This window comes from Musca autumnalis, unplaced genomic scaffold (assembly GCF_047663935.1).
Source record: "Musca autumnalis isolate F117 unplaced genomic scaffold, ASM4766393v1 scaffold_1, whole genome shotgun sequence".
NCBI lineage: Eukaryota > Metazoa > Arthropoda > Insecta > Diptera > Muscidae > Musca > Musca autumnalis.
The window spans coordinates 55,774,345-55,918,523 of record NW_027411644.1 but is presented as its reverse complement, the minus strand read 5'-3'; the positions used below and the strand labels follow the sequence as shown (position 1 = coordinate 55,918,523).

The 144,179-nt window shown below is 38.0% G+C and overlaps 3 protein-coding genes across 4 annotated transcripts; 1 reads left to right on the top strand and 2 right to left on the bottom strand.

Annotated features, from left to right (window-relative positions):
* The first annotated feature begins 2,009 nt into the window (after positions 1 to 2,009).
* Zif (Zinc-finger protein) lies at positions 2,010 to 3,963 on the top strand. 2 transcript variants are annotated; one of them, XM_073974673.1, is made up of 4 exons: positions 2,010 to 2,299; positions 2,384 to 3,294; positions 3,362 to 3,496; positions 3,560 to 3,963. In XM_073974673.1, the coding sequence occupies exons 1-4, from the start codon at positions 2,156 to 2,158 to the stop codon at positions 3,858 to 3,860; spliced, it is 1,491 nt and encodes a 496-aa protein (XP_073830774.1). In that variant the 5' UTR covers positions 2,010 to 2,155; the 3' UTR covers positions 3,861 to 3,963. The 2 variants fall into 2 exon arrangements, with proteins under 2 accessions (XP_073830774.1, XP_073830769.1); XM_073974668.1 differs by having other exon boundaries at positions 2,016 to 2,299; positions 2,357 to 3,294.
* Positions 3,964 to 5,920: 1,957 nt separating this feature from the next.
* On the bottom strand, positions 5,921 to 7,133 carry Spt3 (Transcription initiation protein Spt3). The gene is made up of 2 exons (XM_073974684.1): positions 6,955 to 7,133; positions 5,921 to 6,895 (listed from the first exon to the last, which is right to left on the bottom strand). Exons 1-2 carry the CDS (start codon positions 7,037 to 7,039, stop codon positions 6,066 to 6,068), a joined length of 915 nt encoding a protein of 304 aa, XP_073830785.1. The 5' UTR covers positions 7,040 to 7,133; the 3' UTR covers positions 5,921 to 6,065.
* A 20,012-nt stretch (positions 7,134 to 27,145) lies between these two features.
* On the bottom strand, positions 27,146 to 89,300 carry Cad96Cb (protocadherin Fat 4-like Cad96Ca). Its single transcript, XM_073963489.1, has 5 exons — positions 87,910 to 89,300; positions 44,685 to 44,986; positions 32,100 to 33,149; positions 31,311 to 32,034; positions 27,146 to 27,549 (listed from the first exon to the last, which is right to left on the bottom strand). The coding sequence occupies exons 1-5, from the start codon at positions 87,971 to 87,973 to the stop codon at positions 27,272 to 27,274; spliced, it is 2,418 nt and encodes an 805-aa protein (XP_073819590.1). The 5' UTR covers positions 87,974 to 89,300; the 3' UTR covers positions 27,146 to 27,271.
* Positions 89,301 to 144,179: the final 54,879 nt, after the last annotated feature.

Sequence of the window (144,179 nt, the reverse complement as noted above, 5' to 3'; positions counted from 1 at the left end):
TGAAAACTAAATTTACAAAAAAAGTAAGAATACAGCTGATTGTCACTGCTACCTTGTATAAATATGCCTTGGGTATAACACTTTCTCTTTTAATGAACACACCATGGCCCAATAACAGGTCCTCCATCAAGCGAATTCAAAGAAAAACGAAGATTTTAAATGTCAAAATTCATAAACAGAGGCGAACAAATTTTTGAGGCGAATTTCTTTTCTGTCAATTCAGGTAGATACATACAAAACATTTTCCGAGAAAAAGTTGTTACCGTAGTTATTTTTGTTTGACGAAACAGAAAATACCAGCTGATCGAACCTGAACTGCTAAAATAAGTTATTGTAAATAAAATTCTCATACAAAACACAGCAAATGTTGACATTTTACGTGTACAACATTAAGTTTATTTGTTTTCTTTTTTCGAGATACATCTACCTGTTTCTATACAGTTCGACATTTCAATAACTCACAGCGAATTCAAATGACAAATAAGAATTTTGACAGCTCAAATCGAAATCATCTGATTTTGCTGGGGGACCTGTAATTGGGCCATGGAACACACCTAATATCTCATCTCATTGCAAGAGAATACAACTCTGTTATACACAAGAGACAAACAGCTGTTTAGTGTCAACAAAACCATGGCACAATTATTCAGGTAGCCACATCAGCCCAGCTGTCAAAAAATATTGTAATTAAAACAAAATAAATTAATTACATAAATATTGTGATCATTTTATGGATTTTTTGAAAATACGTTGATAATTTTTCCTCCATGAAATAGGTAGTTCTTGGGACCCTGATTCCAACGATATATAATTTTCGGGGGGGAAGTCCATACTTCCCGAGATATGGGTCTTGACATTTCGGAAATTTCGTACTTTCACACCTTTAGGTTGTTTAGGGGCACCTCTCGGTTCGGGCTGACATTTTTACAGTAGATAGCCCTTGGCATCCTGAATACAACGATATATAATTTTCCGGGGGGAAGTCCATACTTCCCGAGATATGGGTCTTGACATTTCGGAAATTTCGTAATATCACACGTTTAGGTTGTTTAGGGGCACCTCTCGGATCGGGCTGAAATTTTTACAGTAGATAGCCCTTGGCATCCTGAATACAACGATATATAATTTTCCGGGGGGAAGTCCATACTTCCCGAGATATGGGTCTTGACTTTTTTACTTTTATCACCATTATTTTTAAAACCTATGCAATATGGGACTCGTTTTAAAGCTCAAGACTTTCTCCTATGGACAGGGTCAAAAGTACGCGATCAGAACTCTCTTTTAAATTGAAAGTGTTCTTAAGTAGCCGGCCTTCGGCCGGGCATTTAAGACTTTCTCCTATGGACAGGGTCAAAAGTGGGCTACGCGATCAAAACTCTCTTTTAAATTGAAAGTGTTCTCAAGTAGCCGGCCTTCGGCCGGGGATTTAAGACTTTCTCCTATGGACAGGGTCAAAAGAGGGCTACGCGATCAAAACTCTCTTTTAAATTGAAAGTGTATTTTAGTAGCCGGCCTTCGGCCGGGGATTTAAGACTTTCTCCTATGGACAGGGTCAAAAGTGGGCTACGCGATCAAAACGTGTGCATAAAAGTAATCTCCATAAGCTTTAAAACGATGCCCATATTGCCCACGTTAGAATTGTAAAATGTCAAGACCCATATCTCGGGAAGTATGGACTTCCCCCCGGAAAATTATATATCGTTGTATTCAGGATGCCAAGGGCTGTCTACTGTAAAAATTTCAGCCCGATCCGAGAGGTGTCCCTAAACAAACTAAAGGTGTGAAAGTACGAAATTTCCGAAATGTCAAGACCCATATCTCGGGAAGTATGGACTTCCCCCCGGAAAATTATATATCGTTGTATTCAGGATGCCAAGGGCTATCTACTGTAAAAATTTCAGCCCGATCCGAGAGGTGCCCCTAAACGACATTTAAGCCAAAATTGTACATTCATCAAATGTAATGCAATGGATTTTGTTGTAGCCGATTTCTGATGCATCTACCTTGTTAAGTATGCCTTGCACAACACCAAAAAACATTTGTTGTTGAAATTTTGTAAACAATGAAAACCTGACAAATTAAAATTAATCCAATAAAAAAAAACAAAAATATACTAATCCCCAGATTTCTACTAACAAAATAAACCTGTTCCATCATGCTACGTGAACTCATTGCCAATTGTTGTCGTATTTGTTTGGACAAAGGCAAGAAATTGCGATCCCTATACAGATCAGTGGATGAAGGAGATGAGCCACCGTATGAAATGCTGCTAAAAGTCACTGGAATACAAGTGGAACAGGTAAGTGAAATCAGTTATAGTCTACTCGGCATATTTCATTGATTATGACCATTGCAGGAGGATATACACACCATGTTACCAAAGACTATTTGTAAGAATTGTGAAATGTCCTTGAGTATGGCTTTTGAATTTCGTGAAAAGGCCCTGCAGAGTCATGAAATGTTGATGTCTTATATGGGGGAGTTACAAATTCCCCACCAATTAGAGGAAATGGAGCAAATGCACACTGGAAGTGAAATGAATAACCGTGAGCTTGTAATAAAGAGTGAAGAAGCTGTGGTAATGAATAGTCCACAACATTATGAGGAGACAGCTTCATATGTCGAAAAAGTTGTAATAGAACAAAATATAGAAGCGGGAAACTCGGGGAATGATGACATACAAAAAGAGCAACAAATGGCTACCTTGGATAACAAAGATGAACAAATTATTGATGGAACCTGTTGCGATGCTTATGACAATGATGACCCTCATGCGGAAGAAGAATTTTGTTCAAATAGTGAAAACAATGATGACCAACAATATCATGGAATCGAAAGCGAATTGAATACCTCAGAACAAAATGAAGTGGATGTACTAAATTATAGGCCCGAAGATAGACCTGAAGAAGAAATACACCAAGAACTAAGTCAACATGTACAAAAAATTAATCAAAAATCCTTAGAATTAAATGAAGAAAAAACTGCAATGGAAATTGTTGAGGATGAGACCCCTCAATCTAAACAAAATGAAGTGAAGAATAAAAAACTTGGCAAAAGTGGAAAAGAAAATTGCCAAGAGTCGTTACAAGATAGACAAGAGAACTTGGATTCAATTGAAATTGAAATGAAGTCAGACGGTGAAGGGGATGGAAAACCCTTGAAGCGTGGTAGAAAAGCCAGAGAGGATGGCAACCAGCTTTTTATTTGTGATATTTGCGGTAATGTTTTCTCCAAGCGCAGTCGAATGAGGGAGCATCGACAGCGTCATGATAAACGCCCTAAATATGAATGCGAGTAAGATTCAAGATTATAATGAATTTTCTATATATAATTCGGTTGTGTTTCCTGGCTCTACTTTTAGATTATGTGACAAACAATTCCATATGCGTGAATTGTTGAGAAAACACATGTTCTCTCACAGCGGAGGAAAGCCACATAAATGTGAATACTGTTCGCGAACCTTTTATTATGAATCTGTAAAGAAGGCCCATGAAGCGTAAGTTTTATCTCATACTCCTCATGGCTAAAAATTGAAATATTATTTCTTTATTCCCTTTAGTGTTCATCAAGGCTTAAAACCCTATATCTGTGATGTTTGTGGCAAGGCATTCAGTTATGGCCACTCACTGAAGAAACACAAGTTAATACATGCCGAAGTTAAGCTATATCGTTGTGAATATTGCAATAAAGATTTTCGCCTGCAACATCATATGAAGCAACATGAGCTAACCAAAGCCCATCGTAGAGAAGTCCAACTGGCCGGTGGTACTATAGAGTATCAAGATACAATGCTAACACCCGACGAAGAAGAGCAAGTATTTACAGTGGTGGTCGAAGAAGGCGCCTGTGAAGAGGGATAAATTCGTGTGGCGAATGTAGAAAGGCGATAGTTTGCTTAATTCGTTATATAAAATATTTTATAAATATTTTTCTTTCGAAAATATTACGATAGATACCAACAAAGATAGTATGATTATTCGGAGGTGTTTAAAGATGATCGGCTGTCAACGAAATAACCTGTAGATGACCTTAATAATAATATAGACGTCATCTACTCTACAATAGATGTCTATAGGTGTCATCTACTCTTCAATAGCTGACTAAAGACGTCATATACTCTACCATAAATGACTACAGGCGTCATCTACTCAACAGTAAATGACCATAGACGTCATCTACTCTACAGTAGATGTCTATAGACGTCATTTAATCTACAGTAGATGTCTATAGACGTCATCTACTCTACAGTAGATAACTATTGATGTAATCCACACTACAGTAGATGTCTATAGCGTTGTCTACAGTACAGTAGCTGACGATAGACGCAATCTACACTACATAAGATTACTACAGACTACATCTACACTACTGTAGCTAGCTATAGACGTCATCTACACTACAGTAGATGACTATAGACGTCATCTACAGTACAGTGATAACTATAGGCGTCATCTACATTACTGTAAAGGACTATAGACGTCATCTACAATACTGTAGATGACTATAGACGTCATCTACACTATTGTAGGTGACTATAGACGTCATCTACACTACTGTAGATGACTATAGACGTCATCTACACTACTGTAGATGACTATAGACGTCATCTACACTACCTTAGATGACTATAGAACGTTATCTACTCTACTGTAGATGACTATAGAACGTTATCTACACTACTGTAGATGACTATAGACGTCATCTACACTACTGTAGATGACTATAGACGTCATCTACACTACTGTAGATGACTATAGACGTCATCTACAATACTGTAGATGACTATAGGTGTCATCTACAATACTGTAGATGACTATAGGTGTCATCTACACGACTGTAGATGACTATAGACGTCATCTACACGACTGTAGATGACTATAGACGTCATCTACACGACTGTAGATGACTATAGACGTCATCTACACGACTGTAGATGACTATAGACGTCATCTGCACGACTGTAGATGACTATAGACGTCATCTGCACGACTGTAGATGACTATAGACGTCATCTGCACGACTGTAGATGACTATAGACGTCATCTACACGACTGTAGATGACTATAGACGTCATCTACACGACTGTAGATGACTATAGACGTCATCTAAACGACTGTAGATGACTATAGACGTCATCTACACGACTGTAGATGACTATAGACGTCATCTACACGACTGTAGATGACTATAGACGTCATCTACACGACTGTAGATGACTATAGACGTCATCTACACTACAGTAGATGACTATAGACGTCACCTACAGTACAGTGATAACTATAGGCGTCATCTACACTACCTTAGATGACTATAGACGTCATCTACAGTACTGTAAAGGACTATAGACGTCATCTGCAATACTGTAGATGACTATAGACGTCATCTACACTATTGTAGATGACTATAGACGTCATCTACACTATTGTAGATGACTATAGACGTCATCTACACCACTGTAGATGACTATAGACGTCATGTACACTACCTTAGATGACTATTGAACGTCATCTACACTACTGTAGATGACTATAGACGTCATCTACACTACTGTAGATGACTATAGACGTCATCTACACTACTGTAGATGACTATAGACGTCATCTACACTACTGTAGATGACTATAGACGTCATCTACACTACTGTAGATGACTATAGACGTCATCTACACTACTGTAGATGACTACAGACGTCATCTACACTACTGTAGATGACTATAGACGTCATCTACACGACTGTAGATGACTATAGACGTCATAACAGACAGATAATAACAGACTTCATCTAGAATAGAGTAGATGACAATATGCTATATAAACCCTACAATAGATGACTATAGACTTCATATACACTACAGATGACAATAGAACGCCATCTAGACTGCGCTAGATGATTATAGACATCATACACAATATTTGTTCATTTTTGTTTCTTCTTTATTTAATATAATTTAAATTCCAAACTTATAACTACTATTTTTGAGTATCCAATAAAAAAACTCTCTTAACAGATGAGTTCATTTATAAAAAAGAGATTTCAGTTTCCAAGAAAGATCCAAAACCCTTTCTTACAAAGCCAAAAATGAACGACGAAAATCTGTATCACAAGTGCTGCGATAGAAACCCACCTTTTTGCTGGTCATTTGACGGAAACGTCGTATACCTTCATGTATTTCTTGAACACTTATAGGTTTCACCACTTCCATGCCGCGGCCTTGAGTTACCTCGGGACAAATGTGCATCATGGCAGGCGAGGCACCCGTCGATGTGACACGACTAAAAGGTTCTGTAATACGATTCGATGAATTCAAACGTGTCAATATGGCATAGTCGACAATTACAGCAATTGTTTCGTGGGCAAAGTAGGCCAAGATATTCATTGTAGTTGTGGGTATTCTCAAATCTGCCGGCAAATCGAGAAAACGTCTAAATTTATTCTTGATTTTCTCTCCATGCCTACAATAGAAGGAAGTTTTTCGTGCTTCATTAAATTCCAAATATTGCTGGCCACTTAATATCTGCGATATGCGATCGGCACGAAACAGCCTTCGTGTTCTATCTTCATCATACATTTCCGGCACATCGATGCCCAGTTCTTCATCGGAGTCCTGTTGATCTAAATCTTCCATAAAATCCTGTCTTCCCGTGCGAATACTTAGGAACTTCTTTAGTATTCTCATATCCTTTAAATGTTTACGCATTCGGGCAATTTTCACCGGATGATTACGCATTAGGAATTCAAAATCAGCCTGTGATGGACACGGATTGTTTTTACGTTTCATTGCCACCAATGAAGCTTCGTTGAACATTCCCCGTAATTGTTGTTGCAGTATGTGTTCCACCAGCTTAACACTTTCCATCCGAGGTTGGTCACTATCTCCAAAGCTACGCATAATATCTGTAATTAAGGTCTAGGGTAGTATTTTTTGTATTTTGTATATAAATTTCAACTTATACCTGATATTTCCGATAGCAGCGATACATTTTCTTCAACATTGACTGCAGCTGCACCAGCTGAGTTATTTGTTAGATTGTTATTCATGATTTATTCATAAGAAAACGACGCTGGAGTCCTTTATATTTGTTTATTAATGAATTAAACAACAAACTATTAACTAGGGATAGGTATGTCGACTTTCGGTTAATCGACTTTTTGCAGTCAAAAATCTAAAAATCGTAGTCGACTTTTGTCTGGAGAGAAAATCGCATAATCGATTATCGAGTTTGCCCATAGATTGTGGACTTAGTAGAGTTGTACAATCTAGTTCATTTGAAAGATCTAGTTCAATAGCTCAGCTCTTATAACTGAACTAGTTCAGTAATCTAGTTCATAGTTCACTATCCAGTTCAATCATTCGGATCAGAATCGTTCACGGAAACACACACACACACTTATACCAAATAGGAACAAACATTAGAGTAATAATTAAACTGCAAAAATGTTACATTTTGATAATTTTATACCATTCATAAATAAAGATTAAGTTTGTATTAAGTTTAGAAGAAAACGTCCTTTGGAAAAAATTGTAATTAGAATTTCATTTACGTGGCTGGCAAAAACTCTTATGTTGTGTGTTTGTACAAATTATAACTGCGGAAAAAGCTTTATGTATGTATGATTCTTTTTTCTATCCAAAACAAGGCACATTGAATGATAATGGATTCGATATATTGGGATGTGTTATGTCAACAATGTTCTTTATGTAGAAATTACTTTTATTACAATGGGGGTTGACACTTCACATTGTTCCAAATCATAAACAAAACTCATGACATTACGAAAGCATCACTTAGCACAGAAAACGGCGTCACTTTATTCATATGTGAATGACATGCTGAACTAGATTGTGGATCGTTCGTTCGTTGATCGTTCTTTGTGGATCTTTCGTACTGCGCTCAGTGAGCTATTGAACTATAATGAACTATATCGACTGATCTAGTTCATACGCTCTTTTCAATGAATCGTTCAATTGAACTAGTTCGTTCATGAACTATACAACTCTAGGACTTAGCGGTTTTGCACTTTTGGCGGTTTTACAGTAGCTCTGTTCGATAACCCAAAAGTTTGTACAAATTTGTACAAACTTTTACAAAATGCTGTTCGATAACAAACTTGTTCAGAGAAAGAAAAATGAGCAGTAGTTGCAAATACTTGCAAGAACTTGCAAATACTTTTTGCTTGCGAAGTTATCGAACAGGCCTAGTTTCAAAAGAAATCACGAACATCGACGAATAGTCGATTAAAATCGATTCTCTGCGGTTATGAAAAAGTCGAAAGTCGAGTTTTAAGACAACTGAAATAATCGCAAGACCGAAAACCGCATTTTTAGTTTTAGACCAAAATCGAAAAGTCGAAAAATCGATTATTGCTTTCCATTACCTATCCCCATGGTACAATAATTCATAGGTAGGCCAGGTATGAGAATCGCCAAAAAAATACAACCCTGTCGCTATGGCGTAAAACGTCAAAATTGTTTTGATGAATGATAACGGATGAGTAAACAAAGAAGAAGAAGAACGAACCCTGTAGGAAATGTCAATAGTGAATCTATACTGACTTACTACTGACATTGTCAACAGTACTACTGACAAACTGTAGACAACTAATGTAATTTCCTATAGACATTTTGTATGAACGTGTCATTCGAAAGTCAGTACTGACAATGGAACTAGTATGTCAATAGTAAGTCAGTAGTTCCTGAGGAACCATGTGTTGACATTGGAGGTAGTGAGTCAGTATAGACCAGTGTTCGAAAATAAACACTATGGTATCGTACCGTACCGTTCTGTACCGTACCAAGGTGGATAGGTACACTACGATAGTGTACCGCTCCGGAACACAAACACTAAAAAATATTTTAGTGATACTGTACCGGAACACAACGATAATCGTAGTGTACCACATGCCGGAGCACTAAAAATCGTAGTGCTCCGACAGCGGAGCACTAAAAATTTTAGTGTTCCGATTGCGGAGCACTAAAAATTTTAGTGTTCCGACTGCCGGATCACTAAAAATCGTAGTGCACCACGTGTTGGAACACTAAAAAATAGGAAATGAAATATTTGGTTAAATTTGATGAAATAAAAATTAAGATAAACTTTTACATCCATGTTTGTTTAAATTAGTTAAACACATTGCGAAATTTGGTCAAAATTATGAAAAATAAAACAATATTTAATTTTTGTAGAATGAAGCGCAAAAATCGTCGTGTTCCGACTGCCGGAGCATTAAAAATCGTTTTGTACCACGTTTTGAAGCTATAAGGTAATGAACCATACATGAATTTAATATGATTTCTGAGGAAATTAAATATTTTATATATTTATTTTAATTAATAAAAATTTTAAGAAAATGAGAAAAAATATCTCATTTAGTTTTTGGGCAATGGAGCACTAAAAATCGTAGTGTTCCGACTGTTGGAGCACTAAAAATCGTAGCGTACCACGAGCCGAAGCGCTAAAAATAATGTTAAGATAATCGTCTGTTTATTATGATTTGTGAGGAAAATTAAATATTTTATGTTTTTAGGATAAGTAAATATGTACTTATTTATTATTTTATAAATTATTATTTAATAAATAAAACTTACAAGAAAATGTGTAAAACATCTGATTTGATTTTTTACAATGGAGCACTAAAAAAATTGTTCGACTGTGGAGCACTAAAAATCGTAATGTTCCGACTGCCGGATTACTAAAAATCGTAGTGCACCACGTGTTGGAACACTAAAAAATAACAAAGGAATTATGTTTTCTTAGGAAAATGAGATATTTGGTTAAATTTGATTAATAAAAATTAAGATAAAATGTTACATCCATGTGTGTTTGTTTTGGTTTTTGGACAATGGAGCACTAAAAATCGTAGTGTGCCGACTGCCGGATAACTAAAAATCGTAGTGTACCACGTGCAATACAATAAGGTAATGTACCACACATGAGTTTATTATGATTCGTGAGGAAAATTTAATATTTTATGTTTTTTTAATAAATACAATTTAAGAAATAAAAATTAGTAGGAAATATGAAAAAATCTGACTAGTTTTTGGACGATGGAGCAGTAAAAATTTTACTGTTCGACGTTTAGGTAATCATCTGTTTATTATGATTTATGAGGAAAATTAAATATTTGATGGCTTTTGGGTCAAGTAAAAATTAACAAATACAAATTAAGATGAGCATGTTATTTCCATGTACTTGAAATTAGTTACAAAATTTGAGAACGTTAGTAGAAAATATGACAAGAGGTATGCGGTACAAATTTTTATAAAACACTATTTTTTAAATTTTTTGTTACATATAATCTAAAATATTACACGTTACTGTGGTTACACATTTAGACGCTCAGTATGTACGTATCAGAATAACAATACTTAGTGTCGTATAAAAATTAACAGCGTTTCGATTTTTAGAGATCCGGCAGTCGGAACACTAAAATTTTTAGTGATCCGGCAGTCGGAACACTACGATTTTTAGTGCTCCGCAGCCGAACACTACGATTTTAATTGTTCCATTGTTTCGATTTTTAGAGATCCGGCAGTTGGAACACTAAAATTTTTAGTGATCCGGCAGTCGGAACACTACGATTTTTAGTGATCCGGCAGACAAAACACTACGATTTTTAGTGCTCCGCAGCCGAACACTACGATTTTGATTGTTCCATTGTTTCGATTTTTAGATATCCGGCAGTCGGAACACTAAAATTTTTAGTGATCCGGCAGTCGATTTTTAGAGATCCGGCAGTCGGAACACTAACATTGTTAGTGATTCGGCAGTCGGAACACTACGATTTTTAGTGATCCGGCAGTCGGAACACAACGATTTTTAGTGCTCCCCAGCCGAACACTACGATTTTTATTGATCCATTGTCCAAAAATCAAATCAGGCGTTTTTCACGTGTTCTATTAAATTGTATTTTTTAATTTGTATTAAAAAAAAATTATAAAATATGTAATTTTCCTCACAAATCATAATAAACTCATATATCCACAGTCAGAACACTACAATTTGTAGTGCGCCATTCTACAACAACCGAATCAATGTTTTTCATATTTTCTACTTAAGTTCCCAACGTTATTAATTAATATGTATACATACATGGATTTAAGAGGTGTATCTGAGTTTTTATGTCTTAATTTGGGCTTATCTCAAAAATTATAAAAATGTAATTTTCCTCGCAAATCATAATAAACTCGTGTGTGGTACATTATCATTACGTTATTTTTAGTGTTCCGATATGTGGTACACTACGATTTTTAGTGCTCCGACTGCGGAGCACTACGATTTTTAGTGTTCCGACTGCGGAGCACTACGATTTTTAGTGTTCCGACTGCGGAGCACTACGATTTTTAGTGCTCCGACTGCGGAGCACTACGATTTTTAGTGCTCCGACTGCGGAGCACTACGATTTTTAGTGTTCCGACTGCGGTACCCAACGTTTTTAGTGTACCAAAATGTGGTACACTACGTTTATCGTTGTGCTCCGGAACAGTATCACTAAAATATTTTTTAGTGTTTGTGTTCCGGAACACTAACGCTAAAAATATTTTAGTGATACTGTACTCGGAGCGGTACACTATGTTAGTGTACTGTTTATTTTCGAACTCTGGTATAGACATTGGTGGTAGTAAGTCACTATAGACATTGGAGGTAGTAAGTCAGTATAGACAATGGAGGTAGTGAGTCAGTATAGACATTGGCGGTAGTGAGTCAATAGTACCAGATTTTCAATACTAAACTTTTTAGCTTATTTGGAACTTTTCATAGATAAAACAGCTGTATAGTACGTTTAATAAGAAGATGAAGCTACACATTTGTTTAAATACTATATTTTATTAAAGAATAAAACAAATAATATTGAAAATGCTAAAAATGTACAAATTGCGTATTACAGTATTTTTATCTTTTTAAATGGCTAAGCCAAAGATTCCACATAAGTAAAAATTAGTAAATAAAGACAATGTATTCAAGGCTGCTTAAACATTTTAACATATAAATAATAAAAAAACGTTTTCGTTTTATTTTCTTAGCCAAGTCGCACCAATGACTTGTCTGCTTAAAATAGTTCTTCCTCTGTTGCACTTAACGTTTTATCAGGCGATTGGCTGAATGTTGATATAACATCTAGGAATTGAAAAGAATAAACATGTATAAACTTAAATAAAAAATATGTCCTTAAATTTTCTTGCCTATTACAGCTGTATAACATTGGAAAAATCTCACAATCGATTTTTGCCAAATAATTCTTCAACATTGTAATTCATTATTATGTTTAGTTACATTCAGCATTTCCAGCGAGACGGGCAAATATATACATCAGGCTCCACAATCTTCTCTAAAGGTTCCACATAATGTCTAATTGTCGAAATTTCACCACAAATGTTGCTAGTCGCCTCAGAATTCGTACTTTGCTATAGAATTGTTTATTTTTCACATGTCTTTTATATTTTCTTTTGCACATACTTGTTGTTGAAATTATATGCTTTAAGTTTTCACGATATTTTATTGATTTTTACAAAAACACTTTTTTCACCAACCGCAAAAATCATTTTACGCCAGACAATTAAGAAAATTAAAAAAAGGATGCTTCGTTGGGCTATCATCTGTCAATATACACAATGCTTCTTCTTTTTAAGGTAAAAGTATCAATAGTTGACAACCTGGTGACAAAGTGTTGACTTTGTCACCATATTAGTAGACAAAGTGGCGACATGTCAACACATGACCCCACACTTCCTACAGGGAAATGTTGAAATGAAAACAAAACAGAGTTGAATTTTTTGATCAATAATAAATATCAACTCTGCATGTCAACACGGTTTTGACAGATTAAGCCATAACAAAAAAAATTGTAATCAGCTGTTAGCTGTGGCCTACCTAAGTCCCAATTTACATTAGGCGAATTTACTTGCGGCAATTGTCAGTTTGTGGGTGAGAGAGGGTGTTGAGAGGCAAAGGGTTACCATATACCTCACCTCTCTCTCCATCAAACTGACAATTGCCGCAAGTAAACTCGCCTAATGTAAATTGGGACTTAGAAATTTCTAGTAACAACGCCGTCACGGTTTTATTTACTTGCCTTGTGAAATGCATTTATGAGTGACGGCGTCATTTGTTTCATTTGTAATTTGGCGCCTTTTATAAAAAAGGTTGTTGATTATCCTTTAATATATTGGGATTAAAAGACTTCTGCAGCTTTTATCAAAAGTAACACGCGTGAAACATTAGGTGTGTACGATAACCCAATAATTTGTACAAATTCGTACAAATTTTTGCTGAATGCTGTTCGATAACAAAATTATCCAGCAAAAGAGAGCGAGTTTGGAGATATTTTTGGAGAGTTTTGTGACTGAGAACTTGCAAATTTTTGCTGGGAAAATTTGTCCCGAACAAATTTGCAAGTCTGATCAGCTGACTTTTAATCACATGTTCAATGTAAACAACTCGAAATATTAACATTTTCGATCAAGAAAATTTCACAATTGCACATTTTTCTAGATTCTACAGCGTTGTGGTTAGCATTAAAGCGTTAAATAAGTAAACTGCAATTTTAAAATTTATGTTTTCGTTTCGTTTTGTTTAAAATATCAAAAGAAACAAAAACAAATTTCATACATTTTCGGAAACAGCTGCCTTTCTTGCAAGTTTTTGCAAAATGCTGTTCGATAACTTTCTGCAATTTTTCTTGCTTGGGAGAGTAAAATTCACTGAGAGAGGTTGCTGGAACTGACTGAGTAATTATTGCTGGGAAAGTTATCGTACACACCTATTATATGCAGACCAAATTGTGCGGTTGATTATAAAAAAATACAACAAAAATTCTAATCGGATAAATAGTAAGCTACGGTAGGTAAAACTGCCCATGAAGCGTAAGTTTTAAGACGACACTTCCTATGGTAAATATTTATAATATAATAATAATAACATTGTTATAATAAGTGTGTCTGCGTACTCGATAATTTGTAATAATTATCACAAATTATTACTAAATGTTGTTTTTTTTACACAAATGTTCAGTAAATGAGAATGAATTGAGAGACTTGTTTTGAAATTTTTGTTACTGAGAATTTATAATTGGTCTGTCTGGTTACTTTCCCAGCAAGAATTGACCAGCAAGAACTTTCTCAGAGAGTAAGGAGTTTTTATTCTCTTTTGCTAGAAAATTGTAAAAAGTAAACAGACACCTTCCCAGCAAAAACCAGCAAGCAATCAGCTGGCTTGCCAAAACAGAACAATTTGTCCGCCAATGAAGGAACTAAAGGAAGCAAAAAGGTTGTATTTTATTAAAAATAAAAAAGAAAATGTCCCAAAAAAGGATTTTCCCACTTTGTTCTCCAAAAAAGCAATACAATTAGGCTTGCTATTTCCACAATAAAAATGTTTTTAATTTTCACAAACATAAATCAACGAAAATTTTAAAACAGATGATTGATTGTTTTCAGGAAGAAGAAGAGTGCAAGTGCTTGCTAGAAGAAATTTGTCCAGCAAAAATTTGCAAGCTCTCAGTGAAAAAACTGTCAAAATGTCTCTCTCGAATCGCTCTCTTTTGCTGACTTTTTGCGTTAACAGACGACTTCCAGCAACAATTGGTACAAGTTGGTACAAATTTTGGGGTAACCAGACAGACTTATTTTTTACTGAAGGAATTTTGTTCAGTAACATTTTGTAGCTTTAGCAGTTGTCAAAAACATTAATAGCTGTGTTCCTTTTCTTACCTGAGGTTACCATTTCTACCATTTGTTACCATTTTTAACCTGCAAAGCGTTCCTTAACCCCGAAAGTGGCAAAACTGGAAGCAATTTTTAAGATAGTGAGAGTGGAGAGAGAGCGAAAATGGCTTTCTCTTCTACCACAGGCTACCAGCAAAATGTCTGCAGGTAAAAAATGGCAGAACTGATTTTTCGACTTTTTTTGACGATTAACGACGAAACTGGACGAAAAACAGAAGAAAAAGTCGAACGCTGACAAAACTAAATTAAAAACTGTGAAATAAAAGACGAAAATTGATTTTTTTATGTTTCTTTTTGACATTGCTGCCAGATCCGTTCCTTTACTTTTCTGGTAAAAATGTTCATGAGAGAGCAATTTTGACACTTTTCTCTTTTACCACCCTTACCATTAAAAAAGTAAAGGAACAAAGCTAATTTTTGGAAAATTTTTCAAATAATCAAATAACATACATATTTGCCGATTTAGAACGTTTTTTCGCATTACTTTCAATTTTCACGATGGAAGGACAAGATGTATGTATAAACATGAAAATGGTTGTGGTATTTAAAATATTGAATTTTTAAGATTGGATATCCCGCCAAAAAACAGTGCGTTTATGGAGCAAGTCGGTCACCGTTGTCTATTGCGGAAATTTATCCCTTAAGTCCGACACCAAGTGATAATCCAGGTAGAATTCCAGGTATTAGCCGAAAAGTAGATGTATTCAATAACTGTTATCAATTGATGTAGCCTGTGTTCGTGTTAATCTTAACATCTATAAGATACGTACATATGTACGTTCCGAGGAAGTACCCAATGTGTGAAAGAGGAAAATGAACATATGTGTAATTAATATAAATAATAGTACAATTGTAAGATGGTCGCTGCTGGAGCAAGATGAGTATAGTGGTCCTACTCAGAAAATATTAAATTAAATTTTCTCCTATGAATGCAAAACAAAAAACAAATACTTCTCCAAAATTATTTTTTGTTTCTACATCTCCGGAAATATGGTCTTCTCAGATATATATATATATATATATATTGACGTGATCAGGGTTCATAGACCTACCTGTGGAACAATTTTCTGAGTTCAGCCCAACGTTGAAAAGAAAACGGTACACTAACTTTAATGGTCCGATATCTGAGTACTAGTACCACAGTTTATTTTCAAACATCGGTCCATCCACTATACTTATCTTATGGCCCCTATTTCCCAATGATAGTATATTTCGCATCTCATGTTTAATTATTACTTACTGAAACAAAAACTGGGGAATGGGGATCTTCTCAGATGTGTACTTCGGTACGGAAAGTCTCTGATCGCCACTCACTTGGGAATGGTCAGAGATGATTCATTTGCTGAATTTTCCAAGCAGCTCAATACTTCCGATTTTAAATCAAGTATTCCCTGGTAATATCGTACAGACAACCGTTTGTCGATAGCTAGAGTGAGAAGGCGACCCGGCCTAGAGGGTTTCGTTGGCAATCCCAAAGCTAGGATCGGATGTTGTGGTCTAATCAGCCTCACATCTTAAAGGAACAAGATTGCAACGTAGTGTCTGTTTCCACATTGGGCGACTACAAACAGCGTCTGTACTCCAGAGGAGCGGCTGAATTCTAGAAGGAAAACTATATACCCATCAGAAGGCAACGGGAAACCACTGATGTACCATCCCTTGAAAATCATGCAATTATGAATACAACACAAAACATACGGCCCTCAATCTCCGGTAACTCGAGGGTGCTATGAATACCCGTAGGTAAAACAAAACAAAAACTAAAAATTGGAACATGGAATGTCCGCAGTTTATTCGAGCCTGGCAAACTAGCCAACACACTTAATGAAATGGAAAGACATAATATTGATATACTCGGCGTATGTGAAACATGGTGGCCAGAAGCAGGTGAATTTCTATCCCAAAATTTTAAAATCTATTACTTGGGAAACCTTAACAGAAACCATAGAAACGGAGTTGCAATAATTGTCAAAGCCCATATTGCCAAATGTATCACAAGTGTTATTTTAAAATCTGACAGGACCATGATGATAAAAATAATGGCCAAGCCACTTAATATAAATATTTTGCTCCTACAGCTGACAAAACCAATGAAGAAGTAGAACTCTTTTATAATGAAATTGATGAACTCCTTAATCTGACAAAACCACATGAAATAACGATTATTCAGGGAGACTTCAACGCGAAGGTAGGAAGCATCGCTGTCCCAGGAACAAGTGGACAGTATGGATTGGGAAATAGAAATGAAAGAGGTGACAGACTAATAGAATTCTGCCAAGAACACCGAAAGAAAGTAACAAACACATATTTCTGCCTACCCCCCAGACGACTGTACACGTGGAAATCGCCACAAGATAGAACAGGAAACACAATTAGAAACCAACTTGATTTCATTCTCATAGATACGCGCCACTTTACGTCTATAACGAATGCCTCGACATACCCAGGAGCAGATGTTCCTTCTGATCATAATCTTCTTATGGCAAATATGTGCACAAAGATTATATCTAAACCCAAAAAACACATCGTAAAAAACTTGATATTGGAAAACTTGCAAATCCCCTCATTAAAAGTAATATTACGCATAACTTAAATGTGCAACTGAACACAATTAATGCTGATGAGGTTGAAAATATATGGGAAAGAGTTAAAACTACCATAAACACCATATCTCAACATGATCTGGGAAACTACACAAAACCAAAGAATAAGGATTGGATAACGGATGAAATTCTACACCTTATCAATGAACGCCGAAAATACAAAAATTCAAATTACGAACTGTATTGGGAGCTCAACAGAGAAATTCAAACAGCCATACGAGCTGCAAAAACCGCTTATTTGAATAATCAGTGCGAAGAAATAGAAATATTGAGAAACCTACACGATGATTACAACCTACACAAGAAATTAAAGGAAGCTGCTGGTGTATATCGTAAAACAACTTCTGCTGTACTATACAATGAGAGCAATGAAATAGTGACTGAAATTAGCGAGAAGAAAATAATTTGGAAAGACTATATACAAAAGCTCTTTACAGATGATAAAAGATCATGCTACGAAAATCAATCCAGGCAGATATTGTCTGGAACGAGCATAACGGATTCTGAAGTAGAAGGGGCCATTAAATCTTTGAGGGACAAAAAAGCAACTGGGCCTGACGAGATACCTTCAGAAATATTAAAACTCATTGATGGAAACAATCTACAACTATTTACCAAACTTTTCAACCATATATATGACACAGGACAATTTCCACAAGACTGGCTGAAGTCCACGTTTATAGCAATACCGAAGAAGAGCCATGCCAAACGATGCAGTGACTATAGACTCATAAGCCTTATGAGTCATACATTAAAGATATTCCTTAAAATAATTCATAGTAGGATATATGAAAAATGCGAGAAATCAATGGGAGATACACAATTCGGATTTAAGGAAGGAAAAGGCACACGAGAAGCTTTGTTTTGTATCCAAGTTCTTATACAAAAATGTCGGGAAGTTCAGAAGGACGTATTCATATGCTTCATCGACTACGAAAAAGCCTTTGACACGGTACAACACGATAAGCTGATCGAAATAATCAAGTCTATTGGAATAGAAGACAAAGAAATAAGATGCATAAAAAGTTTATACTGGCATCAAACTGCCCAAATTGATGTCAACGGAGATACAACAGAAGAAATAATGATATCCAAAGGAGTTCAACAAGGATGTGTCTTATCTCCACTACTATTCAATATATACTCTGAAAAAACATACATCTTTGTGTTTATTTCAGCTTTAGTCCATATTTTGTTGTATTCAAGTATTTGAATAACAACAAAATGTTTTACAGTGGATATGAAATTGATTAGTTGCGGGCGGAGGGTCGGGAATACTATAGTTTCAGTTGTCACCAAACAACTTCATCAGTTTTAGGGCCATATAGCAAATTTCTCATTTTGTTTAATTTGCTGGATGGGCTTATTGACCTGTTTATCGATACAGAGTCGGCGGAAAAGGGAACTGATGAAGTTGTTTGGTGACAACTGAAACTATAGTATTCCCGACCCTCCGCCCGCAACTAATCAATTTCATATCCACTGTAAAACATTTTGTTGTTATTCAAATACTTGAATACAACAAAATATGGACTAAAGCTGAAATAAACACAAAGATGTAAAATTCTGCAGTCCAACAATAAAAAACGCCAACAACTCTGAAAAAATATTTCAAGAAGCATTTTTAAATATTCAAGAAGTTATAAAAATCAGAAATAAATATATGAACAACATCCGATACGCCGACGACACCACTATTCTGGCTGATACTATGTCGGGACTACAAAGTCTTATGAACAGACTCACTGAATATAGCGAAAAATATGGGCTAAAAATTAATATCCAAAAGACTAAGTTCATGGTGATTAGTAGAAAGAATTCGCACACGGACACATCTTTAAAAATACATAACTCTACTATTGAAAGAGTAAAATGTTTTAAATACTTAGGCGTTCTAATTAATGAGGAATGGGACAACAGCAAAGAAATTAAATGCAGAATAGAGATGGCATAGGACGCGTTTTCCAAATATAAAAAAGTGTTAACAAGCCATAACATAAACATTGAAACGAAGACAAGATTCGTTAAAAATTATATTTGGTCAGTATTGCTATATGCAGTTGAAATTTGGACCATTAAAGCTGTAGACATTAAAAGACTCGAGGCATTTGAGATATGGGTTTATAGGAGAATACTAAAAATATCCTGGACAGCTCACATATCGAACGAAGAGGTTCTCAGAAGAATGAACCGCACCCGAGAACTTACAACGCATATTAAAAAGCAAAAGAGTGCATACCTAGGACACATTATGAGGAATCCCAAATATAAACAACTCCAATTAATTCTCCTAGCAAATATAGAAGGTAGAAATTCCAGAGGTAGAAAAGAAACAACCTGGCTCAAGAACATACAGCAATCATAACGCAGACCATCTTATCAACACATCACGAAATAGAGAACTCTTTAGTCAAATCATAAATAACATCTAATGAAAATAGAAACTATGTAATTGTATGATCGCTAATATTCGAAAATCGAATAAGCAAATAAAGAAGAAACAAAAACTGATGTTCTATGAACATCTACGAGGTGACAAGGGTGACTTTTCTCCATGGTACAATAATACAGGTAGCATTATCATGCCAGCTGATGGTAACATAATGTGTCAATTGCATTGAATTGATGTCAAATTTTGACATCTTATGTTGCCAACAATTGCCGATGCGGCTACCTGTGTATTTGTACCATGCTTTTCTCATATAAATGGGTGCACCCCGATGCATATTAGCTCAGTGTATTCGAACGACGTATATCAAGACAAGATTGCTTACACTTACTGCACCTCACTGGCTCTCCACTACTTTCTAATCAAGATAAAACATTACACATACCACTGACTTCTCCCTATACCATAATTTCCGCCCAACGTGGCGTACATAAAGTCGGTCCCCTGATTTTGATTATTTGCTTACTTATTTTCTACTAGGAGATGATGCAAGCAATAGCATGAGGAACAATATAGTCAGTGTTGCATTGACGCTTATGGAGTCTTCGTCTTCCGAAAGCGATAGTGATGACAACGAGGAAGTTTTACTAAAAATTATATTCAATTCTAAGGAAAATATGCCCACAGACGTGTTACCGCTTCTAACAGAGCGGAGATTACGAAATTCAATACAAGATTATGTTGAAAAGATAGTTCCTACCTTCAGCGAAGAAGAATTTCGAAGACATTTTCGAATTTCTAGATGCCTGTTCCAAAATCTTTGCCAAAAACTTACAACTTGGGAACCTTACAAAATAATGCGTCGCGACAAAAAGTATTCCGAAATGATACACTTACTCGTGTAGTTTCAGGGACATATCTGACCGGTTTAACGTGTCACTTTTTGCGGTGGGCTCCATCATAAACAGAGTGTCCCTATTTTTGAGTTCCCTGAGTCCAGAAATAATAAAATGGCATAATGAACGAGAAAAGGAACAATCTGCGGCATTTTTTGAAAACAAATGTTTGTTCCCAAAAGCTATAGGTATGAATATACGCTTTTGGGATCCATAATTTAGTTAACTACTTTCAGGCGCTATTGATGGGACGCATATCGTGATTGATCCACCAAGTACTGGGAAAGATGATTATATAGACAGGAAAGGAAATGTTACAATTACCACGCAGGCAATTTGTAACGAAAACAAAAAATTCATCAACATTTTTTGGGGCATCCAGGATCTTGCCATGATAGCTGGGTATATAGGAACTCACCAATTTAAGATAAACTTCCATCGTATTGTGGAGGTAATTTTGTAAACTTTTATAAAAAATACCTCGAATCGTAATAATTATACCCTACACCACACTGTGTTAAGTGGTATTATGCATTTATTGTCCGACTGTCCGAACGCTGTTTTGGAGGAAGCAATCGATTTGGTCCAAACTTTGCACATCGTACTATTCCTTCCAGGCATAGATCAGGTTCCAAAAGGGACTATATCGGTACACTCCTTCGGGTACCTCCCACACAAAATTTAAAAAAATGTAGTTTGGAGCATAATGTAGTTTCTGTTGCAGGAGGTTTTTCTTGCGGGGACTCTTACGACGGTGTAGTTTGTTTCGGGGCCGTACTAACGTCAGAAGACTGAGGGTATTTTTCTTTCGGCTGAGTGATACGGTCAAACTTTTGTTTTTGTTTATTCACAGTGGTGTAGGGTAACATAGAGTCAGTCCCGCCCGACTATGATCCTTTCCTTCCTGGTTTTTATTATAAATGATTTTTTCGCAGAGTACTATCTTCTAGGAGATTCTGCATATCCATGCAATCAGTATTTAGTGACTCCATATAAGGATAACGGCCACTTAACGCGCGCACAGAAGCAGTTTAATATCAAACTTAGCTCTGGGCGCGACTGCATCGAGCATGCCTTCGGAATTCTAAAACAACGTTTTAGGCAATTATATTATTGTAAATTGCGAGGCATCAAAAAAATTATCATTTTGTACGGGCATGCTGTGTTCTACACAACATAGCTAACGAAGATGACATTGAATTCAGTTCTGAAGACCCGCCTGCCATTCCCGATGAAATCGCTGAATATGGTAATGCAGCTCAAGGAAACAATGTAAGGGACCCTATTTGTCAACATATTCAAGCCAATTTAGCATCCAGAAATTAAAATATATGAATGTGTATATATTTATATATGTGAATTATAAGATAGTTGTTAATTAAATATTCATTTGCATAGTTATTATTGTTTCTTTATTTTAATCAAACTAAATTAATCAAAAATCTTTAGAATTAAATGAAGAAAAAACTGCAATGGAAATTGTTGAGGACGAGACCCCTCAATCTAAACAAATGAATTGAAGAATAAAAAACTTGCCAAAAGTGGAAAAGAAAGAAAAGTGGAAAAGATTGCCAAGAGTCGTTACAAGATAGACAAGAGAATTTGGATTCAATTGAAATGAAGTCGGACGATGAAGGGGATGGAAAACCCTTGAAACGTGGTTGAAAAGCCAGGGAGGATGGCAATCAGCTTTTTATTTGAGATATTTGCGGTAATGTTTTCTCCAAGAGCAGTCGAATGAGGGAGCATCGCCAGCGCAGCGTCATGATAAACGCCCTAAATAGGAATGCGAGTAAGATATAATGCATTTTCTATATATAATTGGGTTGTGTTTCCTTGCTCTACTTTTAGATTATGTGACAAACAATTCCATATGTTCACACATGTTCTCTCACAGCGGAGAAAAGCCACATAAATGTGAATACTGTTCGCGAACCTTTTATTATGAATCTGTAAAGAAGGCCCATGAAGCGTAAGTTTTATCTCATACTCCTCATGGCCAAAAATTTAAATATTATTTCTTTATTACCTTTAGTGTTCATCAAGGCTTAAAACCTTATATCTGTGATGTAGATGGCAAGGCATTGAATTATGGCCACTCGCTAAAGAAACACAAGCTAATACATGCCGAAGTTAAGCTATATTGTTTTGAATGGCATTTGTCTGCAACATAACATGAATCAACCTGAGCTTACCAAATCCCATTGTAAAAAAGTCAAACTGGCCGGTGGTAATATGGAGTATCTAGATACATACAATGCTAACACACGACGAAGAATACCAAGGAAGGAGTCAAGCGGTATGGTACATCTTCGAATTTGATGTATTTTTTAAAAGAATTATTACCATGTGCAATTTGCGTACTGCCTTCGAAAGTTATCTTGAACCCTAGCCATTTTAGTTGGTGGCCGTACGTTTTTTTTACCGCTTTACGGTATGTATTTCAGGAAATATCTGTTATTTTTCCATTCAAAAGTTATCATGCGCACCATTTAAGCGAAAATTTTTGAACTTTAGTGGGGAGATATCGCGATTTGCTAGACTTCATAGTGAATAATGCATAATAAAAAGGTCGATCGTCACATAACTGATATTTTTGCTGTTGTTTTTTATTCTCAGAACTTCAATTAACCAAACCAATGCGAGTTTTGATGAGAAAATCCCATCAGTTTCAAATTAAACCATGCTAAAAATCGAAGTTGCTTATAAGCAACGTTGGGGTCGAAAGGGTTATCGATCAAAAAGCTTAGTCCATATTTATATTAGGCAATTTTCCTTGCGGCAATTGTCAGTTTGTAGGTGAGAGAGGGAGTTGAGAGGCAAAGGATCACCATATGCTTCACCTCTCTCTCTCCATCAAGCTGACAATTGCCGCAAGGAAAATTGCCTAATATAAATATGGACTTATCAAGCGACTGTAGAATTGAAAATACTATATTTCAATACTACAGTCGCTGATGCCAGACAGAGATATTGTGGAAATACAATCCATCGAAGAACATATTCTGCCTTGATGAACTAAATGATGCAGGGCGATGATGTTTGAATATTATGCGGCAGAGGTTGTGTACTCAGTATGTAGCACTTTTTACTTGTCCACCTCAACTAACACTAAAATCTTTGCAGCCGTAACCAGAGGAGCCATTCATATTACCACCCTTTATATTGAATTAGATATTGCTTGGACGGCGTTTGTGTCATGAATTGTAGGAATTACGAGCTTATGAGCTAGACGTTACCTGGAGCCATTCGCGTCATTCATTCACTATCGGAGCTGACATGTCTATTGGAGATGACAGAGGCTTTGATCGAAATACAAATAAACGTACATAAGAAGACTTTGGAAGACAGTGTAGTGTTTTGTATGGTATCGGATGTGACCGAATTTCTGGAAGCTCCTTCAACACCAAAAACATGTTTGACACTACACTTCTATTAGAATACCCTTTAGTCAACTATAAGAAGTCCTTGTGGTCTTTTATAAAAAACTTTCGTGGTTTCCAAAAAGAAGACTTCTTGGACTTCTTTAGAAGAACTGAGCGTTTAACAGATTCTCTATAAGAAGGCCCTGTTGTATATTATTAGAATACCCCGTGATCAACTATAAGGAGATTCTTCTGTAGGACGGCCTTGTGCACTTCATGTTCTACATTAGCCTAGAAATGGGCTTGAAACAAACAACTGTCAGCTTTATTAATAAGTAAGAACGGCGTTAAGTTCGGCCGGGCCGAACTTGTTATACCCTCCACCACAAGTTGTATTGAAGTAAAATGGAATAATTAGTTTCCTTTCGTGTATGAAGAAGACTTAATACTAAATTTCAGCAATTTCGGTAAAACAATGTGAGGCACCATTCTATGGGGGCTATTTCAAAACGTCGCGACAAATTTCTGACGGAAAGTTTTTAAGCTCAAAGAAGACTAAATACCAAATCTCCTATATTTCGGTAAGAGAATGTGGCTATAACTTAAAAATACCGAAAATCAAGAAGTACGGTTCTATGGGGCTATAGGAAGACGTGGACCTATACTGATAATACTCTTCTGGAATATTTTATTACTCTTGGAAGACGAAATAACGAATTTCGGCCATTTAGGTTGGATATTGACGTCACAATCTTCAGTATTACGAAAATCGGGAGGTACCGTTCTATGGGGGCTATATCGAAACGTGGACCTATACCGACGAATTTTAGTCAGAAATGGGGCAATATGAAACCGTGGACCTGTACAGACATATTTCTGGCGAACAGTTTTATATCACATTGAAGACTAAATACCAAATTTCAGCCTTCAGAATACGAAAAATCGGGAGGTACCTTTTTGTGCGGGCTATTTGATGGCGTGGACCTATACCGACAAATCTAAAGGGGAAGTTTAAGTACCCCCAACGAAGTCTAAATACCAAATTTCAGCCATTTCGGTGGAATATTGAGGCCACAACGTTCAAAATACCGAAAATCGGGAGGTACCGTTCTATGGGGGCTATATGAAGGCATGGACCGATACCGACAAAGTTCTGGGGGAAAGTTTTATACCACCAACGTAGACTAAGTACCAAATTTCAGCCATTTCGGTGTGATAATGAAGCTAAAACCTTCAAAATACCGAAAATCGGGAGGCACCGTTCTATGGGGGCTATATGAAGGTGTGGACCGATACCAACAAAATTCTGGGGGAAAGTTTTATACCCCTAAAGAAGACTACGTACCAAATATCAGCCATTTTGGTAGGATAATGAAGCTAAAACCTTAAAAATACCGAAAATCGGGAGGTACCGTTCTATGGGGGCTATATGAAGGTGTGGACCGATACCGACAAAATTCTGGGGGAAAGTTTTATACCCCTAAAGAAGACTACGTACCAAATTTTAGCCACTTTGGTAGGATAATGAAGCTAAAACCGTAAAAATACCGAAAATCGGGAGTTACCGTTCTATGGGGGCTATTTAAAAACGTGGACCGATATATCCCATTTTCAATACCAACCATCCTGCAAGTAATAAAAACTTCTGTACCAAATTTTGACTCTCTATCTTTAAAATTGCGAGCTGTATCTTGATTTCAGACGGACGGACGGACATGGTCAAATCGACATAGAATTTTATGCTGATCAATAATATATATACTTTATAGGGTCTCCGACGAATATTTCGATGTGTTACAAACGGAATGACAAATTTAATTATACCCTCCATATGGTGGAGGGTATAAAAATGTACATGGTACAAGTGGAATGATTTCAGAATTTTTAGTACCGCTTGGTTATGGTTTTCAGCATTCTTGTCTAATTTGTAGTTTTTTGCATGTTGTGACATTAATAGGCCAAATGGCTTCTTCGCAACATATAAAAAATAAATAAAATAAAAAAATAATAAGATAAATGGACATATCGATGCCCTTCTTTTTCAGACTCGTACCTTAAAAAATACAATTTTCAGGATAGATAAAAAGAATAATTTTTTGATTACGTATTAGAAAATTGAGTACATATCAATAATAATTGCATTTATCGTATTTTATTTTATCTTTTTTCCTGCAAAACATTAATTTTACAGTATTTTATTTATTGATACGAGGTTGGGAAAGCAAGGCATCGATATGTCGGTTTCATACACAGGGATTTTTTTTATTTCATACTTTATTTAATATCAATTCTATAAACATTTTTTTTTTTCAATAATAATTCTACTTTTGTTTTTCGTTCATAATAATAAATTAATAAAATTTTTATTTATAACAATAATATCTTATAATGGAAGCTAAAGATTTACAATTGGAGTCAAGAGAGTATTTTGCACATATTCTTAATATTTATAATTTAAAATATTTATAATTATTATTAAATTATTTTAAGGTGAAAAGTAAATAACACGCGATAGACAAGGAGTTGCCGATGTCATTGTTGGCATTCAATTTCAATTTATTTCAATTTTATAATACCCAGCCTTCCGACCTTAGGGTTGTATACTACATTTTTAATATTAATAAATATAAAACCTAGAGGTCTTCTATATATGTATCCACCTTAAGGTAGTTTATGACGAGAAGACCTCATAAAGACAATCAATGTATGAAAACCCTCCTCAAGCGTTTTTTAGAATACCTCATTGAAATCTTCAAGGATGTCTAAAACTAAAGTCATACTATACTTAGAAGACTTCTTCCAAACATAGAATACCTTCTTTCTGCAGATAGAAGATCACTTAACTATATAGGAAGTAATCGATATATAGCAGATCTTTTGTGGTTCTCTATCCATAGAAGATCTCTTCATAAAATACCCTAAGAAGATATTTTATGTATAAAATTCATTTAATAATTCTATATAATCATTCGAAATATGTAATAAATATTACCCACTATCCATTTTCTCCTTTTATATCTGCCGATATTACCTTTCAACCTTAAATTATGATCTAAACAAATATTTCAAAATTGAATTAAATAACATTAAACATTTATTAATACAAAATTTAACTTAACTTACCTAATAAATAGCGAGTAAATTTCATAAATTTTGCCTTAACCTAACCTAATTTAATTTTGAGATAGTAACCTAACCTAATTAAATTTCAAAAATTTTAACACCATTTTTAAACAATTGGAAAAATTCTATTTACAATATTTTCTTATTTTTTTTTTAATTTTAGATATACTTTTTAAAAATATACCGTTAAATTATTTTCCGATGAACCCATGGTATCGGATGTGACCAAATTACTGGAGGCTCCATTAACACCAACATTTGTGACACTACCATTGGCGCAGGTGATGGTGGTAATTCCCGTCTGCTGAGACATTGTTGTTGAGGGTGGTTCCCATGCTTTCTTTTTGTTATTATTTTCCGGCGTATGTGGCGAATTTTGTGATAGAGAATCATTTTCAAGCTCATCTTCTTCATATAGTTGGCCGTTGGCAGAGGCTCGTGAAACAATACCTGCAAGGGAGGAAGGAAATGTGAGTAGTTTTAATTATAAGATATTCTAGATAAATTAATCAGACTTTATTGTTGTAGAATGGACGTGATAGTTTAGTGGATTATTCTGGACTGGGATCATTATCCAGGTCAAGACGTACTTCTATAAAAAGATATAGTGGTCATCTATAAGAACATCTTATGATCTTCTATAGGAAAACCTTGTAGTCTTCTGTAGGAAAACCTAGACCTTGAAGTCTTCTATTGCTTGACCTTGAAGTCTTCGATAGGAAGACCTTGAGGTCTTCTATTGCTAGACCTTGAAGTCTTCGATAGGAAGTCCTTGATATCTTCTATAGAAAACCTATAGGAAGACCTTGATGTTTCCTATGGGAAGAAAATACCTTGAGGTCTTCTATAAAAAAATTTTGAGGTCTTCTTAAGGAAGACCTTGAGGTCTTGTAAAGGAAGACCTTGACGTCTTCTATTGGAAGACCTTGAGGTCTTTTAAAGGAATACCTAGAGCTCTTCTAAAAGAAGACCTTGAAGTCTTCTATATGAAGACCTTGAGGTCTTCTAAAGGACGTCCTTGATGTCTTCTTAAGGAAGACCTTGATATCATCTACCGGGAAACATTGAGGTTTTCTACAGGAATGCCTACAGAAGGAAGATCTTAAGGTCCTTTATAGAGAACACCTTGAAGTCTTCTATAGGGAATACGTTGAGGTCTTATATAGGGAATACCTTGAGGTCTTCTATAGGAAAGACCTTGAGGTCTTCTATAGGAAGGACCTTGAGGTCTTCTATAGGGAAGACCTTGGGGTCTTCTATAGGAAATACCTTGAGGTCTTTTAAAGGAATACCTAGAGCTCTTCTAAAAGAAGACGTTGAAGTCTTCTATATGAAGACCTTGAGGTCTTCTAAAGGACGTCCTTGATGTCTTCTTAAGGAAGACCTTGATATCATCTACCGGGAAACATTGAGGTTTTCTACAGGAATGCCTACAGAAGGAAGATCTTAAGGTCCTTAATAGAGAACACCTTGAAGTCTTCTATAGGGAATACGTTGAGTTCTTCTATAGGAAACACCTTGAGGTCTTCTATAAGAAAGACCTTAAGGACTTCTATAGGGAATATCTTAAGGTCTTCTATCGGGAAGACCTTTAGGTTTTCTACAGGAATGCCTAGAGAAAGAATGTCTTGAGCTCTTTTATAGTGAAGACCTTGAAGTCTTCTATAGTGAAGCCTTGAAGTCTTCTATAGGGAAGACTTTGAGGTCTTCTATAGATCATACGTTTAGGTTCTCTATAGGGAAGACCTTGAGGTCTTCTATAGGGAAGACCTTGAGTTTTTCTATAGGGAAGACCTTGAGGTCTTCTATGGGAAGCCCTTAAAATCTTCTATAGGGAATATCTTAAGGTCTTCTATAGGGAATACCTTTAGGACTTCTATAGGGAATACCTTTAGGTCTTCGATAGGGATGACCTTGAGGTCTTCTATAGGAAAGGCCTTGAGGTCTTCTATAGGGAAGACCTTCAGGTCTTCTATGGGGAAAACTTTGAGGTCTTCTATGGGGAAGCCCTTAAAGTGTTCTATAGAGAAGTCTTTGAGGTCTTCTATTGGGAAGACTTTGAGGTCTTCTATAGCGAATACCTTGAGGTCCTCATAAGGAAGATTGTGAGGTCTTCCATAGGGAAGACCTTGTGATCTTTTATAGAAAGACCTTGAGGTCTTCTATAGGAAGACCTTGAAATCTTCTGTAGGAAAACCTTGAGGTCTGCTATAGGAAGACCTTGAGGTCTTCTATAGGCAAGGCCTTGAGGTCTTCTGTAGGGAATACCTTGAGGTCTTCTATAGGGAATACCTTGAAGTCTTCTAAAGGGAATACTTTTAGGTCTTCTATAGGGAAGACCTTGAGGTCTTCTATGGGGAAGCCCTTAAGCTTTTCTATAGGGAATATCTTAAGGTCTTCTATAGGGAAGACTTTGAGGTCTTTTATAGGGAATACCTTGAGGTCCTCATAAGGAAGACCTTGAGGTATTCTATTGGGAAGACCTTGAGGTCTTCTATTGGGAAGACCTTGAGTTCTTCTATTGGGAAGTCCTTGAGTTCTTCTATTGGGAAGTCCTTGAGGTCTTCTATTGGGAAGACCTTGAGGTCTTTTATAGAAAGATCTTGAGGTCTTCTGTAGGAAGACCTTAAGATCTTCTATAGGAAAGGCCTTGAGGTCTTCTATAGGGAAGACCTTGAGGTCTTCTATGGGGAAGTCCTTAAGGTCTTCTATAGGGAAGAATTTGAGGTCTTCTATAGGGAAGACTTTGGGGTCTTCTAAAGGGAATACTTTTAGGTCTGCTATAGGGAAGACCTTGAGGTCTTCTGTAGGGAAGACCTTGAGGTCACCTATAGGCTGACCTTGAAGACTTCTATATGAAGTCCTTGATGTCTTCTTTAGGAAGACGTAGAAGTCTTCAATAAGAAGACCAAGAAGTCTATTGGGAAATTTTGTGGTATTCTATTGTAAGATATTGAGATCTTCTATGGGAAGACCTAGAGATCTTCTACAAGAAGATCTTGAGGTCTTCTATAGAAAAGACCTTGAGGTTTTCTATAGAGAAGACCTTGAGGTTTTCTATAGGGAAGATCTTGATGTCTTCTATAGGGAAGTCCTTGAGGTTTTTTATGAGGAAGACCTTGTGGAATTCTATAGGAAATACCTTGAGGTCTTCTATAGGGAAGATCTTGAGGTCTTCCATAGGGAAGACCTTGAGGTATTCTATAAGGAATGCCTTTAGGTCTTCTCTAGGGAATACCTTAAGATCTGCTATATAGGAAAGATCTTGAGGACTTCTATAGAGGGGACCTAGAGGCTTTCTATAGAGAAGACCTAGAGGTCTTCTATAGAGAAGACCTAGACGTCTCTATAGAGAAGTTCTAGAGGTCTTCTATAGAGAAGTTCTAGAGGTCTTCTATAGAGCAGACCTTGAGGTTTTCATTAGGGAAGATCCTGATGTCTTCTATAGGGAAGACCTAGAGGTCTTCTATGGAGAAGTCCTAGAGGTTTTCTATAGAGAATACTTAGAGGTTTTCTATAGGAAGACATAGAGGTCGTCTATAGGAAGACCTAGAGGTCGTCTATAGGAAGACCTAGATGTCGTTTATGGGAAGACCTAGAGGTCTTCTATAGGATGACCTAGAGGTTTTCTATAGGAAGGTCTAGAAGTCTTCTATATGAAGGTCTTCCATAGGAAGACCTAGAGGTCGTCTATAGGAAGACCTAGACGACTTTAATAGAAAGACCTAGAGGAATTTTATATGAAGACCCTGAGGTCCTCTTTATGACGACCTTGAGTTCTTATTTAGGGACGCCTTGAGGTCTTCTATAGAAATACTTTGAGATATTCTATTGGAATACCATTAGGCCTTCTTTAGGATGGCCTTGAGGTGTTCTTTAGGAAGGCCTTGAGGTCTTTAGGATGACCTTTTAGTCATCTATAAGGTGACTAAGTGGTATTTTATAGGAAAACCTTGAGGTCCTCAAGTCTTTAGGGTCTTCTATAGGAATACCTTGAGCCGCTCTATAGAAAAACCTAGTTCTCCATAGGGTGACTTGGACCTTGAAAAGGCCTTGTGATCTCTCTCTTATAAGAAGATTCCGTTGGTCTCCTTAATCTGACCTCATGTCCTTGTTTTCACTTTAGTAAATTATTGCCTTCTCCATTACCTACGTTTTTGACCAAACATACCCTCAGGATCTATGAAAGAAAAAAAGGAATCTATACTTACTTCTCACTGTGGCGGCATAATTCTCCCTCTGCCTTTCCCGTTCACGTTCCCGCTCCAAGCTGGCAGCCAACATTGCTGTCGCTCCCATACCCATATTACTACTCAAACTACTGCTGGGTGGCGGATGATACACTCCTCCATTGCTAATAGGATTTGCCATAGAAATATTGCCATTATGTTTCATATGCAGCACCGAAACATTACCGCTTGTCACTGTGGCACCATTACCATTTCCCGCCACCTTTTCATGGGTGACCAAATTTGCCGATGACACAGTACTATGCCCATGGCTGTGAACACGATTACGACCCAAAGAGGGGGAGGTTTTCCGCGCCTTATTCTTATAGCGTACAATGTAGCAGGTGAGGGCGAGAATGATGAGTATGAAGAGGCCGACAATAATACCAAACATGCCCAATATGCTGTTGCTCCATGAGGCCTGGGCCAAAGCCACACCTTCCATGGTAACCGCCACCGGAACTGAGGTGCTGCGTGGTGGCACCCCTGTATCGGTGGCAATGGCTATTAAATGTATGGTGGACTCATTTAGGGTTTGCAGCTGCTCCGGTCTCATGTAAATGTTGCCGTTGTTGTCAATTTCAAAGAGCCCTGCATGTTGACCCCTCAAGGAAAGTTCCAATTTGTCATTGCGATCACCATCCGCTGCCTCCACTTTGCCAATTACCACACCATCCAATGACTCGGAACGGGATTGTAAGGTTTGCTGGAAGAAATAAAAAATATAGATTACCTTTATATCCCTTGAGGATATCAATACTCCACACTTACACTTTTCGGTACAATGAACTCATAATGAGTCTCACGAAATCTCGGCTCCCAATCATTAACATCGGTCACCTCCAAAGTCACCTCAGCTGTGGTATTGGTCATCCCATCTGTGGCCACAACTTGAAAATCATGCCTCGTCATTTTCTCATAATCCAAGGCCTTGGCCAAAATCACTTCACCCAGCGAACCAACGGTGAAAAATTCCGCATTCACCGGATCTGGTATGGTGTATTTTAAATGCTTCCCCGGCTTATTGGTGGGTAAGGCCAATATCCTATTACCCACCGCGGTGTCTTCACGTATGCGCATAAAGAATTTCTTTTGGACAAATGTCAAGGCACTCAAATCACTGTGTGTACCAATACCAGGCCTTGACAGTGTCACCGTTGCCAAGGCATACCGATCTGGGTTATCAATTTGCGTTGCCTTAACCACCAACGTAGCACCATTTGTCAAATCCGAATAACCAATGGGTGTGAGTAGCGTGATGACCCCATTGTGGGGATGTATGCGAAAATATTTCGTATCCTGAGATTGCACAATGGAATATTGTATGGGAGCACAGATGCCCTCATCTTGATCAATGGCCTTCAAAGGCTCAGGGCGTATCCGCAAGTCGCCAGGCCTTCCATCCGCCGGCAAATCGGCACTATATGTTTCTCGCAAGAATTTGGGATTTTGATCATCAGCATCGGTAATAACCACCCGTAGCACGGTGTCAGAGTATTTGGGTGGTGTACCCTGATCTTGGGCCCTTAATTTCACCGTGAAGTTTTGCATTTGTTCGTAGTCCAAGGCTTTTTTCAGTACCAATGTGCCTTCTAGGGGGTTTAAGAATTGTACATATTCTGAGTAGGGTCCGGGAAGCACCTGATATTCCACCGTGGAAAATGGACCCTGTTGATCGGCATCTTCAGCCTTAGCACCTTGTAGAATGCGTGTTCCCGGTACTGTTACTTCCGATAAGGTTAGTGTATAAGGGGTTCCAATCCACTGCGGAGCATTATCATTGATATCAATCACTCGTACATTGACTGGTATAACGAAACTCTGGAACGAGGGTAAGGAAGATTTAATGGAGGTAGGTTAATAAGTGCAATACATAAAAACTATGAAAAATATATGTTTTAAGGATCAGTGCAAGGAATATCTAGACCTAATGACTACAACTCCTACACACAACTATCCACAACATTTCCATTTCGACCACCACTACCACAACACACTAGGTGTTATCTTCGCCAGCTAAGAAGTAAGTGCAAAGTTCATAAGACCCTTGCTGGCTATTTATAGACGTATAGAAAGGAGTCTTCATGGAAGAGTTGGAAAGAGTAGCTATAGATGAACTAAAGGGATACTTTATGAATTGAAGGGAATCTTTATAGACGAGCTGAAATGAGTTTTTATACCCTCCACTATAGTATGGAGGGTATATTAAGTTTATTTTTACGTTTGTAACGCATTGAAATAATTATTTGCGAACCTATGAAGTACATCGTCCCCTGAAATGCCCAAAGACGTAACCCTCAACGTAACCCTTTGAGGGTTAAGTCTTTGGGCATTTCAGGTGACGATACAGCCCTGTCTGTCTGTTGTAATCAATCTAGCGTCCGCAATAATTGAGCTAGAACGCTATTTTTTGAACCCGAGTATATTTTATCCATAGGCAGACCATATGTTCATATGGCTATATCATAACGGTATCTCCCGACTGTCAGTATATCGAGGATTTTAGCTACAATTTTCAGCCGAATTGGCTGTAATTTGGCATATGAGGTTTCTAAGGGTCACAGCACCTCTACACCATTGCCATCATAGATCCAGGTTTTGGTATAGCCTCCGTATAACAGTAATTTCCGATTTCGGTATTTTGAGGATTTTAGGTACATTTGTTTTACCGAACTATCTGTAATTTAACATTTGAGGTTCCCAGTGGTCACAAAACTCTCCACAAAAATTATCACCATAGGTCCATGTTTTGGTATAGCCCCCATATAACGGTACCTCCCGATTTTCGGTATGTTAAGGATTTTAGTTACCCTTTTTGATCGAACTATCTGTAATTTAACGTTTGAGGTTCCTAGTCCATCAAAAAAAGGTTAACATAGGTCCATCAATCAGAATGCGGCCGGTTCTATGCAGCGGATTTACTCGAAGGAATCTTCGACCAGGGGCCGTCACCTCAGCAAATATGTGTTTGTGTTCACGTATTTTTTCAACATGGGACCGGCAAATTTTTCCAGAATACCTTCTCTGAGCTCTTTTGATCCATGCGGGATATAGATGAACCTCGGGCCAGTATGAATCTGTTCCATTTGCCAGATCTGAATCCACCACATGTCAACAATGGCGAGATGTAATGGATGTAGTGAATGAAGGAGGATGCTATGGCCTTAGTCGCACCCAGGATTACTGCAATAGGTATGTTGCAAATTTCGTCCTCGTCGCAGTCTCCCCAACAACAAACGGAAATGTATCATTACTGCAATTCAATTGAAACGGTCTCCGCAATAAGGTCAGCGAAATTGTGGATTTTATACAGGAAACAAAGCTCATCGTCACCAATAGCTTGCAACGTTGCGATGGTTACAACATTTTGTAGAAGGAAAGGGGAGGAGGAGTACTTGCCTTCCTAATACACCAGTCTGTCCAATAAAAACCAATCTCGATTGAGCTTGACTCTAGAGCAGGGACGCGCTTCTTTGCAAAGAAGTATAGTGAGGACGCCCACAGAGTTGTTTTTGCATTTGCTTCTCTCTCTCACTTACAGTGTAAATGAATGAAAACAAACAATAAACATCATCTGGTTGTTGTTTTCTTCACTCATACATACACACATACTAAAACATTGATGGAAATTCTTGGACGACGCTGCTCTGGAGACCCATATATGGAATGTATAAGAGGTAACGGTAAAGTGTTGTACTGTCAAGGTAGAGCTACTAAATGAAATGAAAGACACAGCTCGCCAGATATCAGCATTGTGGCAAACGATCTGATAAATGATGTATCCTCAGACCACCTTCCTGTCATCGTCTCCGCAAGTAGACCAGCCGACTTCATAACCTCTGAACCAGGTATTTTTATAACCATGGCAAAGCTGATTGACAAAGGTTCAGAGAATTTACCAATCACCACCTCAGAGAGCTGCCCATTCCCTCAGATCTTCGGAGAGCTAAGAGAATTTTTCGAGTCATCATCACTGCAACAACCTGCTTCACAGCAGAAACGACGGAAGTATCAAATGAGTGTGAGAGCTTCGTCGTACGAGCCCTGAAGACCCAACTTATTCTTGATGTCAGGCGACGAACATTAGTATAGAATTCGGATTGAATCTGGGAAAGAAGGATCACAGGACGGCTGTTAAATTCAACGGCGTAACAGGGACGGATCCGAATAGGTGCTTGTGTTGTATAAACTGGCAGTTAACAGAGCACCCCGAGAGTTATTGGCCAAGAGAAGTATGCTAATCCGTATAAGAGTCCTTACAGTCCACGACAATTTACGATGTTGCTTGCGGACGTCAGTACGTAAGGCATCGTGTACATATACATCGTATTATTATACCCTCAGCCTTTAGGCTAAAGAGGGTATTTACACATTGATACGAACAAAAATGTGCCTCATCGAAATAATGGTTTTAGACCCCAAGTATGTTTGTACGATATCCGTCTCAGACAATTTTGAGTAGATCTAGCAATGTCCGTCCGTCTGTCTGTCTGTCTGTCCGTCTGTCTGTCTGTCTGTCCGTCTGTCTGTCTGGCTGGTGCGCACGATAACTCTCGAACGGATCAATCGATTCGGTTCAAATTTTGGGTATCGAAATATTTTGTCCAGATTCGATTTAAGTTCGAATATGGGCCATATAGGTCCACTCCTTCAGGTACCTCCCCCACAAATGTTCAAAAATTGTCCCAAAACTTGTGCGCACGAAAACTCTTGTAGGGAATAACTGATTTGGTCCATACTTTGCACATCGTGTAATTTCTACCAAACTTAGATGAGGTTCCAATATGGACACAATCGGTCCACTCCTTCAGGTACCTCCCACACAAAATCTCGGAAAAGTTCAGTTTAGGACCTGGTTTTTTGATTTTTGTTTACGTAAGTTGTATTCGCTGTCCTCTATACGACGCTGTAAGTTTCATTAGGGTCAAGTCCATACTTCCTGAGAAAATAGCCTGAAAGTTACAAAAAACCCTATGACACCGTGTGTAGTGGTTGGAACGCAAGATAACTCTTGAACGGATCTGTCGATTCGGTCCAAAATTTGGCTTTCGTAATATTTTTCCAAACTTAGTTGAAGTTCGAAGATGGATTATATCGGTCCACTCCTTCCGGTCCTCCCCCACAAAAGTTCGAAAATGTTCGGAAAATTTGTGCGTACGATAACTCTTGAAGGGAGTAACCGATTTGGTCCATACTTTGCACAGTATGAAATTTTTACCAGACTTAGATGAGGTTCCCATATGGACTAAATCGGTAAACTCCTTCGAGTACCTCCCACACAAAATTTCGGAAAAGTTCAGTTTAGGACCTGCTCTCGAATCGCCTTGGTTTTTGTTGTAACATCTTGTATTCACTGTCCCCTATACGAAGGTACAAGTTTCCTCAGGGGCAAGTCAATACTTCCTGAGAAAATAGCCTGAAAGGTACAAAATACCCCTATAACATCGTGTGTAGTGGTTGGAGCGTAAGATAACTCTCGAACGGATCTGCCGATTTGGTCCAAAATTTGACCTTCGTCATATTTTGTCCAAACTAAGCTTAAGTTCGAAGATAAGCCATATCGGTACACTCCTTCAGGTACCTCCCCCACAAAAGTTCAAAAATGTTCTGAAAAATTGTGTGCACGATAAGTCTTGAAGGGAGTGACCGATGTGGTCCATACATTACACACCCTAATATATCTACCAGATATATATCAGTTTTGAATATGGATTATATTTGTCCACTTCTTTGCGTACCTTCCACACAAAATTTCGGATAAGTTCATTTTAAGACCTGCTCTCGAATCACTTTTATTTCTGTTGAAGCCATATGCATTTGCTACCTCAATTACAACGGTAAAAGTTTTTTCAGGGGCAAGTCCATTCTTCTTGACAAAACTGCCCGAAAGGTATAAAAAACCCCATAACACCATATGTAGTCGCTGAAGAGCACTATAACTCTCGAACAGATCAACCGATTCGGTCCAAAATTTGGCTTTCGTCATATTTTGTCCAAACTTAGTCTCAGTTCGAAGATGGGCAACAACTTCCGGTACTTCCCCCTCAATATATAAAAAATTTCACTAAAAATGCAAAATTTGTTCAAAACTTTGGATCTCGTAATATGTTGTCCAAATTTAGTTAAACTTCCATGACCGATATCGATTTTCTGGTTTAACATTTATGCGATGACCCACTGAAATGACTAGTGGGAGCGGACAAATTCGGTCCATCCCTTTAAGTACCTCCTCCCCAACACTTTTGAATTTTAATCCCGATCCACACTTTTGTCGGCAAGTTCAAATGTCCAAAAAGGGCCACAAAATTCTGAAAAGACCCTAAATACATTCGATCTGTCCGCAGATGATAGTTTAAATACAGATAGACTGAGGGTAAATCTCTGTCGGAAAAGCCGACGGATACATTTTTAGTTGTTTTTTGAACAGACATGCTGAGGGTATTTAGCTGTTGAAAAATCCGCCTCATTCTTTTTTACTGGTTAAGCATACCTTTGACGGCCAATAGGAACAAATTGTCCAACTAACCTGATTTTGTCTTGTTTAAACTAGAATATCATGTAGATTTATCTGCATTCATCCTAACGATTTTTAGGAAGAAATAAAATGGTTTTCAAATAAGTCAGCAAAGGTAGCAAATTTCTGATGAACATTCAATGAAGCAGCAATTGAAGATAAACATTTGTAATGTTAAACTTTTCCTAGATATTTTATAGTAGTTGTTATATTGTTCAAAATACCTTTTATTGGTACTTAATTGAGTGTTAATTAAATTAACAATTTACTATTGGTGACCTAATTGAAAAGCTAGTTGATTTCTTCTTAAAACGGTTGGGATTTATTGAGACACATCTTTAAGGAATTTTATTTTAACATCTTTAATTTCTGTCATTTCCATTCACTCTTTAAAAAAGTGACCCATCCGTCACATACTTAAAGTTTTCCAAGTAATTTGTTTATTTAATGTTGGTGCTGTTTACCTAGATTTGTTTTTATTGTTCGCCTATTTAAGATTGGCAATAACAAGAACATCACCTAAAATTTACTACACACATTTCCATGTAATTGAAATTCAATGCAAAGAGACTGAGAAGAAGAGAAACGAACAAACAACACTCACTCGATGTGTGAGGACTATGTGTGCCGGCTATCTAAAGAGAACAATCTACAACCGGCTAAAATAACTTTAACACATGACGACGATGGGCCACTCATTGGTCAATGACCTCAAAAGTAAACAACAATCGTGCGTCTCTTATACAACTATTACAAAAACAACAATAACCACAACAAGCGGCACATAGTAGTTAGGAAAAAGTTCTTAAAACTTCTTGAGAGTATGAGTTATAAATTGAATAAAGTTGTTTTCAAACTCATATAAGTAGTGTTACAGGTAGTTTCTCTTTCTCTAGTATTGGTGGTCATGTAGAACATTCGTAAACACACGAAGGCTCCATTGTGTTTTAATGTATTGACGGCATGTAATGCTTAACAACATTTGTGAGTGTATTTGTAGCGGTGAATGAGTTGTTAGGAGCCTCCATTTAACACACATTAATGTCGAATGTTTGAAATAGTTTGCCGAGTGCATGGTGAGTAGGTAGCCTAGGTCGTATGACGATTTGTTAAATGAAATCAAACATCCGCACCGGGGTACACGGAAGGAAGTCAAATACAGCATGGGGTGTTTGAATTACGACATAAGATAAACATTAAATAAAGTGAGTCTTATGATTTGTAAACGAGCAGTCATGGTGGCTCTTGACCTATCGAAGGCCTTCGATACCTTCAAGCATGCCAAGCTGTTCGAAGGCATAGAAAAGATTTTTTTCCTATCGTGTTTGAAACTTTGTATAGTTAACTATATGTATGTGTGGACGTCAGTCGTTCGTTGAGTTCAGTAGTCGAATACCCGTAAAGTGATACAGGGAGTTTTCCAAGGTAAGGGGGGTTTTTCCGCAACCGTTTAACCTCTATCACACTCTTCGGACGGCATGGAGATAGTATTGTATGCGGATGGTTGTACGCTCCTCTCGTCGGGTAATAGCTGACTTAGTGAAGTTCTTCCATCTGAGGAATATGAAAATATCCACCGCTTAATCTGCTGCCACACTTTTCATCACCTTGATGGCTGAAATAAAGCTCCCTTTCAACATATTGATCGATGGTTTTCTGCTCCCCACTAACAACTACCCCAATATATTGGGCGTAACCCTCGAGAGAGAAGTCCTAAAGAGAAAATGAAAATATCCACCGCTTAATCTGCTGCCACACTGTTCATCACCTGGATGGCTGAAATAAAGCTCCCCTTCAACATATTGATCGATGGTTTTCTGCTCCCCACTAACAACTACCCCAATATATTGGGTGTAACCTTCGAGAGAGAAGTCTTAAAGAGACAGAAGTCCAAAGTTATAAATGAAGATCAACGAGTCTATCAGGCAGGCCTCCAAACTGTCTTCCATGTACATATAGAGGATTTCTAAAGGGTCATATATTCATAGAAGACCTCCATAGAGTCTTTCTTGTAAAAAAGGTTTATTCTTATCTGTATAGCAGAAGGGTCGCTTCTCTGTGTAGAAGACCTCTGGAAGGTCACTTCTCTGTCTAGAATACCTCTGAAGGGCCTATTCTCTCTGTAGAAGAAATCTGAAGGGTCTCTATACTGCCCAGAATACCTTTGAAGGGCCTCTTCTCTCTGCAGATGACCTCTGAAGAATCTCTACTCTGAAGGATCTCTACCTCTTGTCTGCGAAGAAGACCTCTGAGAGTCTCTTCTCTGTGTAGAAAACCTCTGAAGAGTCGCTTCTCTGTGTAGAAGAAATTTAAAGGGTATCATCTCTGCCAATAAGTCCTCTGAAAGGTCTCTTCACTGCCTAGAAGACCTCTGAAGGCTCTCATTTCTGTCTAGAAGACTTCAGAAGGGTCTCTGTTCTGTCTTGAAGAAATATGGATGACCTCTTCTCTGTCTAGATGACCTGTGAAGGGCCTTCTTTGCCCAGGACACCTCAGAAGGGTATTGTCTGTTCTCTGTGTAGACGATTTCTGAAGGGTCTTCTTTTTCTAGAAGACCCCTGAAGGGTCTTCTCTCTATAGTAAACCTTTAATGAGTCTACCCAGGGTATTCACTTTCTGGAAGACCTCTGAAAGGTCTTTTTTTATACAGAAGATCTCTGAAGGGTATTCTCTTTCTAGAAGACCTCTGAAGGGGCTATGTAGGGCCTTTTCTCTGTGTAAAAGTCCTCTGAAGGGTATTTTTTCTGTCTAGAAGACATCTAAAAGGCTCCTTCTCTGACTAGAAGACTTATGAAGGATCTCTTCTCTGTCCTGAAGACATTTGAAGGGTCTCTTCCTTCTTTGAAGGATATTTTCTTTTCAGAAGACCTCTGGATTCTTTCTTTCGAGAAGACCTCTGTCTTTTTCTAAAAGAAGACTTCTGAAGGGTTTCTTCTCTGTCCAGAAGACCTCAGAAGGGTCTTGTCTGTTGTTGTTGTAAAAAGGTTCTCTTACCTGTAGAGATGTCCTCTGAAGGGTATCTACTTCCCAGAAGTCCTCTGAAAAGTCTTTTTATAAAGAATATCTCTGAATGGTATTCTCTTTCTAGAAGACCTCTGCAGGGTCTCTTCTCCGTCTTGAAGACCTCAGAAGGGTATTGTCTGTTCTTGTTGTAAAAAAGCTCTGAAGGGCCTTACCTGTAGAGATGTCCTCTGAAGGGTATTCACATTCTGGAAGACCTCCGAAAGGTTTTTTTATAAAGAATACCTCTGAAGGGTATTCTCTTTCTGGAAGACCTCTGAAGGATCTCTTCTCTGTGTAAAAGACCTCTGAAGGGCCTCTCTGACTAGAAGACTTGTGAAGGTTCTCTTCTTTGTCTTGAATACATCTGAAGGGTATTTTCTTTCTAGAAGACCTATGGAGGATATTTTCCCTGTAGAGATGTCCTCTGAAGGGTATTCACTTCCTAAAAGTCTTCTGAAATGTATTTTTATAAAGAGGACTCTGAAGGGTATTCTCTTTTTAGAAGACCTCTGCAGGGTCTTTTCGCTTTCTAGAAGATCTCTGAAGGGTCTCATCTCTGTCTAGAAGACCTCTGAAGGATCTTTTCTTTCTAGAAGACCTCTGAAGGGTATTTTTTCTAAAAGAATACCTCTAAAGGTTCTCGTCTCCGTCTTGAAGATCTCTGAAGGGTCTCATCTCTGTCCAGAAGACCTCAGAAGGGTATTGTCTGTTCTTGTTGTAAAAAAGCTCTGAAGGGCCTTCCCTGTAGAGATGTCCTCTGAAGGGTATTCACTTTCTGGAAGACCTCTGAAAGGTCTTTTTTTATAAAGACCTCTGAAGGGCATTCTCTTTCTGAAAGACCTCTGAAGGATCTCTTCTCTGTGTAAAAGACCTCTGTAAGACTTCTGAAGGGTATTTTCTCTGTGTAAAAGGCTTCTGAACTGTATATTCTTTGTCTAGAAGACGTCTAAAAGTTTCTTCTCTGACTAGAAGACTTATAAAGGTTCTCTTCTTTGTCTTGAAGACATCTGAAGGGTCTCTTCATTTTTTGAAGGATCTATTCTTTCTAGAAGACCTCTGGAGGACCTTTTCTTTCTAGAAAACCTCTGAAGTGTCTTTTTTTCTAAAAGGAGACCTCTAAAGGGTCTCATCTCCGTCTAAATGTCCTCAGAAGGGTCTTGTCTGTTCTTGTTGTAAAAAAGTTCTGAAGGCCCTTCCCTGTAGAGATGTCCTCTGAAGGGTATTCACTTTCTAGAAGACCTCTGAATGGTCGTTTTATAAAGATGACTTCTGAAGGGTATTCTCTTTCTAGAAGACCTCTGAAGGGTCTCTTCTCTTTCAAGAAGACCTCTGAAGGGTTTTTTCTCTGGCTAGAAGACCTCAGAAGGGTCTTGTCTGTTCTTGTTGTAAAATAGTTCTGAAGAGCCTTCCCTGTAGAGATGTCCTCTGAAGCGTAGTCACTTTCTGGAAGACCTCTGAAAGGTATTTTTATAAAGAAGACCTCTGAAGTGTCTCTTCTCTTTCTAGAAGACCTCTGAAGGATCTTTTCTTTCTAGAAGACCTTTGAAGGGTATTTTGTTCTAAAAGAAGACCTCTAAAGGGTCTCTTCTCCGTCTAAAAGTCCTCAGAAGGGTCTTGTCTGTTCTTGTTGTAAAAAAGTTCTGAAGAGCCTTCCCTGTAGAGATGTCCTCTGAAGGGTATTCACTTTCTAGAAGACCTCTGAATGGTCGTTTTATAAAGAAGACCTCTGAAGGGTATTCTCTTTCTAGAAGACCTCTGAAGGGTCTCTTCTCTTTCAAGAAGACCTCTGAAGGGTTTTTTCTCTGGCTAGAAGACCTCAGAAGGGTATTGTCTGTTCTTGTTGTATAATAGTTCTGAAGAGCCTTTCCTGTAGAGATGTCTCTGAAGGGTATTCACTTCCTAGAAGTCCTCTGAAAAGTCTTTTTATAAAGAAGACCTCTGAAGTGTCTCTTCTATTTCTAGAAGGCCTCTGAAGGGTCTCATCTCTGTCTAGAAGACCTCTGAAGGATCTTTTCTTTCTAGAAGACCTTTGAAGGGAATTTTTTTCTAAAAGAAGACCTCTAAAGGGTATTTTCTCCGTCTTGAAGACCTCAGAAGGGTAGCGTCTGTTCTTGTTGTAAAAAAAGCTCTGAAGGGCCTTCCTTGTAGAGATGTCCTCTGAAGGGTATTCACTTTCTGGAAGACCTGTGAAAGGTTTTTTTTTTTATAAAGAAGACATCAGAAGGGTCTCTTCTCCTTCTAGAAGACCTCTGAAGTGTCTCTTCTCTGTTTAAAAGACCTCTGAAGGGTATATTCTCTGTTTAAAAGACCTCTGAAGGATGTATTCTCTCTGTCTTGAAGACGTCGAAAAGGTTTCTTCTCTGTCGAGAAGACTTATGAAGGTTCTGTTCTCTGTCTTGAAGACATCTAATGTGTCTCTTTTCCATCAAGAATACCTTTGAATGATCTTATTTGTCTAGAATTATTAGAAAAATACCTCTGTAGGATCTTCGCTGCCTTGAAATCCACTGAAGTGTCTTATAGAAGACCTCTGAAGGGTTTTTTACTTCTGAAAGACTTGTGAAGGGTATTTTCTTTCTAGAATTCCTCTAATGGTCGTCTTTATAGAGAATACCTGTGAATGGTCTTCTCTGTCTAGAAGACCCCGGAAGGGTTTTCTTTTTCTAGAGGACCTCTGAAGGATCTTCTCTTTCTGGAAGACCTCGGAAGATTTTTTCTGTATATATCACTGATTAACACATCTAAGACATCGAATCCATGTATAGAAGACATTCCTAATTCATGGTCCTTAAACTCTACTGCTGTATTCCGATTACCAGTCTTTTCAAATGTTGTTCCATTATTCAATATTTGCGTATACAAAAATAGACGTGGCTAAAAGTGTTAACTGGCGTCGATAGTGGTTTTTATTTTTGGCGGTTTCCTGTGAGGTTCTGATTTTTTGCAAATCCAACCTCCTTTTTTCGCAAACAAACACTTGGCACTTTTATACACAACTTTTAATGATAACATTAAGGTATGTGAATGGAAATTGATTACACTCGAGAAAAAATCTCCATTCAAGGTGAAATTACAGAATTTGTACTAAAAGAAGATAATAAGATTTACAGAATATATTAAATTTTCGTCGATTGGTTGAACCTCCCTTTTGAATTGCCATAAATTTCGAGCGTATTATCCTTCCCTACTAGAACATCATATGTGGGGTAGTTAGGTTCTAAGCATAGCAAATTCCTTTGAATAGTTTTACTACTTAAAGAGGAGAAGCCAAGAAATATGACTGCCATGCAATTTAGGTGTTAGCGTGTCGAGTGCGTGTGTAGGATTTTGTGGATTTCTGGCCACACAAATCACAAGTTAACGGAAGTATAAGTGGGTCTAATTTATGGTCTCGTATAAAAACCGCCATGACACAAACTCACACACATACACAAGAAAAATTGTAACACTCTTCCTGCTGCAGCGGCGAATAACGCCGACAACAACGATCACCGCATTGTTAACCTAATATTGTTATTTGTTTTTTTGTTCTTTATTTGCTCAACAAAGTGAAACTCTCGAGGTGAATGAATTCTAATGTTACACCCTTTCGATTTTAGTGCAGATTTTAGTTTGGTTTTAGTTTTAAGTTTTGGCATTAAATAAAGGCGGTGTTTGCTTTTTTTTTGGCAAAAAACAAATATAAACTAAAACTAAATTGCTGTTGTAATTGCATGCCGTCGTATATAAAAGAAACCCTCGGCAAAAAGTAACAACAAAACCCATAAAAGTGAGTAACGACTTAACAGCAGTGTAACAATTAAAATTCGTGGAAAAATAGTGGAGTTCATTGAACTTACCGGATCTGTGGAGTGGCGTCGTATACAAATGACATTTACATATATTGAAGACGGCCCCGTCTTCCCTTCTTTATCCAATTCAACGGCTAGAGCTAAATCTTTGGTTCCGGGTACAATTTCCACTGGGGCATCTTTTTCACGCAGCGCCAAATTAATATCACCATTTTCCAAATCGGGATTACCATTTATCCGCAGCTTACCAATTATTGTGCCTATATCTAAATCTTCGCTGGCCAGAAAACTTTCTGCCGATCCACCACCTTCCAAATAGCACCGGGAGTCAAGTATAGCACTTTCAACAGCTAAAAAGAGAGAAAAAGAAGACAAGTAGGGCATTACTTTGGGATTTCTTTTAGGTAATTAAACATAAAGGAATGTATTCATAGAGGTTCCTTCTAAAAGTTGCACAATAAATAACGTCACTTCAATGTCAACATCGACCTGAACCGCTAAAGGCCAAACCATGAGCGCTGTTGACTTGACAGTGGTGGCAACATTTCTGCAACACCCACGAATAATAAATTTGGAGCCACCGATACCACAGCCGTCATCTTCGGTGAACTCTTGTATAGGAAAAGTCATCTCCAGTGAACTTTTGTATAGCAAAAGTCATCTCCGGTGAAATTTTGTATAGGAAAAGTCATCTCCGGCGAATTTTGTATAGAAAAAGTAAGCTCCGGTGAACTTTTCTATACGAAAAGTCATCTCCGGTGAACTTTTGTATAGGAAAAGTCATCTCCGGTGAACTTTTGTATAGGAAAAGTCGTCTCCGGTAAACTTTTCTATATGAAAAGTCATCTTCGATGAACTTTTGTATAGGAAAAGTCATCTCCGGTGAACATTTGTATAGGAAAAGTCATCTCCGTTGAACTTTTGTATAGGAAAAGTCATCTCCGGTGAACTTTTGTATAGGAAAAGTCATCTCCGGTGAACTTTTGTATAGGAAAAGTCATCTCCGGTGAACTTTTATATAGGAAAAGTCATCTCCGGTGAACTTTTGTATAGGAAAATCCATCTCCTGTGAACTTTTCTATAGGAAAAGTCATCTCCGGTGAACTTTTGTATAGGAAAAGTCATCTCCGGTGAACTTTTGCATAGGAAAAGTCATCTCCGGTGAACTTTTCTATAGGAAAAGTCATCTCCGGTGAACTTTTGTATAGGAAAAGTCATCTCCGGTGAACTTTTGTATAGGAAAATCCATCTCCTGTGAACTTTTGTATAGGAAAAGTCATCTTCGGTGAACTTTTCTATAGGAAAAGTCATCTCCGGTGAACTTTTGCATAGGAAAAGTCATCTCCGGTGAACTTTTCTATAGGAAAAGTCATCTCCGGTGAACTTCTGTATAAGAAAAGTCATCTCCGGTGAACTTTTCTGTAGGAAAAGTCATCTCCGGTGAACTGTTCTATAGGAAAAGTCATCTCCGGTGAACTTTTGTATAGGAAAAGTCATCTTCGGTGAACTTTTGTACAGGAAAAGTCATCTCCGGTGAACTTTTGTATAGGAAAAGTCATCTCCGGTGAACTTTTGTATAGGAAAAGTCATCTCCGGTGAACTGTTCTATAGGAAAAGTCATCTCCGGTGAACTTTTGTATAGGAAAAGTCATCTCCGGTAAACTTTTGCATAGGAAAAGTCATCTCCGGTGAACTTTTCTATAGGAAAAGTCATCTCCGGTGAACTTTTGTATAGGAAAAGTCATCTCCGGTGAACTTTTGTATAGGAAAATCCATCTCCTGTGAACTTTTGTATAGGAAAAGTCATCTTCGGTGAACTTTTCTATAGGAAAAGTCATCTCCGGTGAACTTTTGCATAGGAAAAGTCATCTCCGGTGAACTTTTCTATAGGAAAAGTCATCTCCGGTGAACTTCTGTATAAGAAAAGTCATCTCCGGTGAACTTTTCTGTAGGAAAAGTCATCTCCGGTGAACTTTTCTGTAGGAAAAGTCATCTCCGGTGAACTGTTCTATAGGAAAAGTCATCTCCGGTGAACTTTTGTATAGGAAAAGTCATCTTCGGTGAACTTTTGTACAGGAAAAGTCATCTCCGGTGAACTTTTGTATAGGAAAAGTCATCTCCGGTGAACTTTTGTATAGGAAAAGTCATCTCCGGTGAACTTTTGTATAGGAAAAATCATCTCCGGTGAACTTTTGTACAGGAAAAGTCATCTCCGTTGAACTTTTGTATAGGAAAAGTCATCTCCGGTGAACTTTTGCATAGGAAAAGTCATCTCCGGTGAACTTTTCTATAGGAAAAGTCATCTCCGGTGAACTTCTGTATAAGAAAAGTCATCTCCGGTGAACTTTTCTGTAGGAAAAGTCATCTCCGGTGAACTGTTCTATAGGAAAAGTCATCTCCGGTGAACTTTTGTATAGGAAAAGTCATCTTCGGTGAACTTTTGTACAGGAAAAGTCATCTCCGGTGAACTTTTGTATAGGAAAAGTCATCTCCGGTGAAGTTTCTATATGAAAAGTCATCTCCGGTGAACTTCTGTATAGGAAAAGTCATCTCCGGTGAAATTTTGTATAGGAAAAATTATCTCCGGTGAACTTTTGTATAGGAAAAGTCATCTCCGGTGAACTTTTGTACAGGAAAAGTCATCTCCGTTGAACTTTTCTATATGAAAAGTCATCTCCGGTGAACTTTTGTATAGGAAAGTCATCTCCGGTGAACTTTTCAATAGGAAAATCGTACTGTAGTCGTCCCTAAAGTGGCCTCGGCCTCAGTGGAAACAGTTAATCCCTTGAAACCAGAATCGTCAAGCACACAGAAGTACCGTCCATGGATTCCCTACCAAAATTTTGGCCGATAGCGTTCCCACATCCACAACTAGTTCTACAAATCGGTTGACTAAGCTACGGTGCGCCTTCGTATATCGACGCACTACATCCATTTCGATAAGAGAGTGTAAATTAATCAGGTTCAATCTCACGGTGGTAAGCAAGTTCGAAAGAACATACTATCATTTGCCCAAGAGAAATCCTGAAATTAATAAACTCCCTTTCATGCTGATGATGGAAGATGCTAAGTCCAGTTTAATGTCAATATCGACCCCTAAACACTTGAAGGTTAAACCAGAAGCGGCATTGCCTTGAATCAACACCCTTTTATGATTCAAATCTTTCGACCACAACACCCTATTCAAAGAAGACACCATACAGGCAGGGCACCCCCTCAAAGTCAAAGGGGAAGTCGTGGATTCAGAAAGCTGGGAAGTTTGATCCGGAACCGGCCACTGTACTCAGGCGAGTGATTCCTAACAAAACCAATCCTTGTTTGTAGAAGAACACGTTAAAGAGAGTTACGTCAACGGAGGAACCACACCCCAAGGTTAAGAGATCCAACCCGCGCCAGGAATCCCGACATTTAACCTCGTCTGCCTGTTAGCATTGTGCTTTTGTTGACGATGGGGAACTTCTCAAACACACGCAATTTGGTAGCGTTGCCTCCTACAGAGGAATCAAGGTCATCTGTTGCGAAAATAAGGTATTGGAAAATAAGGAATGCGAAAATAAGGAAGGAAAAAAGGAGAATCCCCGTAAAAGGGGTTTTGTCAGCATGGGTGCCACCGCCCGGTGAGACTATACACGATATGCAGAATCCCAATATCTAGATCAGCTCGTGGAAAATCGTTAGCCATAGTCCGGAGAATGGGGGTCTTGTCATCAGGGTGTCAATAGGCACACAGGGACAAGAATATCAAAGGACTCGCGAGGGCAAACTGCATTTGGTATCGGATGAAGGTGTGAAAATTATTTTAATCGACTATTGGTCGAGCAACCCGGTGTAGCCACCACAATTTATAATGGATGATGTTGTGAATCTCATCAAAGTTCACTACTTGTCGCTAGCCACTTACATCGTGCCCGAAGTCTGGCAAATGAAGAGGGCGGTCCCAGGCAAGGATGCCAACAAAGGTGAATCGTACAGGTCGATTTCGCTTTTGTCGGCAGTAGCAAAGACTCTTGAGGCTTTACTCCTTCTTCCCAGTATTAGTATATTATAGCTATCCAGTTGCCGATCATCAGCCTGGGTTTCATAAGCATCACAGCACTACAAGAGCGCTGCTCGCCATATCCCCTCATATTAGTCGAGGACTCAACCAGAACATGCCAGTAAGTGTTGGTGGCGCTGGACTTATCAATGACCTTTGATACTGTTAAGTACTCCAATCTGTTTGGGAACATCGAGCAGACTATCTTCCGGCCAAGTTTGAAACGTTGGATAATCTATTATATGTGTGGACGCTAGTCGTAAGTGGAATTCTTGAACAACAAAAGCGAAGACCCTTAGGGTGTAACAGGTGGATTGATATCTCGGGAACTGTTTAACCTCTACCTTTCCTGTATTATACACACACTCCTGATGGCATTGTGATCGTAACCGTCGGGTATCTTTCCTGATATAATTTGTGAAAGGCTGAACTCCTATTTGACAGTTCTTACAACCTTTTGTCACGCGAGGAATATGTAAATATCCGCCACTAAATCTACAACACTTGGTTCACCCACCACAAAGGCTGCGGAGATGAGCGCAAAGTTGAATGTCGTTGTCGATGACAACCAATTCGACCATTAACTTCCCTAAGATTCTTGAGGTAACATTCTATTGAATGTTCACTAGGACGGCCCAAAATAATGAAATTTTTTTTAAACGGCCTACACAGAGATTTGTTCCATTTGATCCAGAAACCTTATATATGACATTTTATGTCGATCGGATAGTGTTAACCCCTGTCACCAGATGGCTCTTTGTTTCCATAATAATTTGTATGGGACCAAAGGACAATTTTTAAGCTGAAAAAAATTTACCAGTTCATTGTTGTGGCTAAAAAACGATTTCTACAAAAATTTATAGCGATCGATTAACGTTAACCCGTGTCACCAGAAGGTTTTTTATTTCCATAGTACATACTTTGTACGACATTTTCAGGAAATCGCTCTACAGGCTACAATTATTTTCCAATAAAATTCCTTATATAAGGTTTTTGGAAAAAAAAAACAATTTTTTTATTTTTTGGGGTTCCCTAATATACACTCGTTAGCCTAAAGGATGAGGGTATAAAAAATTAAGGTTCATAAATCTAATATCATTTTGTATCATTAATGGACGCAATTAGCTTTTCTGTCCATAGAGAACTCAATATACCGAACTACAGCTGATATAAGTGGAAAACGTGACTTAAACTCCCAAATATCTTAAATCGATAGAATAGGTCAACATGGACCTATGTCAACAATTTTTAACAAGAAGGTGTTTGTGGTTGAAAGAGAATTCGAAACGTAAATATGATTCCGTTGGAAAACTGTGCTCAATTTGAAGTTACCGTTATGAGGGAGCTATACCACATAGCGGTCCGTTATGGTCCATATTCGAACTTTGAAAAAAATATTAGTCACTAAAATGTTTGGACCGATTTAATTATTTCGTTCGAGAGTTATCGTGCGATCCAGTCATATTTTGGTGGTATGCAAGTGTTTAACCCTCTAACCAGCCAATTTTTTTCTGATTAAAAAAAATTATTAGACTAATTAGATGAGAAAAGTTGTTGACCGCCAAAAAGGCGGACCTACCTGGTAACGTAATAAAAAATTCTAGTAAAATAATGTTTTAACTTGTGATTTTTTATTTTTTTTTAATGTTTCTTAATATAAATTTGGATTAAGAAGTAAGAATGTATCAGTCAGCTGTGCTGACGGAAATATACCTTCAGCCACTGAAAAAAAAAAAACATATAAAAAATATAAAAAATATATTGATTTTGAATCATGAGTTTGCTTTAAAATCTGTAGGTACCGTAATGTTGGGCTATACCAAATCATTGACATATGTATACCAAAGATTTTTAGTAACCAAACTTCTACATAAAGGACTCGAAATAATAAATTACGTTGAAATAAGTTTGAAAGAAATTCTTGAAAAAGTTTTGGAGTTATCTTGCACAATAGCCATTTTAGTATGTGCCGGCAGGGCTTTGGAGCTTTTGGGCTATTATCTCAGGAAGTATTGACTTACTCCGATATGTAAATGTACCATTGTAAATGAGGCCGCTAGAACAACCTACTGAAAAAAGAATCAGAACGATGCGAGAGGATCTCTTAAACTTCACTTTTTTCGAATTTTGTGTGTTAGGTTCCCGAAGCAGTGGACCGATATAGTCCATATTCCAACCTGATACATGAATAGATGAAATAATACAATGTGCAAAGTCTGCACCAATCAGGAACTCCCTGTGAGAATTAGCTTGCGGATTTGCTTTTTGGTTGGTGGACTCAGGGTTTCTTTGCGCTTTTAGGTCAATATCTCAGGAAGTATAGACTTGCGCAGGAAAAAAAAAATGTACCGTAGTATAGGGAGGGGCAAGGGCCATCTATTGAAAAAATTTAAAAATGATTCGAGAGAAGCTCTTAAACTTCACTTTATCCGAATTTTGTGTGGGAGGTACCCGAAGGAGTGGACCGATATAGTCCATATTCGAACCCGATATATATCTGGAAGGAATTATACGATGTGCAAAGTTTAGACCAAATCAATTGCTCCCTTCGAGAGTTATCGTTCACACAATTTTACAGAAAAATGTTGAACTTTTGTGGGGGAGGTCCCCGAAGGAGTGGACCGATATGGACTAATGTCAACTAAAATGAAGTAACAAATAACAAGTAAACAAGTATCAGTCGGCTTTGCCGACAGAGATATACTCTCAGCCTGTGTGGATTGATATACTTTTTTCCCAAAAAAACAAGTAAAAAAGTATCAGTCGGCTTTGCCGACAGAGATATACCCTCAGCCTGTGCAAATTGAAACACTTTTTTCACAAAAAACTTATGTATTTAGGGGGTTTCAAAATTTTGGTCGTATGAACCGACAAAAATTTTTATTAGGATTAAAGTTCAAAAATTGTGCGGAAAAGGTACTTAAAAGAATGGACCGATATAGACCATGGGGGTGCCATAGGGGGTTTTAACACCTTTCGGGCTGTTTTCTCAAGAAGTATGGACTTGCCCCTGAAACAACTTTTACCAAAGTGATTCAATAGCAGGTATTAAAGTGAACTTATCCAAAATTTTGTGTGGGAGGTACGGGATGGAGTGGACAAATATAGTCCATATTCGAACCTGATCTATATCTGGTAGATATTATGAGAATGTGTAAAGTATGGACCAAATCGGTCACTCCCATCAAGAGTTATCGTGCGCACAATTTTTCCGAACATTTTTGAACTTTTGTGGGGTAGGTACCTGAAGGAGTGGACCGATATGGCTTATCTAGGAACTTAAACAAAGTTTGGAAACAATATTACGAAGGCCAAATTTTCCCGGAATCGGCATATCCGTTCGAGAATTATCTTGCGCTTCCACCCATAAACATGGTGTCATAGGGTTTGTTTTTCAACTTTCAGGCTATTTTTTCAGGAAGTATGGACTTGCACCTGAGGAAACTTGAACCTTCGTATAGGGCACAGTGAATACAAGATGTTACAACAAAAACCAAGGCGATTCGAGAGCAGGTCCTAAACTGAACTTTTCCGAAATTTTGTGTGGGAGGTACTCGAAGGTGTTTACCGATTGAGTCCATATTGGAACCTCATCTAAGTTTGGTAGAAATTTCATAATGTGCAAAGTATGGACCAAATCGGTTACTCCCTTCAAGAGTTATCGTACGCACAAATTTTCCTAACATTTTCGAACTTTTGTGGGAGAGGTACCGGAAGGAGTGGATCGATATAATCCATCTTTGAACTTGAACTAAGTTTGAACAAAATATTACGAAAGCCAAATTTTGGACCGAATCGGCAGATCCGTTCGAGGGTTATCTTGCGCTCCAACCACTACACACGGTGTTATAGGGTTTTTTTTAACTTTCAGGCTATTTTCTCAGGAAGTATGGACTTGCCCCTAATGAAACTTACAGCGTCGTATAGAGGACGGCGAATACAACTTGCGTAAACAAAAATCAAAGCGATTCGAGACCAGGTCCTAAACTGAACTTTTCCGAAATTTTGTGTGGGAGGTACCCGAAGGAGTTAACCGATTGAGTCCATATTGGAACCTCATCTAAGTTTGGTAGAAATTACACGATGTGCAAAGTATGGACCAAATCGGTTATTCCCTACAAGAGTTATCGTGCGCACAACTTTTGCGACAATTTTTGAACATTTGTGGGGGAGGTACCTGAAGGAGTGGACCTATATGGCCCATCTTCGAACTTAAATCGAATCTGGACAAAATATTTCGATACCCAAAATTTGAACCGAATCGATTGATCCGTTCGAGACTTATCGTGCGCACCAGCCAGCCAGACAGACAGACAGACAGACAGACGGACAGACAGACAGACAGACGGACGGACATTGCTAGATCGACTCAAAATTGTCTGAAACGGATATCGTACAAACATACTTGGGGTCTAAAACCATTATTTCTATGAGGCACATTTTTGGTCGTATCAATGTGTAAATACCCTCTTTAGCCTAAAGGCTGAGGGTATAAAAAACTTATGTGTTTAGGGGGGTTTTCAAAATTTTGGCCGTATGCACCGACAAAAGTATGGATAGAATTAAAGCTCAAAAATTTGAGGGGATACCGATAGGTAGGGCTTTTTTTATCACACTAGCCTGCGAAAAACGTTGAACTTTTGTGGGGGAGGTACTTGAAGGAGTGGACCGATATGACTTATCTTCGAACTTAAACTAAGTTTGCACAAAATATTACAAAGACCAACTTGTGGACCTTATCGCCAGATCCGTTCGAGAGTTATCTTGCGCTCCAACCACTACAAACGGTGTCATAGGGCTTTTTTGTACTTTTCAGGCTATTTTCTCAGGAAGTATGGACTTGCCGCTGATGAAACTTGTACCGTCGTATGGGGGGCAATGAATACAAGTTGTTGCAACAAAAATCAAAACAATGCGAGAGCTGGTCCTAAACTTAACTTTTCCGAAATTTTGTGTGGGAGGTACCCGAAGGCGTGGATCGATTGGGTGGGTCCCTATTGGAACCTCATCGATTGAGTCCATATTGGAGCCTCATATAAGTTTGGTAGAAATTTCACGATGTGCAAAGTATGGACCAAACCGATTACTCCCTTCAATAGTTATCGTGCGCACAAATTTTCCGAACATTTTCGAACTTTTGTGGAAGGAGTTGACCGATATAACCCATCTTCGAACTTAAACTAAGTTTGGACAAAATATTGCGAAAGCTAAATTTTGGACCAAATCGGTTCATCCGTTCGAGAGTTATCGTGCGCACCACACAGCCAGACAGACAGACAGACAGACGGACGGACATTGCTATATCGACTCCAAATTGTCTGAAACACATTTCGTCCAAACATACTTAGGGTCTAAAACCATTATTTCCATGAGGCACATTTTGCCCGTATAAAAGTGTATATACTAGGTTGGGGCGATTTGTGTGGAAGGAAAAAAACCTTAATGAGCCCTTCGCGTTTCTGATTCCTGGGATTGAACTGAGCAAAAAAGTCCACTGGACCATATATCTACCGTGAAAATCGAGCCTCCCGATTTTGACTTTAAGTTTTATATTGACGTTTTTTGGATATTTTGGCATATAACAGCCAAACCATTGAGACCATTTCGATCCAACACAAAGACAAACATTGTAGCCAAGACAGTAATTGAAAACTCTCTAATAAATCGCAAAAGCATTGGAACGCTCCTTCAGGCAGTTTTGGCTTTAAGAATGTGCAAACTGTTCGGAAAATGTCGATAAATGACACTGTCCTACAAAAGTTGACCAGAAAAATATTCAAGTGTTCTGATGCAAAATTATATCGTGTTGGGATTCATGGACAACGACAATGCCTTTAGTTCGTTGGGGTCACTTCGTTTTATTTTTTTATAACGGTAAAAGTAGTGAAAATCTGGGTTTCTTAAATTTTCAAATTTAAACGGACATATCTTCTTTTTTTCACAACGGATTTCTAGTGATCCTTCTTCCTTTTAAACGGGGTGAATAATATCTTTAGTACAAGTTATTATTTGTTTAAATCGGTTAACAAATGGCTAATTTATAGTGGTTTAAGTCTGAAAACCACCTTAAAAAAGCTATAACTGAATTTCTCATAATTTTCAAAAATATAATGTTTTTTTTGTTTTGTTCAAATAATTATTTTCAAAATTATGAGAAATTCAGTTATAGGTTTTTTGAGGGGGTTTTCAGACTTAAACCACTATAACTTAGCCATTTGTTAACCGATTTAAGCAAATAATAACTTGTTCTAAACATATTATTCACCCCTTTAAAAGGAATAATGATGACTAGAAATCCGTTGTGAAAAAGAAGATATGTCCGTTTAAATTTGAAAATGTAAGAAACCCAGAATTTCACTACTTTTACCGTTATAAAAAAATAAAACGAAGTGACCCAAACGAAATAAAGGCATTGTCGTTGTCCATGGATCCCAGCACGATATAATTTTGCATCAGAACACTTGAATATTTTTCGGGTTAAATTTTGTAGCACAATGTCATTTATCGACATTTTCCGAAAAGTTTGCACATTCTTAAGGCCAAAACTGCCTGAAGGAGCGTTCCAATGCTTTTGCGATGTATTAGAGAGTTTTCAATTACTGTCTTGGCTACAATGTTTGTCTTTGTGTTGGATCGAAAATCTCAATGGTTTGGCTGTTATATGCCAAAATATCCAAAAAAACGTCAATAAAAAACTTAAAGTCAAAATCGGGAGGCTCGATTTTCACGGTAGATACATGGTCCAGTGGACTTTTTTGCTCAGTTCAATCCCAGGAATAAGAAACGCGAAGGGCCCATGAAGGTTTTCAAATCGCCCCGGCCTAGTATATACCCTCGTTAGCATAAATGCTTAGGGTATAAATATTATACTTTAAAAAGTTTGGACCGAATTGATTATTTCGTTCGAGAATTGTAGTTTTTTTTGTGCTATCAAAGTGTTTAAATCATCTCCAGCCATAAGGTTAATGGTATAAAGATATTTTTTCAGCGAAAAAATTAAATCGCACCACTGTAAATTGTTATTTTAATTGTCTTAAATAATTTGAGTAAAAACGATTTCAAAACATTTTTCGAAATTTAAATTTTTCATCCTTGTTATGTTAAAGTGGAAGAAAAATCCTAATTTTGTAAGGTTTATTTTTTGTACACCAATCTCCAACAAATGGTCATAATTCTTAGTTTCAAATTGTTCACCATGTGTTACACTTTTTTAACTATGATTAATTTTGGCAAACAATGCAGATTTGTTACGTGTTCGTGTTTTTTCTGAGTCCATTCATTAGTCATTCAAATTTGTTGTTTGGATTTTATTTTACTTTTGTTATGCTCTATTAAAATTTGGAGTTTTTATGAAGAACTGCACAAACAATTAAAAGGGTGCGCTTTTGTGAAATGATCGGTTCAAACAATGGATATGTCTGTACCTACAATTTTGGTAATCTGTAACGACTTCTTGGCGCAGTGTTTATATCTTTCGTTAGTTGTTTGTGTTTTGGATAATGCTAAAATGGACACCCTGTTAACGTTTTCATACATATGTAAGTAGTTAATTAGACAAATTATAAAATAATGCATTTGAAATCTTGACATGTACAATAAATATGCAGTACATCGCCTGGTTAGCCTGAGCAGACCCGTAGACGTGGCTGCTGTACTCGACGAGATTCGATTCTATTATCTATTATTATCTATTAAATTTACGGACATTGTTAAACATATCAAATTGCAAAGGTTAAGTTGGATGCACGAAGTCACAACGATAGAAAGCTCGTATGAAGTAGGCCGTAATAAGATATCGAATATTTAAGATTTAAAAAAATGTTCATACATTTTTAGGAAAAACACATAAACAGGTTTAAACATTGGAGGGGAAGCCTGCCCGCATAAAAGCCATTAATCCTTCATATATTAAAAAAAACATCAGTTGGACGGTTTTTTCGATCTTTCAGACCATTATCATTATCTAGGAAAGCTGTCACAAACGAGTTGTGACCTTATATTATTTAAGAACTAACAAACAGTTTCATTTTCATTTGAGCAGAACATCTTGTCCCTCATTAAAAGGGACACATATCTCATTGTCGTTAACGTGAGTTTCCCCCTTTTAAGTTTTTTTGTGAAAATGATCTATTACTCAATTGCATTGGGTGGTTATTCCGGATTCCAGTTAATGCAATGGTTTGTGGCAATTTCAATTGGGGTTTCATACCTATTGCATGATAAACTTTTTTCTTTCTTTTTTTAATTTATAGTTCAATACGATGTTCAATTCGAGCATAAAAATAAAAATATGAAATAAAAAGAAGACAATAGGCTTTAACAACGATTTTCACAATTTTTCTTTATGGCTAATTAATTTTTTTAAGCATATGTTCAACAAACTACATTAAATGTATATTAAGGTGGAATACCAGGAAAACATGCCACTATAATAATGGGTTAAAATATACTTTTTTAAGGGCCCAACAAATACGTATGGAAAGAAGTTGTTATATTTTATGTAATTTGAAAGAAGAAAAGTTCGAGGACAGCGAAGCCGCTCCACATCCGATATGTCTGAAGAGCCTTTAACGAAGGCGAAACATGCATGTCACATAGTGGTGGGTGTGTGGGTTCGAATCGTCGGCTTTCCTTTTTCAGATGCATTATTGATCATTAAGCTCGATTTCAACGAGAAATTAATTAAAAATTAATACTAAAAATGATCTTCGCCTAAAAAAGGCAAAATTTTCAAAATATATATTTTTTATTTTATATTTTATACTAGCCGACCCAGTCCACGTTGCTGACCCTTGAAACAGTTTTTTGTTACCTTTTCTTAAGTCAATTATATTTGTCTTGCATAGCTTATTAGTCGGGATCTGCAAGTGACTATAAATAAAAAATCTACAGAAAGTTTGGTGTCGATATGCAATTTTAACATACCGCCAGAGAACTGATGACATTTGAGGCATGCATTTCTTTCATCTGCTGGAAAAGTATAGCTGGAAGTGTTTATCTGAAATCTAAAGGTGAATTGCTTCCTAAATCTTTCAAGAATCGATCTAAAGCTTGTAGGGAATTTTTTATGTGCCGTCGTACATTTGTTCCAGATGATAACTTCTCCTATTTAATATTGCATGTGTGCCCTTCATTCAAATGAGTGTCCAGTGGTAACTTAAGGACCGACTGTGTCGTCCTTTCACCTTCATATATACCTAATGAAGCTATAGCTATCGATATGTTACCTTCTAATCAAAATACTTGCTTTCAAATACGACCAAAGCTTCGTTATGCATAACATCTGGTATTTCCATTGATTTGTAACATATTAAAGAAAGTGGGAATGGGGGTCGGGTCTTATGGCTAAAATATGTACCCAGCGTCCGGGAAACGGATACGGATACATATATAGCGCATTTGAAAAATAGGACACCCGCTCCTCCAAAATTCAACAATTGAAGCGGATCAACTTTTATTATTATAATTTCTCTTATGTACATATTTTATGTTAATACTTTACGTATACGTTTTCACTAATTCAATTAATATTACGCAACATATGTTTAAATATTTGAATTTAGCAGCTAAAAATGCAACCATGTACATATTTTGTAAATAGTACTATTAATTACATCTTTGATCTTAATACCATTTTGTACAACTAATACTATTCGCGTCTCATCCTAAGCACTTAAGTTAGTCGAAATTTCAATAAAATGGCTCTCATTCTTTAGCTAGAGTTGAAGGCTTAACATCAATACCACGCTTGCCCAAGTTGATGGACCTAGATGTTTTGCTGGAAATATTAGCTAAGTGGAGAGTCAAGTACCATTTTAAATTAATTTTGTTGTTTTGTCCTGCTTTATTGGCGCACCAACGTGGAGCACAACAACATGCTTCTTTATTGACGCCCAACTCGTGGCCATGTAACACGACCACTCTATCGTAAACAGCCGAGGACAACAACAACATTGAATGCGAAGCGTACGTATCTGGTGAAGATCAGTTGGCACAGTTTACAAAACTTATCTAGACAAGCGTTATGATGGTAATCCCATGCGTTTTGTACTAGGCGATCCCAGAAACATAGAGATGTCTCTGTTGTGTATCAGTTTTGAACAACATCCATCGACAATTATCCGGATTACGCAAGCAAATTTGTGGATTGGCGTAAACAAGAACGTCAACTCCTTCGATCAAGCAAAGGTATTGATCAAAACACACATTTACGTACAAGTATGAATGCAAGCAGCCAAGACGTCACAGGCACATTCATCTGTATGAAAATGTGGGTTGAAAAACAACATTGTGATGATGTACTACAACAACCACACACAAAACATCAAGAAGAAAACGCACAATGGTGAACCGACGCACATCAGGCAAGAACAACAACGTCCGCACACATCAGCTCAAAATGTGCGTAACGTTCAGCCGAGAAAATCAACGCTTGCTGTGTTTGTCGTGCATATTGTGTTTACAAGCAGAACATCAATAACGCGAATATTAGAAGATCCCAGCAGAAAGATGTTTATCCAGGCAATTTGTGACAATTGTAACTGTGTACTTACTGTTGAAGAGATTATCGCTGTATTTGGACAACCTTAGCAGCCAGAAAATTCGCAGTTTTTATTCAAGATTCTGTTGACTGCCAACCGATGACCTTAACCTATCATAGCTTTTTCCGACGAGTTTTACCAGGTTGTTTGGAGAACCAATAATTCGTGGAGCAAAATAACTCTAGAAGGAGATTATGAGGAGTCTTACCAGCTTGTTTGGAGAACCAACAAGACTTGCGCAGCTTTACTCCAGGGGGAGATTTCGATGACAGTCCGTTACATAGTTTGGAAATGCAACAACAACTCCATCTACACACTATTATTGTAGTGTTATTGAGGACATACCCGATTCAACAACCCGTAAAAATCATGCAGTTTACCGCAGCAGATTCAACAACACATTGTTTCTGATGCTTAATCGGGACGATTGGAGCATCAGAAGGGGGAGACTGAAGCGGATCAACTTTTATTATTATAATTTCTCTTATGTACATATTTTATGTTAATACTTTACGTATACGTTTTCACTAATTCAATTAATATTACGCAACATATGTTTAAATATTTGAATTTAGCAGCTAAAAATGCAACCATGTACATATTTTGTAAATAGTACTATTAATTACATCTTTGATCTTAATACCATTTTGTACAACTAATACTATTCGCGTCTCATCCTAAGCACTTAAGTTAGTCGAAATTTCAATAAAATCGCTCTCATTCGGTAGCTGAAGTTGAAGGCTTAACATCAATACCACGCTTGCCCAAGTTGATGGACTCAGATGTTTTGCTGGAAATAATAGCTAAATGGAGAGTCAAGTACAATTTTAAATTAATTTCGTTGTTTTGTTCTTTTTTACAATGTATATAGCCTATTTCCACCAAGGGCCATCCCTGTACATCATCTGAAAATGACATTGAAATCGGTTGGGAAGTTTTGGAGATATATCATATTTCAAAAAGTGGGTGTGGTCGGGTCGTAAGGCCACAAAAGAAGTGCCTATGGTCGGAGACATAACCACCATTGTTCCCAAATAAGGACCTTGGATGGGAGACACAACTACCATTGCAATTTCATTTTCAAACCGATACGTTCGCAAGATTTACAAAAAATCATTTTAAAAAAATAAGACCTAGGGTGTTACCCGTCCGAAATTCAAAAAATATATTGCCTATTTTCACCAGGGGTCATCTTTGTACATTCTCTGGAATTTTAAAGAAAAAAAATGGGGTGTGATGGGGTCTTTAGGCACCAAATAAGTACCTAGGGTCGGTACGTCAGTTTTGCTAAAATAGCGTTTTAAAAATAGGGCACAGGGGAGGTATCCCGGCCCCGCCAAAATTCAACAAAATATATAACCTATTTCACCACGGGTCCTCCCTGTACATTCTCAGGAATATCGGTTCAGTATTTTTGGATATATAACATATTTAAAAAGCGGGCGTGCTAAAATAGCGTTTTTAAAAAATCGGGCATAGGAGAGGTACCCCGCCCCCTCCGAAATGCAATCAAATATTTGATTTTCACCACTGGTCATCCCTATACATTCTCTGAAATTTTCAGGAAAATCGGCTTAGCAGTTTTCGATATATATCATATTTAAAAAAGTGGACGTGGTCAGGTCATCAGGCTCCAAATGAGTACCTAGGGTCGTAGACACAACCACCATTGTCTCGCAAATTAATTTTCTCACAGATACGTTCGTCAGTTTTGCTAAAGTAGCGTTTTTAAAAAATTGGACATAGGGGAGGTACCCCGTCCCCTCCGAAATTCAACATATATAGCATTTTTTACCATGGTACCTCCCTGTACATTCTCTAAAATTTTCATAAAAACCGCTTGAGTAGTTTTGGGTATAAAACATATTTAAAAAGTGGGCGTGCTAAAATAGCGTTTTTAAACAATCGTGCATTGGGGAGGTGCCCCATCACCTCCGAAATGCAACCAAATATTTTACGTATTTTCATAACGTTTTTAAAAATGTACGGCATGGGGGAGGAACTCCGCCCGAAATTCAAAAAATATATAGCCCATTTTCACCACGGGTGTTCCCTGTACATTCTCTGAAATTTTCAAGAATTATTTATTTATTAATTAATTAATTAATTAGTTTTGCTTTAATTATTTATTTATTTATTTATTAGTTTATTTATTTATTTATTTATTTATTTATTTATTTATTTATTTATTTATTTATTTATTTATTTATTTATTTATTTATTTATTTATTTATTTATTTATTTATTTATTTATTTATTTATTTATTTATTTATTTATTTATTTATTTATTTATTTATTTATTTATTTATTTATTTATTTATTTATTTATTTATTTATTTATTTATTTATTTATTTATTTATTTATTTATTTATTTATTTATTTATTTATTTATTTATTTATTTATTTATTTATTTATTTATTTATTTATTTATTTATTTATTTATTTATTTATTTATTTATTTATTTATTTATTAATTAATTAATTAATTAATTAATTAATTAATTATTTATTTATTTATTTATTTATTTATTTATTTATTTATTTATTTATTTATTTATTTATTTATTTATTTATTTATTTATTTATTTATTTATTTATTTATGTATTTAAATATTTATTACAGTAAAAAATTATAATAAACTTATAGCTAAAAGCACTAGCTACTACGCCGATAGCCGTATAGCCTTTTTTAATATTATATTTTATATCTAATATTTTGTATTTTATTTTTTATATTTTATAACTTATATTATATATTTTATATTATTATATTTTTTATTTTATGTATTTTTTATTTATTTAAATATTTATTACGTTTAAAAATTATAATAAACTTATAACTAAAAGCACTAGTTACTACCGCTATTTTTTTATATACTATATTATATTTTATATATTATATTTTATATTTCATATATTATATTTTATATCTAATATTATATATTATATTTTATATTATATATTATATTTTATATCTAATATTTTATATTTTATGTTTTGTATTTTTATATTCTATATTTTATTATTATAATTATATTCCATGTTTTCATTTAAGTTTGCATATTATCCACCCTAATATACACATTATAAGTTTACGATATATAGGCTCGGTTCATAAAAAAAATCTTCATCAAAAAAAAAAAAAAAAAAAAAAAATTGGGAAATACTCATAAAAAAGTTGTAAGTAATGAAGTCAATCTTCCGAAAGGTAATTCAAATCGAGTTCAATTGAGGGGTAGACTTCATTAAAGAAATAAAAACAAAAAAGCACTCCCTCCTTCCAATATCGGTCATGCATATGAAACTGAACTCATTACATGTTGCAGATCACCCTCCCCATATGCGGAGGTAAATCTATTTATATGTAGTGTTCGTATGACAAACTATGGTACAAAATATATACACTGATATTGCCGTTCTGGCCCAATGATTTGTGGCTCTAAATATGCGGCAGTGTCTCGACATGCATGTCGTCAACGGGGAGACATTTGCAGGGGGGTATTATGCGTAACATTGCAACAACGTCTGTCTCAGACAATGTAACTCTCGATATTTCGAGTAGTTGTTGGTGACTTTGATGTCTTTTGCGGCGGTAATTGCAACTACTAATTTGAAAAATATATGTTTAGCTTTAAAGAAACAAAAAAATAATAACATTTGTTTCTTTTGCTTCGTTGATTTCTTTTGTTTTAATTAAATTTTATAACAACCATTTTTATACCCTCAGCCTTTAGGCTAAAGAGGGTATTTACACTTTGATACGACCAAAAATGTGCCTCATCGAAATAATGGTTTTAGACCCCAAGTATGTTTGTACGATATCCGTTTCAGACATTTTTGAGTAGATCTAGCAATGTCCGTCCGTCTGTCTGTCTGTCTGTCTGTCTGTCCGTCTGTCTGTCTGGCTGGCTGGTGCGCACGATAACTCTCGAACGGATCAATCGATTCGGTTCAAATTTTGGGTATCGAAATATTTTGTCCGGATTCGATCTAAGTTCGAAGATGGGCCTATAGGTCCACTCCTTCAGGTACCTCCCCCACAAATTTTCAAAAATTGCCGCAAAACTTGTGCGCACGATAACTCTTGTAGGGAATAACCGATTTGGTCCATACTTTGCACATCGTGTAATTTTTACCAAACTTAGATGAGGTTCCAATATGGACACAATTGGTCCACTCCTTCGGGTACCTCCTACACAAAATTTCCGAAAAGTTAAGTTTAGGACCTGGTCTCGAATCGCTTTGATTTTTGTTTACACAAGTTGTATCCGCTGTCCTCTATACGACGCTGTAAGTTTCATTAGGGGCAAGTCCATACTTCCTGAGAAAATAGCCTGAAAGTTACAAAAAACCCTATGACACCGTGTGTAGTGGTTGGAGCGCAAGATAACACTCGAACGGATCTGCCGATTCGGTCCAAAATTTGGCTTTCATAATATTTTGTCCAAACTTAGTTGAAGTTCAAAGATGGACTATATCGGTCCACTCCTTCCGGTACCTCCCCCACAAAAGGTCGAAAATGTTCGGAAAATTTGTGCGTACGATAACTCTTGAAGGGAGTAACCGATTTGGTCCATACTTTGCACATTATGAAATTTTTGCCAGACTTAGATGAGGTTCCAATATGGACTCAATCGGTAAACTCCTTCGAGTACCTCCCACACAAAATTTCGGAAAAGTTCAGTTTAGGACGTGCTCTCAAATCGCCTCGGTTTTTGTTGTAGAATCTTGTATTCACTGTCCCCTATACGAAGGTACAAGTTTCCTCAGGGGCAAGTCCATACTTCCTGAAAAAATAGCCTGAAAGTTGGAAAACAAATCCTATGACACCATGTTTATGGGTGGAAGCGCAAGATAATTCTCGACCGGAAATGCCGATTCCGGCCAAATTTTGGCCTTCGTAATATTGTTTCCTAACTTAGTTTAAGTTCGTAGATAAGCCATATCGGTCCACTCCTTCAGGTACCTACCCCACAAAACTTCAAAAATATTCGGAAAAATTGTGCGCACGATAACTCTTGATGGGAGTAACCGATTTGGTCCACACTTTACACATTCTCATAATATCTACCAGATAAAGATCAGGTTCGAATATGGACTATATTTGTCCACTCCATCCCGTACCTCCCACACAAAATTTTGGATAAGTTCACTTTAAGACCTGCTCTCGAATAACTTTGATTTTTGTTGAAGCAACTTGCATTCGCTGCCTCAATTACGATGGTAAAAGTTTTTTCAGGGGCAAGTTCATACTTCTTGAGAAAACAGCGCGAAGGGTGTAAAAACCCCCTATGGCACCCCCATGCTCTATGTCGGTCCATTCCTTTAAGTACCTTTTCCGCAAAATTTTTTAACTTTAATCCTAATCGACATTTTTGTCGGTTCATACGACCAAAATTTTGAAACCCCCTAAATACATAAGTTTTTTGTGAAAAAAATTTTCAATTTACAAAGGCTGAGGGTATATCTCTGTCGGCAATGCCGACTGATACTTTTTGACTTGTTTTATAGTTTTTTTCTTTATTTAATTATACCCTCAGCCTTTAGGCTAAAGAGGGTATTTACACTTTGATACGACCAAAAATGTGCCTCATCGAAATAATGGTTTTAGACCCCAAGTATGTTTGTACGATATCCGTTTCAGACAATTTTGAGTAGATCTAACAATGTCCGTCCGTCTGTCTGTCTGTCTGTCCGTCTGTCTGTCTGTCTGGCTGGTGCGCACAATAACTCTCGAACGGATCAATCGATTCGGTTCAAATTTTGGGTATCGAAATATTTTGTCCAGATTCGATTTAAGTTCGAAGATGGGCCATATAGGTCCACTCCTTCAGGTACCTCCCCCACAAATGTTCAAAAATTGTCGCAAAACTTGTGCGCACGATAACTCTTGTAGGGAATAACCGATTTGGTCCATACTTTGCACATCGTGTAATTTCTACCACACTAAGATGAGGTTCCAATATGGACTCAATCGGTCCACTCCTTCGGGTACCTCCCACACAAAATTTCGGAAGAGTTCAGTTTAGTACCTGGTCTCGAATCGCTTTGATTTTTGTTTACGCAAGTTGTATTCGCTGTCCTCTATACGACGCTGTAAGTTTCATTAGGGGCAAGTCCATACTTCCTGAGAAAATAGCCTGAAAGTTACAAAAAACCCTATGACACCGTGTGTAGTGGTTGGAGCGCAAGATAACTCTCGAACGGATCTGCCGATTCGGTCCAAAATTTGGCTTTCGTAATATTTCGTCCAAACTTAGTTCAAGTTCAAAGATGGATTATATCGGTCCACTCCTTCCGGTACCTGGCCCACAAAAGTTCGAAAATGTTCGGAAAATTTGTGCGTACGATAACTCTTGAAAGAAGTAACCGATTTGGTCCATACTTTGCATATTATGAAATTTCTACCAGACTTAGGTGAGGTTCCATTATGGACTCAATCGGTAAACTCCTTCCAGTACTTCCCACACAAAATTTCGGAAAAGTTCAGTTTAGGACCTGCTCTCGAATCGCCTTGGTTTTTGTTGTAACATCTTGTATTCACTGTCCCCTATGAGAAGGTACAATTTTCCTCAGGGGCAAGTCCATACTTTCTGAAAAATAGCCTGGCAGTTGAAAAACAAACCCTATGACACCATGTTTATGGGTGGAAGCGCAAGATAATTCTTGAACGGAAATGCCGATTCCGGCCAAAATTTGGCCTTCGAAATATTGTTTCCAAACTTAGTTTAAGTTCGTTAATAAGCCATATCGGTCCACTCCTTCAGGTACCTACCCCACAAAAGTTCAAAAATATTCGGAAAAATTGTGCGCACGATAACTCTTGATGGGAGTGACCGATTTGGTCCATACTTTACACGTTCCCATAATATCTACCAGATATAGATCAGGTTCGAATATGGACTATATTTTTCCACTCCATCCCGTACCTCTTACACAGAATTTTGGATAAATTCACTTTAAGACCTGCTCTCGAATCACTTAAATTTTTGTTGAAGCAACTTGCATTCACTGCCTCAATTACGATGGTTAAAGTTTTTTCAGAGGCAAGTCTATACTTCTTGGGAAAACAGCCCGAAAATTGTAAAAAACCTCTATGGCACAACAGGTAGTGGTTGGAGAGCTCGAATACTGCGTTCGTCTACACTTTGTATATCGTAATATTTCTTTGAATATTATATGATATTCACAGGTGGTGCTTATAGGCCCACTCCTTCCAGTACCTCCCTATCTATCGGTATCGCCGCAAATTTTTGAGCTTAATCATATCCATATTTTTGTCGGTTCATATGCCAACAAATTTGAAAAGCCTCTTAAAAAAGTTTTCTTTTTTTGGCCAAAAAACCTATTTCAATCCACACAGGCTGAGGGTATATCTCTGTCGGCAAAGCCGACTGATACTTTTTTACTTGTTAATTTTGATTTTATTTTCCGTTATTGCATTTTTCTACATATACTATTATGTCACTACTGACAAGATTTCTGTCACATGGGCCGTTTCTGTGGTTTATTTTGAATTTAATGGATCAAATAAATTATTTGTTTGATGGGGAGGACCTTCAGAAACTAAAAAAATCACTGCTTCGTACATTATAATATTTCTCTCAAACATAAAACAAGTTTGAAGTTTGAATATATCGGATTATACCTTCAGATACCTGCCATCTAATAGTGACACATACGCACCTTATTTGTGTCATAACCCTCCCCTCCGCATTGACTTACTTTGAATCACAGAATATTTCTTTCTCGAACTTATAAGAATGATTCTAGTAGATTCTGTTTATGGTTGTTGTTGGTTCTCTTCAATTGAATTTCATAATTTATTTACTCTGTCATTACCGTTTTTTCATACTTCAACGAATTTGTTTGATTGTGTGATTATTTCTTCTGCTGTTTTTTTGCCGTTCAGTTAAATTGGAAGTTGTAAGTTCTTCATTTTTACAAACTACCAACCTCTGAATTTGTGTTGCAGTTACTGTTGCTTGCAGTTCCTCCAGTTCGTAGTCATTCATATACTTGTTGATCTTTAATAAGTTTGTAATAGTTTTTTTTTGTTAAAAAGTTGTTCATTTGTTTTGTTGGAATCAATTTTCAGTTGAGTTTTTGAGGTTAAAGTTGTTAATAAACAACAAAATTGTCATATAAATACACATAAATATGAATGTACAATGTTGCCTTTTAATTGGGCTATTTTGCAATCAAAGATATTAACAGATTTCCCTTTAATAAACCAACTGATTAAGGCATTTAAATTTGAGAGTTAGATAGCGTTTTTGCCACAGCTAACAGAGATCCATTAAATTTGCAAAGTTATCACAAAACTATTGACAATTGCAAGCATATCTCAGGAAGTATTGACTTCCCCTAGCAAATATGTGTAATTTTGTAGTCATGATCCCTAGATTAACCGCTATTAAAATTTCAACACTATCTGATTAAAGCGCAAAAGTGTTGAAGCGAGCAGGATCTAATTTTGGGAATAAATGGGCATAAATGCCAATCAGCTTTTAGGTCTTCATATAATGTAGCGTGGACTTGGCCACAAAAAACATTATATGTCTGTAAGCAGGGTGACGTAGGGGATGGAAGATACCAAGGAACGGTCCTGACCGGTTTTAACATGGCAAAGCCCAGGATCTATCTTGGTCCCTCTTTCATCTCAAGTGGACACTGACCTCCCCGTGGTGTCACCTGGGGAATTGCCTTTAACACCCGTTAAAGGTAGTGAGCTAACATGTGCCGCGCGTTCACCCATAAGAACGTTAAAAACTTGGGTTTGGACGTCGGGTTAGTAACCCTTCCCTAGTAAAAACAGCCTACTATGAAAAACGAAAGAAAAGAAAAACAAACCCCTCTAAAGTTGGCGGGGTTCGTCAACTTTAGAGGGGTTTGTATTTCTTTTTTTTTAGGGACCATGATTTGCGAATCTGCACCTGGAATGTTCGCACTCTTTATAGAGAAGGTGCAGTTTACGCATTGGCTGATGTTCTTGAAAAGTACAAGGCCGATATTACTGCCATGCAGGAACTACGATAAATTGGGAAAGGCGTCACAACAACACCTAAAGGTGACGCACTGTATTATAGCTGCCATGACGTAAAGCATGAGTTTGGTGTCGGATTTGTAGTTGGTCGGAAAGTAAAACATCTGGTCTCCAGCTTCACCCCTGTGAATGAAAGACTTGCTGCAATTCGATTAAAAGCAAAATTCTTCAACATCAGCTTTGTTTGCGCTCATGCTCCCACTGAAGAAAAGGACGAACAGACCAAAGATATATTTTACGAGCGCTTGGAAGAAACTTATGACCGTTGCCCTGCCCATGACATTAAAATTATACTAGGCGATTTTAATGCCAAAATTGGAAAGGAAAATATCTTTGGTCCAACAGTCGGAAAATTCACTCTCTACTGTGAAATATCTGACAACGTAATGAGGCTGATAGACTTTGCAGCTGCAAAAACATGTTAGTTAGCAGTACCAGATTTAAGCATCTCGATATTCATAAGGGCACCTGGCTGTCTCCAGATCAAAGAACAAGTAATCAAATTGATCATGTTGTGATAGATGGAAGACATTCATCGAGCGTGTTGGATGTACGATCGTTCCGAGGCGCAAACATATACTCGGACCAATACCTTGTTGCAGCAAAGGTACATACCAGATTAAACGTAGCAAATAAATTGCGAACATACACAACACGGAAGTTCGACATCGGTAAGCTGCAATCACAACAGATAGCAGCATATTCCACTCAACTGCCCAATTGCTTAAACAAAGCACTCCTCATCCCGACAACATATTAGGACAATGGCAAAACATTGCCGCCCACTCCATGCAAACAGCCGCAAAATCAGTACTTGGATACCAGAGACCTCCACCATGGAATCCATGGTATGACCAGGAGTGTTGTGTTGATACCGAAAAAAAATGCGGCATATAGGGCTACTTTACAATCAGTAGCAAAGCGTAGCGCGGGAGAGAGGTATCGGGAGAAAAGAAGAGATGAGAAACGTCTTTTCCGCAGGAAAAAGAGAGAGAGAGATGGAAAAGCGGGAGTGTAAACAAATGGAGATGTACAGGAGACAGAAGTCCTAAAATTGTTCCAACGAGTGAAACATCAAACTGATGGTTTTGGAACTGGCACATCCTCCTGTAGAGACCAGCAAGTTAATCTGGTAACAGATACAGATAGCGTGCTCAGGATATGGAAGGAACATTTCTCCAATCTGCTGGTATCCAATAGTAGCGAACACGATTATACCACAGATCCAATCCCAGAAGATTGTATAGAATGTATACCAACCCGCCAAGATGAGGTAAAAACAGCAATCAGCCGGCTGAAGAATAATAAAGCAGCAGGAGCCGATGGCTTACCAGCCGAGCTGTTCAAAATAGGAGGTATAAGGTGTATTCATCAGCTAGTTAGCACCATCTGACAGGAAGAACGAGTACCCTACGATTGGAACCTGAGCATCCTGTGCCCTGTCCACAAGAAAGGAGATAAGACTGTATGCTCTAACTATAGGGGCATAAGTCGTCTCCCTATTGACTACAAGATAGTGTCAGGAATAATGTGCGAACGACTAAAGCCTATGGCCAATGAAATAAATGGGCCATACCAATGCGGCTTTAGACCTGGCAAATCCACCATTGACCAGATATTTACCCTGCGGCAAATCCTGAAGAAGATCCAAGAGATGCAGATCGACATTTATCACCTTTTTGTTGATTACAATGCAGCCTTCGACAGCCCCCTACGTTCAAAGGTATTCCAAGCCATGTCTGAATTTTGTATCCCTGCAAAGCTCATCCGGCTTTGTGAAATAACTTTAACTGACACGAGGTCCTCAGTTAAAATAGGAAAGAACCTCTCCGAAGAGTTTGGTACCAAAAGAGGTTTCAGACAGTCTTTCGTGTGATCTCTTCAACATCCTGCTGGAAAAGGTTATACGAGAGGCAAACGTCAAAAGAAGTGGCACAATCTACACCAATAGTCACATGTTACTTGCTTATGCTGATGATATAGACATCATAGGACGATCAGTAAAGGAAGTAACTGATACCTTTAGGAAGGTCGAAGGAGAATCTGCGAAAGTGGGTCTGGCGGTAACCGGCAAAAAGACCAAATTGATGGTGTCGACGCGCAAAGCGTCCACAGAGCTCGGACCAACTGTGGAAGTTGGTACCTATCATTTTGAGGTAGTTAAAGACTTCGTCTAACTCGGCACTGCCATAAACATAACAAACAACATCAGTTGTGAAATAAGAAGAAGAATTGTATTGACCATCAGATGCTACTATGGTTTAAGTAAGCAATTTAAAAACAAAGTCACATCTCGTCAAACAAAAATAACACTAAACAAAACGCTAATGTATGGCTCCAAAGCATGGGTACTTGCGCAAGCAGATAAGGTAGTGCTTGGTGTGTTTGAGAGGAAAATTCTTTGAAAGATCTACGGCTAATTTGCGTTGACGGTTAATATCGACGTCGTATGAACCACGAGCTATATAAGCTATACAAAGACATGAATATAGTTAAACGTATCGAGATGCAACGATTGCGTTGGCTAGGCCATATCATAAGAAAGAGCGATGATGAACCCGCTAAAAAGGCGTATGAATACATGCCAAATGGCGGTGCACGCAGAATCGGCAGGCCTAAGCTTCGATGGAGCATACAAGTGGATGAAGAAATGAAAAGGCGCGGTATTCCAAAAAACGAAGCGAAAAACAGAGAGAATTGGAGATCTTTTCTTAGTTCGGTCTATGGAACAAATGTTCTGTAATGGGCCAGCTAAGTAAGTAAGGCTGTAAGTAGGACTACAATCAGTATCTTCTGTAAAAAATTAAAAAAAAAAAATAAAAATTAAGGTGTTTTCGTCCCCTAATGAAGATTGGCTTCTGGTGTCATGAGGAAGCACAGAATCCGCAAAAACTTCCCAGGTATAAGCACCTTCCATTGGTGCAAGGGCACCGTGATAGTCTTTTCTGGTTCAGTCCTCGACTGATATGTGTAGATATTGCGCGTAATCCATGCTGATGTTGGGCAATTGGCAAACTCATCCTCATCATGGGAAGAAGTAGTGTCTCTAGAATTTTGCCTACTGGCGACCGGAGGCAGATCGGCCTGTACGATTCGCCTTTGTTGGCATCCTTGCGTGGCTTCAGTAGCGGTACCAACGTGCCAACTTTCCAGGCTTCAGGCACATTATGGGTGACTAATGATAAATTAAGGACACCTATCAAAAACTCAACTCCTAGTTGTAGTAGTAAATTGTCGGAAGTGGTAGAATCTAGAATCTTCGCTACTGGTCACAGGGGGAAGTTGACCAGTACGATCTGATGGCATCCTTGTCCGGTTTAAGTGGCGGGACCAACGTACCAACTTTACATGATTTAGGCACAATACGGGTGGCTAATGACAATTTGAGAATACCTATTAAATACTGAACTCCGGTTATTCAGTTTTTTATGTATTACCATTTAGATTCCGTTGGGCCCACCACTTTTGGTGAATTCGCACTTTGGATGATACCTGCAACATCGGTCATCGTAAATTGTGGTGGTTTCTAATCGACAGAGAGGGAGGGCTCTTATATGGCGTAGCAGACTACTCTTCGCCCTATCACTATCTTGGTGCTATATAAATTGCCGGATAAAATAACACCTGCGCCTTTTCGGATCACCGTTCTGCCATCTCGCAATATGTTGTCCAAACTTAGTCGTTGTTCCCTCACAAAAGTTAAAAGTTATTGTTTAAGTTCAGTTAGAGATCTGTTCGTAGATCCTTTGAACATTTTTACCGACGGAGAAGTCCATGTTTCCTGATTTTATGGTCCAAAATCTCTAAATTGTATGGCGACCAACTGAAATGACTGCTGGGCGCGATCTCTATCTAAAGGAATAGTTCCTAAAATAAGATTCCCTTCCAAAATATACAATGCGGTATATTCCTTCAGGTACATCCTACCCAACACTTTTGAGCTTTAATCCAAATTCATATTTTTGTAAGCAAGTTCATACGTTCAAATAACTCCAAAAAAAAAAAAAAAAAAAAAAATCCGAAAATCCCCTAAATATATACATAATTTTTAGAGAAATGGGTCTTGGTTGTTCAGCCGATTTGTCCATAGATGAACGTTTCAATTTACACAGGATGAGAGTAGATCTGGGTGACGTGATGGAATATACCAAGGAACGGCTTTAACATGGCAAAGCCCAGGATTTATCTTGGTCCCTCTTTCATCTCACGTGGACACTGACCTTCCCGTGGTGTCACCTGGGGAGCTGCCTTTAACACCCGTTAAAGGTAGTGAGCTAACATGTGCCGCGCGTTCACCCATAAGCACGTTAAAAACTTGGGTTTGGGCGCCGGGTTAGTAACCCTCCCCTAAAAAAACCAGCCTACTATGAAAAAACGAACGAAAAGAAAAACAAACCCCTCTAAAGGTGACTTATCCCGCAAACGTTTTAATTACCATGATCTGCTAATCTGCACCTGGAATGTTCGCACTCTTTATAGAGAAAGTGCAGTTTACGCATTGACAGATGTACTTGAAAAGTACAAGGCCGACATTACTGCCATACAGGAAATACGATGGATTGAGAAAAGCGTCACAACAACACCTAAAGGTGACGACCTGTATTATAGCTGTCATGACACAAAGCATGAGTTTGGTTGCGGATTTGTAGTTGGTCGGAAATTAAAACATCTGGTCTCCAGCTTCACCCCTGTGAATGAAAGACTTGCTGCAATTCGATTAAAAGCAAAATTCTTCAACATCAGCTTTGTTTGCGCTCATGCTCCCACTGAAGAAAAGGACGAACAGACCAAAGATATATTTTACGAGCGCTTGGAAGAAACTTATGACCGTTGCCCTGCCCATGACATTAAAATTATACTAGGCGATTTTAATGCCAAAATTGGAAAGGAAAATATCTTTGGTCCAACAGTCGGAAAATTCAGTCTCTACTGTGAAATATCTGACAACGTAATGAGGCTGATAGAGTTTGCAGCTGCAAAAACATGTTAGTTAGCAGTACCAGATTTAAGCATCTCGATATTCATAAGGGCACCTGGCTGTCTCCAGATCAAAGAACAAGTAATCAAATTGATCATGTTGTGATAGATGGAAGACATTCATCGAGCGTGTTGGATGTACGATCGTTCCGAGGCGCAAACATATACTCGGACCAATACCTTGTTGCAGCAAAGGTACATACCAGATTAAACGTAGCAAATAAATTGCGAACATACACAACACGGAAGTTCGACATCGGTAAGCTGCAATCACAACAGATAGCAGCATATTCCACTCAACTGCCCAATTGCTTAAACAAAGCACTCCTCATCCCGATAACATATTAGGACAATGGCAAAACATTGCCGCCCACTCCATGCAAACAGCCGCAAAATCAGTACTTGGATACCAGAGACCTCCACCATGGAATCCATGGTATGACCAGGAGTGTTGTGTTGCTACCGAAGAAAAAATGCGGCATATAGGGCTACTTTACAATCAGTAGCAAAGCGCAGCGCGCGAGAGAGTATCGGGAGAAAAGAAGAGATGAGAAACGTCTTTTCCGCAGGAAAAAGAGAGAGAGAGATGGAAAAGCGGGAGTGTAAACAAATGGAGATGTACAGGAGACAGAATGAAGTCCTAAAATTGTTCCAACGAGTGAAACATCAAACTGATGGTTTTGGAACTGGCACATCCTCCTGTAGAGACCAGCAAGTTAATCTGGTAACAGATACAGATAGCGTGCTCAGGATATGGAAGGAACATTTCTCCAATCTGCTGGTATCCAATAGTAGCGAAGACGATTATACCACAGATCCAATCCCAGAAGATTGTATAGAATGTATACCAACCCGCCAAGATGAGGTAAAAACAGCAATCAGCCGGCTGAAGAATAATAAAGCAGCAGGAGCCGATGGCTTACCAGCCGAGCTGTTCAAAACAGGAGGTATAAGGTGTATTCATCAGCTAGTTAGCACCATCTGACAGGAAGAACGAGTACCCTACGATTGGAACCTGAGCATCCTGTGCCCTGTCCACAATAAAGGAGATAAGACTGTATGCTCTAACTATAGGGGCATAAGTCGTCTCCCTATTGACTACAAGATAGTGTCAGGAATAATGTGCGAACGACTAAAGCCTATGGCCAATGAAATAAATGGGCCATACCAATGCGGCTTTAGACCTGGCAAATCCACCATTGACCAGATATTTACCCTGCGGCAAATCCTGAAGAAGATCCAAGAGATGCAGATCGACATTTATCACCTTTTTGTTGATTACAAAACAGCCTTCGACAGCCCCCTACGTTCAAAGGTATTCCAAGCCTTATCTGAATTCGTTATCCCCGCAAAGCTCATCCGGCTTTGTAAAATGACTTTAACTGACTCGAGGTCCTCAGTTAAAATAGGAAAGAACCTCTCCGAAGAGTTTGGTACCAGAAGAGGTTTCAGACAAGGAGACAGCCTTCCGTGTGATCTCTTCAACATCCTGCTGGAAAAGGTTATACGAGAGGCAAACGTCAAAAGAAGTCGCACAATCTACACCAATAGCCACATGTTACTTGCTTATGCTGATGACATAGGCATCATAGGACGATCAGTAAAGGAAGTAACTGATACCTTTAGGAAGGTCGAAGGAGAATCTGCGAAAGTGGGTCTGGTGGTAAACGGCGAAAAGACCAAATTGATGGTGTCGACTCGCAAAGCGTCCATGGAGCTCGGACCAACTGTGGAAGTTGGAACCTATAATTTTGAGGTAGTTAAAGACTTCGTCTACCTCGGCACTGCGATAAACACAACAAACAACATCAGTTGTGAAATAAGAAGAAGAATTGTATTGGCCAGCAGATGCTACTATGGTTTAAATAAGCAATTTAAAAACAAAGCCACATCTCGTCAAACAAAAATAACACTATACAAAACGCTGATACTGCCCGTGCTAATGTATGGCTCCGAATAATGGGTACTTGCACAAGCAGATAAGGCAGTGCTTGGTGTGTTTGAGAGGAAAATTCTTCGAAAGATCTACGGGCAGATTTGCGTTGACGGTGAATATCGACGTCGTATGAACCACGATCTATATCAGCTATACAAAGACATGAATATAGTTAAACGTATCGAGATGCAACGATTGCGTTGGCTAGGCCATATCATAAGAATGAGCGATGATGAACCCGCTAAAAGGTGTATGAATACATGCCACATGGCGGTGCACGCAGAATCGGCAGGCCTAAGCATCGATGGAGCATAAAAGTGGATGAAGAAATGAAAAGGCGCGGTATTCCAAAAAAAAGTGAAGCGAAAAACAGAGAGAATTGGAGATCTTTTCTTAGTTCGGTCTATGGAACAAATGTTCTGTAATGGGCCAGCTAAGTAAGTAAGTAAGGCTGTAAGTAGGACTACAATCAGTATCTTCAGTAAAAAAAAAAAATTAAAAATTAAGGTGTTGTCCGATATGGACCTTCCTCAGCTATGGTGTTCATCAAGTTGTTGTAAGTTGTCCAGGTTTTAGTGTGTGTCCAGATTATAAAATGCTGTAACATAGAATGACTGCGTCTATATAGAATCAGGAGGCAGATGAGTGGGTTTATCTTGCAGTGTGTCGTGCGGTCCCAATTCACATGCAGGACATGTATTAGGTATCGTGACATCAATTCAGACACAATACGAACTGAGTCAGTCGACTGCATTGTTTGGATTTTAATTGGGTTAAAACCACTCGTGGTGGTCTTGGCAGCTGGCGTTCTTTGGCTGCAATGGATGGGGGTGATCTTTGAGTGCGACATGCCCACTGTACCTTTTGTAATGTCTGTGCAACTGCATCAGTATACTGCTATTCAAGTCTACCTGATAGGCTCGTTAGTCTAGAGGTTATCACTTGTACCTCTAGGTCATGGCGTGCCTGGCTGGGGGAAGCCTGTCCACTAGATTACGACGGTACTTCCCAAGCCGTACAGCATCGACAACACTTGTTGTGCTGATCCACCGGTAAAATCTTCGCCCCCTAATGAAGATTGTCTTCTGGTGTCACGAGGAAGCACCTAATGCAGTTCTCAGCACACCCTTGAGGCAGGTTTGAATATTCGTTCACTATTTGTTCCACACTGAGCAATAGGGAAAGTTTCTTTATTAGCACCCTTAGTGCTAGCAGCCGGCGACTTGTTTTTTTTTGTTTTTGGATTTTTTCATCTATGAACACTGCTATTTCAGAATCCACAAAAACTTCTTGGTGTAAGCGATTTTCATTTAAAGTTAGTTAAGGTGCACCGTTCATAACATTTTAATATAAGGAAGCGATACAGTCTGTCCATTGTCCTAATTTGAACTTCTATATCTCAATAACGATAAAACCTACGAAAATGTGATGAAGGTCAATCTAGTAGAGAATTTTCATAGCTACAACATTTTCTTTAGTCCCATTTCGATAGGACTTGCGATTTCCAAGCAAAATCTTTTCCAAACAACCCTTAAAAATGTCAACCTGAATCGCAATTTATTTAAAAAGCGCTCCGGCGATTTTTTTGCTTTTGATTTTTTTCATCTATGAACATTATAGTTTCAGAATCCGCAAAAACTTCCCAGGTATAAGCACCTTCCATTGGTGCAAGGGCACCGTGATAGTCTTTTCTGGTTCAGTCCTCGACTGATATGAGTAGATATTGCGCGTAATCCATGCTGATGTTGGGCAATTGGCAAACTCATCCTCATCATGGGATGAAGTAGTGTCTCTAGAATTTTACCTACTGGCGACCGGAGGCAGATCGGTCTGTACGATTCGCCTTTGTTGGCATCCTTGCGTGGCTTCAGTAGCGGCACCAACGTGCCAACTTTCCAGGCTTCAGGCACATTATGGGTGACTAATGATAAATTAAGGACACCTATCAAAAACTCAACTCCTAGTGGACTCAATGATTTCGCATTTTGGATGACATATGTTTTATCGCTCATCGAAAATTGTCGGAAGTGGTAGAATCTTCGCTTCTGGTCACAGGGGGAAGTTGACCAGTACGATCTGATGGCATCCTTGTCCGGTTTAAGTGGCGGGACCAACGTACCAACTTTACATGATTTAGGCACAATACGGGTGGCTAATGACAATTTGAGAATACCTATTAAATACTGAACTCCGGTTATTCAGTTTTTTATGTATTACCATTTAGATTCCGTTGGGCCCACCGCTTTGGGTGAATTCGCACTTTGGATGATACCTGCAACATCGGTCATCGTAAATTGTGGTGGTTTCTAATCGACAGAGAGGGAGGGCTCTTATATGGCGTAGCAGACTACTCTTCGCCCTATCACTATCTTGGTGCTATATAAATTGCCGGATAAAATAACACCTGCGCCTTTTCGGATCACCGTTCTGCCATCTCGCAATATGTTGTCCAAACTTAGTCGTAGTTCCCTCACAAAAGTTAAACAGTTTTGTTTAAGTCCAGTTAGAGATCTGTTAGTAGATCTTTTGGAAATTTTTACCGACGGACAAGTCCATGTTTCCTGATTTTATGGTCCAAAATCTCTAAATTATATGGTGACCAACTGAAATGACTGCTGAAAGCGATCTCTATCTAAAGGAATAGTTCCTAAAATAAGATCCACTTTCAAAATAGAAAATGCTGTAAATTCCTTCAGGTACCTCCTCCCCAACACTCTTGAGCTTTAATCCAAATCCATATTTTTGTTAGCAAGTTCATACGTTCAAATAACTCCAAACAAAATCCGAAAATCCCCTAAATACATAATTTTTAGGGAAAAGGGTCTTGATTGTGCAGCCGATTTGTCCATAGATGAAAGTTTCAATTTACACAGGATGAGAGTAGATCTCTGTCAGCAAAGTCGACTGATACTTTCTTACCTGTTTTTCTCTCAATAAATTTTGGGAGCTGCGTCCAAGTTCATTGGCCGACATAAGTTCCAAAATCATTTTGAGAGTTATGTCAGAGTTCTTCAGAAACTCACATAACATCTTTAAAAATAAAGCCATGATATTTTAAGATTGTTTTGTCATCACTCATCGGAAAAATGCGTAACGCATTATGATTTTAGAACCTTGCTTAGGTTCATTCATATCTAATAAAGATTCAGAACTTGTTGTTGTTTTTTTCTTCAGAATTTTAATTACAAAACCAACAACAAAACTTAGGAAACCCCCCTGCTAATGAATTTCCATAAGGGGAATTTTTTGTTTTTCAAGTTTTTTCTTCAACAACAATTGCAAAATCATTAAGCAGAACGAATGGCTGTTTTGTTTGGAAAATGTTCAGAGTTTTGACTTTGTGTTTTTTTGTTTTCAGAAAATTATTTGGTTTTTGAACTTTTCATCATATTTTTGCGGTAGGTAAGAGCTACACATATGTATGTACGTATGCCTAAATCTGTGTATGTAGTTTAAACGTTGGCGTTAAAAAAGAATTTCACTTTCTTTACATGGCGCTGATGATGATGACGACGACGAGGAGGATGATTTTACATGAAAATCATGATATGCTGCCATGTAGAGAGCCGAATGGCAAAAGACCCTGAAGCAAATGTGGAAAAGTGAAACATTTGCTTGTTGTTATTGTTGCCATTTTTATGTAATTTTGGAATTTCTCTTAGCCCCACTGTGTTTTGAAGTTGAAAATAAAATCTCTTTTTGTTTTTGGTTGAAACACTTTCGATTTCGTTGATGATTTGCGGATATCCGCCACAAAGGTTAACTCTATAAAAAAAAGAGGTATGGATAATAGGAAATTTGTTTATAAATTTTATGACCATTTCTTTGTGAATTACCAACAACGTTTTATGTCACAAATTTACAACTGTATTAACAGCGGCAATTTGCCTGCACTTCAATGGTTTCAGAGTTTCTAATATTTGTGGCTCAGTTTCATCTTCCTAAGTATGTAATTAAAACTCGTTGTTAAACATGACAATTTTGGTTGTAAACCATTAAAAAAAGAAGATCATCTTCATTTCGTACATGATGATAGCCATCATCACTGTTATTAAAACCTCTTTTTGCTGTGGTTTAGTCTAAGGCGGGGTAAATATCAACGGTGGCCAAGCAGCAGTAATTTGTTAAAGTAATTGTCGCCGAATTGATGTTAAGTGTCGTGACACGGAAAAACACTTCACTATGACTTTATTGTTTGGCCAGACTAATCTGTCATGTCTGCCCTTGTGCGTGTTCCTATTTATTTCACGTACTTAAGTTAAATGCTCTGAGGTCTATTACTTTTTCTTGAGACGTGCCATTTTGTCGCGTTGATAATGTCCAATAATTAAATGTTATAATTTGAAAGAAAGTTTTTTTTTGTGGTGATGTGAAGTGATATTTCCGAGACGAAGAAAAACAAAACTTGAAAAGCAAAATAATGGTTCTGGACCTACGAACATTAGGATGTACCAAGAAAGCAATGCATACTCTTAAAATCATTTCCAAGACCCTTACTTTCAGAAAGGGTGCTTCTATAGACCCTTACTTTCAGAAAGGGTGATTCTATAGACCCTTACTTTCAGAAAGGGTGCTTCTATAGACCCTTACTTTCAGAAAGGGTGATTCTATAGACCCTTACTTTCAGAAAGGGTGATTCTATAGACCCTTACTTTCAGAAAGGGTGCTTCTATAGACCCTTACTTTCAGAAAGGGTGCTTCTATAGACCCTTACTTTCAGAAAGGGTGCTTCTATAGACCCTTACTTTCAGAAAGGGTGCTTCTATGGACCCTTACTTTCAGAAAGGGTGCTTCTATAGACCCTTACTTTCAGAAAGGGTGCTTCCATAGACCCTTACTTTCAGAAAGGGTGCTTCTAAAGACCCCTTACTTTCAGAAAGGGTGCTTCTAAAGACCCCTTACTTTCAGAAAGGGTGCTTCTAAAGACCCTTACTTTCAGAAAGGGTGCTTCTAAAGACCCTTACTTTCAGAAAGGGTGCTTCTAAAGACCCTTACTTTCAGAAAGGGTGCTTCTATAGACCCTTACTTTCAGAAAGGGTGCTTCTATAGACCCTTACTTTCAGAAAGGGTGCTTCTATAGACCCTTACTTTCAGAAAGGGTGCTTCTGTAGACCCTTACTTTCAGATAGGGTGCTTCTATAGACCCTTACTTTCAGAAAGGGTGCTTCTATAGGCCATTACTTTCAGAAAGGGTGCTTCTATAGACCCTTACTTTCAGAAAGGGTGCTTTTATAGACCCTTACTTTCAGAAAGGGTGTTTCTATAGACCCTTACTTTCAGAAAGGGTGCTTCTATAGACCCTTATCTTCAGAAAGGGTGCTTCTATAGACCCTTACTTTCAGAAAGGGTACTTCTATAGACCCTTACTTTCAGAAAGGGTGCTTCTATAGACCATTACTTTCAGAAAGGGTGCTTCTATAGACCCTTACTTTCAGAAACTGTGCTTCTATAGACCCTAACTTTCAGAAAGGGTGCTTCTATAGACCCTTACTTTCAGAAAGGGTGTTTCTATAGACCCTTACTTTCAGAAAGGGTGCTTCTATTGACCCATAGTTTCAGAAAGGGTGCTTCTATTGACCCATAGTTTCAGAAAGGGTCCTTCTATTGATCCATTGTTTCAGAAAGGGTGCTTCTATTGACCCATAGTTTCAGAAAGGGTGCTTCTATTGACCCATAGTTTCAGAAAGGGTCCTTCTATTGATCCATTGTTTCAGAAAGGGTGCTTCTATTGACCCATAGTTTCAGAAAGGGTCCTTCTATTGACCCATAGTTTCAGAAAGGGTGCTTCTATTGACCCATAGTTTCAGAAAGGGTCCTTCTATTGATCCATAGTTTCAGAAAGGGTGCTTCTATTGACCCATAGTTTCAGAAAGGGTGCTTCTATTGGCCCATAGTTTCAGAAAGGGTCCTTCTATTGACCCATAGTTTCAGAAAGGGTGCTTCTATTGGCCCATAGTTTCAGAAAGGGTCCTTCTATTGACCCATAGTTTCAGAAAGGGTGCTTCTATTGGCCCATAGTTTCAGAAAGGGTCCTTCTATTGACCCATAGTTTCAGAAAGGGTGCTTCTATTGGCCCATAGTTTCAGAAAGGGTCCTTCTATTGACCCATAGTTTCAGAAAGGGTGCTTCTATTGGCCCATAGTTTCAGAAAGGGTCCTTCTATTGACCCATAGTTTCAGAAAGGGTGCTTCTATTGGCCCATAGTTTCAGAAAGGGTCCTTCTATTGACCCATAGTTTCAGAAAGGGTGCTTCTATTGACCCATAGTTTCAGAAAGGGTGCTTCTATTGGCCCATAGTTTCAGAAAGGGTCCTTCTATTGACCCATAGTTTCAGAAAGGGTGCTTCTATTGGCCCATAGTTTCAGAAAGGGTCCTTCTATTGACCCATAGTTTCAGAAAGGGTGCTTCTATAGACCCTTTCTCAAGGATAGGAAGCTTTTATATGCCCTTTCTTAAAGAAAGGAAGCTTTAATATATCCTTTCTCAAAGAAAGGAAGCTTTTATATATCCTTTCTGAAAGAAAGGAAGCTTTTAAAGACCCTTTCTAGAAGAAAGAGTGCTTCTCTAAGAAAGAGAGTTTCTATAGACCCTTTTCTGAAAGAAAGGGTGCTTCTCTAGACCCTTTCTGAAAGAAACGGTGTTGTAAAGACCCATTAAGTGTGCTTCTATACAACCTTTCTGAAAGAAAGGGTGCCTCTATAGACCCTTGGGCATATTTAAGAACGCCCTGGGCCTTCTAAAAGCTAAGAAAACCCTTGGGCTATCGAAGTCCTTTGGGCTTCGATTAGAAGGCACTGGTGCTTCAAGGGTTTCAATAAGAATATTCTATGGTTTCTATAAGAATCTTTCTATAAAATCTTTGTCTTATATATGAAGACACTTGGAGTTCTATAAGAAGACCCTTGGACTACTATAGAAAGATAATATAAAAAGACTCTTGTTCTTCTATAAGAAGACCCTAAGGCTATTATAAGAAGACCCTTGGTATCTTCTCTATGATTATATTGTGGTCTTCCCTTAGAATACCTTGTAATCTTCTCATAGAAAACCATGTTGTCTTCTCCAAGAAGACCTTGTGGTTTTCTCTTAGAAGACCTTGTGGTATTCTCTAAGTAATTGAGGTCATCTCTTTTAATACCTGGAGGTCATATCTTATAAAACTTGAGGTCTTCGCTATGAAGATCTTGTGATATTTGATAAGAATACCTTTCTGTGCTCCATAAACAAAGCCATATTTCTTCTTATAGAAGACTACAAAGTCCTCTTGTAGAATACCACAAGTTATTCTTATTAATGACCACAAGATCTTTTTCTTATAGAGAACCACAAGATCATCTTCTTATATAAGACTACAAGGTCTACTATGTTCTCTTGTTATACGAGTAGTTCACAAATTTTTCTCACGGAAGACCACAAAATCGTTTTCTATTTGAAGATCACTGTGTCTTCTCTTAAGGTCTTCTTATAGAAGTCTCCAGGAGGTTTTCTCATAGAAATGCTACTCCTGAAGACTCCTTCTCATAGAAAGGGTGTACCCGAGGATCCTCTATTGTAAAAATGGTCCTCAGGTGCAATAACCAAGCTTTTCCAAATTGTTTTTGTTTTCACTTTGCCATAAATAACACAATTTTCACTCTCCCAACCATAAAACCAATGATTGTACAACAGTTTCGATGTCAAAAAGAAAATTGTTTATAAAATATTGTTCATAAATTTGCACAATTTATAACTTTGCCGATTAACGAAGAAGTTTATGACCAAATTCAAAAAACATAAAACAAAATTTTAAAATTTCCAAAACATTGTTGCCTAATCGACCGGTCGGTCACTCCTCAGTTCACTCTAGCCTAACAACGACGTAGCCCTGACTTTGAAACATGTTCCATAGCAGTTTCCCACAAAATAATTGTAACAAAGTTATGGCCATAAAAAGGCGTTTAACTTCTTTTTTCGTTTTCTGTTTCCTCCATAGTTGTTTTTGTAGTTTTCTCCAACTAAATGCTGCAATCACAACAATTCATTGGAATTGACTTTATTAAGTCATAGATTTTATGGTTATGCGCACAATTACCCACCTAGCTCCTCTAGCTCTATGAGCTATCATGATTGCTGAGAGGGAACTACACACTGCTACTCTTTAACAGCAACCGGTCATTGTGCACCTAGGAAAAACTGTTAAAGCTTAGCTGCGATTAAGTTAATTAGCTAAAACCACCAAAGAGATTATCGAATGGTTTACGAGGATGTTTGTATTTAATTTGTGGTTTAGTGAAAAAATTTTGTTTTTTTTTTGTTCAGAAAAATGTTCAATAATTTTATTTGATTGGTAAAATTTGTTGTAATTGAAAACATTGTTCCGCCTTTCGCCATAATTATAACATTTTCTGTCGTCTCAAAATTTCCAGTGAGAGTTAATCGACGACCATTTTTAGAAAGGGTTAAGAGAGTTCAACAACTACCACTACAGGGAAACACACAACCGTTTGGTAACTGCGGAAAATAGAACAATTCAAAGTCTTCCTGGAGAAGGCCACAAGGCTTACTGTAGAGTAGATAGCTCCCACAGAGGTCTACTGTAGAGTCATCTAGTATAGGATGAGGTCCCTGGGTTCCTCTACTGTAGATAAGATGGCCTTTAAGGTCGTAGGGGGTCCATATGGTCGTCTAATGTAGAGTAGATGGTCCTTGGGATCGTCTACTGCAGAGTAGATGGTCCTTGGGGTCGTCTACTGCAGAGTAGATGGTCCTTGGGGTCGTCTACTGTAGAGTAGATGGCCCTTGGTGTCGTCTACTGTAGAGCAGATGACCCTTGGGGTCGTCTACTGTAGACTAGATGTCCCTTGGGGTCGTCTACTGTAGAGTAGATGGCCCTAGGGGTCGTCTACTGTAGAGTAGATGGCCCTAGGGGTCGTCTACTGTAGAGTAGATGACACTTAGAGTCGTCTACATTAGACTAGATGACTCCTAGGGTAGAGTAGATGACGACTAAGGTCGTCTACTGTAGAGTAAATGGCGTCTATAGTCGTCTACTGCAGAGTACATGGCTCCTATGGTCGTCTACTGTAGAGTAGATGGCCCTTGGGGTCGTCTACTGTAGTATAGATGACCCTTGGGGTCGTCTACTGTAGAGTATATGGCCCTTGGGGTCATCTACTGTAGAGAAGATGGCCCTTGGGGTCGTCTACTGTAGAGTAGATGGCCCTTGGGGTCGTCTACTGTAGAGTAGATGACCCTTGCGGTTGTCGCCCTTGGGGTCGTCTACTGTAGAGTAGATGACACTTAGAGTCGTCTACATTAGACTAGATGACTCCTAGGGTAGAGTAGATGACGACTAAGGTCGTCTACTGTAGAGTAAATGGCGTCTATAGTCGTCTACTGCAGAGTACATGGCTCCTATGGTCGTCTACTGTAGAGTAGATGGCCCTTGGGGTCGCCTACTGTTGAGTAGATGGCTCTTGGGGCCGTCTACTGTAGAGTAGATGGCCCTTGGGGTCGTCTACTGTAGTATAGATGGCCCTTGGGGTCGTCTACTGTAGTGTAGATGGCCCTTGGGGTCGTCTACTGTAGAGTAGATGACCCTTGGGGTCGTCTACTGTAGAGTATATGGCCCTTGGGGTCATCTACTGTAGAGAAGATGGCCCTTGGGGTCGTCTACTGTAGAGTAGATGGCCCTTGGGGTCGTCTACTGTAGAGTAGATGACCCTTGCGGTTGTCGCCCTTGGGGTCGTCTACTGTAGAGTAGATGGTCCTTGGGGTCGTCTACTGTAGAGTAGATGGCTCTTGGGGTCGTCTACTGTAGAGTAGATGGCTCTTGGGGTCGTCTACTGTAGAGTAGATGGCCCTAGGGGTCGTCTACTGTAGAGTAGATGGCCCTTGGTGTCGTCTACTGTAGAGCAGATGACCCTTGGGGTCGTCTACTGTAGAGTATATGGCCCTTGGGGTCGTCTACTGTAGAGTAGATGGCCCTTCGTGTCGCCTACTGTAGAATAGATGGCCCTTGGGGTCGTCTACTGTAGAGTAGATGGCCCTCGGGATCGTCTACTGCAGAGTAGATGGTCCTTGGGGTCGTCTAATGTAGAGTAGATGGCCCTTGGTGTCGTCTACTGTAGAGCAGATGACCCTTGGGGTCGTCTACTGTAGAGTAGATGGCCCGTGGGGTCGTCTACTGTAGAGTAGATGGCCCTTGGGGTCGTCTACTGTAGAGTAGGTGGCCCTTGGGGTCGTCTACTGTAGAGTAGATGGCCCTTGGGGTCGTCTACTGTAGAGTAGATGACCCTTGGGGTCGTCCACTCTAGAGTAGATGGCCCTTGGGGTCGCCTACGGTAGAATAGATGGCCCTTGGGGTCGTCTACTGTAGAGTAGATGGCCCTTGAGGTCGTCTACTGTAGAGTAGATGGCCCTTGAGGTCGTCTACTGTAGAGTAGATGGCCCTTGAGGTCGTCTACTTTAGAGTAGATGGCCCTTGAGGTCGTCTACTGTAGAGTAGATGACACTTAGAGTAGTCTACATTAGACTAGATGACTCCTAGGGCAGAGTAGATGACGACTAAGGTCGTCTACTGTAGAGTAGATGGCGTCTATAGTCGTCTTCTGCAGAGTACATGGCTCCTATGGTCGTCTACTGTAGAGTAGATGGCCCTTGGGGTCGTCTACTGTAGAGTAGATGGCCCTTGGGGTCGCCTACTGTTAAGTAGATGGCCCTTGGAGTCGTCTACTGTAGAGTAGATGGCCCTTGGGGTCATCTACTGTTGGGTAGATGGCCCGTGGGGTTGTCTACTGTAGAGTGGATGGCCATTGGGGTCGTCTACTGTAGAGTAGATGGCTCTTGGGGTCGTCTACTGTAGAGTAGATGGCCCTTGGGGTCGTCTACTGTAGAGTAGATGGCCCTAGGGGTCGTCTACTGTAGAGTAGATGGCCCTTCGTGTCGCCTACAGTAGAATAGATGGCCCTTGGGGTCGTCTACTGTAGAGTAGATGGCCTTCAGTTCGTCTACTGTAGAGTAGATGGCCCTAGGGGTCGTCTATTGTAGAGTAGATGGCCATGTGTAGAGCAAATGGCCGTTGGGGTCATTTACCTTGAGTAGATGGCCCTTGGGGTCGTCTACGGTAGAGTATATGGCCCTTGGGGTCGTCTACTGTAGAGTAGATGACCCTTGAGGTCGTCTACTGTAGAGTAGATGACCCTTGAGGTCGTCTAGTTTAGAGTAGATGGCTCTTGAGGTCGTCTACTGTAGAGTAGATGACACTTAGAGTAGTCTACATTAGACTAGATGACTCCTAGGGCAGAGTAGATGACGACTAAGGTCGTCTACCGTAGAGTAGATGGCGTCTATAGTCGTCTACTGTAGAGTACATGGCTCCTATGGTCGTCTACTGTAGAGTAGATGGCCCTTGGGGTCGTCTACTGTAGAGTAGATGGCCCTTGGGGTCGTCTACTGTAGAGTAGATGGCCCTTGGGGTCGCCTACTGTTAAGTAGATGGCCCTTGGGGTCATCTACTGTAGGGTAGATGGCCCGTGGGGTTGTCTACTTCAGAGTGGATGGCCATTGGGGTCGTCTACTGTAGAGTAGATGGCTCTTGGGGTCGTCTACTGTAGAGTAGATGGCCCTTGGGGTCGTCTACTGTAGAGTATATGGCCCTTGGGGTCGTCTACTGTAGAGTAGATGGCCCTTCGTGTCGCCTACTGTAGAATAGATGGCCCTTGGGGTCGTCTACTGTAGAGTAGATGCCCTTCAGTTCGTCTATTGTAGAGTAGATGGCCATGTGTAGAGCAAATGGCCGTTGGGGTCATTTACCTTGAGTAGATGGCCCTTGGGGTCGTCTACTGTAGAGTATATGGCCCTTGGGGTCGTCTACTGTAGAGTAGATGGCCCTTGGGGTCGTCTACTGTAGAGTAGATGGCCCTTGGGGTCGTCTACTGTAGAGTAGATGGCCCTTCAGGTCGTCTACTGTAGAGTAGATGACCCTTGAGGTCGTCTACTGTAGAGTAGATGGCCCTTGAGGTCCTCTACTGTAGAGTAGATGACCCTTGGTGTCGTCTACTGTAGAGTAGATGGTCCTTGGTGTCGTCTACTGTAGAGTAGATGGCCCTTGAAGTCGTCTATGTGAAGAGTAGATGGCCCTTGGGTCGTCTACTGCAGAGTAGATGGCCCTTGGGATCGTCTACTGTAGAGTAGATGATAGAGTAGATGGCTCTTAGGGTCGTCTACTGTAGAGTAGATGGCCCTTGGGATCGTCTACTGTAGAATAGATGGCCCTTGGGGTCGTCTACTGTAGAGTAGATGGCCCCTATGGTAGGATATATGGCCCCTTCAGTCGTCCACATTAGACTAGACGACCCCTAGGGTAGAGTAGATAACCTCTAAGGTCGTCTAGTGTAGAGTAAATGGCGTCTAGAGTCGTCTACCTGCAGAGTAAATTGGTCCTATGGTCGTCTACTGAAAAGTAGATGTTTCCTGGGATTGTCGACTGTATAGTATATGGCCCTTATCTTCGGATCACGTATGAAGGAACCAAGGGTGAGCATGAGTACAATAGGAAAATAACACAGTGCCTTCTTAGAGAAGACCACAAGATCTTCTTATAGAATATCATAAGGTAAAGACCACAAGAAGACCTTGTCGTCCTCTATCTGAAGACATTGCAAAAAGAGTGATTTTTTAGGGTGTTTTAATTGGGCTGATTGACTGTAAAAACATCACGAATGTGTTTATTATGAAAAAAAGTTTCAACTTACCATCAATTTGTAGTATAAGGCATATTAGGCCCACGGCTATGATCCAATGATATATAATCCACATTTTAAATTCTCTGTTATTAACTCCAAATGGCGAGAGGTGTAGACGATTATCACTTATAGCTGAAACACGTTGTTAAACACTTAAAGACACCCAAGTTGGCGAACACTTGTTGTCCTTAATTTCGGACAAAGTATTTCCTCTGTTGCAACACTTTTTTCGAACACCGCAGATAGATTTTTGCGACACTCAATTTTGTTTTAATTTTTTGTTAAATAATTATGGTAATAACTAATCACAATCACGGCCAACAGCGAGCGGTAACATGACAACAATTTCAACATAATTGTAAGTTAAATATGTTGCAAGTGGCACACGAAGTAATACACACACATTCACACATAACAACTTGCAACCTTTGTTTTAGTTATTATTATTTTTTTTGTAGAAAAATATCTGTATTTTGTTATAGAAACCTCTCGTGTTTTGCTGTTGATTTTTGTCCGACGATAGTGGCTGTGGTGGCAATGACGTTAAAAATCTCCCCGCTTTAAGTGGAGACACACTTTCTGTTATGACACTGAGACAAGGTTGTGGCGATGCCGTTCGTGTTAATAGATATGGGAGTTGTTTTAAACGTTTTCATTCAAAGACAAGTTCAAACCGCTTAACAAATGCAACAGGCAGCAGCTTGCAACATCATAACTGTGGCAGTTTGCGGCAGCATTATTTGCAAGTCAACATAAAACATATTTTTTCTCGTGTGGAGTGAGAAGTAGAGAGGGGAGATTGCTGTGATGACGTTTATGATGGTGTTAAAGTGGTTATGTTTTGGCAAAACACCTACCTTGGCGTTGCCATTGCTACTAAACCGCTAAGAATAAGAGCTGAAGTGTTTCACAATTGTAGCACACAAGCGGCCGAAGAATTAGAAGAAGAAGTTACTGTTCTAGTTAGTAAGTAAGTATTCTTCTTTTTGTAGTTGATATTGTAAATGTTTCACATATCTCCACGTATCTTACTCTATATTTTTGTGGGTTTATTTTTTTTTTTAGTTATTGCTGTTTTTACGGACGTTTTTTGTTTTTGTTGTAAGTTTAGTTGGCTCGTTTGTTGTTTATTTAGATATTTTGTTAGTTGGAGGTTTTCCGTCTTTATGTTACCTTTTTTATTCTAACTTTTTTTATTATTTTTCACTTCTTCTTCAAATTGTCTGTCTATGGTTTTAGTTTGTTTTTTTCATATCAGATGTTCCACTAAGAATCGCATTTACGTATTTGGTTCAACACTTAGTTTTTTACATTACCGGCATTTGGATCTGTTTTTGTTTTCGTTGAAAGATTCAAATCAGTTTTAAATGTTTTAGTTGTGAAATTTACATACATACATTCTGAAAGTGTTATGAAATAAGAACATGATATTATTTAGGTATATACAATTAAAATAATGACGTTATACCACACACATATTAAGACCATATCCGTTTGAGACCGTCCGTTCGTCAGGCTGGTACACAAGATAACTACCGAGAGAAGTAACTCATTTGGCCCAATCGCTGTTCATCGTGGATAGAAGACCTCTTAAATTTGTCTTAAGGACGTCAATAGAAAAAATACCTTAACGTTCTTCTGATGATAACACTCCGATTAAGATATTCTCTAGATAGACGAACTCTTAAGGTCTTTTACGGATAGACGAACTCTTAAGGCCTAATATAGACAAAAAACCCATTACGGCTTACTATAGACAGAAGACCTCTTAAGAAGACCTCTAAAGGTCGTATATAGCTGAACGGTCTTCTGTACATAAAAAACCTCTTAAGGTTTTCTATACTTAGAAGACATCTTAAGGTCTTCTATAAATAGAAGACCTCTTAGGACTTCTATAGTTATATAACCTTTTAAGGTCTGCTATAGAAAGAAGACCTGTTAAGTTCTTCTATTGAAAGGCCTCTTGAGGGTTTCTATAGAAAGAAGATCTTTTTAGGTCTTCTATAGAAAGAATACCTCTTGACGTCTTCTATAAATAAAAAGCTTTTTAATTTCGTCTATAGAAAGAAGACATGTTATGGTCTTCTATAGAAAAAAGAAAACCTTTTAAGGTCTTCCATAGAAAGAAGAGGAAGACCTGTTATGGCCTTCTATAGAAAGAAAACCTCTTGAGGTCTACTATTGAAAGAAATCCTCTTAAGGTCTTCTATAGGAAGAAACCCTCTTAAGGTCTTCTATAGAATAAGATGAAGACCTGTTATGGCCTTATATTAGCCCAGTCAAAATAGACATGCGTATAAGGGGGAAATACCAAAAATTCCACAAAGTTGAATTTTGGTGGAAAGCTAGGTTTAGCCATTAGAAGCAACATCGTAAAAAGTCCCCATGGATCCCATGTGTGCAAAAAAAGTTATTCGGGGTCAAAAGACAAATTTTGTAATTTTTCTTTGGTTTTTTGATCGTATCTCGAAAACAGTAAGATTTTTCAAAAATATGCTAAAGAGAAAGCTGTAGATTATAAAATTTTTGTACGAAATCGGTTTTTATATAATTGAAATCAGAGCTACGGTTCCCGAGATATGGGTCACGCAATATAGAAAATGCAAGCAATTTTTTGTCACGTGTGCCGTAGTTTGCATGGCGCGATAGTTTTATAATTATTTATTTACGAAACTGTAGTTTCTATCAAGAAATGCCTAAAGAGAAAAATGTTTTCAATAAGACTACTCTTGACAATAAACGCCTATGAGGTATCGTTCTTACGATACGAGTCTAACAATACACGGAATACACTTATTACCACCTAAGAGGAAATTAACCTTACGGGATTATTTTACAGTTGTTTTGAAAACTGTAGGTTCTGGTAAAAAGTGATTAAAGAAAAGGTTATAGACTATTCTGCAAGAATGGTCTTTACGGCCTCTCCCTTAGACTTACCGTTCTTGAGATATGAGTTAAACAACACAAAATATTTCTATCCTAAAGTCTTCTATAGAAAGAAGGTTTAGGCCTTCTATGCTATGAATATCTGTTAAGGTCTTCTATAGATTGAAGACCACTTGCGGTCTTTCATAGATCGATCTTCTACAGATATACGACCTCTTAATTTCTTTTAAATATAGAAGTACTCTTAAGTTCGAATATAAATAGAAGTTCCATAAGGTCTTCTGTAGATATGAGGACCCACAACTTATTTTAAAGATAGAAGATCCAGGTGTTCTTCTTGTTAATATTCTTCCAAACATATATCAAGTTCGGAGATGGATTATATCTGTCCTCTCCATCTGGTGCCTCCACCAACAAATTCAACAATTTTGATAAAAGGTGGTTTAAGGCATTTTCAAGAGTCGTCTTCGATTACAATGACGTGTGTTTTTTGTCGTGCGTAATGACCCAAAGCTCTAAAACCACCTGACGAAACCAATTGTATGAAATTACTTATTAACACTATAAATTACAAATTAAACAAGTAAAAAAGTATCAGTCGGCTTTGCCGACAGAGATATACCCTCAGCCTGTGTGAATTGAAACGTCCATATATAGACAATATCGAATCTACGTTTTACGGATTTTGTAGCCCTTTTTGAAATTTGCCGACAAAAATATGAAGATCAAAAGTGTTGCGGAGGATGTACTTTAAGCAATGGGCCGACATAGTCCATATTGGAAGTGGGTCTTATTTTGGGATTCAATCCTTTTGATAGATTTTGTCCCCGCCAGTCATTTCAGTTGGACACGGTATAACTTAGAGGTTTTGGGCATGATGTCAGGAAGCATGAACTTGTCCACGAAAAACATAAAGAGGGAGATACCGGAAAGGTGCGCACCGATAGTGCCAATCTTCAAACTTAGTTTGGACTAAATCCGTTCGAGAGTAATCGTACGCATAGGGCCATACAGCTTTCGGGCTATTTCCTCAGGAAATATGGACTTGCCTCTAAAAGAACTTGCGGCCCTGTAATGGGGACAGCGAATACAAGTTGTTCCAACAAAGATAAAAGCGATCCGAGAGCAGGTCCTAAACTGAACTTTTCCGAATTTTGTGTGGGAGGTACCCGAAGGAGTGGAGCGATAGAGTTCATATTGGAACCTCGTCTATGTCTGGTAGAAATTTCACGATGTGCAAAGTATGGACCAAATCGATTAATCTCTTCAAGAGTTCTCGTGCGCACAAATTTTCCGAACATTTTCGAATTTTTGTGGGGGAGGTTCCTGAAGGAGTGGACCGATATGGCCCATCTACGAACTTACACTAAGTTTGGACAAAATATTACGAAAGCCAAATTTTGGACCAAATCGGCTCACCCGTTCGAGAGTTATCGTGCGCACCAGCTAGCCAGACAGACAGACGGACAGAGATTGCTAAATCAACTCCAAATTGTCTGAAACACATTTCGTCCAAACATACTTGGGGTCTAAAACCATTATTTCGATGAGACACATTTTGCCCGTACGAAAGTGTATATACCCTCGTTAGCATAAATGCTCAGGGTATAAAAATCCAAAATAAGCTCACAACAAACAGGAAACAGCTATCTCTTGCTTAACGGCGCAATTTCAAGATAAAGTTGCCAAAGAAGGAATACATTGGTAAAGATCCACAAAGTGAGTAGGGATACGTAAAATCGATTAATCGATTATTAGCCGCAAAATTTCTGAAAGTCGTAGTCGACTATTGACTGTGCGAAAACCGGATAATCGATTATTCTTAATCCACTTTCGAAAGACGGAGTCAACTATTATTCGTAGTCGACCATTAGTCGTAGTGTATTATTATTCGTAGTCGACTATTAATCGTGGATGACTATTAGTCGTAGTTGATTATTGGATAGTCGTAGTGCTAAAACCGCGTAATGGACGGTACTTTTTTATTCATCACGGATCGCATCAATGGAAATGGTCGATTATATTCGACTATAATCGGTTTTCGGCGGTTAAGGAATAATCGAAAGTCGACTTTTAGTACATTCCCAAATAATCGACTAACCGAAAATCGAGTTTTAAGTTTTTCACGAAAATCGTATAATCGAAAAATCGATTATTGCTTTCCACTGCGTATCCCTAAAAGTGAGCTCGAACATGAAGAAAGTGCAGAACGACTGCAGCACATGGGGATTCTAAGAAGAAATTCCGCAACCGGCAAAAAAAGAGGGCTGCGGATAGTGACAAGGCACAAAGGTGGCCAAGAAACTCTACTACCCAAAACCATCTTCAAGCCATCGAGAAAACGGCCAACAACAAGATCTTTGATCGTCTACTGTAGGAGTATGATTCAATCGGTATTAATGAGACATATCCCCTTGGGTTACAATTTGCTCGGGATACCAAAGATATTGTAAGAAGCATAATACCTCATTGGGAAAACGGCAAATTCACGCTGGTGAAGATAAAACAAATTCCTCAACCAAATAACGTGTTCGTGTACGTCAGAGTTTTGGGGCACCAAGTTCGAGATAGAACGCAACCTAGATTGAAATCAGCTCCTCTTAAGAAGCCCGTTTACTAAAGAATCAATTAAAGAGGTTATTCAGAGAAACCACCAGGTGGAGCAAATTAACACATACATAATATACATAACGGAACATTCGACTATTCATAACAAGGCCGCTGGTCTAATCCATATAAACTACTAACATTTTATACCCTCTACCATAGTATGGAGGGTATATTAAGTATGTATTTCCGTTTGTAACGCATTGAAATACTCATTTGCGACCCTATAAAGTATATAAAAGGGTGTTTTTTTAAGCAAGATAGAACTTTAAATTGTAAAAAGTAACACAAAAAATTAAATTTTGATGAAACTTTTTTTTATTTGTTTCAGTATACTCTGACAAATCATCATGAATAGACTCACGCTTGAACAACGCTACGAAATTATCCAAATTTACTTTGAAAATCTGTCGTCGATTCGCGCAACTTATAGACGACTTCGTCATTTGTATGGCGTTCAGCGATGAGGCGCATTTTTGGCTTAACGGGTTTGTTAATAAGCAAAATTGCCGCATATGGAGTAAGACCAATCCACAAGAGACCCTACAGACTCCATTACATCAAAAAAAAAAAAAAAAAAAATGCACCGTATGGTGCGGTTTTCACGCTGGTGGCATCATCGGACCATATTTCTTCAAAAATGAGGCCGGAGCTCGCGTTACGGTCAATGGAGATCGTTACCGCACCATGATCAATGATTTTTTGTTTGAAAATATGGATGACATTGATCCGGAGGAGATGTGGTCTCAACAGGATGGCGCTACGTGCCATACGCCGAATGTAACCATCAACTTATTGAAATCAAAATTTGGCGATAAGTTGATTTCGAGAAGTGGACCTGTCAATTGGCCTCCAAGGTCGTGCGATTTGACACCTCTCGATTATTTCCTGTGGGGCTACGTGAAGTCACTGGTTTATGCTGATAAATCAGCAACAATTGATGCCTTGGAGGCCAGCATTTTTCGTGTTATTCGTGACATACGGCCAGCAGTGCTCGAAAAAGTGGCCAAAAATTGGACGTCCAGAATGCACTTCGTCAAGAACAGCCGCGGTGCCCATATGCCCGAAATCATTTTCAAATGTTAATGTCAGGTATTGATCTTTCGAATAAAAAAAAATTTGATTACAATTTAATTTTTTGTGTTATTTTTTACAATTTCAAGTTCTTTCGGCCTTAAAAAACACCCTTTACATATTCTTGATCAGGTTAAAATTCTGAGTCGATCTGGTAATCACTCTAGCATCCACAAAAATGCAGATAGGACTCTGAAATTTTGGGAAGATGCGTCTTTTGTTTGCAGGCAGGTCAAGTTCCATGATGGGCTATATCGGTCCACGTTTTGGTATAGCCCCCATATAACGGTAACACCCAATTTGACATTTACATTTTGACATTTAGGGTTCCTAGTGATCAACAAATTTATATTCCAAAAATTATGGGCATAGGTCCTGCCGATTTTCGGCATTTTGAGGATTTTAGCAGCAATTTTTAACCGAACTAGCTGTAAAAGATGGCACAAAATCGTTTGTTTTCTTTTCACTCATCGGATCGTATTGAATTTTTTAAATCAGACATTTCAACTTTTCTGCGGACATGAAATTAATTTTTATAATTCGCCACACAAGCCTATCCTTCTACGAAATTTTAGACTTCAGAAAATCCGAGAACTCAACACAACATTCTAAAAATCATAAATTGTGTGTAAATACAATCGGACCTCATTTATCCGTAAAGGTCGGGACCGGAGGCATTATGGATAATCGATTTTCCCGAATAATGTGTTTTTCATATATTTTCAATAAAAACTAAACGTTATTGCAAATCTTTAAAAATACGGGGAATTTTAATGTGAAGTTTTACAGATTGAAACTGTTCTGAAATAATTCATTTGTCCATTGAAATATGGTCAAATTGTTTATAATCCCGGACCATAAACATTTTCACGGTTAATCGGTGTATAATGAACTAAAATGTCTGCGGTTTCCTTTACCGGATAATAAAGGTTTACGGATACTCGATTCCCGAAAAATTTAAAAATGGACTGTACCAAACACATTTTGAAATTCTTTCAAATCTACAAAGGTTCTAACTTCGATTGAATATATTATATCAAAGTAAGGACACTATATTTAAATAAATCTGTACAAAACCGATTTCTCCCATCATCTTAAATTCAACCAAAATCGGCTTCATAGCATATTATAAGACCTTTTGTTAAATATACGGCTTCATGCCAAAACTGTCCTACTAAAAATCTTTGGTAGAAAAATTAAGTCTCGGCCATGAAATGACGAATTTTCCATTTTCTCCATAATCAAAAGTCGACTTTAAATTTTTGACTTTTCAATGCAAAAATTCGGAACGTTCATCGATACGTCTAAAGAAAATACGGGTTTTTATTATAAGGACAATATTCCCCAAAAGGGACCGGCGTTGTATTTAATTCGTCGGTGTCATGCTTAAGTGTTCCATACGTCATTTTTGACTTTTTGAGATATAGGTGGTTTCTAGGGTTTTCCGGTATGCTCTTTCTGAATTTCTAGTCGGCTTTCTCCTATCTGCTCCAGTTTCCGAGATATCCACGCCTCGACGGGAAAGCATCAACATTTTTCAGTTATAAAATAAATATTTTAAAAACTTACTAGTTTCAAAACACATTTCAAAAATCAGAATTATAATTTTCGGTCTAGAAGTATTTAATTTATTGAGTCAAAGATGGAAAATTTTTTTGTCACTTTGTTCTATGCGATTTACAATATTTCACATTTGGAACAAATCGACAAAAATTCTTTTTTTAAAAAAATCTCTATAACTTTTATATTCCAATACATATTCCTCTAAATTTTTGTTAATATGTTCCATATACTATTATTAATATTTCAAGTCAAAAATATAAATATTTGCTTTAGCCAGCTCCACACAGTGGTGACTCAAAACATTAAAATGCGATTATCTCAAAACAGGCAAATGGCGTATGGAACACTTAAGCATGACACCGACGAATTGGTTATAACCCTAATATACATGGCTATCCAAACAAAACAGAAGAGGTATTTATTTGATAAATTTAAAAGAAATCCAACAATTCAAAAGAGCTGAATGACGGCAATATTTTGTAACCCTCTTCTTCTACGAAATAGTTTGTCTTGAATTAATTTCAATTCGAAAAATAGGCTGTTTCCAAATAAATTATAGTATTATTGACACAATTTGTCAGAACAATTGAATTACACCTAATCTGAAAGACTATTTTCATGGTATTTGCATAGAAAGTAAGAAAAGTGGAACACCGCTTCATCAAAGCAACAAACAAATTTGACACAGAGAAAAGAAGAAATCGTAATTTGTGGTAATTTTAGGCTTCGTTCAACTTCGTTCAACAAAAATAAACATCTTGATTAGGGAATAAAAACAAATAAAACTACAATATCCATAGTCTTTGACTGCACAAAAAAAAAAAAAAACACAATATCAATAAGTGGTGGGTGGGCCTAAGTGTCCTATGAAACCATTCCTAATTTAAAAAAGAAACAGCTTTTTGTAGGTGACAAAAGCAGTTTTAAAACTTTTCCGGAAAAATTGTTAGGCTTTTGTTGGGTGTGGATCTATTTATATCACTGACAGATCCCATCCTTCACATATTACAAGAACACAAATTGGGCGGGGGTTTTGCAACTTTCACCTGTAACAGATACCACAAAGACTATCTGCAGAAAAACCAGGGCAAAACTGTACTTTTGTGCAGGAGATGTATGGCGGAGTGGCCTTAAATATTGAGTCATTTCAAGGTTCATATCTCGAGAACCGAAGCTTTCTCTAAAACAAAGTATACTGTTGTTGTCATGATCACACAAAATGTATGGTTGTTTCAACAATATAAACCTTTAGGACCACAAAGACTATTTCGGTAAAAATTACTAAAGGATTTTTGAACAGCTCTAAAACTTATTCAAAAATTGTTGTAGTTGTGTTTCCACGCTCGGAAAGAATGCGACTTCAAATGGGTGCGTCCGAAGTGACCTGGCGGTCAAATGAGTGAACATTGCTGGGGAACTAAAGAGGTGTAGAGCACCGCGGGGCCAGTTTTCACACCCTGGATTTTATTGTACCGTATTACCAAACCTAGTAAGATTTGGGGAGGCTACAATATTCATTGTGCAATTGCGCTAATAATTCTCCGGGAGTTGTACTTTTTCTAGTACATTATGCATACTGTCATCTAAGATGGCGCTGTCTACTGCGTCTGGATGAATAACATTTAGTTCTGCAGTATAAGCTTGTTAATCTAGAGAACCTTTCTTGTATCTTTGTTCCTCTCTCTCTCTCTCTAGACGATGATTATTTCACCTTACTTGCCTCGGTGAAGGGAAGGAAGATTGTGTAGTATATGTTTGAGTGTTATCGGCTTAGTCAATAATGTCACCTGTCGATAACACCCAAACTGACACTGTATCTGCTCCATTTCGTTGTATTCATGTACGGCAATAATCTTCGCCTACTCAGAAAAATATTCCTGATCCTTAGCTTGTGGCAGATAGTTGTAGCATGTTCGGATGATCAGAATAGGCTGTTGAATGTGACCCGTAATATCTTGGGGTAATAGGAGGATGGAATTCTTACTCCATCGACGTGTACATTTAAGGAGCTACCCATATATACTGTTTATGTGGTGAGGAGTTCGGCTGTCGATTTATCAGCTGATAATACCAGGTTCCTTGAGTGCTAGTAACTAATAAGGTTAGCGTTATAGTTATGTCGTTTACAGCAGAAATCATTTACAATTGGACCTGAATTCATGATCCGCATAATAGACAATCCGATGATTGTGGAAGTTCAAAATGGTACAGGCTAAAACATTCCGGATATATCACCCCATCCTAAGGAACTCCCCGTTTTACTCCACGTGGCTTCCACAATAATAAAGAAATAAATAGTATAAGACCTTAGGGTCTAATACTCTTCAGTAGATGACGCAAGTAGAGATCATTTAGGGTCTAATACTCTTTAGTAGAAGACCCTAATGGTCTACTGCAAGACCTTTAGGTTCCACCACATCACAGTAGAGTACCCTTTGGATCCACTACACCACAGCAGAGGACTTTTAACCCGAAGATATACTATTCTATAGTAAGGGGCCCTTAAGGTCCACTACCGATTTACGGCCCAATACTCTACGGTGGAGGGTCCACTACTTGAATATAGAGAAACCTTAACGTGTACTACTCGGAAATGGAGGAACACTGTACCTTAGAGGGACTTAAGGATCCACTACTCTATAGTAGAGGAACCTCAGGGTCCACTATTGTACAGTAGATGACCCTCAGGGTCCACCCCGAAGATATACTATTCTATAGTAAGTGGCACTTAAGGTCCACTACAGATTTAGGGCCCAATACTCTATGGTGGAGGGTGCACTACTTGAATATAGATAACCCTTAAGGTGAACAACTCGAAAGTGGAGGAACACTGTACCATAGAGGAACTTCAGGGTCCACTACTCTAAAGAAGAGGAACTTCAGGGTCCACAACTCTACAGTAGAGGACCCTCAGGGTCCACTACTCTACAGTAGAGGACCCTCAGGGTCCACTACTCTATAATAGAGGAACCTCAGGGTCCACTACTCTACAGTAGAGGACCCTCAGGGTCCACTACTCTATAATAGAGGAACCTCAGGGTCCACTACTCTACAGTAGAGGATCCTCAGGGTCCACTACGCTATAGTAGAGGACCCTCAGGTTCCACTACTCTAAAGTAGAGGGCCCTCAGGGTCCACTACTCTACAGTAGAGGACCCTCAGGTCCACTACTCTACAGTAGAGGACCCTCAGGTCCACTACTCTACAGTAGAGGTCCACTATTCTACAGTAGATGACCCTCAGGGTCCACTACTCTACAGTAGAGGACTCTCAGGGTCCACTAATCTACAGTAGAGGACCCTCAGGGTCCACTACTCTACAGTAGAGGTCCACTAATCTACAGTAGAGGACCCTCAGGGTCCACTACTCTACAGTAGAGAACCCTCAGGGTCTACTACTCTACAGTAGAGGACCCTCAGGGTCTACTACTCTACAGTAGAGGGCAATCAGGGTCCACTACTCTACAGTAGAGGGCAATCAGGATCCACTACTCTACAGTATAGGACCAATACTTTATAGTAGAGGACCCTCAGGGTCCACTACTCTACAGTAGAGGACCCTCAGGGTCCACTACTCTACAGTAGAGGACCCTCAGGGTCCACTACTCGCAGATAGAGGACCCTCAGGGTCCACTATTCTACAGTAGAGGACCCTCAGGGTCCACTACTCTACAGTAGAGGACCCTCAGGGTCCACTACTCTACAGTAGAGGACCCTCAGGGTCCACTACTCTACAGTAGAGGACCCTCAGGGTCCACTACTCTACAGTAGAGGACCCTCAGGGTCCACTATTCTACAGTAGAGGACCCTCAGGGTCCTCAATTCTACAGTATAGGACCCTCAGGGTCCACTACTCTACAGTAGAGGACCCTCAGGGTCCACAACTCTACAGTAGAGGACCCTCAGGGTCCACTACTCTACATTAGAGAACCCGCAGGGTCCACTATTCTACTGTAGAGGACCCTCAGGATCCACTACTCCACAGTAGAGGACCATTAGCATCCACTACTCCACAGTAGAGGACCCTTAGTGTCCACAGCAGAGGACCATTAACGTCCCTATTACTTGAAAATAGAGGACTTTTAGCTCGAAAATATACTATTCTATAGTAAAGGGGCCCTTAAGGTCCTCTACAGATGACTCTCAACGTCTCACATTATAAATGAATTTTCTATAACGAAATGTAAGGTCAAAAGAATATTTCCGAAAATGTATTCTAAGGCTACCAAAGCGACTTTTAGGATCAAGTGCATTATCCTCGAAGAAGGATAGGTAAAAAGCCAAAATTGAAAAAAATTAACCATTTCCCGTTCGCATCTCCTCTGAGACCTTCTTTTGATGACATAAAAAACTATGAAACATTTTAATTAATTATCAACAATTTTATTTACTTGTCAAAAAATACCTTTCACTTGTCTCATGGGTGTCGTTCGACCCAAATTCTGTTTTTGTCAAAGTCAATAAATCAAGACATCCTCTGAAAATGCAACAACAACAGCAACTAAATACGGATTAAATTTAACCTGAATTCTGAACTCCTTTATATCTTGTTTCTTCTATATACGTGTTTTCCTTTCTCCCACAAATAACAACAAAGGAATGGATATTTTTTCTTATCCTCCTCCCTCTTTGTAGATGGAACCTCTACTTTCCGCACTTCCTTGTCTGTTTGTTGTGCTGCATTTATCACCATGTCTTCCTTTTGGTATAATTGTCCACAACTATTTTTAGGGCGCTAACTATTTTTATTCTTGTTTACAGGAGGGGGAGGTAATCAGGCAGAGGGGCTAGACACACCACCACAACAATAAAACAACAAAAACCATACAAAACATCAACAGAAACTTGACCGGAAGTCGGAAACATTTAAGAAAAAGTCATTCACCTGCAACTTTGCAACCAAGTTTTTCGAAGAGTGGCTAAAAGCAGCAAAATATTTACTTGGTGGTGTGGTTGGTAGGCTAAGCGGCGGAACAATTGCATGTTGCTGGTAGTGAAAATGTTCACCGTAATGGTGGTGGTGGTCAAAGTGCCTGGCCTTTGTCCAACAACCAACCAGCCAAACTAAACTTTTATGCTCTTTAGGTTTTCAATGTTTGGTTAAAGCGTTGGAGGTGGTGGTGGTTTCAGTGGGTTTTTTTTTTAGCCGGCATATTCGTCTGGAATCCGCTGCTTCCGGACTCTTTTTTTTCGATTGCATTTCGAATTTGTTTTTGTTTGCCCACGGCCAGAACATGCAACGCATTCATTAAGTTAGAAGTTTTCACTTGTTTCCAAAGGAGTTATTGCCATGGAATTTGTGAGTAGCTTCTTTGGTTTAGTTCCTCAGGTGGTGGTGGAAAAGTCCAGTTTTACATTAGCATATCTGTTATTTCAATTCACTTTTTTTCATTGCTGTTGCTTGCAAGGAAAGGGGGAACTTGTTCTTTATGTGTCACATGCATAATTATGGCTTAATGATTAGTTTTCCTTGTCCACGGTTTTAGAACGGGGTTGTTTTTTTATCGAAAGGAAGCTTGAGGAGGGTGTTTTGAATCACTTGTTTTTGTTAAGTGTTGGGTTTTGGATTGAAGAACAAATATTGATTTACGAATGTAAAACATGACTAAACTTTTAAAGGCAACTGTACTACAATTTAAAAGAATGAAAAGGTGAGTTAATTCATAATAGAAGGAAGTTCCAAAGGGAAGATTGACTATCATTTACTAGAAAATCGATAGTAATTGTTTCTCTATAGGAAAGGGTTATATGTACAATGTTCTCACAAAGAAACCTCGAAGGGAAAAGGAAGACTTCCCTCATATCAATGTGTGGACCCCGATTCATATTAGCTCAATAATATGGGACCTTGTTTTTATAGTCGAGTCGGAACGGCGAGTTTAAGAAAAACCTCTTGTAGAGAAGTTTTACAGCACTGAAATAGGAAAGGGTTGAAGTTTAAGGTTTCCACCACAAAAGTAAAAAAAAAGTTATTGGTTGCTGTTGCCCTACTCTACAGTAGAGGTCCTTTTGTGTCCACTACTCGATAGTAGAGGACCATTAAGGTCAACTACTCGAAAGTAGAGGACTTTTAGGGTCCGCTACTCTACAATAGAGGAACTTTTGATCCACTACACGGTAGTAGAGGATCTTTAGGGTCCATTACTCCACAACCCTTGGTGTCCACTACTCAAAAGTAGAGAACCGTTAGTATCCACTATTCGAAAGTAGGGGACTCTGAGTTTCAACTACTAAAAAGTAGAGGACTCTTAGGTACAATACTCTACAGTAGTGGATCTTCCGGGTGCACTACTCGAAAGAAGAGACCCTTAAGATTCACTACTCGAAAGAAGAGGCCCTTAAGATCCACACTCGAAAGATGATGACACTTGGTGTCCAACAGTATAAGACCCTGAGAGTGTGCAACTCGAAAGTAGAGGCCCTTAAGATCTACTACTCGAAACTTGAGGACATTTAAAATCCATTACTCGACATTAGAGGACCCTTAGGGTTCAATATTCTACACTGGAGGACACTTAGGGTTCAGTATTCTACAGAAGAGGACCCTTAGTATCCTACATAATATTGCAGAGTACCCTTCGGGTCCTTTACTCTACAGTAGAGGCCCCTTTGGTCCACTTCTTCAAAGTAGAGGACCCTTAGGAACCTCTACTCAACAGTATAGCACCCTTACCGTAGAGTACTACGGTAGAAGACCCTCAGGGTCCACTACTCTATATTAGAGGACCTTTTGGGTGCACTACACGATAGTAGAGGATCTTTAGTGTCCACTGCTCTAAAGTAGAGGACACTTAGGGTCCACTACATGAATGCAGATGACCTTTAAGGTCCACTACCCTACAGTAAAAGACCCTTAGGGTCCAGTAATCTACGGTAGAGGACCATTCTGGTCCTATAGCCTACAGTAGAGATCCCTTCGGTTCCATTAATATACAGTAGAGGAGCCTTAGGGTCAAATACTCAATAATATAGGACTCTTAGAGTCACTACACGAACCCTCCGCATCCTATACTGTACAGTAGAGGGCTCTTCGGGTTTACTTCTCCATATTAGATGACCTTTGGGTCCACTCCTCGAAAGTAGAGAACCCTTAAAGACAACTACCCTACAGTAGAGGCCCTTAGGGTCCAATAGTATAGAGTAGAGGACCCTTAGGGTCCAGTACTCTACAGTAGAGGACCCTTAGCGTCCAGTGCTCTAAAGTAAAGAACCCTTAGCGAACAGTGTCCTAAAGTTAAGGGCCCTTTGGCTCCTATGCGCTAAGGTAGAGGACTCTTAGGGTGCACTACTCAAAAGTGGAGGATATTTTGTGTCCATTACCCTAAGGTAGATGGCCCATAGTGTTCTCTAATCGAAAGTAGTGGACTTGTAAGGACACTTAGGTTCCACTACTCGAAAGTAAAAGTCCTTTCGGTCCACTTCTCGAAAGTAGAGGATACTAAGGGTCCATTACCCAAAGGTAGATGGCCCTTAGGTTCCTCTACTAGAAAGTAGTGGACCATCAGTGTTCCTCCTTGAAAGAAGAGGACTCTTAGGGTCCACTACTTAAAAGTGGAGGCCTTTTAGGGTCCAATAACCGAAAGAATTTCTCCTTTAGGGTCCACAACTCGATGTAGATGCGTCTTTGGCTCGACTTGTCTACAGCAGAAGACCCTTAGAGTCAACTCTTCGAAAGGAGAGAATAGGATCCAATACTCAGCTGTATTGGACCCCTAGGGTACACAAATCGATAGAAGAGAACCTTTTGGGTCCACAAATCGATAGTAGATGACTCTTAGGGTCCACTATTCGAAAGTATATTGCGTTAAGTTCCACTACTCTACGCTAGAGGATACTTAGGGTCCACTATTCGAATATAGGGGGCCTTAAAGTCCACTTCTCTACACTAGAAGATACTTAGGGTCCACTACTCTACAGTAGAGGACCCTAAGATCCACTACTCTACAGTATTTAGGTTCCACTACCCTAAGGTAGATGACCCTTAATCTCCTCTACTCGAAAGTAGTGGACCTTTAGGGTCCACTCCTCTAAAGTTAAGGACACTTAGGTTCCACTACTCGAAAGTAGAGGTCCTTCATGGTCCACTTCTTGAAAGTAGATGATACTTAGGGTCCATTACCCGAAGGTAGATGACCCTTAGTCTCCTCTACTCGAAAGTAGTGGACCGACAGTGTTCCTCCTTGAAAGAAGAGGACTCTTAGTGTCCACTACTCAAAAATTAAGGCCTTTTAGGGTCCAATAATCGAACGAATAGCTCCTTCAGGGTCCACAACTCGATGTAGATGCTTCTTAGGGTCCACTTGTCGACAGCAGAAGAACTTTAGAGACAACTCTTCGAAAGGAGAGAATATTTTGGATCCAATACTCTGCTGTAAAAGAACCCTTAGGGTCCACAAATCGATAGTAGAGGACCTTTCGGGTTCACAAATCGATAGTAGATAACACTTAGGGTCCACTATTCGAAAGTACATTGCGTTAAGGTCCACTACTCTACACTAGAGGATACTTAGGGTCCACTATTCGAATGTAGGTGGCCTTAAAGTCCACTTGTCTACACTAGAGTATACTTATGCTATGTTTACATTTACGAAATCCACTCGATTTCATCTGTCAAATCCATAGGTTAAACGTCAAATGAAATCCAATGGATTTCAGATGAGATTTCATTTGACGTTTGAGCTATGGAATTGACATATGAAATCGAGTGGATTTCGTAAATGTAAACTTAGCATTAGGGTCCACTACTCTAAAGTAGAGGACCCCTAAGATCCACTACTCTACAGTAGGGTTCCCTTAGGATCCTCAAATCGGCAGTAGAGGACACTCCGGGTCCACTACTCGAAAGTAGATTACCCTTAGGGTAAGAAAGTAGAGGAGTTTTGTGATCCAATAAGGAGCTTTAGTCATTGGAAAGGGGCTTAGGGTCCACTACTCGTTAGAACAGGAACCCTAGGGTGCACTATTCTCAAAAGTAGGAGACCTTTAGTGTCCACTACTCTACAGTAAAGGACCCTTATGGCAACAACTCGATAGAAAAGGACACGTAGTGTTCACTACTCGATTGTAGAGTACCAATAAGGTACACTACGCGTAGGAGGTCTCCTATTCTCAAAAGTAGGAGACCTTTAGTGTCCACTACTCTACAGTAAAGGACCCTTATGGGCAACAACTAGATAGAAAAGGACACGTAGTGCCCTCTACTCGATTGTAGAGTACAAATAAGGTACATTACGCGTAGGAGCCTTAAGGTGCACCATTCTATACTCACTACTCGAAGTAGTTGACCTTCAGGGTTCACTACGAAGGTTCGCTATTTTATAGATTCTGCGGGGCCACTTATTTAGAGTAGAGGGTTCTTTGGTCTAACATTCTGCAAAAGAGTATAATTAGGGCGCACTATACAACAAATTATCCATAGTGTCCAGCCATTTATAAAAGAGAATTCTAAAAATCAATTACTCCAATGTAGGGGGCATTTAGGTTCCACTATTTTACAGTAAAAAGCCTTAAGTTTCGCTACTTCACAGTAGAGGAGTATACGGTCCAGAAAAACAGTTAATCTTGTAGATTCACAATACTCGAGGACCCCCATACGGCCAAGTATAGTAGAGGGCTCTTTAGGTTGGATAAAGTAGAAGCAATGTGGTTCATTAATATACAGTGAGGGAGTTCCTCTACTCCTCCAATTACCAAAAAAAACTAATATTTTTTATATGCCTATGAACGTGATCTTTGGTATAAAAAATTTTAATGATAATTGATTCCGTTTTGGTGGTATTTTAGAAGCCAAAAAATGTTGTTGTAGATATAACCGTAGCATTATTGAAACGCATTCATTTTAGTAATTTATGCAATTATAATTCGAATAAAAATCTTGTCTTCAAATATTCCACTGTTTTTTTTTTTTTTGCGAGAAGCAATTTAAGAAATTTTATTTTTTGAATTTCTCACAATTTCACTTAAAGCTTAGAGCCTTAGATTCTATATATATAATTCATATAATTCTTTGTATATAATAATCTATTTTGGTATCTATCCATACAATATCACAATTTTCGATTAAGCGATTTTCGAAATATTTTTGAACTTTTTTGAATTTTTGAAATTTTTATATATTTCTATGGGCACATTTCCATTATTATTTTTCCCGAACAGAGAAATGCATTTTTCACCATTTTCCGTTTATTTCATTTTTTGTTTGTTTTCTGTTTTCAAATCGTTTCGATTCCTTCGTTAAAAATCAACGTTACCACGGAGCGTTTCAAATGTTAACTGAATACAATTCCATTAAACCAAAACTTTAGCCTGGCTGCCACTGCCTTGGCTTTCAGCCGGGCGTAACGCCACCAAGCAACAGCCAGCCAGTTAAGTGTTTTGTTATTGTAGTTGTATGAAACTTTGTTTGTTGTTGTTGTTGTATTTCATTGTTGATATCTATGCTCGTATTTTAATATCTGCTCTCCGGCCACTCATTCATATGTTTTGTTTTAGTTTTTTTTTTGGTTTGGTGTTTTATGCTCTGGTTTTTCATGTTTCAGGTATTGCTGCTACCACTCATATGAAGGGAGGAGGACAACTTCGTCAACATTCTCTCAGTGTGTGGACTTATTTGAAATTGTGAACTGTTAAATGGTAGCGGTAAATTCGTTTAACGATGACGACGAGAAGAATGGCGGTAAGTTCAGTCAAAAAGCGTTTACAAATATCTATGGGAAAATATTCGGTTTGTTTTTATGGGGAGAAAATTAAAATTTGAAGATCTGGGCTTTCGATTTTAAGAACATTTTTTTTACGATTTCAATTATTTTCAAAGGGATTTAATTGTTTAAATGTTCAATTGGAATCTGAAATGTTCACTTGAAATAGAGCATCTTTCTGCTTCAATCATTCCATGGAAATTTGTAACTGACCATCATCTCAGAGATCTTGATAACCTTACATACATAAATAGTTCAACAATTAAAAGGTCACGTTAATAGGAAAAAGTATCGATAAGGCAGCTTTGATGACACCAGACGGTATGTTTAGGGACTGACTTGACCCAAAATGCCAATAACACTGTGCAACATTTTTAAGGTAAGCTTGTGCAAACAATTTAAACTGAGGATTTTTGAAAGTACATACCAAACGACAAATTAATATTTCATGTGTTTCAAACGGAAAAACAAACTTTATATATCGTCTATACTATGGTAGGGGGTATACAAAATTAGACACTCATATTTAAAACAACGCAACATCAAAAATCGAACAACGCATGTTGAAAATAGGTATTAACTAAGCAACGACGCAACTTCGAAAACAACGCAAAGTGAAACGACGCAAAGAGAGGTCTTGGTGTACAATTCTGAAATCTAAATGTCCCAAACCCCAAGTTGAAATTGAAATGATTAGCCTCGAAAAATGTAATGCGTATCCAGGAAATTAGACGCGAGGATCATTAGGGTCTACTAATATATAGTAGAGTGTCTTTAGGGTCCACTCCTCCATAGCTTGTTATCATCAACCCTAACTCTATAGTACCAGTAATCTATAGAAACTAACCCTAGGAAGCCACTAATCTAGTGAATCTATAAAAGATAACATTAGGGAGCCACTAACCTAGTAAAAGATCCACAATCTCTACTATTCACTAATCCAATTGGGGAGCTATTCTATAGGGATGGAGCATGGATGACACTATTCTATATTACGATAGGTACACTATTCTATAGTGGAGGATTCTTAGGGTTACTTTTTTATAGAGGAAGAGCCATTTGGTCGAAGGATTCTTTATGGCCCAATATTCTTTATTACATGACCCTTAGGGTCAACTATTCTATGTTGGGAAAACCTTAGTCTCCCCTATTCTACTGCATGGGTCAACAATTCTCTTCTAGAGGAGGATACAAAGGGTCCACTATTTTTTATATAGGACCCCAAGGGTTCACTAGTTAATTGTATAGGACCCTTAGGATCCACTATTGTATAGTAGAGGACCATAGGGGTCCAATATTCTTTAGAAAAACGACCCTATGTATGCAATATTCTATGGTAAATGACATCCACTATGCTCTAGTAGAGAAACCCTAGATCCACTATTCTATAACGGAGGATTCTTAGGGTCCAATATTCTATAATAGAATATCCTTAAGATTCATTATTCTGTAGCAAAGGGCCCTATTGGTCTACTATTTTATACTGGAAGATCCTTAGGGTCCACTATTTCATGGTAGAAGATTCAAAAGGTCCACAATTCCCAGGTAGAGAACCCTACGGGTCCACTCTATTATAGGTAGACACCCTATGGGAGCACTATTTTAAGTCGAGAACCCTAAGGTTCCACTATTCTGCATTAGGGAAGCCTAAGGGTCCACAATTCTAAAGTAAAGGACCCTAGGCCCACTATTGTAAAGAGGACTCGATGGATCTATTTTATAGTAGGAGTCCCTGTGGGTCCTCTATTCTACAGTTGAAGACCCTATGCACATTATTCGAAAGGACGTTCCGAGACATCATCACTACTGCAGCTGGTCGAATACCCGAAGTAAGACCAAACTTCCCAGCAGAGGCGACGGGATTAGCAAATGAGCGTGATGAGCTTCGTCGAGTCAATTCCAATGACCCCAGAGTCAGGAAGCTGACACTGGAAGTTAACAGGCTGGTCGGCAAACATAAGCGGAACAAGTGGTTAAATCATCTGAAGTGTTGCAACATTGGAGCCGGTATAAGTGAATTGTGGGCAACGGTTAAGTCACCCTCGAACCCTGGAAGAATGGAAGATAGGACTTCAGTCACATTTGGCTACGTTACGTTGACTGATCCGAAGAGGTGAGAAAGTTATTTCAATCGACAGTTTGTCGAGCACCCCGAGAGTGACAGGGCGAAGAGGAGAGTATTACGTCGCATCAGATTTCTTCCTGCCGAGGATGAACCTCCACAGTTAACTATGGATGATGTTGCGAATGCCATCAGGAATGCTAAATCATCCAAAGCGTTGGGCCCTGATGGAATCTCCATGGTAATGCTGAAGCATCTGGATGAGCCGGGAGTGGAGTATCTCACTAAAGTTCTCAACTTGTCGCTAGCCACCCTCATTGTTCGCGAAGTCTGGAAAATGCGCAGGGTGGTCCCGCTACGGAAGCCAGACAAGGATGCCAGCAAAAGGGAATCGCACAGGCCGATTTCGCTTTTGTCGCCCGTAGCAAAGACCTTGAATCCTTAGTCCTCCCCAGTATCAAGAATAGCTATCAAGTTGCTGATCATCAGCATGGATTTCGTAAACAGCACAGCACGATAACAGCGCTGCACGCCATCTCCACTTATATTTGTGAAGGACTCAACCAGAGACAGCCGTGTGATAGAACAGTGATGGTGGCGCTTGACTTATCAAAAGCCTTCGATACAGTCAGGCACTCCACGCTGTTTGACGACATTGAGCAGACAACCCTCCGGCCAAGCTTGAAACGTTGAATAGTCAACTATATGAGTGGACGCCAGTCGTACGTGGAATTCAGGAACAAGAAGTCCAAACCCAGTAGAGTGAAACAGGAAGTTACCCAAGGTGGGGTGATATCTCCGGAACTGTTTAACCTCTACCTCTCCTGTATTCCGCCCCCTCCAGACGGCATCGAGATCGTAACATATGCGGATGATTGCACGATCTTGGCGTCAGGTGCCTTCACTGTAGAAATCTGTGAGAGACTGAACTCCTATTTAACAGATCTTACTACCTTTTTCCACGCGAGGAATATGAAGATTTCCGCCACAAAATCTACAGCCACTCTTTTCACCACATGGACAGCGCAGTTTGGAAGAGAATTGAATGTCGTGGTCGACGTTAGCAGAATTCCGACCACAAACTGCCCCAAAATGTTAGGGGTCACACAGGGGAAACCTTGTTCACCACATATAATGCGATAGGTCGGCCCGTGGCAAGCTATGCGGCGCCAGTTTGGTCCCCGAGATTATGTGGTACGAATTGGAAAAAGATACAAACCTGCCAGAATGCCGCCCTGAGAAAAGCAACAGGGTGCCTCCTCAAGTCTTTATTGGACCATATACATGAGGAGGCAAAGATTCTTCCAGTAAAGCAACACAATGAGATGCTTTCGTTGCACATTCAGGCATATCAGAAAGGAGGCCCAACAATATAGGAGATAACCCCTAGATCAACAGGCATATCATGCAGGTTTAAATAGTATTCACACGGATGCAGTTGCTAAGGCCATAAGCAAATATAATGTGAATGAAGTCCTCGGAGTAAACCCCACGACAAACTAGAGTAGTTTTGGCTCAACTACGATCGGGATATTGCAGTCGCCTAAATTCTTATTGGGCGGAAATTGACCGCGCCGTGCAAGATATATGCCCAGTATGCGGCATGGGCCCGCACGACACAAAACACCTTTTCAACTGCCCAGCCAAACCTACTCATCTATCTCCAGTGGATCTGTGGTTACATCCCATCGAAGCAGCCACTTTCTGGGAACTGGAGATAGACCCAGAGCCTGATTGAACAGAAGAACGAACATACAAACATAATAATAAACACTGTTACAACAACAAGAACTATTCTAAAGTAGAGGACTATATGGGTCTACTATATTATAGAAGAGGGCCCTGAGGGTCCTCTATTCTATAGTAAAGGTACCTACCCACTATAATAGGAGAGGGTGAGGGCCCACTATTCTCTAGTGGAGAACCATGTGTGTTCACTATTAAATAGTAGAGGACCCCATGGGTCCACTATACTAAAGTAAAGGACCATATGTGTCTACTATTCTTTATTAGAGAACTCTACGGGTCCACTGTTTCAAAGTAGAGGACCCTATATGTCCACTATTCTATAGTAAAGGACCATAAGGATCCACTATTCAATAGTAGAGGACCATAAGGGTTCACTGTTCTATATTAGAGGACCCTAAGTGTCCACTATTCTATAGTAAAGGACCTTAAGAGCTTACAATTCTATAGTTGAGGACCTAAGGGTCCACTATTCGATAGTAGAAGATCCTAGAAATATACTATTCTATATATGTATGTGTACTATTCACTAATTAATGGTAGAGAACCCCAAATGTCCACTATTCTATATTAGGACACCGTAAGGGTTCGCTGTTTCATAGTAGTAGGTCGTAAGATTTCGCAGTTCTATATTAGAGGACCCTAAGTGTCCACTGTTCTATAGTAAAGGACCTTTAGGATCCATTATTCTATAGAAGAGGACTCTAAGGGTCCACATTTCAATAGTAGGGGACTGTAAGGGTTCACTTTTCTACAGTAAGGACCCTAAGAGTCCTCTATTTTGTAGTAAGGGACCTTAAGGGTCCTCTATACTACAGTAAAAGGCCCTAAGGGTCCTGTATACTACAGTAAAGAACACTTACAGTCTACATTTCTATAGTAGATGATTTTTAAGGTCTACTATTCTACAGTAAAGGAACCATAGGGTCCACTAATCTGCAGTCGGGGACCTAAGGGCCATCGATGCTATATTAAAGGACCCTAAAGGTCCTCTATTTTATTGTAGAAGACTCGTAGGGTCCACTACTATATAGTAGAGCTCCCTTATGATTCAATATTTCATAGTGAAGGACCCTAGGGTTCACTATTTTATAGTAGAGGGCCCTTCTATTGTACACTACAGCAAAAGACTCGTAACGACCCTCTATTTTATGCTAGAGGATCCTTTGAGTCCACTATTCTATTTCGCATTGGATGATACTTAGGGATCTCTAATCTGCAATAGGTACACAATTTTTGAGCGATGTGCCCATAATGTCCACTATTCTATAATAGAGGAGTTTTAGGGTCCTTATTCTATAATAGAAGTGAGCATGTTAGCCTAACCAGCTAACGAAACGATCGTCGCATAGCGGTTGATGTGTATGTGTAGGACTTCGCTAGATATCAATTTTTCAATGTAATCTCCTTAGGTCATAAAAAGCTCGATTAATTAAATTAATAGAAGTGCCTTAGGTTCTACTATTTTATAAATGAGAACCCTGAGTTTAATTAGGTTCCCGAACTTATAGTAGAAAAACTTAAGGGTACTCACTCCACTTTTTTTAGTAGAGGACATTAGGCTACATTATTCGAGAACCCTGATGGTCCACTATAGTAGAGAATCCTTGGTGTCGACTATTCTCTAGTAGAGAATCCTTTTTGCCCAGTCTTCTATAGTATGGACCCAAAGGTCCACTTTTTATAGTAGAGGACACTTAGGGTCCACTATTCTGTTGTGAATTGCCTTTCTATAGTTTAGAGGACTTAAGTGAATAAAATAAAAAGTAAATAAAAATAGTAGAGGGATTTTGAGGAATACTATTCAATTAGAGAGATCCCTTAGGATTCCAGTACTCTTCAACACGTTTGTGGAGGATTCTTTCCGTTCACTATGAGCCCATTATCCTATAGTTGAGAGGCAGGGATCTTTTAGGGGCAAATATTGTATAGTTGTGGGTACTTAAGTACCACTATTTATACCCTACACCACCCTGTGGTAAGGGTATTATGTGTGAGTGCATTTGTAACATGCCTAAGGAAAAGAGATAGACCCATTGTTCCTTCTAGGGATATGCAAGAATCACTTCCTGAGTCGATATATGCATGTCCGTCCGTCCGTCCGTTCGCAACGTACAGGTCGCATTTATTGCCCGATTTGGCTGAAAATTGGGGAAGATAATTTTTTTAGCCTAATGAAGAACGCTATTGCTTTTGGTGAAAATCGGTTCAGATTTGGATATAGCTCCGATATATATTTTCGGCCGATTTGAGGTATTTGATGCACCAAACACGCTGTATATCTCAAATTTTGATGAAATTTGGAATGTGTTATAGAAGTAGGTCTATAGATAAATGTGCCAAATTATATCAAAATCGGTTCAGATTTGGATACAGCTTCCATATAAATTTCCGGCCGATTTTTGGTATTTGGTGCACGAAAGACGTTATATATGTCCGATCTCAATGAAATTTGGAATGTGTGACGGAATTTGGTTTAGAAATAAGTGTGCCAAATTATATCAAAATCGGTTCAGATTTGGATATAGCTCCCATATATATTTTTGGCCGATTTTTGGTATTTGGTGCACGAAAGACGTTATATATGTCCGATCTTTACCTGTAAAGACTCCTGGTTATCTCGTCTTGAAAAACATCCTTGCTTATTTTTAAAGACTCCTTACTATAACTCCTCTTAAAGACTCCCTGCTTCGGCTTGTCTATGAAAATGTCCTTCTTTATAGTATTTGTTAATTCGGGTCCCATTTCTTCATCACTAACAAGTCGACCTACCCATCACCCACTATATTTTAATTTTGCTCACCAAATGTGATAGCATCGATTTGTTAACTCTCTCTCTCGCTCTCTTCCTATATATTCTCTCTTTGTGCAAAATATTGTTTCAATTTGGTTTTTATACCCTACACCACTATGTTGTAAGGGGTATTATGTGTTAGTGCATTTGTATGTAACATACAAAAGGAAGCGAGATAGACCCATAGTTCCTTCTAGGGATATACATAGAATCACTTTCTGAGTCGATTTATGCATGTCCGTCCGTCCGTCCGTCCGTCCGTCCGTTCGCAACATACAGGTCGCATTTGTTGACCGATTTCGCTGAAAATTGAGGAATACCATTTTTTTAGCCGTCGGAAGATCAAGTTCGAAGATGGGCTATATCGGTCCAAGTTTTGGTATAGCCCCCATATATATTTTCGGCCGATTTCACGTATTTTCTGTAACACACACGCTATATATGTCCGATTTCGATGAAATTTGGAATGTGTGACTGAATTTGGTCTAAAAATAAATGTGCCAAATAATATCGAAATCGGTTCAGATTTGGATATAGCTCCCATATATATGTTCGCCCGATTTCACGTATGCGATGTACCAATCACGCTATATACGTCCGATTTTAATGAAATTTGGAATGTTTGACTGAATTTGGTATAGAAATAAGTGTGCCAAATTATATAGAAATCGGTTCAGATTTGGATATAGCTCCCATATATATTTTCGGCCGATTTCACGTATTTTCTGTACCAAACACGCTATATATTTCCGATTTCGATGAAATTTGGAATGTCTGACTGAATTCAGTCTAGAAATAAATGTGCCAAATTATATCGAAATCGGTTCAGATTTGGATATAGCACCCATATATATTTTCGGCCGATTTCGCGTATTTGCTGCTCCAAACACGCTATATAAGTCGGATTTCAATGATATTTGGAATGTGTGACTGAATTCGGTCTGGAAATAAATGTGCCAAATTATATCAAAATCGGTTTAGATCTGGATATAGCTCCGATTTATATTTTACATATTCACAGTGGTGTAGGGTATCATATAGTCGGCCCCGCCCGACTTTGATCCTTTCCTTACTGGTTATTTATGTTGCATTGGAGATAGTTGTTGCTACCAACCGTCAACGGTTTTTTGACTACATGTTTGGTGTTTTGAATACGAGGTGTATATGATAATTGTGGAAAACTTATAGAATGATAAATAGCAATCTATATTTCTTAAAGATATTGATAGAGGATAATTCCTATGATTCTTGATCATGTTTTAACGAATTAATTTCCATTTATTGGAAATTCTGCTGCAGTGGAACCTCAGTGGCGCAACTAGAAAAGATACCACAGTGTTGGCTTTTGTTGGTTGTAGTCTTTGCTAATTAAATGCTGACAATTTTCTTCATGAGAAGCTGTGATAAGAAGCTGTGATATGTTGCTGATGGTGTTCCCGTTGGAGTTCAGATATCAGAGGGAGTTACTTACTTACTTAGCTGGCCCATTACAGAACATTTGTTCCATAGGCCGAACTAAGAAAAGATCTCCATTTCTCTCTATTTGCTGCTTCGCACTCTGGAATACCGCGCCTTTTCATCTCTTCATCCACTTGTCTATTCCTTGGCCTGCCAATTCTGCGTGCATCGCCAAGTGGTCCTCATTTATACGCCTTTTTAGCGGGTTCATCTTCGCTCATTCTTATGATATCGACACCTCCAAATAATAGTATGCTAAGTCTAAAAAGTGAGTTTTGCAGGAGAAGCTCTCAAAGTTTAGACATTTTTTTGAACATCAGTACTATGCTAAGTCAATATTTGTTTATAACTTCTGTTCGGATTGACCGATCATTACCAAAATTAGGCAGAGTTTAAGTTAAAGGACGTTCGACACCTCCAAATAATAGTTTGCTAATTCTGAAAAGCGAGTTTTGCAGCACAAGCTCTAAAAGTTTGGAAATTTCTTTGACCTTCAGTACTATGCTAAGTAAATATTTGTTTATAAATTCTGTTCGGATTGTCCGATCATTACCAAAATTTGACAGAATTTAAGTTAAAGGACGTTAAATATAAAAATGTAAAGAACTTGAAAACATGCTAAGTCGACTTAGCATACTATTGTTTCAACGCAATCACTGCATCTCGATACGTTTAACTATATTGATGTCGTTGTATAGCAGATACAGCTCGTGGTTCATGCGACGTCGATATTCACCGTCAACGCAGATTGGTCCGTAGTTCTTTCGAAGAATTTTTCTCTCAAACACACCAAACACTGCCATGTCTGCTTGCGCAAGTACCCAGGCTTCGGAGCCATACATCAGCACGGGTAGTATCAGTGTTTTGTAGAGCGTTATTTTTGCTTGACGTGATGTGGCTTTGCTTTTAAATTGCTTACTTAAACCAAAGTAGCATCTGTTGGCCAATACAATTCTTCTTTTTATTTCGTTTATTGTCGTTTGTTGTGTTTACGGAGGTGCCGAGGTAGACGAAGTCTTTTACTACCTCAAAATTATAGGAACCAACTTCCTTCATAAAGGTATTAGTTACTTCTTTTACTGATCGTCCCATGATGTCTATATCATCAGCATAAGCAAGTAACATGTGGCTATTGGTGGTGATTGTGCCACTTCTTTTGATGTTTGCCTCTCGTATAACCTTTTCCAGCAGGATGTTGAAGAGATCACACGAAAGGCTGTCTCCTTGTCTGAAACCACTTTTGGTACAAAAATCTTTGAAGAGGTTCTTTCCTATTTTAAATGAGGACCTCGGGTCAGTTAAAGTCATTTTACAAAGCCAGATGAGCTTTGCGGGGATACCAAATTCAGACATGGCTTGGAATACCTTTGAACGCAGCGGGCTGTCGAAGGCTGCTTTATAATCGACAAATAATCGACAAAAAGGTGGTAGGTGTCGATCTGCATCTCTTGGGTCTTCTCCAGGATTTGCCGCAGGTTAAATATCTGGTCAATGGTGGACTTGCCAGGTGTAAAGCCACATTGGTATGGTCCAATTATTTCCTTGACCATTGACTTTAGTCGTTCGCACAATATCCCTGAAACTATAGGGAGAAGACTTATGCCCCTATAGTTGGAGCATACAGTCTTATCTCCTTTCTTGTGGACGGGACACAGGGTGCTCAGGTTCCAATCGTCGGGTACGCGTTCTTCCTGCCAGATGGTGCTAACTAGCTGATGCATACACCTTATCAGCGCGTCGCTTTCGGTTTTAAACAGCTCGGCTGGTAAGCCATCGGATCCTTCTGCTTTATTATTCTTCAGCCGGTTGATTGCTGTTTTTACCTCATCTTGGCCGGACGGTATACATTCTACCCCATCTTCTGGGATTGGATCTGTGGTATCATCGTCTTCGCTACTATTGGATACCAGCAGATTGGAGAAATGTTCTTTCCATATCCTGAGCACGCTATCTGTATCTGTTACGAGATTACCTTGCTGGTCTCTACAGGAGGATGTGCCTGTACCAAAGCCATCTGTTTGATGTTTCACTCTTTGGTAGAATTTTCGGACTTCGTTCTGGCTCCTGTACATCTCGATTTTTTCACACTCCCGCTTTTCCACTTCTCTCTTTTTCTTGCGGAAAAGACGTTTCCCTTCTCTCCTTTTCTCCCAATATCACTCTCGTGCGCTACGCGTTGCTACTGATTGCAAATTAGCTCTTCCACTTCTCTCTTTTTCTTGCGGAAAAGACGTTTCTCTTCTCTCCTTTTCACCCGATATCTCTCTCGTGCGCTACGCGTTGCTACTGATTGCAAAGTAGCTCTTCAGTAGCAGTACGACACTCCTGGTCATACCATGAATTCCTTTGTGGAGGTCTCTGGTATCCAAGTATGGATTTTGCGGTTATCTGTTGTGATTGCAGCTTACCGATGTCTAACTTTCGTGTTGTCTCTGTTCGTACTTTGTTTGCTAGGTTTAACCGGGTGCGTACCTTTGCTGCAACAAGGTAGTGGTCCGAGTCTATGTTTGCTCCTCGGAACGAACGCATATCCAACACGCTCTATGAATGTCTTCCATCTATCACAACGTGATCAATTTGATTTCTTGTGTTTTGATCTGGAGACAGCCAGGATGTCGAGATGTTGAAATCTGGTGCTGCTAACTTCCATGTTTTTTTCCGCTGCGAAGTCTATCAGGCTCATACCATTGTCAGATGTTTCACTGTGGAGACTGAATTTTCCGACTGTTGGGCCAAAGATATTTTCCTTTCCAATTTTGGCATTACAATCGCCTAGAATAATTGTAATGTCATGGGCAGGACAACGGTCATATGTTTCTTCTAAGCACTTATAAAATATATCTTTGGCCAGTTCGTCCTTGTCTTCAGTGGGTGCATGAGCGCAAATAAAGCTGATGTTGAAGTATATTGCTTTTATTCGAATTGTAGCAAGTCTTTCATTCACTGGTGTGAAGCTGGAGACCAGATGTTTTAATCTCCGACCAACTACAAATCCACAACCAAACTCATGCTTTGTGTCATGGCAGCTATAATGCAGTGCGTCACATTTAGGTGTTGGTGTGACGCCTTCCATTCCATCGTATTTCCTGTATGGCAGTAATGTCGGCCTTGTACTTTTCCGGTACGTATGCGTAAACTGCACCTTCTCTATAAAGAACATTCAATGTGCCGATTCGCAGATCATGGTCCTTAAAACGTTTGCGGGGGTCGTGAACTTTAGAGGTATTTTTATACCCTCCACCACAGTTTGGAGGGTGTATTAAGTTTGTCATTCCGTTTGTAACACATCGAACTAATCATTTGAGACCCTATAAAGTATATATATATTCTTGATCAGGATAAAATTCTAAGACGATCTAGCCATGTCCGTCTGTCCGTCCGTCCGTCTGTTATAATCACTCTAGCGTCCGCAATAATTGAGATAGAGTGCTGAAATTTTGCACCCGAGGGTCTTTTATCCATAGGTAGGTCAAGTTCGAAGATGGGCTATATCGGTCCACTCTTTGGTATAGCCCCCATATAACGGTACCTCCGGATTTGAGGTATTTTGACGTTCTTCGCCACATTTGCAGACCGAATTAGCTATAATTTGGCACTTAAGGTTTCTAGTGATCATCAAACATATATCCCAAAGGATATGGGCATAGGTCCATGTTTTGGTATAGTCCCCATATAACGGTAACTCCCGATTTTCGGTATTTTGAGAATTTTAGCCACAATTTTTAACCGAACTATCTGCAAATTGACATTTGAGGTTCTCAGTGGTCATGAAACCTCTACACCAAACATCGTCAACATAGGTCCATATTTTGGTATAGCCCCCATATATCGGTACCTCCCGATTTTCGGTATTTTGAGAATTTTAGCTACAATTTTTAGCCGAATTAGCTGTAATTTGCCATTTGAGGTTCTCAGTGGTCATGAAATATCTCCACCAAACATCGTGAACATAGGTCCATGTTTTGGTATAGCCAGAGAATTTTAGCTGCAATTTTTAACTGAACTAGCTGTAATGGTTGGTATTTTGAGAATTTTAGCTACAATTTTGTCTCTTCAAAAATAATCGTCAATATAGGTCCATGTTTTGGTATATCCCCCCATATAACTGTACCTCCCGATTTTCGGGAATTTTCAGTGTCACGAAATTTCTTCACTAAAATTCGTCAACATGGACCCATTTTTGAGTTTTGATGATACTACCCTCAACTTGACTCTTGAAGTTCCGTGCAGCTATAAAACTCTTCCGCCAAAAATTTAAAGATTAAATTCCTCTTGGGGAAGAAAGGCCTTGGTGAGTATATTATGAACCCCAAAGGACAGATCCGCCGTGAGTCGAACTTTCGCGTTATGGCGTGATGAAATTTTTGTTAGAGACCCTGTGGGCCATCAGGAATTAGCGTTATATCTTTGTTCACTGTTGCTTAAGTGCTCTACAAAAACAACAAACAAAGATATAATGCTAATTCATGATGGCTTACAGGGTCTCTTGCAAAAACTTCATCACGCCATAACGCGGAAGTTCGACTCACGGCGCATCTGTCCATCGGGGTTTTCAATATACACACACCAAGGGCTTTCATCTCCAAAAGGAATTATCTCTGCCCCAACATTTGTGTTCACAGTGTAATTTAAGCAATAGTGGGAGACAGTAGGAGTCTATCCATTGTCGAAAAGTTGTTCCACCTAAAATTGTGAAAGGACCCTAATTATTCCATTTTAATTAAGACTATTTTATGGTGGAGGGTATAAAAAGTTCGGCCCGGCCGAACTTAACGGCTTTTTACTTGTTTTTCTTTTCTTTTGTTTTTTCATAGTAGGCTGCTTTTTCTAGGGGAGGGTTACTAACCCTGCGCCCAAACCCAAGTTTTTAACGTTCTTATGGGTGGGATTCCTTATGAAATTTTCTGTTATGGGACTTTAGGGACTTGAAAAAAAATTTTCTTTATGCTGTCTGCATTTTAATATCTTTAAAGTGATTTGAAATAGGAGAGGACAGTAAGAATTGCGAAAGGAATAAAGTTTTAAGTTAGCCTTAGAAATATTCAACATCGCCTTGCGTTCGTCTATAAAGATGCCCTTTTGGCCATCCATGAAAATGCCCTACTTGACGCCTATAAAGACCCATCTGTTCGATTTTCTGATTGTCTTTAAAGACTCCATTTTCGTCTAGAAAGCCGTCCTTGTGAAGATCTATAAAGATGCATTTCTGGTCGTATATAAAATATTCAAATGTTTCCAGAGGAATTAGTTTCTCATAATAAATATCATGAGTAGAAGGGTACAGTAATAATCTCTTTATTTAAGTGGATCTAGAGTTATAGTAGAATCCTGAAAAAGGAACAATCTTGTCAGTTGTTTCGGCATAATTTGAAAATTTGGCAACTGCATATATTAATAAAAAACTAAAATTTTTAGACAAATATTAAAAAATCTGAAGTAGAAAGGGTTGTTATTTCTAAGCAGAAGAGGACAGTAGGATTATCCATTATAATGCAAGAATAGAGAATCAAAGTGGAAGTCTGTTAAAAGAATTAAAAAAACAATCCACTTCTTAAAACTAGGATCCTTTACACATGAACAATTTATTATTAATATAGGACTTGTCGAAATGTAAACTATTTGAAGAAAAAACACTAAGAGTAGATGGGGACAGTAGGATGCCTCTAAATCCATAAAGAGAATGGGAATATGGAAATTAGTTATAAATAAAACTGGGACAATTGGGACAAAGAATCAAAGCCGTTGAAAATATGTTAACTGTTAACATTGCTACAGGAAGTAAAAATAATTGGCGATTGATCCTGTCCATAGTTCTCATTTCCACGGCTTTCATTCAATATGCTTCAATTTGTCTTTTTAAGAGCATATGCAGTTACTTATTTAACCACCTGTCATCAACTGTGTATATTCTCTACTCCTTCTTCAAACCCACAAGCACACATCTAACCACATTTAGCTTTGATAATGGAAATGTGTGTTTCCACATCACTCGTCAAGCGTTTCAATTAAATATTTTTTTCTTCATCAAATTTAAAGTAAAACACAACCGTTGAAAGTAGTAACTGATGAAAACGAAGATGATAATGAAGGAAGACAACAATGTCGATACATAAAAGAAAAACACAAAACCATGCATATTGTGTGTTTGAGTGGTGTTCATCATCAGCATTATTATGGCCAAGTTAGTAGCAAGTTTTCATTGTAAATCGCACTTAGTCGATTTGTTTGTCTGTCGGTGGTAATTTAAAACTAAAATGCGCGCACGCGCTTCAGCTCAAATTTTGTTAAATGAGAGTCAACTGGTGGTCGTTGCTGGCTTTTGTAGCGGCATGAAAATCCATTGCTAGGGTTTCTCGCAGTTTCGTTGCAAAGTGGAGTTTGTTTGTGTGTCTTCTTTCATCGCTTTGTAAACGTTTTTTAAGTGGGGTTTTTATTTTCAATTCTTTTTTGTTTACTGGCTTCTTCCGTTCTTTTGTTTTGTTTTTATTTATTTGTCCGCAAAAGCAGTGTCAAAGGTTTGGGTTACATTTTTTGTTGTTTTTGTGTTGAATGCAAAAAGTCGGGAGGTTAAATATGACATATAGGGGATATAGACATATGCAAGTTATACAAGGGTGGATCGTGGAAAAGGAATACCAATTTGCTTAAAAGAACTATGGAGGTGCTACCAAAAAAGACGACGTTGTGATTGTCTATAAAGACATTTAGCCCCTCTTGAGGACTTCTATAAAAAGCCCTTGATGATGTATATAAAGACGCCTTTGAGGTCTATAAAAATGCCCTTGTGGACGTCCACAAAGTCGCCCGGCAAAAAAAAATATATTCTTAAAAATCAACGATTATTGATCATATGAGCCTTGAATAAAATATTCTTAAAAATTCACGTTTATTTTTTAGATGGGCCATAACAAAAATATTCTTAAAAATCCACGATAATTGCTCAGATAGTCCAGGAATAATAAGGGTGACGTAGGGGATGGAAGATACCAAGGAACGGTCCTGACCGGTTTTAACATGGCAAAGCCCAGGATTTATCTTGGTCCCTCTTTCATCTCAAGTGGACGCTGACCTCCCCGTGGTGTCACCTGAGGAACTGCCTTTAACACCCGTTAAAGGTTGTGAGCTAACATGTGCCGCGCCGTCACCCATAAGAACGTTAAAAACTTGGGTTTGGGCGTCGGGTTAGCAACCCTCCCCTAGAAAAAACACTCTACTATGAAAAAACGAAAGAAAAGAAAAACAAACCCCTCTAAAGTTGACGAACCCCGCAAACGTTTTAAGGACCATGATCTGCGAATCTGCACCTAGAATGTTCGCACTCTTTACAGAGAAGGTGCGGTCTTCGCATTGGCAGACGTACTTGAAAAGTATAAGGCCGATATTACTGCCATACAGGAAATACGATGGATTGGGAAAGGCGTCACAACAACACCTAAAGGTGACGCACTGTATTATAGCTGCCATGACGTAAAACATGAGTTTGGTTGCGGGTTTGTAGTTAGTCGGAGACTAAAACATCTGGTATCCAGCTTCACCCCAGTGAATGAAAGACTTGCTGCAATTCGAATAAAAGCTAAATTCTTCAACATCAGCTTTATTTGCGCGCATGCTCCCACTGAAGAAAAGGACGAACAGACCAAAGATATATTTTACGAGCGCTTAGAAGAAACATATGACCGTTGCCCTGCCCATGACATTAAAATTATTCTAGGCGATTTTAATGCCAAAATTGGAAAGGAAAATATCTTTGGCCCAACAGTCGGGAATTTCAGTCTCCACAGTGAAACATCTGACTTTACAATCAGTAGCAACGCGTAGCGCACGAGAGAGATATCGGGAGAAAAGGAGAGAAGAGAAACGTCTGTTCCGCAAGAAAAAGAGAGAAATGGAAAAGCGGGAGTGTGAAGAAATCGATATGTACAGGAGCCAAAATGAATTCCGAAAATTCTACCAAAGAGTGAAACATCAAACAGATGGCTTTGGTACAGGCACATCCTCCTGTAGAGACCAGCAAGGTAATCTGGTAACAGATACAGATAGCGTGCTCAGGATATGGAAGGAACATTTCTCCAACCTGCTGGTATCCAATAGTAGCGAAGACGATGATACCACAGACCCAATCCCAGAAGATGGTATAGAATGTATACCGCCCGACCATGATGAGGTAAAAACAGCAATCAACCGGCTGAAGAATAATAAAGCAGCAGGAGCCGATGGCTTACCAGCCGAGCTGTTTAAACCCGGAGACGACGCGCTGATAAGGTGTATGCATCAGCTAGTTAGCACCATCTGGCAGGAAGAACGCGTACCCGACGATTGGAACCTGAGCATCCTTTGTCCCGTCCACAAGAAAGGAGATAAGACTGTATGCTCCAACTATAGGGCATCAGTCTTCTTCCTATTGCCTATAAGATAGTGTCAGGGATATTGTGCGAACGACTAAAGCCAATGGTCAACGAAATAATTGGACCATACCAATGTGGCTTTAGACCTGGCAAGTCCACCATTGACCAGATATTTACCCAGCGGCAAATCCTGGAAAAGACCCAAGAGATGCAGATTGACACATATCACCTTTTTGTCGATTATAAAGCAGCATTCGACAGTCCCCTCCGATCAAAGGTATTCCATGCAATGTCTGAATTTGGTATCCCCGCAAAGCTCATCCGGCTTTGTAAAATGACTATAACTGACACGAAGTCCTGAGTTAAAATAGGAAACAACCTCTCCGAAGAGTTTGGTACCAAAAGAGGTTTCAGACAAGAAGACAGCCTTTCGTGTGATCTCTTCAACATCCTGCTGGAAAAGGTTATACGAGAGGCAAACGTCAAAAGAAGTGGCAGAAGTGGTGAAGATTACCAATAGCCACATGTTACTTGCTTATGCTGATGATATAGACATCATGGGCCGATCAGTAAAAGAAGTAACTGATACCTTTATGAAGGTCGAAGGAGAATCTGCTAAAGTGGGTCTGGCGGTAAACGGTGAGAAGACCAAGTTGATGGTGTCGACGCGTAATGCGTCCATTGAGCTTGGACCGACTGTGGAAGTTGGTTCCTATAATATTGAGATAGTAAAAGACTTCGTCTACCTCGGCACCTCCGTAAACACACCAAACAACATCAGTTGTGAAATAAAAAGAAGAATTGTATTGGCCAACAGATGCTACTTTGGTTTAAGTAAGCAGTTTAAAAACAAAGCCACATCTCGTCAAACAAAAATAACGCTCTACAAAACACTGATACTACCCGTGCTGATGTATGGCTCCGAAGCCTGGGTACTTGCGCAAGCAGACATTGCTGTGCTTGGTGTGTTTGAGAGAAAAATTCTTTGAAAGATCTACGGACCAATCTGCGTTGACGGTGAATATCGACGTCGCATGAACCACGAGCTGTATCTGCTATACAACGACATCAATATTGTTAAACGTATCGAGTTGCAGCGATTGCGTTGGCTAGGCCATATCATAAGAATGAACGATGATGAACCCGCTAAAAAGGCGTATAAACACGAACCGCTTGGCGGTGCACGCAGAATTGGCAGGCCAAGGAATAGATGGCGCAAACAAGTGGATGATGAGATGAAAAGGCGCGGTATTCCAGCTGGGCCAGCTAAGTAAGTAAAGTAAGTGTCATGACAAAAATATTTCTAAAAATCCACGATTATTGGTTAGATAGGCCATAAATAAAATATCCTTAAAAATCCACGATTATTGGTCAGATGGGCCCTGAATGAAATATTCTTAAAAATCCACGATTGTTGGTCAGTTGGGCCATGAATAAAATATCCATATAAATCCACGATTATTGGTCATGACAAAAGTATTTCTAAAAATCCACAATTATTGGTCAGTTGGACCATGAAAAAAAATATTCTTAAAAATCCACAATTATTGCTCAGATAGGCCATGAAAAAATATTCCTAAAAATCCACAATAATTTTTCAGTTGGCCATGAAAAAAATCTTAAAAATCCACGATTATTGGCCAGTCTATTGAGCCATGAAAAATTATTCATAAAACCTCAAGTCTTTATACACGTCCTTAGGGGCGTCTTAATAGACGTCATCTATAAAGACGCCCTTTTAAATTCCTTCTGAAACCGATTCTTCTGCACGTAAAACAATTCCTTTAAGTCCACCCCAATATTACCAAAAAATCTTTTTCCTCAAAGATGAAATTTAATCCAATTTCACTACGAACACCAGACACAGTGTAAACAAAGTCACAAAACTTTGAACTTTACCTCTTTTTTTTTGCTGTCATGAAGGGCAAGTCTTCTTGTTGATATTTTGTCATTTCTCCCTTGGCAACGACGCGCTAAGGCGGCATTCCCAACCAAAAACAAAACAAACCCAAAGCACCGAAATCCAATTCATATCAATATTGTTTTTGGATGCATTTCCTTTCCGGTAGCTCGTTTTTTGGCGCGTCACAATTTCTCTGTGAACATAATTTCACTTTTTTTCTCTTTAAACGAAATTGGAAAGAGGGGGGCCAAACATTTTTGGTGGCATTGGAGTTTTAGTGAAGAGGGTGGTTGGTTCTATGTTTTTTGTTCTACATGAGTAAATATTTAACAAAACAAATGTTTATTTTATTAATGATGGGTGTATGTAAATTGTTTACATATTGTCGTTAGAATGGCAGTGAGTCTTTGTAGACGAGCTGAAACAGAGAGTGTGGGAGGCGATGTTGGAAGGGACGACCGAAATTTACACACGTGATGAAGATGATTTGGTGATGATAAAGAGAAGATTATAGAAAAGCTGAACAAAGCAGTCTTTATATACGAACTCAATTAGAAAGTCCTTTTAGGCGATGTAATGATTGGAGTCCTGAAAATTTCCTGAATTGTTGTTGTTCGGAAAGGCTTCCCTAGCAGTTCTTCTTAGAACTTTAAAGGACTTCATTTCTTTTTATTTGAAAAGAGCTCCATAGACGCCTCTATATACAAAGTAGTATATATCCTCTCCTCTATCCCTTCTATTATCTATTATCTGCGTGCACCGCCATGTGGCACGTATTTATACGCCTTTTTAGCGGCTTCATCATCGCTCATTCATATGATATGGCCTAGCCTACGCAATCGTTGCATCTCAATACAGCTCGTGGTTCATACGACGTCGATATTCACCGTTAACGCAGATTGGTCCGTAGATCTTTCGAAGAATTTTTCTCTCAAACACGCCAAGCAGCGTCTGTTGGCCAATTTTTTTTCCTTTTATTTCACAACTGATGTTGTTTGTTGTGTTTACGGCGGTGCCGAGGTAGACGAAGTCTTTTACTACCTCAAAATTATAGAAACCAACTTCAACAGTTGGTCCGATCTCTATGGACGCATTGCGCGTCGACACCATCAACTTGGTATTCTCGCCGTTTACCGCCAGACCCACTTTAGCAGATTCTCCTTCGACCTTCATAAAGGTATCGGTTACTTCATTTACTGATCGTCCCATGATGTCAATGTCATCGGCATAAACAAGTAACATATTGCTGTTTCGCATCTCGTATAACCTTTTCCAGCAGAATGTTGAATAAGTCACACGAGAGGCCGTCTCCTAGCTCTTCGGAGAGGTTGTTTCCTATTTTAACTGAGGATCGAATATCAGTTAATGTCATTCTACAGAGCCAAATGAGCTTTGCAGGAATACCAAATTCGGACATGGCTTGGAATACCTTTGAACGTAGGGGGCTGTCGAAGGCTGCTCTGTAATCGACGAAAAGGTGGTAGGTGTCGATCTGGATATCTTGGGTCTTCTCCTGGATTTGCCGCAGGGTAAATATCTGGTCAATGGTAGTTTTGCCAGGTCTAAAGCCGCAGAGGTATGGTCCAATTATTTTATTGACCATAGGCTTTAGTCGTTTGCATAATATCCCTGACAATATCTTGTAGGCAATAGGAAGAAGACTTATGCCCCTACAGTTAGAGCATACAGTCTTGTGGACTCATTTTTCCTGCTAGATGGTGCTAACTAGCTGATGAATACACCTTATCAGCGTGTCGCCTCCGGTTTTGAACAGCTCGGCTGGTAAGCCGTCGGTTCTGCTGCCTTATTATTCTTTAGCTGATGTGCGGTATACATTAAATACCATCTTCTGGGATCGGATCTGTGGTATATTCATTGTCTTCGTTAGTATTGGATACCAGCAATTTGGAAATTTTCTTTCCATATCCCGAGCACACCACTATCTGTATCAGTTACCAAATTACCTTGCTGATGTCTACAGGAGGATGTGCCTGTACCAAAGCCATCAGTTTGATGCTTCACCCTTTGGTAAAATTTTCGGACTTCATTCTGACTCCTGTACATCTCGATTTTTTCACACTCCCGCTGTTCCATCTCTCTTTTTCCTGCGGAAAAGACTTTTCTCCTCTCTCCTTTTCTCCCGATATCTCTCTCGTGTGCTACGCGTTGCTACGGATTGTAAAGTAGCTCTATATGCCGCATTTTCCTCTTCACGACACTCCTGATCATACCATGGATTCCTTGGTGGAGACCGCCAGGTACTCTTATGAATATCGAGATGCTTAAATCTGGTACTGCTAACTACATTTTTTGACGATCATGGTCCTTAAAACGTTTGCGGGTTTCGGCAACATTAGAGGGGTTTGTTTTTCTTTTCTTTCTTTCTTTTTTTCATAGTAGACTGCTTTTTCGAGGGGAGGGTTACTGACCCGACGCCCAAACCCAAGTTTTTAACGTTCTTATGGGCGAACGCGCGGCACATGTTAGCTCACTAACTTTAACGGGTGTTAAAGGCAGTTCCCCAGGTGACCACTTGAGATGAAAGAGGGACCAAGATAAATCCTTGGCTTTGCCATGTTAAAGCCGGTCAGGACCGTTCGTTGGTAACCTCCATCCCCTACGTCACCCATCAAAAATTGTACAACCTAGAAAAGTATTACAAAAGTCAATCTTGTAGAGAATTTCCACAGCTATGTAATTTTCTCCAGTCCAATTTCGATAAGACCTGCCGTTCCCAAGCAACATCGTGTAAACCTAACAAAAAACCTAAAAATTTGACCTAAACTTCTATATCTCAAAAATGGTAAAACCTACGAACAAATTACACTGTGAACCGAAATTTTGGGGGGTGGAAAATTCCTATTGGAGATGAAAGCCCTTGGTGAGTATATACAGAACCCCGAAGGACAGATTCGCCGTGAGTCGAACTTTCGCGATATGGCGTGATGAATATTTTGCTGGAGACCCTAAAAGCCATCTGGAATTAGCGTTATATCTTTTTTCGCTGTTGTTTAAGCTTATATTTAAGATGACATGTCTTCAGTCAAATCAAATAAGGATTTTTTTCGTAGAACATGTCGACCTTCTAACATGCTTCCTTCAATGTCCTTTTCGTCCTTTATTTCAAGAACCGCAATAAAAGTGGCACAAGATGACATTTTTCAGCTTCGGAATATTCTACAAAAATGTCGCTCGGAAGATTTTAGGTACGGTTCCCAAAGACATAAAATCGATAAAATCTTGTTTAAGCGGTCGTTTTTCACTTTTACCCGAATCTTGCTCAGACAGCCCTATATCTATTTATTTCAATACATTATTGTTAACATATTGATGATCTAGAATTCTCGGATTCATTAAAACAGTTGTATCTTGTTTTGCTAAGCACGTTAATTTCATTATTTTTTGGAATAAATATCCGGATATCCGAATTATGGAACCGGTTATTCTGATATTAAAACCGAATTTTTATCCGGTTTTTATGAACCGAATAACCGTATATGTATATCATTAGAAAGCTATTAAAATTGTCCAACAGATATGACTAATATGCATTAGACGTTTTAAGCGGTTATGGTGCTGGAACAAAAAAACCGTATTTTTGAACCGTTTCTTAACGTCTGTGAGGATACATTTCTGTGCGTGAAAAAAATTATGATCATGACCTGGGGGGTGGAAAATTCTTTTTGGAGGTGAAAGCCCTTGGTGTAGACATACAGAACCCTGAAGGGCAGATCCGCCGTGAGTCGAACCTTTGTGTTATGGCGGGTTGAATTCTGGGATGGTGACCCATTATTGCAAGCGTAAAAAGTTACGTAACTGAATTTCAAGTGGGTTTAGGGTGCTACTGGGACAGTATGTGCTATGTCGGCGTAAGATTATTTTCGTGATATGCCCTAGCCAAATCGGCTGAGTTTTATTTTTTTGTTTTAATGTTTTAACCCTGAAATTGTATCTTTCCTTTTCTTTAAAGTATATTTTTATACCTTCTTCAACAAAAAGGACATAAACAACAAAGCAGGATAAGAGTAAGACAATAAATGTTCTACAGAAATCGTCCAAAAACGATTTGACTCAGCACATACTGTCCCAGTAGCACCCTAAACCCACTTGAAATTCAGTTACGTAACTTTTTACGCTTGCAATAATGGGTCACCATCCCAGAATTCAACCCGCCATAACACAAAGGTTCGACTCACGGCGGATCTGCCCTTCAGGGTTCTGTATGTCTACACCAAGGGCTTTCACCTCCAAAAAGAATTTTCCACCCCCCAGGTCATGATCATAATTTTTTTCACGCACAGAAATGTATCCTCACAGACGTTAAGAAACGGTTCAAAAATACGGTTTTTTTTGTTCCAGCACCATAACCGCTTAAAACGTCTAATGCATATTAGTCATATCTGTTGGACAATTTTAATAGCTTTCTAATGATATACATATACGGTTATTCGGTTCATAAAAACCGGATAAAAATTCGGTTTTAATATCAGAATAACCGGTTCCATAATTCGGATATCCGGATATTTATTCCAAAAAATAATGAAATTAACGTGCTTAGCAAAACAAGATACAACTGTTTTAATGAATCCGAGAATTCTAGATCATCAATATGTTAACAATAATGTATTGAAATAAATAGATATAGGGCTGTCTGAGCAAGATTCGAGTAAAAGTGAAAAACGACCGCTTAAACAAGATTTTATCGATTTTATGTCTTTGGGAACCGTACCTAAAATCTTCCGAGCGACATTTTTGTAGAATATTCCGAAGCTGAAAAATGTCATCTTGTGCCACTTTTATTGCGGTTCTTGAAATAAAGGACGAAAAGGACATTGAAGGAAGCATGTTAGAAGGTCGAAATGTTCTACGAAAAAAATCCTCATTTGATTTGACTGAAGACATGTCATCTTAAATATAAGCTTAAACAACAGCGAACAAAGATATAACGCTCATTCCAGATAGCTTTTAGGGTCTCCAGCAAAATATTCATCACGCCATATCGCGAAAGTTCGACTCACGGCGAATCTGTCCTTCGGGGTTCTGTATATACTCACCAAGGCCTTTCATCTCCAATAGGAATTTTCCACCCCCCAGACTTTGAGCTCCATTTTGTTGCACAGTGTTATAAAAGTCAATCCACTAGAGAATTTTTGTAGCTACAATATTTTCTTTAGCCCCATAGGATAGGACTTACCGTTTTCAAGCGAAATCGTGAAAACCTAAAAACCCCTAAATATGTTTGTTTTTGGATTTTTGTCATCTACAAAAATAGATGTTTCAGATTCCGCAAAAAATTCCAAGGTATAAGCGGTTGCATGATATTATTTTATAAGGAGACGATATAGTCAGTGCATTGTCACAATTTGAACTTCTATATCTCAAAAACGGTACAACCTACGAAAATATCATAAAGATTAATCTTGTAGAGAATTTTTACTGCTGCAATATTTGCTTTAGTTCCATTTTGATTGGACTTGCGGTTTATTGCGATTTATGTAAAAACTCCTCCGGCGATTTTTTTAGTTTTTTGATTTTTCTCATCTATGAACATTGCAGTTTCAGAATCCGCAAAAACTTCCCAGGTGTAAGCTCCTTGCATTTAAATTTGTTTAAGGCGGGCCGAAACTGTGTGTGGGAGGTACCCGAAGGAGTGGAGAAATATAGTCCATATTCGAACCTGTAGTGCGATTCTGTAACTCCTTAACGATAGAATTAACGACAAATGTCGGTAGTTAACGACAATTGTCGGTAAGTGCTATTCTGTGTACCAATTTTAACGATTTTTGTCGTTAATTACCGAAAATTACTGTTAAGTTAACAACCAAAAAAAAGTAGTCGTAAAGTCTTAACGACAGTACATTATTACAATATTTCGCTGATTTCTTTTAAAAACGGCGTTTTATATGAGGGTACACAAGGTAAATTCCGCCTTATTGAGAAAAATCTTCTTAATGCATTTACATAAGTGTTAACTGTGTAGAATAACATGGGCCAGCTTCGCCACTGTTGTGGTTTCGACAGCGTCGATTTTATTGAAACTGCATATAGATCATCAAAGAGAACTTGTAGATCTTCGATTAACTCATAACTTTCCTTTCGACCACCTGACGGTAACGTGGATCCACGATCACTGAAGGGGCATAAGTCATGTCAAATATCAAAGCTGAATTTCCATACAGAGCGCCACAACCCAAAATATGATCCCAACTTTTAATTAAAAAAATACAACTGCGCTTTTAAAAAAGATTAATGATGGTTTTATCTCTTTTATTACTTTTAAATCACACACACACAATAATAACATCTTAAGAAATGCTTCTTTACTGGCATCCGTAGTCATCCAAAAGACACACATTTGAGCCACATTCCTTCAAAAATCTGAATTGTTTCCTTCTTAAGCGCTTTATCTTTTGTACTCGCGACGAAATAATGTTTTCAGCTTCAAAATATATTTTAATTAATATTAAAATATAATATTTGACATTTCCTTCCAATCGATTTTCGTCGGTATGGGTTACGATTTCTACAATCGTTAACATAAAGTTACAGAATAGCACATTTGTTAACTCAACCGAATATTTTCGTTAACTACCGATGTCGGTTCGTTATTAAAAAAGTTACAGAATCGCACTACTGATCTATATCTGGTAGATATATTAGGATGTGTAAAGTAAAAACTGCCTTCATATGTTATGGTGCGCACAATTTCTCCGAACATTTTTGAATATTTGTGGGAAAGATTGAAACCATATTCGAACTTTACATACATATGTCTGGTAAAAAGTCAAAATGTGCAAAGTATGGACCAAATCCGTTACCGTGCGCACAAATTTTTCGAACATTTTCGAACTTTTGTTGGGGAGGTACCTGAAGGAGTGGACCTATATGACCCATCTTCGAACTTAAACTAAGTTTGGATAAAATATTACAAAAGCCAAAATTTGGACTGAATCGGTTGATCCATTCGAGAGTTTTCGTGCACTCCAGCTAGCCATACAGACGGAAGGACATGGCTAAATCAACTCCAAATTATCTGAAACGGCGATTTTGATAGGCTTGAGGACGCTTGTAATAAGACCGGTGATAAGGATGTCTAGCTGCTAGGGGTGATGTTGATGATAATGTTGATCGATGTTTCAGTATTGACGATGTTCGTTAATGGCGAACTGTGTTGATGATCGAGTTCTACGCTGATCGGGAACGACCGCCTGATTGACAATCGGGTTCTGCACTGGTCGTGAAGACGAAGCTAGTTGGTTGACTCTCGAAGTCTCTGTGTGGGCCAAAAAGCCGAAGTCTCTTTGTGGGAGAGAATGCCAAATCGATCACTCCCATCAAGAATTATCGTGCGCACAATTTTTTCAACATTTTTATATTCGAACTTAAACTATGTGCAGATCCATTCGAGAGTTATCTGGCGCTCCAACCGAAGGAGTGGACCGATTGAGTCCATATTGGAACCTCATCTAAGTCTGGTAAAAATTTTACGATGTGCATAGTATGGACTAAATCGATTACTTCCTTCAAGAGTTATCGTGCGCACAAATTTTCCGAACATTTCCGAACTTTTGTTGGGGAGGTACCGGAAGGAGTGGACCGATATAACCCATCTTCGAACTTAAACTAAGTTTGGACGAAGTATTACGAAAGCCAAATTTTGGACCGAATCCGTTGATTTGTTCGAGAGTTATCGTGCGCTCCAGTCAGCCAGACAGACAGACGGACGGACATTGCTAAATCAACTCCAAATTGTCTGAAACACATTTCGTCCAAACATACTTGGGGTCTAAAAACCATTATTTCGATGAGGCACATTTTGCCCGTATGAAAGTGTATATACCCTCGTTAGCATAAATGCTGAGGGTATAAAAAGTAGGCGAACAAAGCAATTGTTTCACCTTCTGACTTTAATAATGACCGATTATTGTACAACAAATCGTATTACATAGGTATGTTTCAAATTTTAATCCTAGCCAACCACCATTACATCATCGACGAATTTAATTTCGCCTGCAGTACTGTACAGTTAACAATTTGTTCGTGGTTTTTCGCTCAGAAGTTTTGTACTGAACATGTCTACAATTCTAATTCCGTAAAATGAGAATTGAGTGTGGTTGTTGTCGTTGCTGCAGTATGCTTTGCTAATTGTCTAAGCTACGGTAATGTGGCTTCCAATTGGATTTAACAAGAAGATAATTCTTTTACGGCGAATTGAAATGAAATTGAAGAATAAAATTTATATAACTGAGATAAATCAATCTCGAAGAATTGCAATATCAGTTTGATGCTAGGTTACGGTGCGGCCAAACTATAAATTTTTAAAAATTATAGTGGGATCTTAAATAATTATGGATAACAAGGATTCAAACAATTTTGAGTAGATTTATGCAAGTCAATCGGTCCTTTTTGCTGTATGTAATATTTCATCTGCAGGAATGAATGTGCTCCAGCTAAAGAAGTGTGCAGCTGTCTTAATCACCAATTTTAATCAGGTACTTTAAATCATAATCATAATAAGGATAATAGGACACAAGAAAATAGAAATAAATTATACCGATATGCGTTATTTATAGGAACAATGAAATAATATATGATAAATGATAATAGCACTCCCGAAGAGCTGAAAGTTATAGGAAATGCCAAAACATTTTTTTGACGATGGTATTCGTAAAGGTCAGCGCGAATATTGTTATAGACAGGTCCTCGTTTCTGTCATTTTCATTTAGTTTCACTTGTCCTTCTTTTAACATTGGCGAAACTATCTATCGGCATAATGAACACGACATTTCCCGAGTACTTCAGTCTTTTACATGACCCACAAGTGGTGTCTTTGACCCGCCATTTTGACTCCGCGATATTTGTTTACCATTTTTTACCGCCTTGAAATCTATCAGCTTCATTCCCTTGTCGGATATTTTTATTGCCTATGCTACAGTTTTAGACTACCCAGTTCAGTTGATAGGCTTTTTGGAGCTTCTGGGCCACTATCTCAGGAAGTATGGACTTGCTAACGAAAAAAATTGACAGTCGTAGTAGGGCATGCCAAAAAAACATGTTGCAAAAAATTTCAAAGCGAACCGAGACGTGCTGTTAAAGTTACCGATGTAGTCCATATTCAAATCTGATATATACCTGGAAGTAATATTACCATATGAAAGTTATGACCAATTCGGTTACTCCTTTCGAGCGTTATCGTGTTCACCATTTTAGCGAAAAGTTTCAAACTTTTGTGGGGGAGGTACCTGAAGGAGTGAACCGAGTTGAACTATCTTCGAACTTAAACTAAATTTGAACAAAATTTTACGATATCCAAAATTTCAAACAAATCCGTTTATCCGTTCGAGTATCAGCCAGCCAGCCAGACCAACCGACGGACGGACACGGCTAAATCAACTCCAAATTGTCTGAAACGGATTTGACCCAAACATACTTGGGGTATAAAACCATTATTTCTATGAGTTACAATTTTGGTCGTATTAAAGTGAAAATACCCTCTTTAGTCTAAAGGCTGAGGGTATAATAATTTTTTAAAAAATTCACGATTATTGAAAAAATATTTTTTAAAAAATTCACGATTATTGAAAAAATATTTTTTAAAAAATTCACGATTATTGAAAAAATATTTTTTAAAAAATTCACGATTATTGAAATAATATTTTTTAAAAAATTCACGATTATTGAAAAAATATTTTTTAAAAAATTCACGATTATTGAAAAAATATTTTTTAAAAAATTCACGTGAACTTATGATGATTCACGTGACTTATTTTTTAAAAAATTCACGATTATTGAAAAAATATTTTTTAAAAAATTCACGATTATTGAAAAAATATTTTTTAAAAAATTCACGATTATTGAAAAAATATTTTTTAAAAAATTCACGATTATTGAAAAAATATTTTTTAAAAAAATCACGATTATTGAAAAAATATTTTTTAAAAAATCCATGATTATTGAAAAAATATTTTTTAAAAAATCCACGATTATTGAAAAAATATTTTTTAAAAAATCCATGAATATTGAAAAAATGTTTTTTTAAAAAATCCACGATTATTGAAAAAATATTTTTTAAAAAATCCACGATTATTGAAAAAATATTTTTTAAAAAATACACGATTGGTGAAAAAAATATTTTTTAAAAAATACACGATTAGTGAAAAAAATATTTTTTAAAAAAACCACGATTATTGAAAAAATATTTTTTAAAAAATCCACGATTATTGAAAAAATATTTTTTAAAAAATCCACGATTATTGAAAAAATATTTTTTAAAAAATCCACGATTATTGAAAAAATATTTTTTAAAAAATCCACGATTATTGAAAAAATATTTTTTAAAAAATCCACGATTATTGAAAAAAATATTTTTTAAAAAATCCACGATTATTGAAAAAATATTTTTTAAAAAATCCACGATTATTGAAAAAATATTTTTTAAAAAATCCACGATTATTGAAAAAATATTTTTTAAAAAATCCACGATTATTGAAAAAATATTTTTTTAAAAATCCACGATTATTGAAAAAATATTTTTTAAAAAATCCACGATTATTGAAAAAATATTTTTTAAAAAATCCACGATTATTGAAAAAATATTTTTTAAAAAATCCACGATTATTGAAAAAATATTTTTTAAAAAATCCACGATTATTGAAAAAATATTTTTTAAAAAATCCACGATTATTGAAAAAATATTTTTTAAAAAATACACGATTATTGAAAAATATTTTTTAAAAAATCCACGATTATTGAAAAAATATTGTTTAAAAAATCCACGATTATTGAAAAAATATTTTTTAAAAAATCCACGATTATTGAAAAAATATTTTTTAAAAAATCCACGATTATTGAAAAAAATATTTTTTAAAAAATCCACGATTATTGAAAAAAATATTTGTTAAAAAATCCACTATTATTGAAAAAATATTTTTAAAACAATTCCACGATTATTGAAAAAATATTTTTTAAAAAATCCACGATTATGGAAAAACTATTTTTTTAAAAAATCCACGATTATGGAAAAACTATTTTTTTAAAAAATCCACGATTATTGAAAAAATATATTTTAAAAAATCCACGATTATTGAAAAAATACCTTTTTAAAAAATCCACGATTATTGAAAAAAAATTATTTTTTAAAAAATCCACGATTATTGAAAAAAAATTATTTTTTAAAAAATCCACGATTATTGAAAAAATATTTTTTAAAAAATCCACGATTATTGAAAAAATCTTTTTTAAAAAAAATCCACGATTATTGAAAAAATATTTTTTAAAAAATACACGATTACTGAAAAAATATTATTTAAAATCCCACGATTATTGAAAAAATATATTTTAAAATTATTGAAAAAATAGCTTTTTAAAAAATCCACGATTATTGAAAAAAAAAATATTTTTTAAAAAATCCACGATTATTGAAAAAAAAATATTTTTTAAAAAATCCACGATTATTGAAAAAAAAATATTTTTTAAAAAATTCACGATTCTTGAAAAAAAATATTTCTTAAAAAAATCGACGATTATTGAAAAAAATATATATATTTTTTAAAAAATCCACGATTATTGAAGAAAAAATATTTTTTAAAAAATCCACGATTATTGAAGAAAAAATATTTTTTAAAAAATCCACGATTATTGAAGAAAAAATATTTTTTAAAAAATCCACGATTATGAAAAAAAATATTTTTTTAAAAAATCCACGATTAGTGAAAAAAAATATTTTTTAAAAAATCCACGATTAGTGAAAAAATATTTTTTAAAAAATCCACGATTATGAAAAAAATATTTTTTAAAAAATACACGATTAGTGAAAAAAATATTTTTTCAAAAATCCACGATTATTGAAAAAATATTTTTTAAAAAAACCCCCGATTATTGAAAGAATATTTTTTAAAAATTCCACGATTATTGAAAAAATATTTTTTAAAAAATCCACGATTATTGAAAAAATATTTTTTAAAAAAATGCACGATTATTGAAAAAATATTTTTTAAAAAATTTCACGGTTATTGAAAAATTATCTTTTTAAAAAAATCCACGATTGAATTGAAAAAATATTTTTAAAAAATCCACGATTATTGAAAAAATATTTTTTAAAAAATCCACGATTATTGAAAAAAATATTTTTTAAAAAATCCACGATTATTGAAAAAAATATTTTTTAAAAAATCCACGATTATTGAAAAAATATCTTTTTAAAAAATCCACGATTATTGAAAAAATATTTTTAAAAAAATCCACGATTATTGAAAAATATTTTTAAAAAAATCCACGATTATTGAAAAAATATTTTTAAAAAAATCCACGATTATTGAAAAAATATTTTTTAAAAAATCCACGATTACTGAAAAATATTTTTTAAAAAAATCCACGATTATTGAAAAATATTTTTTTTTAAAAATCCACGATTATTGAAAAAATATTTTTTAAAAAAATCCACGATTATTGAAAAATATTTTTTTTTAAAAATCCACGATTATTGAAAAAATATTTTTTAAAAAATCCACGATTATTGAAAAAATATTTTTTAAAAAATCCACGATTATTGAAAAAATATTTTTTAAAAAATCCACGATTATTGAAAAAATATTTTTTAAAAAATCCACGATTATTGAAAAAATATTTTTTTAAAAACCAACGGTTTTTGAAATTTTTTAATCCACGTGAATGGAATGCCCCAGAAATGCCTAAGAATACGCTGCAAACTTCCAAAAGTTCTACAGTCACTTACGAAAATTATATTTATTTTAAAATTAGAGACTCATTTATCTCCACCACTCCTATTATTATTTTTTGTATAGTCGTAGGCTGAGGTTATTTAGCTGTCGACAAAGCCGATTGATTTTTCTTTACTTGTTTTCTTCACAAGTAAAGATAAAATGGATATGTAAAATTCTACAAAAATCACCTTAAAATACGTTTGCACAATCTCTTGACATTCACCTAACTTAGGCTTTTGGGCTATGACCTTCCACATTGATTTGATTACCTAGGAATCTGATTTTCTCCCTAGTCCACAAGATTTCCATTTCGTATTTTCATTCATGCAATCATTCATAATTCTCTAATCCGCTGTATTTTTTCTCGTTTCGCTTAAATAGCAACAATAACAATAACCACATTAAGTACATAGATATAATAATACATAACATACAGACATACATAACATTCATACATACACACAAAACGCTATATATGGACACGCACTTTTTCCTAATAACCACTTTGGCACAAAAAGCAAAACAAACGAAACAAAACAAAAAAAACCTAATTTATTTTTATATATTTTCCATCAAAAATAGTCACCCTCAATATTTCAGCCCAGGAGGGTGAATACGACAAGGACCCACATTTATTCACCCACCACCACCGCCACCCTCTTAACAGTTTTCCATTACTCAGTGAAGGCTGCTAAACAAATCCCATCGAAAAAAAATATGTAATGGCAAAAAATGGATCACAAACAAAAAGAAAAATTATGGCAGGGGTGGCAGGATGATGATGGTGGTAGTGACGAGGGGGAAGGAGTGAAAAGAAAAAATCAGCAAAAAATGTTAGCCTCACACACACTTCTCACTTGATTTGGCAAAAAAGCATCAACCAAAGACCATTTGTGCGAGTGGGGGTGGTTGGTTCTCGTTTTTCCCTCAATGGGTACAACACCATTTGTTTTGTATGTCATTGTGTGTGTGTGGAAGGTTTTCCCGAATAAACAGTTTTTTTCTTCTTTGCTTTCTTTTTATTTACGCTTTTTTCAACATTATTTTAGATCACCCTGACTGCCTGCCCTTTTTTCCCATTGTGGGTGGGTGGATGAATGGCCTATCCAGTTATATACCATCCATGAGATGCCCGTAATGGTGGTTACTCAACGAACCGAAGTAATTCTGAAGTGAGTTACTAAATGTTGTTACTTAGCAAAACATGTTCTCCCCCCCCACCACCAACTCCATTGTGTACTTGTTTTTTCGTTTGGTTTTTCGCAAAAAGCACCAGCCTGTCCAAAATGTCATGACAATTTCGGAACATTTCCCTTGGATTTTTTGTTGTATTTCATCCATTGTTTGATTGTGGAAAAGGAGTTGCTTCTCAAAGTTCTTCTTTTTTCTTTTTTGCTTAAAGCCAATAATGGCTATTGATGGTTGAGGGTGCTTTTTGTCAGTTTGGCAAGGGGTGACGACTGTGGCCTGAATGCTTTGGCCATAAAAATATATTAGCAAAATCATTATTATAATACGTAAATAAATATCAGATATTTGATTTCCATAAGATGGAGGAGGTAGAGGTAAGGAAAAAGAGTGAAGGATGGTTTTGGAAACAAATTATGGGGACAGACACCCAGCTTGGAATATTTGAATTATAAACAAAGGTTATAGTCGGGTGCCAACGTGGTGCAATGGTATGCACACCCGCCTTGCACGCTGAAGGTCGTGGGTTCGATTCCCCGGCCAGGCAAACATCAAAATTTTCAACGTTGGCAAAATACCCCATAGTAATGTTGGCGACATTTTCTGAGTATTTCAGCCATGTAAAACTTCTCTACAAGTGGTGTCTTAGGACACGCCGTTCGGACTCGGCGATAAACTGTAGGTCCCATATGATTGAGCTAATATGAATCGGGGTGCACTCATTGATATGAGAGAAGTCTCCCTTGTTCCGTATGGGATGTTTGTGGAACAATTATATATTATAGTCGGAACAAAACCTTTTAAGTGATACCCTATATCACTAGCCTTTCATAATTCAATTTTGAAAAATTAAAACAATTTCTTTCAAGTTCGCATGTAGAAAAAACATACATATATTGAAACTAATGGTTTTCAGGTAGTATGGACAAGGAAGCAAAATATATAACATCACTTAAAGGTCTAATATAGGAAAGCACTATTACTTTATTTTTATACCCTCAGCATTTATGCTAACGAGGGTATATACACTTTCATACGGGCAAAATGTGCCTCATCGAAATAATGGTTTTAGACCCCAAGTATGTTTGGACGAAATTCGTTTCAGACAATTTGGAGTTGATTTAGCAATGTCCGTCCGTATGTCTGTCTGTCTGGCTGGCTGGTGCGCACGATAACTCTTGAACGGATCAATCGATTCGGTCCAAAATGTGGCTTTCGTAATATTTTGTCCAAACTTAAAGTTCGAAGATGGGTTATATAGGTCCACTCCTTCCGGAACCTTCCCCACAAAAATTCGAAAATGTTCCGAAAACTTGTGCCCACGATAACTCTTGAAGGGAGTAACCAATTTAGTCCATACTTTGCATATCGTGAAATTTCTACCAGACTTGGATGATGTTCCAATATGGACTCAATCGGTCCACTCCTTCGGGTATCTCCCACACAAAATTTCGGAAATGTTTAGTTTAGGGCCTGCTATCAAATCGCTTTGATTTTTGTTGTAACAACTTGTATTCACTGCCCCTCATACGACGATATAAGTTTCATCAGGGGCAAGTCCATACTTCATCAGGGGCAAGTCCATAGCCTGAATGTTTCAAAAAACCCCCTATGAAACCGTGTGTAGTGGTTGGAGCACAAGATAACTCTCGCACGAATCTGCCGATTCAGCCAAAAATGTGGCCTTCGTAATATTTTGTACAAAATTAGGTTCAATTTGAAGATGGACAATACCGGTCTACAACTTCCGGTACTTTTCCCCAATATTTAAAAATGTCACTAAAATGGCCCATCTCTGACCCCCACAAAAGTTCAACATTTGTGTCTAAGTGCAGTTTAGGGTCTGTTCGAAGATCCTTTGGAAATGTATACAGCTGCTGTTCGTTGTGGCCCTGTTTACAGCGATATTCAGGGCAATCATGAATAATTCCCTCGGAATTTTCCGCACGGAAAATAATTTTGAAAAGTGAAATTCTTTTAAAAATCAATGTTTTAAGACGTTGAAAATTGCGAAAATCACTTAACTATGGAATATTCTCGCCGAAGTGACAAAAATATTCCCTTTTTGGATATAAATTTGGAAATTAGAAATTGTGAAATTGGGGAAAGGGAACAAATTCCGCACAGAATTTTTATTCATGATTGCCCTGGTTATGTTTTCTGTGGACAAGTCCATGCTTCTGGCATACTGGTCCACAAATTATACGATGACCCACCGGAATGACTAGCGTGCTCGATATCTATCGAAAAAAATTATTCCCAAAATAAGATCCACTTCCATGATGGACTATGTTGGTCTTGAAGAAATTCAAGTACCTCCTCCGCAGCTCTTTTGAACTTTAATTCTAATCCACATTTTTCTCGGCAAGTTCAAATGTCCAAAAAGGGTCACAAAATTCTGAAAAGACCCTAAATGCATTCGATCTGTCCGTAGATGGAAGTTTCAATTCACATAGGCTGAGAGTATATCTATGCCCATAAAGCCGACTGATACTTTTTTTACTTGTTTTATGGTTCTGTTCATAGGACATTTATTGCGATTCGAATGTAGTCGTAGGCTGATTGTATTTTGATGTCAACTGATTATTTGTTACTCATTTTTTCTGGTTCCGACCTCTATATAATCACCAAAATGAACAGGGTTGTATTGTGGGACTTCCAGAAAACTTTGATGTCGATATACCGACAACTTTTACCCAGCAAAATAAATTGGAAGTAGTGCAATGTGGACTAGTTCCTTCACGGCATGTTTTGATGCAGTTCAAACAGAGTCGTGAAAAAGGCACTCCAGTCCTCACATTTTAACCTCATTTGGATGCAATCCAAAGAATCACATCCACTTGACACATTTTAACAACATCCGGATGCAGTTCAACGGAGTCGTGAAAAAGGCACTGCAATTCCTCACAACTTAACAGCATCCAGATGCAGTCCAAACGGAGTCGTGAAAAAGGCACTCCGTTCGCTACATTTTATTAGCAGTTGTTAGGGATCCCTACAAGTACATAAATTAGTTTGTACATCTCTACAGGCAGCGGCATACATTTTCCAAAAAGAGATAAGCGTGTTAAGATTTCCAAAAATTTGTTAATACAAGCTATAATATATTTAATTTGTGAACATTTTTCCGGTAACTCACGAGAAGAAAATTTCTCAATGGAGTGCTGTTGGAGTACATGTCGAAATCTTAAATGGTGATGGGAAGACAATATCAAACCCATATAGCAGATGAAGCAAAAACAATTTAGCTTGGATTAAATAGAGAGCGGAGGAAACACGCATGTTTGCGATTGAATTCAATGGAGAATTTTCATAATTTGTGTTAATGTAATAAAGTTCTTAATATTTTCGTTTTGCACAAATAATAAATGCATTTTATTTGTTCTGGGATATTTTGTAATGGCTTGGACAAAAACGCGTGCTTTGGACTGCATCCTATTCTACCCCAAAGGGTTTGTTAAAATGCAATGCCAAAGGGTCAGTTAAAATGCAGTGCCAAAGGGTCAGTTAAAATGCAGTGCAATGGAGTGCATCTTTCAGTAGTCACGCTCTTGTAAAAATCATGAGTGAAAATGCATAATTTGATGCACTTTCAGATCACTTTTAGTTTTTCGGCGGTTCATATAAATCAGAGTTTTTAGGTGTTAAGGTTGAATTGGCATTTAAACGAATTCATCAGTCACACTTATTCTTGAGCTCGAATCGTCATAAAATTGGGGAAGGGTTCTTTGTTTCAATACAAAGAACTAAAAGAACTGATGAGTCCAAGTGGAGTTGGACGAAACTAGTCTTGTCTGCCATCCCCCAAAGTAATCAATTTTAACTACATCCCACTTTAAACTTGTTGTTTTGAAATTTGAAAACAACAAATATGAGATTATGCTTGACTTACCTGCAAAAAGTATGTAAAACACACATCTGTATCCGATTTATCCCAAAAATACTATGTGATGCTACAACCACGGTTCTTGATGGATTTTATTGAAATAGTTTTAGATCGATGTATTTTGTCACGGTTGATAGTGAAATCGGATGGGCATAAAAAGGGTATGCACTTTGTGCAAATTATAAGCGTTATACAATTTTTTGCACACTAAACTGCAGACGATGCTACATCGCCGCCACCAAAGTAAATCTTGGTAAATGTTTACAAATGAAAAGAAAACAATTCGTTGCATCAGGAAACCGTACACCCATCAAGTGATTTTGTGGATTTCGCGATTTTTATGCATTTCAAAATGTATATTAGCCGATACTGTTTTCCTTCAAAATTATTCTCCATTTAAAGGAACCCAACATTTATTTGAAAGCCTTCATTAACTTTCGCAATATGTTAGTGTGTATTCGGTAAATGTTTACTATATTATAAATGTGCGTTTTAGCTTGAATTTTACCTAAAATAGATGAATAACTCCGACCTATTATTTCCCACATTTTCTTCAACTAACTCACAAAATAAATTTGAAAAAATATTTTTTCTTAATTTTTTTTTTAATTTGCTCAATATGTTTTTTGTTTTTGCTATAATCTGCGAACCGCTAAACAGATTTGTAAAGTTTTAAGGTTTCATTTGAATCTTCGCGATGTTTAGATTACGTACATATTTTTTTTTAATATTTTTAGGATGCATGAATAGCTTAAATTTTTTTAAATAAGTTGCAAACTACTAATTTTTTGTAATTCTTATTTTCCGCGAAAATGTACAAATTTTTTACTAAAGTTATGGGACCTCATTAATCATATAGTAAGTTGGAAGTCATTAATTAACAGTAGTTCTCAATATAATAAGTAGGCTTTTTAAAGATTTGAGAATGGGAATTTTTTTCTAAATGCATGTAACGAAGAAAATTATTCATGTAGCTTAAAAAAAATTTTGAATTTTTTTCGATGGAAAACTAAAATTTTTATCTTTTCCTCATATACACTTTCATACGGGCAAAATGTGCCTCATCGAAATAATTGTTTTAGACCCCAAGTATGTATGGACGAAATGTGTTTCAGACAATTTGGAGTCGATTGAGCAATGTCCGTCCGTCTGTCTGGCTGACTGGTGCACACGATAACTCTCGAACGGATCAACCGATTCGAACCAATCTATGGGTATCGTAATATTTTGCCTAAACTTAGTTTAAGTTCGAAGATGGGCCATATCGGTCCACTCCTCCGGGTACCTCCCCCACAAAAGTTCGAAAATGTTCGGAAAATTTGTGCGCACGTTAACTCTTGAAGGGAGTA

Excerpts from the sequence above, each read along its gene's own strand:
- Cad96Cb (XM_073963489.1), bottom strand. The coding sequence starts at position 87,973 with ATGTGGATTATATATCATTGGATCATAGCCGTGGGCCTAATATGCCTT. Across the intron at positions 44,987-87,909 it reads CCTTATACTACAAATTGATG|CTGTTGAAAGTGCTATACTT; the intron begins GTAAGTTGAAAC and ends CTCTCTTTTTAG. Across the intron at positions 32,035-32,099 it reads AGTTCATTGTACCGAAAAGT|CAAACCTTACAATCCCGTTC; the intron begins GTAAGTGTGGAG and ends TATTTCTTCCAG.
- Spt3 (XM_073974684.1), bottom strand. The coding sequence starts at position 7,039 with ATGAATAACAATCTAACAAATAACTCAGCTGGTGCAGCTGCAGTCAAT. Across the intron at positions 6,896-6,954 it reads GCTGCTATCGGAAATATCAG|ATATTATGCGTAGCTTTGGA; the intron begins GTATAAGTTGAA and ends CCTTAATTACAG.
- Zif (XM_073974668.1), top strand. The coding sequence starts at position 2,156 with ATGCTACGTGAACTCATTGCCAATTGTTGTCGTATTTGTTTGGACAAA. Across the intron at positions 3,295-3,361 it reads CGCCCTAAATATGAATGCGA|ATTATGTGACAAACAATTCC; the intron begins GTAAGATTCAAG and ends CTCTACTTTTAG. Across the intron at positions 3,497-3,559 it reads GTAAAGAAGGCCCATGAAGC|TGTTCATCAAGGCTTAAAAC; the intron begins GTAAGTTTTATC and ends TATTCCCTTTAG.